The sequence below is a fragment of the Phyllostomus hastatus genome, unplaced genomic scaffold, assembly GCF_019186645.2.
Source record: "Phyllostomus hastatus isolate PE091 unplaced genomic scaffold, TTU_PhHast_1.1 phas_contig_150, whole genome shotgun sequence".
NCBI classification, from domain to species: domain Eukaryota; kingdom Metazoa; phylum Chordata; class Mammalia; order Chiroptera; family Phyllostomidae; genus Phyllostomus; species Phyllostomus hastatus.
The window spans coordinates 19,797,326-19,911,154 of NW_025333611.1; the positions used below are offsets into that span (position 1 = coordinate 19,797,326).

The 113,829-nt window shown below is 56.0% G+C and overlaps 3 protein-coding genes, 1 long non-coding RNA gene and 1 pseudogene across 14 annotated transcripts; 3 read left to right on the forward strand and 2 right to left on the reverse strand.

Moving 5' to 3' along the window:
* Nucleotides 1-6,512: 6,512 nt before the first annotated feature.
* Nucleotides 6,513-63,490, reverse strand: NDST1 (N-deacetylase and N-sulfotransferase 1). Of its 8 annotated transcripts, XM_045828182.1 has the most exons (17): nt 62,841-63,032; nt 62,374-62,431; nt 44,401-44,487; nt 34,198-35,098; nt 27,899-28,393; nt 24,854-24,941; nt 23,544-23,698; nt 22,693-22,878; nt 22,016-22,144; nt 21,052-21,234; nt 20,021-20,117; nt 18,687-18,810; nt 16,729-16,903; nt 14,589-14,759; nt 13,961-14,070; nt 12,234-12,336; nt 6,513-11,458 (listed from the first exon to the last, which is right to left on the reverse strand). In XM_045828182.1, the coding sequence occupies exons 4-17, from the start codon at nt 34,708-34,710 to the stop codon at nt 11,339-11,341; spliced, it is 2,649 nt and encodes an 882-aa protein (XP_045684138.1). In that variant the 5' UTR covers nt 34,711-35,098; nt 44,401-44,487; nt 62,374-62,431; nt 62,841-63,032; the 3' UTR covers nt 6,513-11,338. The 8 variants fall into 8 exon arrangements, with proteins under 8 accessions (XP_045684138.1, XP_045684146.1, XP_045684168.1 ...); XM_045828190.1 differs by lacking the exons at nt 62,374-62,431; nt 62,841-63,032 and adding an exon at nt 63,296-63,490; XM_045828212.1 differs by lacking the exons at nt 44,401-44,487; nt 62,841-63,032 and adding an exon at nt 63,296-63,490.
* On the forward strand, nt 63,423-66,274 carry LOC123811761. The gene is made up of 2 exons (XR_006784435.1): nt 63,423-63,557; nt 65,688-66,274. It is a non-coding gene; the product is annotated as an uncharacterized LOC123811761 (long non-coding RNA).
* Nucleotides 66,275-79,013: 12,739 nt separating this feature from the next.
* LOC123808230 lies at nt 79,014-86,086 on the reverse strand (annotated as a pseudogene).
* Nucleotides 86,087-86,167: 81 nt separating this feature from the next.
* Nucleotides 86,168-90,776, forward strand: RPS14 (ribosomal protein S14). Its single transcript, XM_045823842.1, has 5 exons — nt 86,168-86,325; nt 87,603-87,753; nt 88,332-88,493; nt 89,503-89,579; nt 90,665-90,776. The coding sequence occupies exons 2-5, from the start codon at nt 87,605-87,607 to the stop codon at nt 90,730-90,732; spliced, it is 456 nt and encodes a 151-aa protein (XP_045679798.1). The 5' UTR covers nt 86,168-86,325; nt 87,603-87,604; the 3' UTR covers nt 90,733-90,776.
* A 13,763-nt stretch (nt 90,777-104,539) lies between these two features.
* Nucleotides 104,540-113,043, forward strand: CD74 (CD74 molecule). Of its 4 annotated transcripts, none has more exons than XM_045826464.1 (9): nt 104,540-104,818; nt 108,137-108,309; nt 108,518-108,591; nt 109,130-109,192; nt 109,911-110,006; nt 110,333-110,417; nt 111,420-111,617; nt 112,138-112,200; nt 112,414-113,043. In XM_045826464.1, exons 1-9 carry the CDS (start codon nt 104,742-104,744, stop codon nt 112,422-112,424), a joined length of 840 nt encoding a protein of 279 aa, XP_045682420.1. In that variant the 5' UTR covers nt 104,540-104,741; the 3' UTR covers nt 112,425-113,043. The 4 variants fall into 4 exon arrangements, with proteins under 4 accessions (XP_045682420.1, XP_045682410.1, XP_045682439.1 ...); XM_045826454.1 differs by having other exon boundaries at nt 104,542-104,818; nt 108,134-108,309; XM_045826483.1 differs by lacking the exon at nt 111,420-111,617 and having other exon boundaries at nt 104,551-104,818.
* The last annotated feature ends 786 nt before the right edge of the window (nt 113,044-113,829 follow it).

A 113,829-nucleotide genomic window follows, 5' to 3' on the forward strand; every position in this document is an offset into this window, starting at 1 on the left:
GATGGACACACTCATGTCATCTCCCTCCCGTGTGTCTGCGCGTCCTCGATGTCCCACCACGCCTGTCTGCAGCTTTCGTGATGAAACAGTGTCTTTTCTTCAGTGGAGAGGTTCGGCCCGACGTCCTGCCCGTGTCACGTGTCCCAGTCCCGGCGGACTACGTTTTCAGCCTCTTCCCTGCCTCCACTCGCTCCCCACCACCGTGTGCCCCGCTTTCTCGCCGCCTTTAACTGGCGCCCTCTTTCCTTTCCTGCCTGTGTCCTCGTGAAAGGCCTGAAATCCTTGCTGGAAGGAGGCAAGGCAGAAGCCAAGGTGCAGGTCCAGCCCACGGCTCCCCATCCAGCGGCTCCCCACCGCCCCACACCACCTCCTGGAGTATTGTTCTAATTAGCGGGGACGCAAAGCAGACCCAAAGGCGGAACTATAAACACCAGAGGCAAAGACCCATAAACAGCTGGGTAACCAACTCCAGCTGTGCGGATGACTGCCCCTCTCCCTCCTTCACAGTGGGGGCGGCGTGGGGGCGGGGCTGGCCACTGAGGACTTGCCTCTGCCTCCCGTCCTTCCCCATAAGCTAGGGGCAGTCAGAGATGGAGTGGGTCAGTCTTTAGTGCTTTTACGTTCCAGTGAGCAGGGAGTGTGGGGGCCAAGTCTCCTCAAAGTCACCTGAACCCTATTACCTATGCCCCTGAGCCTCAATTCACCTATCTATAAAATAAGTAAGAACTGAGAAACTAGATGGGCCTTCTCAGCTCGACCACATTATGCTTAACTCAAATCTATGCACGGGAACTAAATGCCTAAAACGTACCTATCCGCAGTATAATGAAATGTGTACTCTGTGATAATAGAAACATATGTTATAATAAAATTATCTACAATAGAACCCATACATCATATTCTATATTATTGTATCATACTCATTAAGTCATATTTTTATATTTTTAAATGACTATCCATGAATATCTGTGATCACAGAGTATTCAGAGGCAAGCCAGGAAGACTTCCTATAAGAAGAGAGATTTAGCCCTGGCTGGTATAGCTCAGTGGATGAGCACGGGCTGTGAACCAAAGGGTCACCAGTTCAATTCCCAGTTAGGGCACATGCCTGGGTTGCAGGCCCATGCAACCCAGGCATGTGCCCTGGCAGGCACATGCCAGGTCCCCAGTGGGGGCCACGTGAGACGCAACCACACATTGATGTTTCTCTCTTTCTCCCTCCCTTCCCCTCTTTCTAAAAATAAATAAATAAAATCTTTAAAAAAAAAGAAGAGAGATTTAAGGGCTATGAATTTGACAGACAGGGGAAATGAGCCTCCAAAAAATGTCATGATGGAGGAGAAGGGAGAGACCCGAGGGCTGCTCGGGGGTCATCTGGGGAGGGAATCTGTGCCCATCCTGCCCCACACAAACACAACTCGGCACGGCAGCGGGTGGAGACTCAGTATTGTTAAGTGGCAACTCCCCAGTGACCTACAGCTTCAGTGACCCATTCAAAGCCCAGCCATCTTCTTTTACAGAAATTGACAAGCTGGTCCTAAAATTCACACGTACATGCAAGGAACCCAAAATAGCCAAAAACAATTTTGAAAGAAAAGAACAAAGCTACAGGAATTAGTCCTGACTTCAAAAATGACTGCAAAGTTGCAGTGTTCAGGACAGTGTGAAACTGGCCACAGACCAGTGGAACGGGACCGAGGGGGTAGGTGTATACTTATGTTTATGGTCAGCTGACCTTTGACAAGGGTGCCGTGGCGATTCAATGGGAGAAAGAACAGTCTTCTTGAAAAATCGTGCCGGAACAACTGGCTACCCACCTCCAAGAAAATGAAATTAGACTTCAACCCCACATGGTGTACAAAAATTAACTCAAAATGGATCAAAAACCTAAATAACCTACTTGTAAAGGTCTAGTACGCAGAATATAAAGAGAAACTCTTACAACCCAACAACCAAGACAAAACAACCCAATTCCAAAGTGGGTGAAGGACCCGAACAGACATTTCTCCGAAGGGGACACACCCAGGGCCTGCAAACCCATGAAAAGATGCCCATTATCATCAGTTATCAGGAAAATGCTAGTCAGACGCCAGAATGAGACACCACTTCACACCCACCAGGACAGATATGATGCAAAGTGACAAGTTCTGAGGAGGCCATGGAGAACCTGGAACCCCCCTACATTGCTGGGGGGACTGGCAAGTGGCTGGGTCTTTGTGGCTCGAAGTATTACTACACGTTGCAACGTGAGGGACCTTGGAAACATTACGGGAAGGGAAGGGAAGGAAACCAGATGCGAAGACTGCATACTGTAGGATTCCATTTCTGTGACTTGTCCACAAGGAGCAATCCACAGAAACAGAAAGTGGTTGAGTGTTTGCCAGAGGCTGAGAAGAAGGGAGAGTGGGGAATAACCGCTAATGAATACGAGCTTTCTTCCCGAGGCGGCGGAGTGCTCCGGGATCCGACCTGGTGCTGGTTGTGCAACTCTGTGAGCACGCTGGGCGGCCCTGAGTTAACTGTGCACTTTAAAGCATCATTTTATGGCATGCAACTACATCTCAACTTTTAAAAATAAGAGCTGCCTGTAGTTGTGTATATGTATTTTTTTGTTGTGGTAAAACATATGTAACACAAAACTTGCCATTTTAACCATTTTCAAGTGTACGATGCAGTGGCATTAGTCACATTCACATTGTTGCACCATTGCTACTGTCTACTTCCAACCTTTCCCACCACCCCCAGCAGAAGCCCTGGACCCACTCAGCAGTGACTTCTCATTCTCTCTCGCCTCAGCTCTTGGTAACCACTGATCACCTTCTGTCTCTATGAATTTCTCTGTTCTTGATATTGTATATAAGTGGAATCATCCAATATTTTCCTATGTGTCTGGCTTATTTCACTTCATATAGTGTTTTCAAGTTTAACTCCTGCTATACCATTTCCCAGAATTCTACCCCTTTTTTCTGACTGAATAATATTTCACTGTGTGCATAGACCATATTTTGTTTATCCACTCGCTCACTGATGGGCATTTAGGTTGTTCCCAGCTTTGGCTACTATGAATAATGTTTAACTTTTTGAGGAACTGGCTTCCGCAGAGACTGCACCATTTTACAGTCCCACCAGCAACATATACGAGGGCTCCAAGCTTTCTACATTGTTGCCCAAACTCATTTTTCTTTAAAAAAATTATAGCCATCCTAACAGGTATGCAGTGGTTTTGATTTGCATTTCCCTGGTGGCTAATGATGTTGGGCATCTTTTCATGTGGGCCATGAAAAGATATGCAAATGTGCATATCTTCTTTGGAGAAATGTCTCTTCAAATTCTTTGCTTATTTTTAAATTGTGTTGTTGTTCTTTATATATTCTAGATGTTAAACCCTTATCAGACATGTGGCTTGCAAACATTTCCTCCCATCCTGTGGATTGTCTCTGCACTCTCTGACGGTGTCTTTTCATGCACAAAAGTTTTTAATTTTAATGAAGAAGAATGTATCTATTTCTCCTTTGTTGCCTATACTTTGGTGTCATATTTAAGGAGCCATCACCAAACCCAGGGTAATGGAGATGTGCATTTAATAGTATTACAGTTTAGCCCTTCAGTTTAGGTTTTTGATCAACTTCGAGTTAATTTTGGTACATGGTGTGAGGTCAGGTCCGACTTCAAAATTCTGCGTGTGACTTGCCTACAATGGCAACAATAATACTTACCTCAGAGGGTTGTTATAAGAATTAAGAGATATTGCCTGCATGACTCAGACTGAGTACTTTTTACTATTCATATATTTTAATTTACTGATGTTCTTGTTTATAGTATTATGACCCCACCACCATTAACCACCAGCCTAGTCTTTGTGGTTCACACTAACCTTAGCCTTGAGATGCTGGTGTGATATTGCCCCCTGGTGGGCATATTGTGAACTGCACCACATAAGTTGGACCCACTAGAATGTGTCAAAACTCAGCTCCATTTCTTTCCTCTTACCAGTAAATATTTCCCCTTACCAGTAAATATTTCTTAAGAACAATGATGTACTCTTAAATAACAGTACAACAATCAAAATCAGGAAATTCAACACTGATCCAATACTATCATCCATCACGCACAGTCTATATTCACACTGTGCCGGCTGTCCCTATGGTCACACATGCCATTTGACTGATTTGACTGCCAGGCCCCTTTAGCAGACTTTAATCCTGAACCATGTCTCAGCTTTCCTTTATCTTTCAGGACCTTGACATTTTTTGGAGCTCAGACCAGTTACTGTGCAAAATGTCCCCACCTTGGCAGCTCTGCCATTTCCCCTTGATTTATGTTACCAGTGTTAGTCAGGAATGTCACAGATTGTGTCCTTCTCGTACAATGCTGGTTTGTCCCAGTACTGCTGATGTTAGGTAACTCCGAGGCCCCCCTCCGAGGGCCAGAGGGAAGCAGAGACTTGCCTGTAGCCACATGGCAAGTCAGGATCCTCAGCTCAGGGCCTTGACAAGGGCTCGAGAAACTTCCGCAAGGCAAGAGCATCCCCCACCGGCCTTGGGCCCGGCCCCGGGTGGGGGCCCCTGGCTGGTGAAGGTCAGCGGGGTTCCGGCCTTCACGGGCCCCGTCTCACACTGGTCCAGCTGCCCACAGCGCCGCCTTCCTGCTCCACCTGGTTCTAGTTACTCTTAGAACTTTTTAAGTCCACCGACAAATACATTATCTTAATTTTTTAAAAAATGTTTCGGCCAAAGCTCAAGTCCCCTTGGAAGACCCCTCTTCCCTGTCCCCTCCCTCTGTTGCCAGTTCGGTATGAGAGAGATACATCTAATATATATAATACATCTATACTCCCAGGAAAAGGACACACTATGTAGCATTCTCTTTCCACCAGTGGTCACACTGTACAGGTGGGTCCATCTTGCAGAAGTGCCCCCGGCAAGACTAATGTTTCCAGCTGCATTGTCATGTTCCGGCACATGGCTCCACTAGAGGTCATGCAGCTCGTTCCCCGTGGGTGGACATACTAGGTGCTGTGCCAGTATGAAACACACCGCCCTGGGCTTCTCAGAGACAAACGCCCACCTCCGGAGCTGGCCTGCTCCTAGGGCACCAGGCTCCCAGAGCAGCATCCCCACTGAACGGGATGGGGGGCTGGTGTGTTTTTGCTCCCCCAGCCTGGTAGATGTGCAGGACTCTTGGGGCCTCTGAGAGCAGCCAGACTGGCTTTTCACAACGTGTTTCAAGGAATCCTCGCGTTCCAGAAAGGATGGGGGACAGGCAGGGGGCAGTGGAGCTGGTGAGAGGCCAGACCCTCACCCCCACTCTAGCCAGAGCACCTGGCCTTCACCTGGTTTCCAATTACGTTTCTCTTTTAAAAAACCTTTGCTGTTTTTAAAAGTCAACAACTTCTGATGGAGCCCAACCCCGGAGCTGGCACAGGTGCCCCATCTGTCTCACGCCTTCTGGACTGTCCCCACTGGTGCAGCCTCCGGCCACGTTCTCGTCGGCGGTGCTGCATCGCCCGTGCCGAGCTCCCAGGTGGCACAGCGAGCAGTCGTCCCTGCAAGTGTGGCTCTTGTGCTGTTGGGGTGGGCGTTTCGGCGTGTTCCAGCTGGGTCTCAGCACGCCCCTTAGCAGTGGCCTGCATTTCTGTCACCTTCTCGGGCTCACACGAGGTGGGACTGTGTTGAAATGTACATTGCTGGGTCCCATTCCCATAGGTTCTGATTGAGTGGATTTGGGGAGCCTGGGAATGTGCATTTCCAAAGTTTTGTAGGGGCATCTGAGGGAGCAGGTCCAGCACCAGCATTGCGGACAGCTGGCCAGGGCCCTCCCCAGCAAATCCTAACCAGGCTCAGAGGGCTACAGACATTTGTTTCATCCAAAGTCTTTTTCCGTGGACAGAGAGGCTCTGAATTAATTCGAGCCTGTATGGAACCATCCATCTGAGCCAGGGCTCCCTCAAGTGGGTGCCTCAGCACGCCCTGGAGGTTGTTAAAACGCAGGTGTTTCGGCCCATCCCCACATCTGCCCGGCAGCAACCTCTGACGGTGCGGCCTGGGAATCCGGTGTTTCCAGCAAATTCTCCAGGGGCAGCCACTAAGTCCAGTTCCCTCCGCACCCCTAAAAGGGAAACTGAGGATCAAAAGGTAAAGGGTGCTTGTTCCCAGTCACACTCCACATTCGTGGTGGAACCAGATCTAGACGCTGAGCCTCAGGCCCCAGGGCTACGTTCAGTCTGGTGCTTAAAGACCTGGGCCTGGGCTCTCCGTCATCCATCATCCGTCATCCGTTATCCGAGAAGCCCCACCTGCCAGGCGGCCCCGGGGCGGGCCTCTGCTACCTGGAAAAGCCTCCGTTTACTGCGCCTTGGAAATGACCTGGGATTTGACCAAGTCACAATGTGTGTGTGTTGGGGGAGGGGGGGCAGCCAGAGCGGCCATGCGTGTGAACATCTGTATCTCCACCCTCCTCCGCAGGCCTCGAGAGTATGTCAGACAGACAGACAGACGGACATGACCAATGCGTACAAACGGAACCCACTTTATTAGCAGTTAGTTCGAGATTGTACATTAATGGAGAAAGGTTCCCACTTTTAACGCAACCCAAAACGGCTGGTTCAAGAGCCCTGATCGGGTGAGCTGGGTAGCGCCCCCTCGCCACGCCTCTCCCCACCCCCGCAAGGGAAGGGAACCCCAGCCTGCTCCCCCAGCGTGCCCCCACCCTCTCCAGGCAGCCCTCTCCTCTCCCCGGGGAAATGACATGAATTTCATGCACAAGTTACAAAAGGAGCCCTCTTGCTGATAATAAAAGCTAGCACAGTCAGAGAAAACCTCTCCTCCCTCATCTCCCTCAGGGCCACAGAGGGGAAGGAGAGAGGAGGGACGAACATATTGGGATAAAACACTGCCCGAGCCCCTCAAGCCCTTGACGTGGACCCCACACGAGACGGATGCCCACCCCCTGAAGGAGCTGAAAATATCTCAGGCCACCAGGGCTGGCGAGGGCACACCCAGGGGGGCAGGCACACCCTGGGGGCAGCCCGCCCCGGGATGGCGACCCAGAGCTCAGCGTCCCCTTGAGTGCGGAGTGTGGACAGGGGTGGGGACGTGCCCGGGCCCCCTGTCCTCACTTCAACGAGAGCAGAACTACTTCCTTTTTGCCGTTTGAAAACCCCCGCTGCAGCTCCACCTGCTCGTCCCATAAATGGGGAAACTGAGGCCCTGGGAGGAAACCTGTCGTGCCAAGACCGAGCGTCCTTGGGTGGGATGAAACTCCCCATCTCCTGCCTCCAGCCCAGCGCTGTCCTCCTCTCGGCACAATCTGCGGGAGGTGGTTCCTTAGCTGGACCCATCCCTGGCATATCCTGGGGCCTGGCTCTGCTCCAGTGCACACGGACCACGGGCTTCCCAGAAGTGAAGACCCAAGGCCACAGCAGGGAGAGATCGAGATGGAGAGACTGGAGACAAAGAGCTAGAGAGAGAGGGATGCTGTCTGGGGCCCCGTGGTCCATCACCAGCGTCTAAGGGGGCAGCACAGGCCCCTCTGAGCCAGAGGCGTCTCCTCTCCAAGAGGCCCTACGCTGCTGGGTCCGGTCTCCGTGCACAGGCCCCCTCCTCCTGGAGGGCCCCCAGGACTTCCTCCAGAGCCTTGCTGAGAGGCTGCTTGCCTTGCCCTCCCCTGAGCTCCTGGAGCTCCAGCTGGCCCCTCTGTGCTCGTCCGGCACGTGGTACAGGTGACAGTAGAGGGGCACCTTAGGCTGGAGGGAAGCTGTCCAGTCGGCACAAAGGCAAAACTCCACGTGGCCTAAATTACTCTCGACAACCTAGGGGCCGGGGGAACGCGACCTCCAACACCGGAAGGGAGCAGGAGGACAGAGACAGAACGCCGGGCTTCTCGGGACAGCGGGCCGCTGGCCTCAGACATGACGTCACTTGTAAAACCGAAGTGAGCAGGGGGACTTTCCAACATTCAGTGAGCCTTAAAAACACCATCACAAAACGCAATGCGTGCCCCCCGACTGGACCCCAATTCCAAAACCAGGTGCAAGCTGTCTGGGGGAAGAGGAGCGCGGATCAGGGGGCAGCTGCGAGCTGGTCGCTGTCCCAGGTGCGGCACCGCGCCACGACTCGGGAGGCTGTCCTGGCTCTGAGCAGACGCAGGCTGCGGCATTCTGGGGTGAGGTCTCACGATTTTTACTCTTAGGCCAGTTCAGAAAAAACTCTATGCAGCAAGAGAAAACAAATGTACCAAAGTGTTCATTTTAAATCCAGATGGTGGGTTCACAGGCCTACGGGGTCAGCCCACGCTGGGACCACCGCTGTCTCTGGGGCAGCCCAGCAGTTCTCTGCTCCTGGGGACAGACCCTGCCCCCTCGCCTGGGCCCCCGAGGCACTGGCCACTCCTGCTCTGGGGCCCAGAAAAGACCCATCACCAGACGCCTGCCCTGTGGCTGGCTCTGGAACCCCGAGTGACCCAGGCGGTGTTGGCCGGACTGCTGTGCACGCCCCCTGTGGGGCAGGGCGCGTGGTGTGGGGAACAGAAAGGATGATGAAGTCATCTACAGGACCTAGCTTGCTCTCGCTCTCTCTCTCTCAGCCTCCCTCCTCGGCCACATGCCCCCAGCGGACTAGAGAACACTCAACAAGCTGATGCTGCTGGACCTGCCCACCGCTGGTTCTCTCCCCTCGTGAGGGCACCTGTGGGCTTGGTAGCTGAGAGCCCCTGGGGGACGCATCTGTCCCCTCCACAATGCCTGCAGGTCCTGGCAGTGGGTCCTGGAGGAATACTGGTTCGTGGGAAGGGAAGGAAGAGCAGTGGCCAGACTTAGAGGATGTGGCAGGGCCAGTCCCCCGCCTCCCAGAAGGGCCTGGGCAAACCCACCCCCCCACCATTTCCTCTGCTCCCCAGGGGTCTCACACCTGCCTGCTCCTTCCTCGGGCCAGAGGCCCTGAGAGGTGGAGCCGCTGGCCCATCAGGCCTCCAGAGCTCCAAGGGGCGGGGGCCAGGGGGTGGGCGTCCAGGCCCAGAGGGTAGACTGCGGAGTGTGGGCGCTGGGAGGTGCTCACAGGTCACAGAGCCCGGGCCGCTCACTGACCTTTGGGAAGCGAGGCCCGGGACTGGCACCTGGAAGTCAGCGTGGGGGTCTGGGTCCTCGGCACGGCCAGTCTTCTCGAGCGTGCAAGCAGGCCGCCCTGTCCTGGGACGTGTGCTCTTCCTGCCCCGAGGGGTGGACGAGGCTCAGGGCTCCCAGGCTCAGAGGCCTTGGTGGGAAGCACAGTGAGACCATGCAACCTTCCACAGCTGGCCCCGCTGAGTAGCCACCCCTCTCCGGCCCAGTGGGGACCTCGGGAAAGGGCGTCGGTGCAGAGCCAAGAGAGCCCCGGGCCCTGCGGGCTGGGAAGAGCCTTCCGAGGCGGAGGGAGCGAGGCAGGGATGCAGATGCGGTCTGAGAAAACTCAAAGGCACCCTGGCTGGGAGGAAGTGGTTTGTCCCTATGTCCTGGAGCGACCAAGGGTGTGACTGAGGGAGGGGCAGGAGCCTGGCACAGAGCAGGGTCCCGAGGAGAGGCTCAGAGGCAGTGTGGCGCTGGAGGAGGAGCGCTGGACTCGGAACTGGGAGCTGCCAGCTCCCTTCCTGGCCTCGCTCCCAAACAGCTGGGTGACGTCGGCCAGGGAGGCCGCCTCCCGCTGTCTCCACAGCCGAAGGGCCCTTCCCGCCCCAAGACGCGACAGTCTTCCGAACAAGGCAAGGCTTTCCAGAAAGGACTTCCTGGGTGTCAGTTCGAAGCTGGACCAGCAGTGGGAGGGGTGGGGAGAGCACCCCAGTTTAGTCACTTCACATTGTTGAGAGGAGGGTAGGAGCAGACCCCAACCAGAAAACAGCCCGGAGACCCGCTGTCTGAAGGGGGCCGGGAGACAGCCCTGTGGTCCCTGTGGGGCCCCCGGCTCCAGGGCAGCTCCCCACCTAGCACCATGTGAGGGGAGGGGAACAGGCCAGCCCCCGGCCCGGTCGCCCACGCCAGCCTGGCTGTTTCCTTTGGCTAGAGCTCCCCCAGGCCTCCGCACCCCGTGAAGCCAGATCTCCTAGACAGAGCGGGCCCTCCCGCGTATCTCGCTGCCGCCGTGCCCCCGCGCGGCCCCGGGCAGCCGTGGCACTCGGGGGAGGACACGGGCAGCTCTCCCAGGGCGCCTCCACACCGTCTCCCCGAGGCCCAGCGGACACAGGAAGACGTGGCCACCCCCTCCCTTCCGTCTCATTTTCGTGCACGGGGCTGGGGCCTGCCACCATTTTGTGTGACTGAATTAAAAACAAACCCAACCAAAAAAATATAATATATATATACAAATTATATATATATATAACACAGTGCGACCCCAGCACCCAAAGTATAAACTCTGGCACCAAGAAATAAAACAAAATATTAAAATACTTTAGCTTCTTAGTATTGGGGAGGTCAAGGGGGCCCCAGGAGCCCTCAGCCACAGGCCGCCAGGGCAGAGCCCCTCCCCAGCTCTGCGCGGCGGGCCGGGGCCGAGCCTGGGGGCGTGCAGGGCAGCGTGTGCGCTGGAACACGGACCCAGCAGACCCCCGAACCGCCTCCGTCTTCTACCACAGGAAACACCACGCATGTCATACCCCGGGGTGAGGGGGTGGAGGCCCCGGCCTCTGGGTCCCAGTGGCGTGGCCGTGCCCCGGCCCCGGGGGGGCCTCAAGGATCGGGTGCATACTGCAGGAATCGGAGACCCCCTCCCCGGAGGGGGAAGGTGAGAGGCGATGGCAGGGACCGGGATGTGTGTGGAAGTTCAGCGTCCTCTCGAGGGACCCCACTCACGTCCAGTCTAGCTAGCGACCAACTCGGGTACCCGGCTGGCCCCTCAGAAGGTCCAGTCTCTCTCCCTGGTTTGGCAAAAGGCCCAGCTGGGCTCTTCTCCCTAACTGTCCGCAGGACAGGGACAATGTGGCAGCTAACACCGAGGGGACACCCTGCTGGGGCGGGAAGTGGCGGGATGAAGGGGAGGCCGTGGTCGGTAGAACACAGTGAGGGACAGAAAAGAGAGTCCCGAGGACCCCCTCCTACCAGGGGGTGGCCTCCCCGCGGAAGGCTGTGGACAGGACGGACCTCCGGCGGCTCGGGAGGTGCTGGAGGCCGCAGACCCAGCGCTGGGTGCTCTGAGGCGCCTGTGGGCCGGCCTGGGCTCTTCTGCAGGCCCTGGCGGGGCCCCGGCGGAGTATTGCTCGTGCGTGTGCTCGGCCAGCCCGGGCCAGCTTCCCGTTCTGCAGGTCGGCCTGGCTCAGCGCGGCGGGACACCCCTGCCGTCACGAACGTTCGGTCTGGCTGCGGCAGCTGCGGCTACCTGGTGTTCTGGAGGTCCTCTCGCAGCCAGGTGGGCAGCGTCTGGCCCATCTTGTACAGCAGCTTGGAGAGCTCGATGTTGTGGTCCCGGTAATAGTCCTTCAGGAAGGCGCGGGACTGGAACGGGAGGGAGAGCGCAGCTGGGCGGGCGCTCTCTCGAGAGCCGCCCCTCCCCGTGGAGGCCGCCTGGCCGTGGGCCCGTCCCCTGCACCTAGTCCTCACTCACAGGCTCCTTCAACAGGGCCGCCTCCAAAAGAAAACCCCTCCCTCGTAGGAGCACCAAAATACAGCACACCAGCTCAAAATTCTCGTGACAGAAGAGAGAGAATTAATTAATCAAAACCAGGGGCAGAAGGGAAGAGGCAAACCTGGCAAAAGTCACAGTGTGGGACCTTTCCCCTCTGCCCTTGACCTGCCTTCTCTCCTCCAACAGAGCCTCATCCTGCCCAGCCAGGGGTCCCGATGCGGCCGTCCACACTCACCTCCAGAGACCCCTCCCGGCCTCTGAGAAGGCTGCTCCACCCCTCCTCGTCCCGGACCGCCCCCACCCCCAGACTTCCTGCCTTGGACTCCACTCCCTGGTGTGTGGAGGGATCTCCCTCCAAGGAGGGACGGCTGGACTCGGAGTTCCTTGGAGGCAGACATGTCCGATTCGTCCTCAAAGCCCCAGAGCATTCAGCCCTCGGGGGAAGGGGACAAGTACTCATCCGACTACCTCAGTTCCGACCCACCACATCCCAACCCCCATTTCCTCCTCTTCACGAACCCCATCCAGAAGGCACCAAGGCCATCAACATGCTGGGCGCAGGGCGAAGGGGAGGAAAGGCTCTCTCCGGGACAGGGACGCTGCCCGTTTGCCTGGCTGCTTGTAGGCAGCACGCCCACCACTTACATCCAAGTCCATCTCCGGGTATTTCCGGCCCTTGCTTTTGCCCAGACACTTGGTTTTTCCTCCTTCGAGCAGTTGGCACCAAAATCCTTTCTTTGGGTCGAACCTGTGGAGGTGGAGAAAGTCCGTGGATGGGAGCTGGCCCGGCCCCCTCCTTCCCGCTTTAGGGCGGTGTTCGCAGGCTCTCCGGAACGGCGGAGCCTGGGAGAGACGACTGTAGAATCCTCGCCCCTGTGCCCACTCTGGAACCCGCGGGCTGTGTGGGGCCAACACCGCCACCTGGCGGCCCGTGTTCTGTCCCTGACCCCACTAAGCTCGCCTGCCCTCTCTCCCAGTCACGGGCATGCTTAGCCGCAACGGCAGGCACTGCATGTCTTCACAAAAGAGTCGATCCCCCCTGGACTGGGGAACGCTCAGGAGAGGTTTCTGGGAATTGTGAAGGTGGGGTGTGCTCCCACTGCGGACTGCGGCAGGAACCGGGACCGCCAGCCAAGAAACGAGGGGCTCGGACAGAGCACGTGAGCCGCCGCCCGGGGAGTCCCACTTTTGGAGCACATTTCAGAGGTGATAGCGCGAGACTGCCTGTGGGGTCTGAAGCCATGCGGGGCCTTCGGGGGCCTAGGGAGGAAGTGGTCCGCAGCTGTCCCGGGGAGGGGGGCACAGTGGCGTCAAGAGTCCAGCCCCAGACCAGGAACCAGCAGGAGACTCTGGGCGAGTGGGGACAGCAGGAACACAATTCACAGTTGGCGGGCGAAGGAAGCAGGGGTTTCTGAAAGGGCCACAGGGCGGGCACAGATAATGGTGCTGCTGCTGCTGCTGCTGCTGCTGGTGTACTCGGCACCACTCTGCCCAGGCACCGAGCCGAGAGCGCCACGCACATGCTTTCATTCCACACGGGGACCCCCGGGGGGTGCGGATTATACCTTAAGCCCCAACTAACAACAGGTGAGGAACATGAGGGTTGAAGGAGCACAGACATTTTTTTCCAAGGTCATGCAGTTAGAGAAGTCGCGGGTGCGTCTGGGGTCCTCACCCAGGCACGTGGCCCACACCCCTGGCTGCTCCTCCTTCCTGCCTCCCCCACCTCCAACTTCCGAGACGAGGAGAAGCGAACACGCTTGCTGTGAGCCTTTCCCGGGAAGGTAGCCAGGGAGGGCGGCTCCCTTCCTCCTCCCTTCGAGACCCTCACCCAGCCCAGTGTGTCACTCGCCCGGGACACAGCCCTGGGAGGTGGCCTCGGCCCAGCCCTGGGCCTGCAGCACCCGCTGGCGCGTACGCACTGGGGGCACCGACAGCCCGCTGGCACTGGGTTTGAACGATGGGGGCTGGGAGCCGTTGACAATATCTGTGGTTTCCTTTTCCCGAAAGTACACTGAAGTCATGATCTAGCACCAAGAAACCCTGTGGGAACCGGGGCTGCTCGTCGCTGACCTGACGGACTCCGAGCCCGGGCTGAAACGCAGGCCCCGGGAGTGCGACTGGCCGGCACAGAACCGACTCTTCCCTCCCTCCTTCCCGAGTCAACACCTTGAGTCAAACGCAGCCCCAGTCGGGTTAACACTAGCTCTTCTGCTGAGCCGCCACTCCGCACAGGCACGCTCTCTCACGCCTGCTGATGCTGACTGACCTGTCTCTCCCGTAACCATTCAGGCCTTTGGCTTTCTGGCCCAGCTGCCTTGCTTGGAACCCCCACCCCCTGCCCCCTGTTTCAAGGCCAAGGCCACACTCACGCCAAGGTTTTGTGGTAGTCGATGGTATTGGTCACCCCAAGGAACTTCTGCACCGTGTCCATCACCTTGGCAGGTTCTGTTCGCAGCAGTTTGCCATCCAGGACCAGAATCTGGAACAGGAGAAAAAGGAGAAAGAAGGGCAATCTGAGCCCGTCCTCACTCCGAAGGCAAATGGGCCCCCAGTTCCCTGGGTCCCTGAGCTCTGAGAATCCGTTTCCTCCTCCACCTCTGAAGAGCAGGGGCCCCCAGGTGTCAGCTCCCCCCACTGACGGCATCCTTTCCCGGTGTGAGCTGTCACCAAACCTGCCCACCCCTCCTGCCTCCACAGCACCCCTCTCTGGCCTCTCCCCCAGCTTCTGACCTTACAGGTCGCTCTCCAGCCTAAGTCCCCCGAGTTTTCCTAAAACCTGTCATGCAACCTGGGTCCCCGTAGGGCGACAGACCCTGTTGTGAAGGGACAACAAGGACCTAGGGAATTCTCACACATCAACCTTGAGATAAACACAACTGAAACTCTGGAAGACCTCGAAGGTCTGAAGGCCACGAAGGCCCCGTGACCAGTGAGAGGGCGTCTGCGGCTCCCTGCCGGCCGAGATTGCCCTCCCAGGGGTGAGGGACAGGCAGCTACCTGGCTGGCGTGAAAGGCGCTGAGCCAGCGCTCAATGTGGGTGGCGTACCAGCCGGGGACCAGACAGCGGTTCTGGAGGGCGCGCAGTTTCGAGGACGCGTCGGGCCCCGCTGTGATCACCTCGTGGAAGGTGTACTTCAGGGCCACCGGGTCATCGTGGGCTCGCTGGTGCTGCAGGCAAGGGGGAGGGTCAGCACGTCCCAGGGAAGGCACAGAGCGGGAAGCTGCAGCGGCAGGGCAGGATGCGGCGGCCAGAAGACCCCGGGCTGACACCAGGAGCCAGGGTTCAAGTCCTGCCTGTGTTTCCCATCGTCCCCTGACCTTGGGGAAGTCGCTGGCCCCTCTGAGCCCTAGTTTCCTCATCTTTGGAAGGCTTGAGTTGGACTAGAACAGGGTTTCCAAACGCTGGTAATTTGCACACCAGCTCTGTAATTTCTGCAGCATCCACAAACACTCCACAAGAAGTATGCGCCAACGCCAAGACACTTTTCTTTACAGGGACTCACCTTTCTTATCCACATAGTTTCAAACTAAAACCCACTACCCCCTCCATAAGTGGGACGCCAGCACAGCTATCACACACAGAAGGCTCATGAATAGAACAAAAAGAATGCAATGTTCTCAAACCCCAGCCAGACAGAAACGTCTGCGACAGGCCGGGACCCAGCAGCTTGCACTCTTTGCTGAAGACACAGCCTAGCAGTGTTAGAAAGGACGTAAGTGCCACTTGCACCAAACTAAGCATTTCTCCTTTAGAGAAATCAGGAAGTGTTGTAGATGGAATGTCTGTCCTATCCCCAAAGGTATACATTGAAGCTCTAACCTCCAATGTGGTAACATTTAAGAAGGGACCTTTGGGAGGTAAGGAGGCACAGACAGGTCATGAGGGCGGGGCCCTGGTGATGGGATTAGTGCCCTTGTGGGAAGAAGCACCAGCCGGTCTGTTCTCTCTGCCGTGGGAGGCCACCTGGAGGAGGCGGCTGTCTCAAAGCCAGGAAGAGCCCCCTCACCGGGAACTGTATTGGTGGCACCTTGATCTTGGACTTCTAGCCTCCAGAACTGTGAGAAACAAACTTCTGTTGTTTCAGACAGCCAGTCTATGATGTTTTGTTATGACTGCCCGTGCAGACTATGACAGAAGGACTGGGCAGAATCAGAAAGGGGGAAATGCTAGGTTTGAACCCCCTGAGATAATGCCATGGGCCGTGGGCACCTGCAGAATTCCCACAGTCCAGAGATCAGGGGCCTGACAACCAGGACGACCCCCTCACCAGCCCCCACACTCCCACTGAGGACCACATCCAGCCCAGAGGAAGGGGAGGTCTGTGGGGCCAGAGATCAAGGGGTCTGCAGTGGGCCCCCGACAGTGGTGTGGGCCCAGCGTGGCATCGGAGCAGAGGCGGCCACCTGGAGTGGCTAGGAGAGCAGGGTGACAGGGGACTGCCCCAAGTGGCCTGAGGAGGCCTTTCTGGACCAGATGGTAGGCCAGGCACCCCCAACACCCTAGTGCATAGCAGGTAGAGGAGGACACCTCCCCAAAAGGCCCAAGCCTAAGCTGTCCTTTCAGCCCAGTGGAATGGCTCAGAAGAAATTAAGTCAGGTCACTGAGATTAAAGGAAGTTCCAGTTCTTACATAGTCAAGTAAGGACTAGGAGTCACACTGTCTCTGGCATGGACGCAGTCCTGGTGACTTCCTTACCTGGTCAGGCCTTTGCACCCTCCACCAGGAATGGCAGGTCCTATATGTCATCCTTTCCTGAATTCCTGCCCGCATCCACACCCCCAGCCAGTGTCCAGGGCGGGGCCGCAGTTAGTACCTGCCCAGATCACTGTCCACCAAATCAAAGTAGAGACAGCCTTTACCCCTTATTGGTGTCAGATTGAGAGGCAGGCCCCCAGACCAAGCCAGGACGGTGGGCAGGTAGCGGCTGGCTGGGATTCCAAGGATTTCTGCCCGTCCCCTCCACCAGGCTAGAAGCGCTGCGGAGGTGGGCCTCTGCTCTCACCCACCAGCACACCCCGGGAGCCTCGCTAGGACACAGGGCAGGTGATGAGTCAACAGCTGCTGAGTGAATGAGTAGCTGCGTGGCAGACAGAGCCCCCTGCCCCGCCCCCAGGGCCCTGCCCCAGCCCAGCTCACCTGGTACCAGGAATAGGCCCGGTCGGCCGGGTTGATGAGGATGGTCAGAACCTTGGCTTTGGGCAACAGGGCGGCTGCCCGCCGGGGCGCCACTTCCGAATCAAAGTAGTTGGCGCTTTTCTCAAAGTAGAAGTCGGAGGTGGTGTTGGAGGGGATGGGGAAGAACTCCATGTACCTGCAGGAAGCCCAGGGAAGGGGCTCACGGTCAAGACCCATGAGGAAGGGGCTTGAGGGATAGAGCACAGGGGGCGAGGGTTGCTGGGGTTTGAACTTCCGAAAGCAAGCAGGGCACATCGCTCCCAGGCAAGCAAGGGCTCACTTCCAGCAGGGGTCCTGGAGGAATGGCCACTTGGCAGTCTCCTTTTTCAGAAATCCTTGTGGGGAGGGGAGCTGAAGACTTAGGGTGTGCTCTCTGTTGCGGCAGGGGAAGGGGTTGAGTCTGCATCCAAAACGCATGCTCCCAGAGTAAAACTGACAGGGCCCTAACACCCACTGCCACTAGGGGGCGAGCTGGGACTGGGATCGGCAGCTTCCCAGATGAACCTGCTACATCCCACACGGAGTGACTGTCCACACCGGTCCTTTGGGACCATCTCTAGTTTAAGGACCCCTCAGAAAACTAAATGGACATTCCAGACCCTCCCAGGAGCACCTATTCATGCAAAGGAGAGGTACATTTTCAGGGGTTCTTGGGAATTGAGGATCACGGGCCCACCCTAGTTCACATGTAGGATCCCTCCTCTGTCCTGTGAGGCAGGGATTCTCCGGGGTGGTCCCAGGGGCCCCTTCATCAGAGTCACCTGGAGGCTTGTGAGGTTCCTGCGCCCACCCCACACATCTCTACCAAGTCAAAATCTGGGGAATGTAGCTGAGGACTTGTGCTCTCTCTCTCTCATTTCTGAATTTTCTTCATAAAATGCATCTTCCTGTCCACGACCCATTGTAATGCCTAAATCGAGAAAGCTCCGAAAACTGAAGCTTCGCTTCTACGTTTGCAGCAAAGCCACTTGGCAGCAAAACCTGACTTATTCATCTCACTTAGTATAAATATCCACACCCTTTGCCACAGACATATCGATGTGTTTGCTAACGGGATGCTGCCCAGACCCGGCAGAAGGCGCGGCTAAAGATGCGGTGTTGCAGTGCAGCGCCCTCCCCTGCAGTCCGACACATGCTGGCTTCCAGGAACACGTCTGGCCACACACGCCTTAGATAAGAGATTGCAGATGTACGAGAGAGACAGACAGACAGGTAGGTAAATAGAGACAGAAAACATGAGAGAGAGAGATACACAGACAAAAAAAAAAACAACACCGAAAACTGGAATGGCTATAATCTCCCCACCCAGGAAAACACACCACTGATACAAAGATGACTAACAAAAGTAACACACGGATAAGGTAAGAAAAGATAAACAGAGAGGGAGATGCAAACTGGAAAATTGGAACACAGAACCATCCCCACGTGGTCCCTATACCCCGAGGCGACCCCTGGTGACAGGCTCTGCAGGAGGCTGCCATGTCGACCACTCCCCTGGGGGCTCCCTGGAGGCTAGCGAGCCCCCTCTGAAGGACACCTGAGAACAGTGGGAAGGGCCAGCTCTCGGATCAGAACACTTGGATTTGAGCCCCTGCTCTGTCCCCAGCTCTGGGGACCTTGGACCTCAGGGTGTTTCTGTGCAAGCAAGGGAGGGGCTGGACTCTGACTTCCACAGCCTCTGACCACAAGCAGCAATGCAGCAGAGCAAAGGGCTTCCTCATCGAGTGTCCCATCCATGACAGGGCTCCAGCACCATGACTCCAGGGTCACTGCACTTTGTCCCTGTTTACAGGAACTTTACTTTGTGTGAGCAAGCACCAGCTGCTTCCTGCTGTGGCCTCCTCCTTCCAGCAGACCTCCTCCCGGGCAGGCTCTGAGAAGACTGTCCTGTACCGCTGTGAACGGAAAGGCCCACTCACCAGTCGATGCCTTTGTGATAGTTGTGGCCGTTAAAAAACTGGATCTCCTCAAAGGTCTCTGAGCTGGGGTAGTTGCTGCTGAGGTCCGGGTGCATGCTCAGGAACAGGTAGAGGGCTGTGGTGCCTGCAGGGATGGAAGGCAGCTGAGACCAGGGCCTGGCCCCCAACACAAGGACGGAGTCTGAAATCCTGGGTTCTGATTCTATTTCTCCATTATTCACTGCAAGATCCCAGGAAAGTCCCTTCCCTTCGCTGAGGCTTAGCTTCCATCTATACAGTGAAGGAGTCATACCAAATCTGTAGGGCAAATACATGGCATGCGTGTGAGTATCTCAGTGCCTACACCCACTGCAGACATCGCTAATCCATCACAGCATTCTTCATCACTAAATGAGAACTGGGCCTCAAAATCCTTCTCACCACTCTACTCCAGCGGCCACACCCAACTCACTACTGTCTCCTCATAATCCCAGAACCAGATGCTTTATGCTGGGCCCTTCCAGCTCTGGACCCCTGTTCTCTCGAGCACTCAGGAGGAGCTCAGAGAAAAAGGAGCTCCAGACCCTCCAGTCTACCGATGTGAAATTCCTGGAGGGCCAAGAAATCTGGCTCAGAAGATTCCCCCTCTCCTGGATGCCCTCACTCACACCTACCCTCTACCCGCTTCTCCTTCAGAGTTCATTCCTTCCTTGTGTGTGAGCCTATGGTTAACATGCTATAATGAGAGGCTCCAGCAGGAAAGAAGACTAGAGTTTGGTGATTAAGGGTGTACATTTTGGGGCCACAAAGACCAGGGTTCAAGTCCCGGATCTGCCATTTCCTGAGTGTGTTAGAGGAAGTCACTTACGTTTTCTGAGCCTCAAGTGTTTTACTGTCAAATGAAGGGACCCACTTGTGCCTTACAGAGTGTGGAAGGCAAATGCTTAGCCATCATGCCAACACTTCTGCCCCCTCTACACTTCCAGCAGGCATAACTACCGGATCGCCTGACTAGCTGATCGCAGTCCTCTTTGCCTGGAACCAGCACCTGGCACTGCTTGAGCTCACCGAGCAGGTCATCTGGGCTGCGCTGCCTCAACTCAGAGACTCCCAGGACCCAGGGAGAGCTCCCTGAGGCTGCGGTTCCAGACAGATTGAAGAATTCCACGCCCGCCCTCCACCCTGTTCCCACCTGCACAGTGACAGGCAATTCATGTTCACCCCAATTTTACTCCTACTTCCTGGGAAAGAGGATACAGGTTATTGGGGAATGGGACTAGGGCAGGCTGGTCCCCCGAGTTCTGGGGCTGATACAGCGGGTGGGGAGGAGGCTGACCGAGAGTGAAGAGACCTGCCTGTTTTCTGGGGGCCAATGATGAGGAGTTTGGGGAAGCGGTCGCACGTCTTCTCCTTGGACCAGATGTCTTTGTGGCGTTTGTCCTCGCAGGGGTCCTACAACAACAGTGGACGGGCTGTTAGGGCCCGAAAACCCAGTGGAGGGACTCCCACGGCACACGGGTTTACAGCTTGTACAGTCCTGACTGACAGGCGTTACTACATGTGACCCTGTCCCATCCCCTCCATGGGACACTGGGCTGCTGGCAGGGCAGGCAGGGACCGTGTGGGGTCAGTCCTAGCAAAACACGCAGCCCGATGTTTGGCACACAGCAGGGGTTCACAAGTACTTGCTGAATTTAACTGCCTGAGATGTGTCTCCACCCGGGGTCAAACCATTTACTATAAAGTTTAGTAAATCTTTTGAAATATTTAGTAAATATGCGAGGCTTGGAGACAGTCCGGTCTCTGTCGCAATTGCTCGACTCCACCGCCGCGGCCTGAGAGCAGCTGCAGACAGCACAGGCAGGCGTGGGAGTGGCTGGGCCCGAGAAAACGCTGTGCACAAAAATAGACTGTAGGGCCAAAGTTTGTGGGCCCCGGTCTGAACTATGAGCACGGCATTAATTCTAGCTTCCACTTGCAGTTTTTGACAGTTCCCAGGGACAGACTTCCCCCCAAACCGTCCCCACCGCCCTCCCCCCACTCTCCTTTCCCATGGCCCAGGGCCTGCTGGAGAGAGGAGAGCAGGAAAAACCAAGTCTAACCAGGTCGGGCGGTTGCTTTCTGTACTTCGTCTACATCTCGTTCACTTCCTGCTGTTTTCTCGGAGGCTGCGTGGGAGTGTGCATGCCTGTGTGGTGGCGTGTTTGTACGTGTGCACAAGGACAAGTGTGCCCGTGCTGAGGAGCAACTGAGCACCTGAGTTTGCACTCCAGAGAGAGTCAGAGGGTGTGAGTGGAGCCCCTGAGCCCATGTCTGGAGTGCGCATCCATGCGCGGTGGGCAGCCCATCCCCGCGACCAGGCCTCCAGGCCCCCGCCCCCACCCACCTGCCAGAGTGGGTCCTTCTCCTCCGAGAAGATCTGGAAGTACTTCTGGGCCAGCTGCACAGGGGGCAGCGTCTGCAGCCGGAGGTTGGTCCAGGAGTGCAGGAAGCGCACCAGGTGCTTAAAGGTGTACAGGCCCAGCCGGTCATTCCCATAGTTGGACAGGTGGGTCATGAAGATGCTGATCTGCTCCGGGGCAGGAGGCAGACACTGGTCAGCCTCTGAGCCGCATTCACTCTACTTCTGACCTTTTGGTCTTGAAGCGGGCCACTCGATGGGCCACTTGAAGGGCCACTCAGTGACCAGGTGAATCAGGCCATCAACAAACTCACTAGGTGACCTTGGGCCACCGCAAAGCCCAGTGAATGCAGGTCTGACTGACCACCGACTATTTCGGCTCTGGGACAGGAAGCTGACCTACTGCAGTCACCTGGGTACACTGTTTAACTGCTTTTGGTAGTGGTGGGCAGGTAGGGTGCATGGACGATAAGGAATATTTAGTTATCCTAAAAAACTAAATAACATCACCACATGATATCTATTTAGCATCTTAATATCTACATTAAAACATGAATGATTGTTTCCATTTTATAGATAAGGAAAGAGAGGCCCAGAAGGCTCAGGTAAATAGTTTAAACTATACTCATTACATATACCTTATATAGAGTTTAACATATTTATAATTTACTATGTATTTTAATATACACTTATATATTTATACACACACACACCAAGGCTGGAAAGAGAATATGGTCTAAAATGCGAACACTGTTCTATATATTGAAGTGCAAGGTTGTAAAAGGGGAAGAAAGGTAGCTCCGATTCTCTGTCCGGGGTCATGCTGCAGGTCAGGGAGGCAGCCGAGGCAGCAGAGTGGGTTTCCCACTTCCCGGCCCACACGTGGCTCCCCAGGCCCGGGGCGCCGGCCCGCAGCCCCCCGCACCCGGCCAGGCTGTGGGGCACTCACGGGATTGAGGAGCACGGTGAGGAAGAGCTCGCCGCCGTTGATGATCTTGTCCAGCTCGCTGGAGCCGCCGGGGTACTCGTTGTAGAAGATGGTGTGCGTGAAGAGGCCGCAGGTCTGCCGCGGGAGGACCTGGGGACGGGCCGAGGGGAGCTCTGGCACCTCCCGGCATGGATGGGGGTGGGGGGACCCTTCCTCAGAGCAGACAGGGTGTCTCCTTCTATGTGACAGCGCAGCCCCCGCCCTTGAGGGTCTTCTCCCACAGAGACCCACAGCCTACGGCACCCGCTGGCCACTGGAATGCCGGGACCACCAGGGCAGGGGCTTCTGTTGGGCTTGCGCGTGCCTGCATCCCCCGTTCGTAGAAAAGGGTCAGGCACACTCTCAAAGCTCATGAACATTTTTTAAGTAAGCAAACGAATGAGAGACAGAGGCCTGTCCTGAGGCCTCGCTAGAAGTCCCCTTAGAGAACATTCATCTCCTGTCACAACAGCTAAGAAGGGGCTTGTGGAAGGGGCAGACCAGTGGCTGCCTTCCCGGGGATGGAGGGAGACCTCAGGTGCCAGAGGGGCGGCAGAAACCGGCCTGCAGCCCCTCACCAGCTCAGCAAAGCCACGCCTCCCGGACAGTGTGCGCGCCCCTGCCCCTGCCCCCGCCCCCGCAGCCAGGGGCCCACGCACCATGATGCCGTTGTGGATGAAGCCACGGCGGTAGCGGGCCGGCTTCAGGTGGGGGTACTCCTCCGTGCTGGTCACTCGGATGCTCCACACCTGCTTCCAGGCCTCGTACAGCTGCACGTGCACAGGGTACACGCCCGAGTGGTGGGGCGCCACAGCGTACCCCATGTCTGTGGGAATGCCGTGCTCCTGGGGAGAGGAGGGCAGGGGCAGGGTGAGCATGGGGTTCCAGCCCCTCTGGGCCTTATTTCCCCTTTGCAGAACGGGAGGGGGAAATCAGAGAATAGAACGGCAGGGCAGGGGGTCCAAGGCCTCGTGGAACCGATGGGCAAACTGAGGCCTGGGAGGGAAGGAGCTGTGCTCGGAGTCTCCGGGTGAGACACTGGCCAAACTGGGACTCGAACTCTCTGCCCAGTGTCATGCCCCCTGGTGCCCAGGAGAGAGGACCAAGACTGGGCTTTCCTGCCTCTCTGGGCCTCAACCTGGCTGAGAGGCCCAGGCTCTGCCAGTACCAGGCCTCACTCCCTCCTGCTGGAGTGCTCCCTCCAGCTTTCCGGAGCTCCCACCACTCTAGCCTGAGCAGAAGAGCCTGGGCTCAGGAGACACGCAGGCTGGGGGTAAGTCCTGGCTGGGCTCCCATTAGCTGGTGTGGCCTCCCTGAGCTCGGTTTCTTGTCTGAAAGTGAGGCTGTCCACACCCACCTCCTGGAGCATGTGAGGCTTCTGTGAGACGGCGGCTGTGAAGGTGCTCACCCAGCCCTCAGCCCAAACTATGAAAGCAGCCGGGGGCCCGCCATCGGGCCCCGGCCCAGCCCCTAGCCCGCCCGGCTCTGGCCCGTAGGGAATCTTACTCACGACAGCGAACTTCTTGTTCAGGGCCATCTGCTCAGCCAGCACAGACTGGTTGTGGAAAAGGTGGGGCTGCATGTGGCTCCACATGTGGGGGAACCACCAGAACTCCTTCACGTAGGACAGCAGCAGGTCATCCCCAGCGTCCTCAGCATCAGTACCTGCAGCCCAAGCACAGGCAGCTCAGCCCGCCTGGCCCGCCTGCCACAGGGTCCTCCAACCTGGGCTGCTGTGCAGGAATGGGGCGGGGGGGGCATGGTGACACCCTACCCCCGTACCCCCACCAAGAGCTTGGAACAGTTGCTGGGGCTGCAGCACAGCAGCAAACAGAGCCCTAGTCCAGGGCCCTGGATTCCAGTCTAGGGTGTGACTTTGATGCACTCGGTGACCTTGGCCAGGACCTTCTCTGTGCAATGCAGGCTCCAGAGGCAATGGTCCCAAGGTCTCTTCCAGCTCTGAGGCACCTGCTCCAATCCTATTTCTATTTTCTTATCAGGTCATTCATCTTTCACTTACTGATCTGTTCAAACTCTTCGCACAAATATACACATAATGTTTAATTCTGTCATGCACATTCCTACCACCACCTCCAATATGCTGCCAAGGGTTGAGAATACCCAAAATGTGGAGGGGCAACCCAGTGTCACTCTTATTTGGCTCCGGGGCTGCACTGCACACTTGCCCCCAGAACTGCAGACTAACAGGGATTTGCCTGGAATCCAAGAGAGGCTGTCCTCGCGGTGGCCCAGCCAGAAGGCAGGGAGAGGAAGCGCTCGCTCGCTGCAAGTGAACTCAGGTGTGTCCCCTCGGGCCAGGCCCTGAGGGCAGTGCGTGGGGAATGGGAGGAATGTGCAGGAGCCCCGGAGAGGAGAGGAGGCGGCCCACAGCCCTCCCCCTCAAGCCTGAGGACTTGAAAATAACTCGTGACAGGGCGGGGACAATTATAGGACATTTTCACTTTCTATGCTATTCATTTCTGTGATTTCTTAACATTCGATCACATTTTTAAGCAGAAGTAGCACAAGTCATTTTAAAAGGTGGGGGTGACAAGCGGGAGAAGACGCTTCCCCAGGAGCACAGCCTGCAGGCTGGGAGACTCAGTGGAGGCCACCGTGGAGCTGTTGCTGCCCCCAAATGGCCACTGCCTGGGGCTGCGACTGTTCGGTGGGCTGTTGGCTGGGGGGCAGGGGAGTGGGGAACAGGGACCCAATGCGCCACAAAGGTGGCCCATCGCATCACCTGCAGTGCTCTGAGGGTCTGTCTGGACCTGAAGGCCGCAGGAAGTTGCTAGTGGGGACACAGGCAGACCCACTTACCTGTGTGGAAGAATTTCCCTGAGTAGCCCAGGTTGAAGGTGAAGTTTGGGATGTGCGTGCGTAGTTCATTCTGCGTATCAAACAGTGCCTAAGACGGGCAGAGGAGAAAGACGCGGGTGAGGGGAAAGCCGAGGGGGGGGGGCCTGCTCCCTGCCCTGAGCGCCTGGAAGCGTCCCGCTGCTGCAGGACCAGCTGAAAAGTCTGCGGGGCCACGTGAAAAGTGAAAACTCGGGACTCTCACTCACAGGCGAGCGACAGCGGAGCCTCACACCTGGCACGGGCCCTTCCGAGCATGGGGCCCTGAGTGGCCGCATGGGACCCACACCCGGGACGCCAGCCCCACGCAGCCACCTGCACCGGGCTTCCGGCAATACGAGCGAGTCCTAGACTCCAGCCTGGCCCTGCTGTGTGTCCTTGAGAAGGCATCAGTGTCCCCAACAGTAAAGTGGGGACAGCAGCATCTCCCTCAGGGAGCTCTTGGGAGAATTAAGTAAGAGGTTGCATGTAAAACTGCCTGACGTTTGGTTAATGATGAAAAACGGTGGCATCGTAGGTCTGCCTGTGGTCACTGTCCCTGCAAGCCTCACATCTCCACCTGTCAAACGTGGAGGGTATCTCCTCAGAGGTGAAACCAAGGCCGATGTCAAAGGGCCACGCCTTTCCAAAGACATACTGGGCACCCGGCAAGGCCATGTCCCCGCGCATGGCACGCCCAGCGCTTTGCAAGTCAATGAAGGGTTGTTGCCATCTCTGCAACAAACGTGGGTTTGTATTCTAGGGTCGAGGCTCAAAAATGTCCTCGCGGGACGCAGAGGCTGCTAAGAGACCTGCAAGAACCTGCCGTCCGGACACTTCGCAGATCCAGCCAACGTCCCGGCCCCGCTGGCGCCACAGACTGCCTGATGCCATCCACGCTCCAGCTGGGTGGCCGTGGGCAACTCGCCGCAGCCCTCTGAGCCTCAGTGTCCCGCTCTGAGAAATGAAGCTCAGAACCACGCCCCCCTCAGGGGCTGCTGCGAGGGGCAGATGAGGCCACGCACGGAGGGCTGTGGGGCTGGCCCCCGCCCAGCCCTGAACACACAGCTGCTGCTGGGGTTGCTTGAACTGCACTGTACAGCCAGCACTGTACCCCTCAATGAGGCGACATTCATCCTCTGAAAGAAAGGCTCAGTTGTAGCCTGTGCTTGGGACTGAACAAAAAAAAAGTAAAACAACTCTGTCCTTTTTGACTCACGAGGACATTTAAGGCAAATGGGACCCTGGCTGGCGCGGCGCTTTGCAGTCTGCGCTGAGCTAAGCGTATGGCAGAGGGCACTCTGGTTAGCGCTCTTTTACAGAACTGGCTCCAAACTGCTGGCTGGCTGGCTCCCACTCCAAAAATGCGGACAGTGGGAACTCAGCAGGGCACCCCCGGGGTTCCTGGGGACACGGTGAGCCTGGAGCCTGGCTTCCTCATGGGGGCCAACCCTGGACAGGCAGCAGAGACCTAGGCTGCAGCAGGAGCGAGCACGGTTGGGCTACCAGAAGACGACCCCTCGTGAAATCCCAGGAGGAAGCAGGATTCGTGGAGCAGATGAAAGCGACGCTGCCCTGTCCCGGGAGGCTGTGGCCCGGGGGGCTCAGAACCTGGCTGTCGCCCGAGGGGTCTCAGAACCTGGCTGTCTCACACACCCCTCCACCCTCACCCAGCAACTCTGGGAAACCCCAGGATGTCAGAAAATAGCCTGAAAACCTCCCAGCTACCCTGCCTTGTCATTTTACAGTTGAGGCTCGGAGATGGGAAGGGACACGCCCAAGTGACCCGAGTGAGGGTCAGACTGAAACTTGATTCCCGATTCCCCAAACAGTGCCTACTCTCCAACACCATCCGACACCATCCGCTCCACCCTTCTCCTGGGGAGGTGCGAGGAAGAGGAGAAGAGCATTCACTCTCGACCGAGGCAGGAGAGTGGCGCCCCAGCCCCACCCCAGCCTTCCTTCCCACCCCCAACAGTGATTTAAAAGGGTGAGCTGGCACAGATGATCGAAGTCACTCGGGGAAAAGATTCCTCTTGGAGGTCTCTTTTCCAGTCCTCCTGCTAACATCAAAAAGAAGTCTTGGTTTGGTGCTAATGCGCCTCTGACACCCGCTAATCTGGCAGAAGAGGGGACGGGCAGTCCGAGGCAGTGGTGTCTCTGCAGAATGTAATCCCCTGCTTTGTTTCCACTGGAGCGGTTGTTAGATTGTTACGTTGTTGCCCTCTATTTACGGCAACTGGGTCTGCCTTCCCCACTTACACAAGCGAGGGCCTTTCCTGTGCTAATAAGCGTGAGTGAAACAGTGAGTCGATGAGACCTGTATTTTAAGGATTGCTCAACGGTCTCAATTTGCAGGCTTCTGTTCAGTCCTGAGCTGTGTGTAAAACTCCGTTAGTTTGGTAAACGCATTTTGAGTTTAACACATGCATTCCACTATCTATACAGACCTCAGTTTAAGGTCTATCACAGACCTTGTGTGTGATTCAAGCTCTAGTTCTAAGAGTTCGGTAGTTCTGGTACTGACACAAACGTTTTTGAGAGTTAAAAATCAGCCCTGGCTGGTGTGGCTCAGTGGACTGAGTGCCGGCCTGTGAACTGAAAGGTTGCTGGTTTGAGTCCCAGTCAGGGCACCCGCCTGGGTTGCAGGCCAGGTCCCCAGTTCAGGACCGTGCGAGTGACAACCGATCAACGTGTCTCTCTTTCTCCCTCCCTTCCCTCTCTCTAAAAATGAATAAACAAAACCTTTCAAACACTGTTTAAGAAAAACCATGCCTGGATTAAGAGGCCGGTAAAGGAGCCCGCCCCGGCGACTGGGTCCCTCCCTCCACAGACACGTTCTCGAGTGCCACGCTCCAGACCCACAATTCCCCCGGAGTCAGTGCTTCAGTGTCAGGATGGATGGCCCTCGCTTGGAATAAGGCAGTTGATGAAACCCCTGGCCGAGGGAGGGGGGCTACCAGCACAGGGGAGATGCAGGCAGCAAAGTCCGGAGGGCGGGACCACCCCGGTCTGGCGCGCGGGCCCTACCTTCACGTCCTCCACCTTCATGCGCGTGCCCTCCTTGCCCACGAAGATGTCGTCGATGTCCACCAGGATGTAGCGGTCCAAAGGCAGCGAGAGGCGCTTGCCGGTGAGGAAGGCCACGGCGTCCACGAAGACCAGCTTGTGCAGCCAGAAGTTGAGGTTGTTGCCGAAGAGCACGCGCTGGATGCCGTCGTGCAGGCCCAGGTCCTGGACCACGGTGGCGTGCAGCGCGGCGTGCAGGCCGGCGTCCGCGCCCAGGTGTGGGATGGACTCGGACGAGCGCGTCTTGGCCAGCAGCACCGGCTCGTAGGTGGAGTGGTTGGACTGGAACACGGTCCAGTCCTCGCCGGGCAGCACGCCCTTCTCCACCTCGCTGGGCCGCGTCACGTAGAGCAGCGGGGACCGGGGGTTGATGCTGCAGTCCTTCAGGCCCAGGTTCGAGTGCAGGAACAGGGGGAAGCCTTTGAGCTGCGCACTCAGCAGGCTGTTCTCGTTGGCCTGCAGTCGGGGTGAGGCAGGGAGGGGAGAGCAGCCGTCAGACCCGGAACCCCAGGGACCGCGGCTTCTCAGGTGTGTGAGAACAGCCACGGGAACAGCCATGTCAACAGTGTGGGCGGGGCTTCACGGCGGGCTTTCGCATCTCTGGCCCTGCAAACCCAGCTTCACCTGGCATGACGGTGTACTGGCTAACACACATGCCATTCTCACCAGAGTCAGGCCTGGGTTCGAGCGCTTTGCGTGCGGGGCTGCTGGTGATCCTCAGTGACCCCTGTGATGGAGGCATTGCTATCATTCCCACTTTACAGAGGCAGAGAGTGGGGCCCAGAGAGGCTAGGTAGCTTGTCCAAAACCACGGAGAGAGAGGCCCAGCAGCTGACAGCACGGGCCCTGCCACCTGGCCCCAGAGGAGTTAGGCGGCCTTTCCGTGCCTCAGCTCCCTCCGCTGTAAAACAGAGCTGAGAACTCGGTAACTACCTCAAGGGGCGGGTGAAGGAGGAGGAGTGTACTGCTGGCAGAGACCTTAGCACAAGGGCGAGCACGTCACTGATGGCTCACTCAGCCCTCACATCAGCCTCAGGAGCAAGGTGCCTTTGCTGCCCCACCTCGCCGGTGAGGAAGCTGAGGCTTCAAGGGGGGCCAGGGCCTCAGCCACGCAGCCGTCAGGAGGAGCCACAGTTTGCCGCCAGGCATCTGGCCCCGCAGCCCACACACCAGGCCGCCAGGCTCCATTTCCTGGGGTCCCCAGACTGCCTTTGCACACAAAACTTTCTTCAGGAGAAATCTGACGGGACGCCAGTTAGATGAGATCAAAGAGGAGGCATCTACTGGGGGCGCGGGAACAGTGACGCTCCATCCCACAGCATTCCCAATCCCCCGGGCCCCCAGCACCCCCAAGGCCACCCCCTTCGCAGGGTCTGCCGCTGCCCAGCTCCCTGGGCACCTGCAGACAGTACTCCCGGCCCACACTTCTCCTCCCTAGGCTCCCAGCCTCCCAGCCACCTGCCTCTGGACATGGTACAACTTGTCCTTGTCCCTGTGCCAGTTCCGTTCTGTCTTCCTGGCCTGGCAAACTCCTGCTCATCCTTCAAAACCCAATGCATATACCCTCTTCCCTGCACTGGCCTCCCTGGGATCACATTAAAGCCTCGGCTACAGCAGCTTTTACCTGGGCTGCTGCGTTCCTATCCAGGGTCTCTCTCCCACCAGTCTGTGCCCTCTTGAGGGCAGAGGCCAAGTCATTCCCACCTTTGGGTCCCCGGAGTCCAGCACAGGCTTGACACCCAGAGGAAGCAAACACCTATTTGATGAACAACCGACTTTTTAAACAGAAAGAAAGAAAGAGGAGCACATAGCTCTCCAGTGCCTGGCACACGGCAGGTTTCGTTTGTTCACTCCACACTTAGTCAGCATGCCAGACACTGATCCGTGTCGGGGACATGGCGAGAAAAAACAGACAGGGTCCTTGCCCTCGTGAACCATAAAGTTGAGCAAGAGAGGAAGACAACAATCCAAGCTGCAGAGATAAACCCAAAACGTCAACGAGACCCACACCGCACAGAGGCGGCCCACAGTTCTAGAACAGCAGATAGCTGGCCACGGTCAACGGGCTCCGGAGTAGCTTCCTGGACAAAGGGACTTTCCTGCAGAGTGGGACTTGAAGAATGAGTAAACATCCACTAGGGGAGGGGTAGAGGCCAAGTTCAAAGAACAGCAAGTGCTAAGGCCCAGAGGCAGGAGAGGGCTCAGCACAGCCAAGGAGTAGTAGCAAGAGGCCAACTTGGAGTGATCGCGAGGGAGAGAGGGTGAGGCAGAAAGGTCAGCTGGGGCCAGACCTGCAGGAAGGACCCCGAAGGCTGGAAGTGGCAGCAGGAGCCAGCAAAGACTCCCTCAAAGGGAAGACAGGTTCAATTTGCATCTTAAAAGGCTCATCTGGCTGGTGTGTGGAGAATGAGCGGGGTGGGGCAAGGCAACAGTGGACAAAGGGCAGCAAATGAGGCCAGAGGAGGAAGGAGGCAAGGTGGTGAGGGGGCAGCCCTGGAGCTGGCCCTGTGGGCACTGCACAAGGGCACTCGGCTGCGCCCCAAGCGGGGGTCGCGTCTGCCCAGAAGGGTGCCTTCTGCTATCTCCATGCAGCAGTGCTTTTTTCTAATTCCCACAAAGGCTTTGCAGGGCCTGGCCTTGTAAGCCGCGATAAGGAGCCGCATTTGATGTTACCAAGCACCTGGAGTACCTGCCAACTCCCTATGCTGTCCCCAGCTGGCCTCAGTGCACAGCACCCCGTCCAGAGAGGCCACCTTGCCCAGCCCCAGGCTCCACACGAACCCTAGGCCAGCACTGGTTGAACAGGAGAACCGCAAAGACGGTGGGGGCCAGCGACATTTCAGGTCCTGTCTGTCACCTGCTGTGGCCTGGGAGGTCACACTAGACCACAGGCACTGGGGGATCCCATTTCAAAGCCCCGACCCTGAGCTGACTGCCAGGGGCTGGCAGCTCAGCCAACTGCCCAGCTGGGAGACACTGAAGAAGGGAAAAGCCAAGTCACCGACAGTCCACTCCAGGCGGCAATGAGAGGAACCAGCTGGGGAAGGGGAAGGGGAGCGTGCCTCACACCGCAGAGGCCGGCAGCCACGGCAGGCCTCACCCCGCGGGAAGGGAACCTGCCTGCCTCTCAGCACCCCTCAGGAGACACCGAATCCTCCCGTGTGATCTTCCAGGCGGCAGGAGGAAGCCCTGACACAGGCGCAGGGAGGACCGGTGCAGACTCAAGGACTAGCTGACGCCCTCGGGAGCCCAGGTGTCCTCCCCAGGCCTCAGGCCAGCTTGCTCTGCCGTGCTCACCTGTGGTCGGATTAGGAGCACTGAATGTGGCTGTCAAATCCCGGCTCTGACTTACCAGCTGTGTCACCCCAGACACCCATGTAACTTTGTAAGCCTCACTTCCTCACCTGGAAAGAAAGTGCTGCTTCCCAGGGTAGTTGTGCAAATCACCCATGGTAAGGCGGCAAGGCAATGAGCTCACACACAGTGAGTGTGCAAACAGGTCAGGTGGCCCTTGTCCGTCCAGGAACTGGGCTCCTGACCAAGGCCTGCTCCCACTCTAAAGGACCCCACATGCGCTCAGGACTCAGAGCCACAAGACTAAGTGCCCCCAGCAGCTGCTGGCTGACACAGAGGTGGCAAAGCCAGCTGCTGCCATTTACTGAGTGGCCCCAGGTACCAGACACGGTGCTCGTGTTTTCTGTCCACTGTCTTGCTTTATCTTCAGCACAGCCCAGTGAGGCAGGAGCTGTGACTGGCCCCACTGTGCAAATGGCTTGGGTAGTACCCTTTGCAAGGTCACTCTGCTTCTAAGTGACAAAAAGATCTAAACGGGGGTCTGGACTTTTCTGCCCCTGTTCCAGCACCAGGAGCGATTGGAAAATGAGTCTCCAGATCCCCGGGGCTCACAAACTGCCTGGGCTTGGCCGACCCAAAGCACAGAGCTGAAGCAGGCCTTGTAGAGAGAGAGAGAAAAAAAGTATCTTGACCACCAGAGGGCGCCCATAAGAGTAAAAAGTCACAAGTTGCTGCTTAAAACAAGTTGCTGCAAAGTCACAAGTTGGGTCTTTACACAATAGAGTAGGAAGAGCAGGAAGACCTGGAATTGCCACTGACCCACAATGAGACTGAGCATGCCCCTGCCCCTCCAGGCCTTCGTGTTCACCTGCAGAGCAAGGAACTGGGGCTAGACAGGATCAAGTTTTCTGTCAAGCCAATTGTGCCTGGTCACACTAGTCCATTGCTTGGTTCCCAGAAACTGGGGGCTCTGTGCACCGGATGTGCCCTCTGATCCTAAGTCAATGGTACCTGAGGCTCCTGGGCTCACTGCACAGTGGTTAAGACTGAGGCCTAAAGGGCCAGGCGCCTGGCTTCCAACCCCAGGTCGGTACTCACTGGACGTACCGACGGGCACATGTCTTCACCCCTCTTTGCCTCTGTTTCTCTCTCTCTGAGAGCAAGATATCTGCCTAGCCTGGAGGATGGCTGGTGAGTTAATTCATGCCAAGCATACAGGACAGGGCGTGGCTCTGGGTGAGCACTCAAGAAATGCCAGGCATCCTGCAGCTTCCAGGCCTGGGGCTCTGTCTCAGTCTGGATGAAGTTCGTGGCAGGAAAGGGAACAGAGTCCGGGAGAGAAGGAGAAACAGACCATGAAGACAGTCTGATGTTGTGCCACTCTAAAGCCATGAACCAGGTCAGTACTCTCCAGACGGTGCCCTGCGAGGTGCAGGGTTTTGTGACCGAGCCAGCCGGGGAACAAGCCTCACCAGGGCACTCCACTGCAGGGCTCCTGAAGGCCTTCAATGACCTGGCCCACAACACCTGCGCCAGTGGCAGAGCCCCCTGCTGCATTAAGGCAGGAGAGTGCATGCTGCGGGAAACCCGCCACGACACCGGGCTCCTCCCTACACAGGGCCCGTGCACAAGGGCCGCCACAAATGCCTGGGGACGAAAGGCTGTCCGACAGCGAGCACGGGCCACTTTGGATCCACCCCCTGCTCCCCTCCTGACTTATGCCAAGCAAGAACCCGCTCCGGGACCCACGCAGTTCCTTCCACGCTGCCCGGAAGGGCCCTGACTCGGAGGGCCACACAACTCCTCCCTCACTGCCTTCCAGCCACTTTATCCAGGAAAACTCTCCCAGTCATTGCATCAGAAAGTCCCAAGTGCCACACCCATCGCCACAACACCCCCCCCCCCCCCCCCCCCCGTGCCCTTGTCCTGCTTTGTTTCTTTCTGAAAGTATCGCCGCCCACCACGTGGTACGTTTACTTGTTCACCATCACCCACCCTAGTCTGTGGCAGTGGAATGTCTGCTCCATGACAGCAGGGACCTGGCACATTGGACCACCACTGTGTCCCCAGCACCTAGCACCAGGCTCAGAACAAACTAAGTGCTCAGTAAATATTTGCTGAGCTGAGGAACGAATGCTCCCCAGCACCCAACTAGAGTCCCAACCAGTACCTGCTTCCATCTGACAGGCCACAGTCCTCTGGCCAGCGCCTCTGGGTGCCCCACCCACCTGCCCCCAACCTCTCCCCCGCCCCCAAGAACAGTGTCTCCATGACACTTTCCTAAGGACTCTGATCCAGCAGCCATTCTCGGGGCCCCATCGAGCCCAGAGCAGCTCACCTGCCCACTGGGACTTCTTCCTCCCCCTTCCCCCAATGCAAACTGGCTCGGGTTCAGGAGGTGCATACATCCCACACTCCACCACAGGCCAGGGGGAAGGTCCTGTGATCTGGAGCCCAAACTCTCTAAGTCTGGATTCAAATCCCGGCTCTCCCACTTACAGGCTGCACAGACACGTACACATAACTTCACTCTCCTGAGCCTTGGTTTGCCCATCTGCAAAATGGGAACGTCCTCCCCCATCCTTCAGGAGGACTGCCAGGGCAGGTTTTGAGGGCCTAGCAGAGCACATCCTCTCCTGCCTCGCACCCATCCCCAGGGCCTCCTCCAGCTGCACGCCTGCTGCGGGCCGAGCTGCATGCACGGCAAGCAACGTCCCTGCCCTGTGCCCCTAATGAAACCTAAGCCTTGAAAAGCACTCACTGGGCACCAGCACGGTCTGCTGCAAATGCTTCATGTACACTCGCCCATCTAACCTTCACAGAAACCCTGGGGGCAGGCGCTACCACTACACCCATTCTACAGACAAGAAGAGCTGGGCACTCAGTTGATGGGAGTGGGGATGGGACTCGAGCTTAGCTGGAACTCCTGACTGCCTGGGGAGTCGAGAGCTCCTGCCCCTGCATACCTTGAAGAAGCCGATGATGCCCACGCCGTAGGCCACACAGTACTTGTCCAGCAGCTCCCGGTTCCAGGCATCCAGGTTGACGTACTTGAGGATGTTCTCATAGATGATGAGGGCGAAGCGGCCTCGGCCCTTGTCGGTGAGCGTGGGCATGTCGCCCTTGCCCGGCGCGATCTCCGTGCGGTACTTGAAGCGGCTCGACTCCAGGATGGCCACCACCTCCTGGCCCAGCTGGGAGTAGAGGCTCTCCACGAACACCAGCACCAGCGGGTCCGTGCGGGAAGGGGTGGCCGCCTGCACGGGCTTGAGCGGCAGCAGGCGGCTGGGGGCCACGGGCGGCGGGTCCCCGCAGTCGGGCTCGGGGGCGTCGGCCGAGGGCTCCAGGCCCCGCTTCCAGCCGTACAGGTAGTACGCGGAGACGAACACGCTGAACAGGCAGAAGACGAACAGCAGGAAGAGGACGGCCTGCGGGGACACGTGCCGACACAGCCTGCGGAGGCGCGCCAGGGCGGGCATCCTGGTCCTCGAGACCGCGGCCACCGGCGGCCCGGCCTGCCCTGGCCACCCCAAGGCCCCCCGCGGGAGGAGATGCCGGAGTCGTCCACTGACCAACAAATTCACAGACACTTGTCAGGCAAGGCCCTCAGTGGGCAGCAGGAGTGGAGGACCGGGCCGCAGGCCCTTCCTCCCAGCCAGGGGCGCCGTCCGCAGGCTGGTTGTGCTCCTTCCTTCCTCCGCGCCCCTTTATGTCACCATGGCAAACCCCCACGTGGTCCTGTGCACAGCAGAAGTGCCCCAGGGCGTCAGGGCCTCCTGGGGGGGCCGGGCAGCTGGCGGGAGGAGACTGGCCAGGCCCGAGAGTGCCACATGCCGCTGGCTTGGTTGGGCCCCCGGGGCCACAAGGCTGCGGAGAGAAGAGTCAGAAAGGGAAGAGTCAAAGAGTGTGGGCTTTGGGGGTCCACTGACGATGGGTGCACAGGACCTGACCTAGGCAGGCCCAAGTTCAAGTGCTGCCGCCCAGCCTGGCTGAAGGATTTGGGCAAGCTCCTTAATTTCTCTGAGCATCAGTCTGCCTGCTTGCAGGATGGGGCTGACATCAGTACCCACCTCACAAGACAGACGGGGGGAGTAAGTCCGATAATGCGTATGCGTCACTTACAGCAGCATCTGGTGTCTACAATGGTGGTTGCTATTTACTTTAATTATGGGAGTCCAAGACTAAACCAAGAAAACTCCAGAAGCAGGAAGAAGTGAGACAATAAACAGTTCCCAGACCTGGGAGCTGGAGATGAAATGCTAAATCTCACTCGAGCATTCCCCTCAATTACCTGCAGTGCTTCCCCCCATTTCTCTCTCTGAACGGGCCCAGCAGCCCCATCTGTCGGATGAGAAGACTGAGGCTCGTGCAGAGCAGCCAGGCCAGAGCTGTGAGGTGTCAGTGGCCGAGCCGTGCTAGAAGGCCCCTCTCAGCATCAGTGCCAGCATCTGTGAAATCACCACCCCTGCAGCATAGGCCTGGGGCCAAGGGAGAACCCAGCAAATCAGTGGGAGGAGCTGGGCACAGGCCACACTTAAGAAACGGCAGCTCCCGCTACCTGCCCCAATGCAACTGGCACCTCTCGCCCTCGGGGCACGTGCCCACCGTCCACACGCCGGGATCCCGAGGGAGGCATCTCCGTTCCTGGGCCTCTGTCCACCCAGGCCCCTGGGCCGACCCGGGACAGGCATGCCGCCTGGACCGGTCTCCCTGGAGAGTTCATGAAGACCACACACGCACACCCACTGCACTCAGACCCCAATTCCACCCCCGAAGAGCAGCCCCCACCACAGCCCTCGAGTCTCCCTTCAACATGAGCCAAAGTAGCTGCGGAAAGCTGTCGGGACGGCGCTCCAGGGCGGTGGGGATGGGGACAGGAGAAGAAGGTGCAAGGGCCTGGATTGGCACAGCCCGGGAGGGAAGGCAAACCTCAGACAAAGACTCGTTGGGGGGGGGGCACCTTCCAAGTCCCCCCCAGCTCCGAGGCTACCTGGGGTGTTCGGCACGGGCATAGCACCCAGAGACCCTGACCTTCGTTTGAGGACCTCGTCCTAGAGGCAGTGACTGCAGACATGTATAAAGACTTCCCCACAGAAACACAAACCCCAGCGCTGTTCGTCAATGTAACAGTAAAGGGCGGCGTTTCAGCGGCGAGTGCCCAGCACGGGGACTGCCTTTGGCAATCGTGACGCAAGCAGGTGACGGCGTCCCAGGCAGCCCTTCGCAAAGGTCAGAAGAGACGTTTACTGACACAGATGTATGGTCGTCGTGTCGATTGTGGAAGCGAAAAACGGGTATGAAACAGTATTCAGCATCACACTTGGGGTAAAAATTTTTATGCCTACGCCAGAAACTGGTACTAACTACAAAAGGAAAGTTAACAATGAATATCTCTGAGTGGTTTATATTGTCCTCTTTTTGTTTGTTTCCTAAACTTTCTACAAGAATTATTTATTATTTCTGTGAAAATAAGAAAAATAAATGTTTTTGAAAGATGTGCTCAGAAGCAAGGGGCAGGGGTGTGAAACGAGGACACGTCCGAGACGCCAAGCCGGCTCCCGGTGCTGCCGTGCTGTGCTGTGTGACCCCATGCACACCCAGCCCCTCTCTGGGCCCCCTGCCAGCACCATAGGAGTCCAAGGCCACCAAGAGGTCAGGCACCTACAAAGTAGGGGGGAGTGTGCCAGGAGGGCGTTTGAAAGACCTGAGGGCCACCTAACGTCCCTGGAGGGGAAGGCCCAAGGAAGGCTTCCTGGAGGAAGGGGTACCTGGCCCGACCAGAAGAACAAGTAACTGCTGACCAGGTGTGGGAGGGGGGAGGGGCACATACCGTGGCCTGGAGTCAAGGGAGTGTGGGGAGCTTTCCAGGGACTCTGAGCGCCAGCTGAGAGCAGGAGAAAAGGGGCAAGCTTCCTGGGCGGAGTCAGGAGGGCTGGCTGACTGGTCCTAGCTGTACCCAGGCTGCACCTGTGTCCTATAGCCCACTGATAAGGGCAGCCCTCTGCCCTGCGGTCAAGGTGAGCCCCACCTCTCGGCCTGCGGCCAGGAAAGGATGCAGTGGGTGCGGAGGCGGAGCTGCCCCAGTGGTGCGAGGCTCGCCACTAAGGTGTGGGACCACCAACCCCACTGCCCTGGCAGGCCCGGGCACTGTGGTCGCTGACCCCAGCCTGTTGCATTAACAACAGCCTTTCAGCGTGTGCACTAATGAAGCCACTGGCAACGTCTCAGGCTTCTGGGGGACATAGACCCTTGTGGGAATCAGACAGCATTTTCTCACCAAAGCTACGCCCATGCCCTAGGAGAGGCTGCAGTGGTTTTGGGAAGTCCAGACCCCATGACCCCAGACCACCCGTGGACCTGACGCCCTAGGCCCAGAGTGCCTCACCGTCGCCACAGGAGCCAGGAGGCCTCGAGCAAACCCTGGCTCCAGTGCCCAGGCGTTGTGCAATCCCGGGCAAGTTACGTAACTTTCAGTGCCCCCAGTGTCCTCGTCTGAAAGGCAGGGGACTTGACAGACTCCCCACAGTCGTGGGGATTACACGAGCCGACCTGTCTGCAGCGCTCAGAGCCCAGCTGCATGTGCAGTGTGCAGGGCCAGCGCTGTCACCATGTGCCCCGTCTCGTGTGTTGACCGTGCGGGTGAGAACAGAGCCCACGAAACACTGTGAAGCTCTGTGCGTGCTCTCTCTCAATCTCCATTTTCAGGGGCTATGGCCTTTCCCAGGAACTGGATGGATGTGTGGGGAGGGGCCAGATGGTTAGAGGTCAGGAGGCCAGGGAGGAGGCCGTGGCAAAGCCCGGGCCCAGGCTCCAGAGAGGGTGAAGGGAGCAAGGGAGTGGGCCCGCCAGCCCCTGTCCCCTGGGGTAGGGGCGGGGGAGAGCCAGGAGTTTTGTAAACAGTGTGCTGGCCTCCAGCGTGCTGGCCTCTGGTGCTGCCCGGCCACTGCAGCCCCCTCCAAGGCCGTTCAAGGCCCCCCTCACAGCCTGCGTTCCAGAGCCCTGGCTCCAGGGGCGGAGAACTGGAGGGTTTCTAATCCCCCTGGAGCCACCGAGGCCTCAAGGACAGCTGAGGGCCAGGCTTCAACATCCCCGAAGGCCTTGCCGACATCACCAGCCAAACCCCCGCCTCTCCCACCCAGTCGCCAATCTTGGCCATGGATCTTGGCTTTTCTAACGCAGTCCCCATTGCCTGGAATCTCTCCCCCTGCCCCTTGGGGCACTTACTCACCCTTCAAGACCCCAGTTCCAGTGCCCTCTCCTCTCTGAAGTCATCCTCATGCGCCACGCCACCCCTGTCCCGGGACAGTCCCGTTTCTCAGGCTTCGCCCTTCCCCCCGCTGCTCAGCCAGAGGCTGGAGACCAGGGCCCTCAGGCCAGACCAGGGTGCAGACACGCGTCCTTTGATGAGCAAAGCACTTCTCTTGATTTAAATTCAGGAGATTTTGCATGAAAGTCACAACTTCTAAGATGTCTTTAAAAAGAGCCCATTCTGCCCTGGCTGGGTAGCTCAGGTGGTAGGAGCATCGTCCTGGTACACCGAGGTTACAGGTTTGATCCCCAGTCAAAGCACTTACAAGAATCAACCAATATACGCGTAAGTAATGGATCATAAAATCAATGTCTCTCTCTCTCTCCCTCCCCCTTTCTCTGTCTCTCTAAAATCAATGAGTAAGAAAAACAGCACGTTCTGGTGACATGCGGCACACATCCCTACTGGCCACAGCAGCTAAGGCGCTGATGCACGCGCCCCGGACAGGCCGGCTGCACACGCTCCAGTCAGCACAGTCCCACAGCCAGCCTCCCCCTCACCTGGCTCCCTGCCCGGTCTCTGGGTGCACCTGAGCGTGCGCTCCATGCCGAGCAGATGTGGGCGTTTCTACCGCCGGCCCAGTGCTCTGCAGGCTGCAGGTCCCAGGGCAGGACCGGGGCTCACTGGCCTCTGAATGGGCAGGCCCTGCCTGGCAGCTGGCACACGGAGGTCCTCCCCAAACACCAGTCTTCTTTCTTCCCCTTCCCCACTTGCCTGGGTGTCCTGGAGGACAGGGGCAGGTCTGGCTGATGCCGGACGCTCCCATGACTCCCCAGGCATCGGTCCTTACTGGGTACCCAGGATGTGAAGGAGTAAACAGCTGTTATCATCCCCGATTAACAGGTGAGAAGACTGAGGCTTCAAGGCGAAGTGACTTGTCACAGTCACGTAGGAAAGTGCTAAATCTTGGCTCAAAATCTTGTCATGTCTCCATGAAACTCAGGGGGTTCTATTTTTAAAAAACCAGTAATACCATCACAATTATTGTCATTCGTACCTTTACTGCTACCATGTGCTGAGCATTTACCATGAGCCTGGCCGTGTGCTAAGCACTTTCACACACCTCATTTCATTTAGCCCTTGAAATTAATAATATTTTCACCTTTACAATGGAGAAAAATGAGGCTTAGAGAGATTAAGTCACTTGCCCCAAATCACACAGCTAGTTGGTGGCAGAGCTGAAATTTGAATTCAGACCCCATGAGAGGGGGTCCAGAGCCTGCAGGGGAAGCTTGGCCAGGATGGGGGACAGCAAGAGGGGGCCTCAGTCACAGAGGCCTCCAGCCCTCAGCCAGGCTCCCACTGTGCTCTCCCAGCCCTAGGTCCAGCTTTCCCTGCCAAGGTGCTGGGGATAATGAATGAGATGCTCTGGTTGTCATGGAGACGCCATGGCAACTCCGCACTTTCGGGAAATACCACAGTAACTGTGGCCACTGCTCAGGAGTTGAAAGTCACTCCCTACCCCACCCTCCACTCTGAAATGCTCTGATTCCCCCATAACCCTCTCTGGGGCCCAGAGAGAAAGGAGGCAGAGGTATCCGGGCCTTCCCAGAGACCGAGCTCTCCGGAGATCAAGCCTCGGGAGGGTGTCTGGCTCCGCCCTGGATGGACAGGGGGACTCCGGGGGTGCAACCGAGAGCTCCTTGCACCCTTCGTGGTCAAGGGCACCCATCGTGTGACCTGAGTGCACTCAGTGCCTCCTGTGTGCAGCAGGCCCCCTGCCAAGGGCCGCACGTTTGCCTCAGGCCGTGTCACCCCAACAGTCTAAGGGGTGGCACTGGGGTGCCTGCCGGCGTGGCAGTTACGGGCTCAGGCTGGAGCCAGCCATCCCGGGCTCAAGTTCGGCCTCCATTATTTACTGGCCTATGACCATGGGCAAATCTGGCAACCTCTTTGAGCCTCAGTTTCCCCAAGTGTACACTGGGGTTTATGCTATTTTTAGATGTGCTGCCGGACCAAGAGAGACGACATGGATAGAAGAGCCCCATGCCTGGCACACGGCGACATAGGTTAATAAACTTATTATCCATTTAACAGATTTGGAAACTGAGCTTCAAGAAGAAACTGGCCCAAGGCCACAGATCAAATTAATAGTGGACCCAGAAAGAGAAGAAGGGAGGTCAGGTTTGGGAGCACCTGGGAGTGCGGGACAAGCCGGCGACGGCCCCTGTTCCCTCCCTCTGTGCTGACCGGGCATGGCTAGGAACAAGCATGGCCGTGGGCACTGAAGATGCAGGGCTCTGGGCTCCGAGCTTCTGCGTCTCTGGTGCAGGGCTGCCGCAGGCAAATGAAGGTCCCCCAGCCCCGCGTGCTCGCCCAGCCCAGATCTGATTTCTCGCCTGGGCTACTCCTGACAATGTCCCCTGCACCTCCCGCATTCAAGTGCACATGAGTGCACAGACACTCATGTGGGGATTCCGTGTTTGCACGGTGCCATCAACAGGCAGGTGGGCCACAGGCACAGGAGTGGGGCTGGGGCGCTGGGAGGTGCAGGGAGAGCCTCAGAAGCAGGCTTGGAAGTATGTGAATGGGCCCTGGGCTTGGGGGCGGAGAGGTGGCTGCAGGCCAGGGTCTGACAGCCCCACACGCAATCCCAGGAACACTCCCCACAGCTGACCCAGTCCCTTTCTGCCTGTCACACCCCAGCACAGTCACCTCACCAGCCACACCCCACAGCCACCTCGCCGCACCAGCCACACGGCCCCAGCCCACCCCACCCACCATGCACAGCGCAGGGCAGACAATCCTCCACATTTGCTCCCCAGCTGTGCAGGAGTTCCTCCAGCTCACTCAGTCACACCCCTGGGAGGCCCCGACCAGAAGCAAATCCCTCCTCTTCTGTATCCCCCACCCCCACAGCCCTGCAGTGCTGCCTGGCCCGGGGCCAAGCTGCTGCCCGTCAGTCATCCTGGAGGCCAGGGCCGCCACCGAGGGACTGCTGGCGGTCTGGCTCTGAGTCCAGGGCCAAAGAGTGTGCAGTCCACCCTGCAGCGACACACGGGGACACTGAGGCCCAGAGAGAGGAAAGGGTCCCCTGGGGTTGCACCAGCCAGGCCTGCCACACCCCCACCTACCTTGGCCCGTTTTCTTGTCCAAGAAAACCCTGTCTACACCCCCCCCAGGCCAGCAGTAGTTGGAGGCTGGACCTTGCCAGCTGTGCATTTCCAAAGCCCTCCACGAGCCCTCCCGCTCTGTGTCCCACCACGCGATGCCGGGTTTACGCAGCCAGATGTCAGGCTGCTCTCAAGACTGGAACTCTGGTGGCCCAGCTTCATGGGCAGCTTTCCCAGGTGGAAGTGGTCTCCCACCCATGGAAGGTACCCAAGGGCCTCGTGCCCTGGCCGGTTACCTCCCCCGTTCGAATCTGCTACGAGGCGTCTCCAGGCTGAACGCATCAACAGTGTGGGCATCATTTATGAGACAGGACGCTGCTGTGCTGCGTGCTCTTGCTGAGCCCTCAGGACAGCACCATCACCTGCTTCCCGCTCCTTTCCCAGGCGAGGAAGCTGAGGCCCAGAGGGGCCCCCGAGTTGCCCCAGCGCTCAGAGCTGGTGAGCGGGTGACGGGGACCCTCAGCACAGAGCCACCTGCATTCCCACAGGTCCTCCGAGCTCGCCCGGGACCTCCCACCACTCGCCACTCCCTCTGAATGGGGCTTTTTCTGCCTTTGTTTTCACCCATTTTACGTGTGTTTTAACTTACAAACAACCTTAAATGAGCCTTCTTGGAGGCAGCCCCACAAAGCATCCGTCAATCCGCAAGCAAACAAAGCCTAAAACCCTGGTTCACTCCCAGGTTCTCAGCGGGGATTCGCTGTGGGTTTCCTGGCAGGGAATGCCCGGCTAGAAACCTCAGGAACTCAGACCTGCTGGTTGGGAATTTGTCTTTCTTCCAACAGGGCCTGAGCTGAGCGTTTACCTTTGCACCCGCTCTGAAGAAAGGGCTTACGGAGCAAACAAACAGGACAGCTGTGGGAGGGGTGGAGTGGGGACAGGCGGGTCAGGGCCAGCTGCTGTCCGGTCCCGAGGATGGGCTCCCCTCCAGTCCCCCCGAAGCTCCCAATGCAGACGGAGATGGGCAGGCCCGTTACAGGGCATGCTCCTCATTAGCCCATTCTGCTTCCCAGAATAGGGCTGCCTCCTCCCAACCCCCAATCCACTTACGACACACTCAAATCCACCCCTAACTATTTTTCTTAGACTCAGGTCAGAGGCACTCAAAAAGACCAGAACGCTATTTCTCTGTAAACATCATAATCTCCCTGGCTGACGGCAGCCGGCAGGGACTGAGCTCCTGGTAACTCACCAGCCGCACACCGGGCCGTGCTGAGCGCTTCCCCTGAGTTATCACACCCAGTCCTCACATCCTGAGGGGTGGCATCACTGAGATGTGCACTTCACAGATGAGGAAACTTAGGCTCAGAGAGGGCAAGCCACTGACTCAAGGCCACCCAGCTGGGCAAAGGTAGAGCTAGGACAGCCCCAAGCCGGGCCACTTAGAGCCCCTGCTTGTAACCCCTACACAGTCCTGCTGCCAGCATTCCACACCATTCTCCAGCCAGATCTTCAGCCCAAAGCATACCCAGAGAGAGGCTTTCTGCAGGTGACCGGCCCAGCTGCCAAAACATAGGCTAACCCAAAAGAAAGCCTTCACTGGCAGAAGGCTGCCCAGAGAGGCAGGCCCCCACGTGAGAAAGGGGGCTGCCCCATGCCCCCAGTGGGGGCTCCTACTAAGGAAGAGGAGAGAGGCTGGAGCGGAGGTCAGAAGTGGCAGAGCTCAGTTAACCGCCACCAAGAAGGACAACGGTGACCGACGTGCCTCCCAGTCTTCGGCCCTCGAGCACGCCTGTCCCACCTGTGACCCCATTTGCTCGTCGTGCAGTCCCAGTGAAGGAGAAACAAGCTTCTCATGCCCTGAACTCCTCCCCCGTCTGCCCCCCGAGGAGGAGGCGAGGAATGCCAGTCAAGCCCAGCCCCTGCCCGCCCACCTGCCCACCCCAGGTCGCCGGGTGCACCCGGAGCGAGTCCGAGAAGCAGGTGTGTTTGGGGGCCTCCGTCTCGTGGATGCGGGAGCCAAAATCCACATGGGCTGGAAGTCCACACGGCACCCCAGAGCCTTGGACCCACTCCCTGTGTGCCTGTGGGCTTGGCCCCCACCTTCTCTGCACCCCTGTCTCTTCGCCCGGACGACACGGGGAGTGAGCTGGACCAGAAGCTGATGGCCTCCTGGGGTCACAGAACCCTTCCAGGTTATAACGACGGCGGTCCCTGGGCTCTCCCCTGACAGGCGCCGCAGACTCAGCGTGGCTGCGACTGCACTTTCCCAGAGAAGGACACGGAAACCCTCCGGGGGCCCTGCCGGCTTTGAGGAGCCGCAGCTGTCCAGGTCCAGACGGGACTGAAGCCACAAATACGACGCCTGGGCGGCCGGGAGCCCCCGCTGCTGCAGCCCTGCAGTGAATCTCGAACTCTCGGGCCTGTCGGCTTCAGGTGGATTTGTGGACTTGCCAGCCCAGCTGTCGGGACAAGTCGCAAGAGAAACCGATCCCTTCCTTCCTTCCCACCCCTGAGCCGCCACCTCGTTCTCCTCTACGGGGAAGCTGCCAGGCCAGCCCTGGAGTGGCCCCAGAGGCTGGGACGCTGAAGGAACCTGCTTCTGGTCCTGAAGGCAGAGGGGACCCAGCGCCAGGCTCCAGGGCCAGCCTGCCCCAACCTCTGGACCCTGGGCTCCTCCTGCACATGCGCAAGCCCTGCGCCACACACGGACGTCCCGACAGACCTGGGAGGCCTGGACAGGACAGAGGGCACTAAGGCCATGGGCAGAGGGTACGGGAGGCCAGTGAAAGAACGACAAGACCCACCGAGCTCCAGGCAGCAGCCGCTCAGCTCCGCGTCGCTTCTCTGCGTCCTCTCCACGGCTCCTCACTCCTCACTCAGCCCGGCCGCACCTAATCCCAGAGCCAGGACAAATGGCATCACAGTCGGCCCAGTCCCCTCCCCAGCAGGGAGGGCGGGACAGAGGGAGGTGGCCCTGGGGCGCCCTCAGCCACCAACCATATCCCCAGAAGCCTCCAGCCCCCCACCATATCTCTCCTCGGAGGCCACCAGCCCCTACCCCCTGAACCTCAGCCCAGTTCAGCCCTCGGCCCAGGGACCCCTCCAGCAGGCAGGGACCCCGCCGGAGCTGCCTTCCACGGAAGAAGAGAAAGCACGTCCCTGACCCTATGCCGATGAGTCCTCTGGTCCCCCTCAAGAAAGGTGGTGCCCTGACCGGTGTGGCTCAGCTGGTTGGGGGGGCATCGTTCCGCAAAGCGCAAGGCAGCTGGTTTGATTCCTGGTCAGGGCACATGCCTGGGTTGCAGGTTTGATTCCCAATTAGGGCACATACGTGAGGAAACCGACTGATGATTCTCTCTCTCATCTATGTTTTTCTCCCTCTTCCTCCCTCCTTTCCCTTCTCTTTAAAGATAAGTAAATAAAATCTTATGAGAGAAAGAAAGACAGGCAGCAGTCAGGAGTGGAGGAGCCCTTGCTGGCAGCAAGCACAACTGACTGCGGTTCCACCTGACCTCCCATAAAACCTTGAGCAAGGCCCTCCCCTGCTCTAGGCCTCAGTTTCCCCACCTGTCCTTCGAGAAGGAGGAAGAAAGACTGACGTGCCCTGGTGGGGCCAGCTGGTGATCAAAGCATCTTTTGGCCTCTGCTGCACCCCAGCTGACCCCAGGGCGTGGTTTGCCAGGCCCTTCCCCTCACCCCGCCCCGTAGAGGGGTAAGAAGGGTGACTACCAGTGTGGAGGAGGCAAACCACGCCGGGGCGTCAGGCGCTAGAGCCGAAGAAGGGACTTAGGAAGCCCAGAGAGGAGAAGCAACCCCCCTCATGGTCACACAGGCAGCTGGAAAAGGGCCAGGCTGGCCCAGATTCACTTCTCGGCAGCAAACATGTAAGAGTGTCCACCTGCAATGTTCCTGCGTTTTTAGAGGACACCAAGGAGGGCAGAGGCAACTTGCTAATGACAGAATTTCAGGCCCTGAGAGCAGCCACAGGGAAAAAAAAAAAAAAAGATGGCGTGCTTGGCCCCCTGGGGCCTGGGGAGGGAGACAGGGCAGGCTGTCCAAGGACCCCTCGGTCACACCGTGAGGGCGGCCCAGGACGCCGCCAGCCGCAGGTGATCCCAGGCACCCCTGCAGGAATTAGCAGTCTTGGCCACCTCTGACCAAGTCACCTGAGGCCTAGCCAGCAAGCCTGGTGGGGGTGACGGGGGGACTGGCCCAGGTGGACACACGGAGACCAGTCTGCGTGGAAGACGTGGAAGCCTTGGGGATCCGAGAGGCTCCAGGCCATGTGGCCAGAGCGGAGGGAGGCCAGGTACGCTGCAGGGCGACGAGGAGGGAGGGGAAGCTTTGAGGCACTTGGAGCTGCAGAAGCCCCCTAATCTTCTGGAGTCCTGGTGGGCATAACATGGGGGCCTGCGGAGACTCAAGGCCCACATGAAAGTGGCCTTGTCCCTCCAGACTTGCTGGGGTTTGTCACAGAGACAGGAGCCCGCTGCCAACACACCTCCGTGGAGAGGGGCTCAACCCCTCTGCGCGCACGGAGGCGCAGCTGGCGGGGAGGGAGCAGGAGGCGGGCAGGAGGCCCTCGCGTTCTCTGGAGCAGACAGCCAGAGTGAGCAGAGCCTCCGCAGAAAGCGCCGGGTGACCTACATATCACAGGCTCCTTCTAATGAGACCCAGGGGGCCTCAGTGAGACTCTAGAAGGTGCCTCACAGATGTCCCCGCACTCCCAAGGCTCAGGAAACAGTTCACAGGGTCAGGAGAGGAGAGCGCCAGTCCTAGACCTCCAGGGCGAGGCAGGCGAGGCAGCTGGCACAGCAGTCACGGAGGCGGCCCTCTCGGGCGCGGCTGGGCTCCAGTGCGGCGGTGGCACTGGGAGTGAGTGCCACCTCCGAGCAAATGCTCCTTCGAGTTGGCTTTAGCGGCCCCACTCACCTCACCCAGTCCCAGCCTTGCTCGCAACCTCAGTGACTCCTTCCTGGGCCTTCTGTACTCACCTGTAAAATGGAATAATGCTAGGTGGCTCCAAGGGCCCCCCTAACTCTCAGCTGGGCGATTCTGCAGGGAGCGTATCAGCCCCAGAAATGGGCACAAGGACCCCACTCCCTGCAGTCCATAAAAAATCTGTAAGTCACAGCGCTCCAGCAGGAAACACATCCTAGGGATGCGACTGGGTCCTGGGCCCTTTGCTAATTGCTCGGCCCCACTTTAGCAGTGCCTCAGCTCACACGTGCGGAAACTGAGGCTCCAGGCAGTCAAGCAACTCGCTCAGGCTCCCAGTTGCAAACTGCTCAGCTGAGATCCGACCCGGTGTCTGGCTTTAATCCCTGCATTCCGTGGCGTCAGCCGCAGATTGCCCAAACCCACTAGGGCTTGGAGGATGCCACCGGGTCTTTGCACCTCCCACACGGAGTGCAAAACCCTGAGACTAATGTGAAAGGCAGGCTGGTGGAGGCTGGGACGGGAAGCCTGAGTGGGCGCTGGGCATCTGCAGGCTGACCGGCCTCCAGCCAAGCCAACTGTCCGCCGTTGTGGCTACAATGTCCACATCACCACCAGCACACCACAGCCACCGCCGTGCCATTTTTAAATCATTGCACAGACGCAAAGCCTTTTCACAGACTTTGCTTTGGCATCACATGACCACCTTGTAGGAACAGAGCTGGGATCTCTTCTCTCTTCCTCACAGAAGGGAAGTGGCATTCCCCGCGGAGGAGTGACTTCCCAAAAGCACACAGGGAGGCAGTGCTTGAGAGCGAATTTGGCGCCTGCATCTCCCGCCTCCCAGTCCAGGCCTTTGTCTCACCTCCGTGCCCTTGGCTTTTCAGTGTCACCCGCACTGATGGCCTTTATGAAGCAACAATGACCATGACTGTGCTCACCCTGCAGGTATTATACCCAGCACTTCACATAGTATCTCAATTAACCATCACAACACCCTTGTAAATTAAGTACTGCTACCGTTCTCGTTTCTCAGATGGAGACACTGTGGCTCAGAAATGTGGAGCAATTGGCCCCAAGTCGCCAAGCGAGGAAGGGGCAGAGCTGGGATTCAAACTGATGTCAGTCTGGCTCTGGGGCCTGGGCTCAGAACCTCGGTGCTGCGCTGCTCTATCTGGGACAGAGGGGCCAGGAGACCAGGTGCACTCCAACAGGGTGTGCATCTGGCAGGCAATGGCAAGGTTACGATAATGGAAGGACAAACAAAGCTCTTGGAGAGCCCACAAGACTGAGGTTGTTGCAAACATCTGGGCAGGAGGCCAAGAGTCTGCGCAAGGGACATGGGAACAGAGGGAGGTGACAGGTGGGAGGTGGCCTTGTGAGACCCTGGTCAAGTGCCTTGCTCTCTCTCAATTTACCCAGCTGTTGAGAAAAGTCCCTGGAATATCTTCACAGCCCCCTCCATCCCTAAAAACCTTCGGACCCTGGGAAAACAAGCACTGCCTGGTGACAGCCTGGCAGCGAGCCCTGGGGGACTCTGAAATGTCCTTGGCCGTCCTGGCACAGCCCAACTGCTGGGAAACAGGCTTGCAAAAGCACAGGATGGGATGGCATGCCTGGGCACCACTGAAGTGTGGTCCCAAGGGGGCCGCATTCCGCAGTTGTCGGCCTCTCCGAGGCTCCACAGCAGCACGCGCCACCCCACCCGGACCCATACCAGGGACCGAGGCCACATCCAAGTGTCCAGTGGAATGCCACTCCAGGCCTGCCCCGCCCCCACTGGCCCTGTCTGGGGCCCTACCTGTGACTCGAGTCCATTTGCTGTCAGCTGACCCTAGATGCCCCTCACTCACACTCCGTAAGGTCAGCCCAGGGAGGCAAGGACAAGGGGTCCTGGAGGAAACATTAGGGGAAACGACCACCCCCATGCCAAGGGACCCATGCAAGGCGGAGGCTGCCCGTGCCAGGTCAGTGACACCCCTCAGGTGGTGGAGGGCAGGACAGTCCATCAGGGCCAGCCCTCAGTTCTCACTCTGGCAGGTGGAAGGGGCTCAGCCCAAATCTCTGCACTTAAAGCTGCCCCTTCAAACCACACGTATAACATGCTCCTACTAAGTAATATTCCATGGCTCCCACCACCCACCAGGCAAAACCCCCTTAACCTGGCCAACTCCACAGGTCGGTGCTGCCAATGGCCTGCTGAGCGGGCACGGCGTGGGCCAGGGCCTTCGCTGAGTGCTGCGCCCACACTTTCTCACTTAACCCTCACACTGAGCCTGTGCCACGGGCACTGCTTACAGACGGGAACACTGAGGCTCAGAGAGGCTGTGTCGCTGGCCCGGAGCCTCACGGCCAAGGAGTTATGTCCCTGGCAGAGAAAGGATGCACACCCATGCCTGGACTGCAAGCCCAGGTCCTTGACCCTTGTGCGGTTCGGCCTCCTCGAGTGCTCCCGGCCATCTCAGAAGCCTGGGGCCAGCTCAACGGCTCTGTGCACAGGAGGGGAAACCAGGGCACAGAGAAAAGGCCCTCTGTGCTGGTAGCAGAGTCAGGGCGAGGCCTATGGCCTCCAGCCTCCCCTCCCAGGGCTCCCAGCCCTCCCAGCCCCGGAGGAACTCCCACCCACGAGAGATGTGCCCAGGCCGACTCCGTAACAATTAGTCCACAGAATCTGCCTTTCTCCACCATCCAGGAGGAGGTTTGCAAAGAGAGAAAAGACCAGAAAGGGCCCGGGAGATCTTCGTTCTTACAGGCCAGACTCGCGGTGCCCAGGGCGGTCCCGCAGGGCACCCCCATGTTCCCTGAGGAAACCGCCCCTTCAGTAACCGGACCCTGCAGGCCCAGCACCAGCCCCCCACCCTGGGGTCCGTGCCAATTCAACACCCCTGACCCGAAATCTCTGTTCTTCTCCCCAAAACCGCTGTCCTGCAGCCTGCCCTGTTCACGGTAAACGCCAACACTGTCCTCGGGGCCGAAACCTTGCCACGAGCACCCTGTTCCTCTCACACCCCACATCTAATCCCCTGGCTCATCCTGCGAAATCGGTCCGAGTCCCGCCCCCCGCTGCCTCCCCGACCGTGCGACCCCCGGAGGTCCTCCCTTGCCCAAGGGCCTGCAGCAGCCGCCTGGCCGGGATCCCACTCTCCCTCCAGCCCCTCCTCCACGCAGCAGCCCTGCACATCCAAGCGAGCCAGACCTCGGCCCAGCCCCTCCGCAGCTTCCCCTCCCTCTGCTCACACTGGACAGCAGAGGCCTCTCGCTGGGCTCGGGGACCCCTTGGGCCCCACCTCCCGCCAGGACGGCTCTTGTTCTTCCTGCCCCGGCCTCCCCGCTGTCCCCCCAGCACGCCCTGCACCCTCCTGCCTCGGAGTCTTTGCGATGCCGTTCCCTCTGCCTGGAAGGCTCTTCCCCAGGCAAACCATGGCTCCCCCCTCCTCCCTGGCACCTACTGTCCCCGCACCAGAGACGTTCCGTGACCACCTGACGCAGCAGAGCCACTCCCTGAAGCCACACTTTCTGGCCCCAACCCAGCTTCATCTTTCTTCCAGGCACGCCTCACCACCTGACCGACAGCTAGTGCAGGGCTGGCGTGTGCTGGTTTGTTGATTCTATCCCACTGCTATGATGTCAGCCCCAAGTCTTGGTCTGTTTTGTTCACGGCTGTGGCCCAGTGCCTTAAAAAAAAATGCCTGGAACAAAGTAGATGCTTACTTAAAAAGAACTGTTGAATGAGGGACCGCTGCCTTGCCCATGTGAACACATCTTTCAGCTTCCGCAGCCCCTGGAAGACCGGGGTCACCTGGAGGCCAATCTGGTACTGCACCTGTGCCAGCGGAAACCCAGAGGGTGGTCACATAAACAGAGCCCCATCAAACAGTGTCTTGGGACAACTGAGCACTTAGACCAAAACAGGACAATCACATTGGTCCTTGGCCACCCTTCTGGCCACCGAAGGAGAACTTCTGAGTCTGAGAGCTGGGCCCACGGGGCGGCTCCAGCCACCAGCAGGAATGTGGACCAGGCTGCCGCCGCCCTCCCCCCTCCCAGCCCCCTGGAGCTGCCGGGGTCCAGCATCTACAAAGGCTGTCCCATGCCCCCAGTGAGAGGAGGCGGAGGGGGGAGGCCCGGTGCCACGCCTGCCCTTTTCCTGTTGTCAGCAGGAGGAACATCAGAAGGAAGCTTTGTTCTCAGAATAAAGAGTGTGGAGCCCAGTGCCAGGCGGAAATGGGCACAAGCCCATAGGCGACAGTTTAAGGAAAAACAAAACACCAAAAAAACGGGATAGAGGATGTCTGAGGGGTCATTTGCACGCCCCACCAGTTTCATGCCTCTCGGGTGGCTGTGACATGCTGGTTTCACTTTTGCAGGCCCAGGCCCAGAGGTCACCAGAGACAGCCCCAGCCTCAAGGCAGACGCCCGTCCCGGCTGAATGATCAGGCAGCGGCCCTGCAGAGGGAGGTGGGGACAGAGGAGCGAGGCCTTGCCTGGGAGGCAGAGACGGGAGTCTGGGCCCGACTTCCCACATGCTCACGACACTCACGGGGTCCCCCCTCTGTATTCCTCAGTTTACCCGCCTGTGCATGGCGTGTCCAGGTCTACCCTGGAAGCCTCCGCCCACCTGCCACAGGACCACACACACGGGGTGCCCTGCATCCTGTGGCCACGTGGTGGGGTTGTCCAGGCCACTCCGGCACTCTCCCTAGGCCCAGGCCCTCCCACCAGGGGCACGGCACCTGCCTCCTCCACCGGCATCAGGGCCCTCCTCTCCTGAGCTGTTGCCTGAAGAACGTGAAACCCCTCTGGGCCTGGTCGAGGCGGGGCCAGGTGTCGGGGTCCTCCCTCCACCCAGCACTGGTGCCCAACCCATCCCCTCTTTCCTGGCTCCCAGGGCACTTTCTGCCACGACCCCTGGGAAGAGCCCAGCGAACTGGCACGGGGTGGGGGAGGGCAGAGAGAAGCCCTGAGGGGAGAGGGGCGCGTTGCTCCCACACAGCACAACTGTCACCCGGGGTCCTTCCTACCAGCCCTGGGCTCCACGAGTCCACACAGGGTCCCCAAAGTGTGTCTCGTGCCTGAATCTTCTGGAGTGGGGGCGGCTGTCGCCTGGACTGAAGGACTCGCAGACGGGACAGAAACCGAACCCATTTTTTACAAGCTTCTCAGGTTTTTTCGTACCCAGAGCCATCCTGACCTCACAGCTAAGGCTTCCTCCAGGCCGAGACATCTTAGCTGGCCTCGGGGGATGTTTGGGATTTCAGCTGAAAGAGAGAAATAAACCTCAGCTGGACAGACAGCTGGATACTCGAGATGGTGGGTCAAGTGCAACTCCAGGAGAATGAAACAGAGACAGGCCCGAAGGAAGGGAAGCCGGGCCCAGTAAACACCTGAAATGACCCCACCTCCCCGGTCCCCTGAGGATGCAGACCTGGAACCAATACCCTCTGAAAACTGCTGATCCCAGCCCCCCTTCTCCCCCCAGGCTCCTCCCGGCCCCCCAGAAGGGGGAGCCCTGGGGACGGCAGTGGGTTAAAAGCTCCTCTCCTCGGTGACACTGCAGCACCTCCGGCGACTCTTTATCCGCAGCTTAAGAAGCTGTCCGGGGCAGTGGCTAAGCAGCCGCAGCTTATGTGGGAGAGGATTCAGGGGCCACAGGCCAGGTGGGCCCAGAGCCTCTATTAAATGGGACCTTCGCAGCTGGCAGGAGCACCACGGCCATGCCTGGGCTCAGAAAGGAAGCACGTAGTATGTATGCTCCTGCTGTGTACACCGCCCTGAGCCCAAGCGCAGCGCTCCAAGGGACACCGGACCCTCAGCGAGCCCGCAGAGCAGACACAGAGGCACCACCCGACGACGCAGGGGAGGAAGCAGCCCGTGCCGTCAGGACAGGGCTGCAAATTCAGAAGCCCAGAGGGCCGGGAGGATCACGCAAGTGCGTGGCGTAGATGGTGGCTCCGGGGCAGAGTGGAGCTCGAGTGCCCCCTCCCCCTCCAGCAGTGGCCAGGGCAGCACGGAGGTTGCAAATTTTCTGACCTTCCCGTTTTGAAGTAAGTAAGGCCAGAAGTTGGGATTTTTATGTAAAATCTCCTGTTAGCAACTAGCTCAATTTTTGGCATGCGCCCAGCAAAGTCTGCCTGTGGGGCGGATGTGGCCTGCCAGTGTATGGCCTGTGTTTTCTTAAAAGGGACAGAGGACACGCTGTGGAGCTCAAGCAGAGGCCAACGTGCCTGCAGCTGAGATATCAGGGAAGGCTTCCTGGGGGAAGAGGCACCCGTGCTGCTCTGCAAGGCCGGGGAGGGCACTCCTGGGGAGGAAGTCGTGGGGAGGGGTGAGCAGACCTGCTGGAGCCACAGGGACCATGGGTCAAGGGCCCCCCAGCCTACCACCTGCCTTTCCCCCTAGAAAGGAGTCCCTGTCTCCATTCCCAAAGCAGGCACAAAAGCTTTAGCTCTGTCTGTCCCCAGGTGGCAGGAGGGGGGGCCACCTGCCCAGTAAACCTCCAAACTAAATCAATTGGTGGCAGAATAGCACCGGTTCGATTTCATCCCTGGAGCTTGAAGAACAGGTCAGCTAATGCAACAGCTCCATGTGGTGGTGGATGGTGGGGGGGGTGGGCAGGATGGGGAAAGGAGAGGAAGAGACAATGGAGACAAAACGAGGTTGAGAATGGTATCCTGCCTGGCCAGGCCCGGCCAATTACATAACCCTGCGCCAGGACAAAGCCACGTTCAAGGCCCCAGGGGGGCCTGGACTGGGGAATCTCAGAATGCAGAGGGCAGGCCTCCTCCTCCTGTGTCCACCCCATGCTCCAACCTTGCCCTGCAGCTCTTGGGAAGCCCAGTACAGAGTACAGGGCTAGAGATGGAGACGAAGACCCACGGAATAAAGCACTTAGAGGATCACACAGCAAATAAGCAAAGAGCTGGAATGAAAAATAATAGCAAACTTTTACCCGGTGATTACTTTGTAGCAGGCACTGGGATAAGTCATTTTTGTGTATTATCTTATTTAAGTCCATCACATCCTAACTCTTCTTATTATTCCCATTTTATAGACAGGGAAACTGAAGTACAGACACAGCAACTCACCCAAGATCATGCAGCTTGCAAGGGAAGGTGCGGGCTTAGACCCCAACAGCGGTCTCTGTGACCGCACTCTGAACCGCGTGGCCTCGGGGCTGCCGCAGGGCTGCTCTACACTGGAACCGCGTGCCCCTTCCGCAGCCTCCTCTCAGGCCTGCTCTGCAGACCCGCGGCCCCCGCCCTCCTGCCCACACTTGGGGGAGGCCAAGTCCTCTCACAACCTGATGAAACCTACAGGCTCTCTGCACAGAAATGCCTCCTGCTTTGGCCTGTGGTCTCGTGGGCTCACAGATCCGTGCATTGGTGAGAATGGAGGGGTCAAGGTCACAGGACATACAGGATCAGGAGATAGGAGGTGGCAGAGGGAAGGGACTCCCCGAAGCCCGCTGGACGCCCTCGTATTTGTCGACCTGGAGCCCAAACACACAGCCGCTTGGGTCCACAGGCGTGGGCATGAATCAGGGCTGAAGGCCTCGTCATCCCTCAGGACTGGGAGAGCAGAATGAATCACGACACACAACAGCCCTTGCCTCTGCACCCACTGGGTGTGACTCACAGCTCCCAGCTGCTGGGCAGGCAGTGCACAGCTGGGCCCCGGCATCTGGACGGGGGTGGCATCAGCAGGCGAACCACCCCATCCTCCTCCCACCATGCACGTCACCACCCCGTGGGTCCACCTCACTGTGGACCGGGCCTGGCCTGGCCACGAACGGAGTGGCTCCGAGTGTTTTCAGAGGGACCCCCCGCAGCCCCTGCACCCGGCTTCCCACCGGGGCCCTAGGAGAGGTAAGTCAAGAAAACGGCCTCTTTCAAGACACCACAAGACCCAGGCTCTCGTCCCAAGTCTTCCACGGCCTCACCGTTCGACCCCAAGCCCCTCCTCCCTCCTCTGAGAGCCCCAGTTCCACCAACTGTAAAATGGGGAGACAACCCTCTCAAGACCTGCCCCCACCCAAAGCCCCGAGTCTAGAAACACCAGCCCCTGACAAACTTCACGGGGCCCGGGATCCTGCTGCAGGAAGTTCCATAAACATCCTCCAGAAAAACAAAAGTCGAACTTAAAGACTCTCTGTTTTTTTTTTTTATAGGATATCAAGAAGCCCTTTTTATAGTCCAACTTCCCCCTTCCTACTTCCATTGTTCCAAATATCCTCTGAGGACCAAGAAAATACATTTGGTTTCCGTCTGGGGTTCAGGGTTCTTGGCACTCTCCTTCTTGAAAGCCGCCCCACCCTCCTTGGCAGTTTTCTCCCTAGCACACGCCCATCTCTGCCCCCAGCGTTGCTCTGGGCCACCCTGCGGACTCCAGCTACCCAGCCTGCCAAAGATCGGGGGCGGGGGGGGGGGCGGGCAGGCAGGGGCAGTTTTTGGGAAACAAACCCTCCCCTGGTCAGAACAGAGATAGCTCTGGGTTGTGGTCCCAACTGTGACGCCGTGTGTGGGCCTCTGTGGGCGAGTCCTGGCCCCTCCCTGGGCCTCGGTTTCCCGCTGAGAAATGAAGGGGAACAGTGTGTCGAGAAAGCCCTTGACCTCCTGGGTGGTACCTTGGGACACTGAGGCAGAAAAGAACAACAGGGTAGACAGTGGGCTCTGACCTTGACCACACCCTGCTCCTGCTAGAACCAGAGGAAACCCACTTTTCTGTGTCCGGTTTCACCCCCTGCCCTCACCACGGGGCCTGGAACTCAGCACTGAGTCCCTCTGGGCCTCACGTGGCCCATCCCTCAGACAGGAAGAGTGACCGTGTCTGCAGTGGAGGCCCCAGGTTGGAGGCTGGAGACCTAACCCCCCCAACACAACCCCAGCACACACACCCCAGCCTGACCCACTCACCTGACAGCGCGTAGACCCTGGTATCTCGAGCAAACCAATCTAAGCCGTGTCTGCCTTGCCAGCAGCCCAGGACAACGCCCCATGGCCCTTTCCCCAATGCGCTCATGCTCCTAAGCACCCTTACAGAATTCTACAGAATTCCTGCACCCACCGCCTCATGGCTACGTGGCTTCAGCATTTTCACCTACAAATGGGGACAATAGCAGTGCCTAATTTATAGGATTACTCCGGGGATTACTGCAGATACGATTACAGGAAAGTGCCTAACGAGCATTGATAAGCTCCCAGGAAATGTGAGCAGCAATTACACGATCATCATTAAAATTATCGAGATGCTGAAAACCACCGGACGGTGACAGCTAGGGCCCCTTGCCCCCCTCGGGCCGCAGCTGGCTGCCCCCCTCACCCGCACACGCCCGCAGCCCTGCCCCGCTCACGCCCATCTCCAGGCAGGACCCACGCTCGCTGCCCAGCCCCAGCTCTGGCCCCAGTCCCAGAACACAGCCGGCTTGTTCCTGGCACCCATCCTCACCACCCACAAATCGCCCCCCGCCCTCGGACCCCCCCCGTCCTGCCTTCCTCAAGTGGCCCCCGCAATGTCTCCTGCAATCCTGTCGGGGTCCTGTGAACCCCATCACTGCATCACAAGATCTTGCGCTGGGGGTTAGAGAGCTGTTACAAAATGGTGGCTCCTTGAAGACAGGGTAGGGAGAGACCGAGCTTTCCTCTGGGTCCCCCACGTTCACTGGGTGTCTGAATATGCTGACAGCTCAGGAGAGAAGCATCAGTTTTTTCAAAGATTACCCAACCAGGGTTTCTCGAATGTGAGCACGCACAGGAATCACCTGGAGGGCGTCTTCAGACAGACTGCTGGTCCCCGCGGTTCTCCCCTCTCTCCCACCTCCCACGCGCCCCCCGTTTCTGATTCAGCAGGCCTAGGGTGGGACCGGACAATCTGCACTTCTCACAAGTGTCCAGGGGATGCTGGTGTCACTGGTCCAGAGACCAACTCTGAGAACCACTAACTCGACCGGCAGGTGAATGGGGAGAGCACGCGGAGAGGGGGTGCTGGCACTCCTGCGGCAGCTGGAGTCTGGGCAGAGGCAGGCTCGCGGCAGGCCTGCGACGGTGACGACACTCGGTTCCCGTCCCCTGGCCTCTGCCCGGGCAGGCAGGGTAAACCAGAGGTGGCTGCAGCTGCGCGGTGACTGCAGCCAACCTGCACCGACCGCCACCCTGGACCTGCCCCGACAGGCTGGTCCTGGCCGCCTGGGGCTGATGCGAACCCACACCCAGCCTCGTGGAGCCGGACCTCACGTCTGAACCAGGCCAGACACCTCACCGCCCCTCAGCCACGTGAGCGCCAGGATTCTGCTCCGCACCTCCAGACACAGCCCCTCCCTCTCGGCTAGCTCTGATTATTTACGTTTTCTCATTTCTGGTGTTTCGCCATCCCCTCAGAAACCAGCAGACCCCGATGGTAATCCCCCAGCCTGACCCTCTCCAGGCTGAGCTACGCACTTTGCTAAGCCTTAGTTGCCACATCTGATAAACGGGAATGGCAGAGTGCTTGTCTCCTACTGCTGCTGGGAGGAGGGTGAGGTGAGCTCCCTAATCAGTCACATCATCAACTGAAACAATCACCGTAACCTACATGGACTGAGCTTGTAGTTAAGCACCTTCCCACATTACCTTTCTAAAGGCTGGGAGGTGGGGACAGTTATGGTTCTCTTCGTACAGATGAAGGAACTCAACAGCTTGCCTCAGGCCCCCCAAGTAGGAAGGGGCCCAGCAGGGATTTGAACCCAGACTGTCTGGCTCCAGAGCCTAGTTCCCACCCTCTGCTCTGTCTGTGTCCTAGCCACCTGCTCCAAGACCTGGCCCAGGTCACCTCTCCCTGCCACCATCCTCTCCCCTACCCCAAGACACAGAGAGGTTGGGCCGGAGCCCTCTGGTGGCTCCAGCCCTTAGCACACACAGTGTTAATGCCTTGTGTCCCTGGGTCTTGGGGGCAGCCCAGGGCCTGCCAGCCAGGCCGCCTGATGTGGCATGAGTTTTAGGTACCGTCCAACATGGCCTCCAGTGTGGGCTTACAGAACTCGAGCACTTGACCTTCATAAAAGGAGAGAAGAGGAAAAACAAGTGTGACAAAAAGAGGAATCCGCCAGGCTTCCTGGATAAGACGGGCAGCTCCCACACCCCAAGCGAACTGCCCTATCTCTCTGAGCCTCGGTTTGGCATCGGAACAAGCCCTCTGGGGCCATGAGACAGAAAGTTCGGGAACCCAGACTCCGGGGAGTCTTCCCCCAATCTCTGAAAGGACAGATCACTCCCTGGACGCAAACAAACAGTGATACTAACAACCAGTCATCGCTGGAGGGCCCCTGCTCGCTGGGCTCTTACTCCGATCTGCTCGACCGCCCTAGCAAAACAGGGCTCCTTCTCCCCTCCTGCAGACGAGAGCACCGATGCCCAGAGACGGCCGATAATTGCTCTGGACCCCACAGCCGATGCTGGCAGTGCTGGGGTTTGAATCCAGGACTTCTGTGCTGTCCACTCTTCAATGCTGCCCGCCTCCGATGGTGCGGAAATGGGCCACACGCGGCCCCTGCTCCCGCAGCACCGAGTCCAGGAAAGATGAGGCACATTCGTGAGGACCCCAATCCAAAGCTGGGGGTGCGAAGGGCCCAGGAGAGGGCCGGAGGGCAGGCCCTGTGCACACAGAGCAGGGACCGGGCAGAACCAGCTCTACCGGATGAGGGAGGACTGACTGCGGGAGGACTGACTGCGGGAAGGAAAAGGGGATGACCGCAAGCAGGGGTGACGCTGGAGCTGGGCACTGGTGGGGGAGGACTTGGAGGGGTGAGGGGAAGTGACTGGGGTGCAGCACCCTGGCCATCAGCAGAGACGTGGAGGCAGGAAGGCGAGGGGCGCACACAGGGAGGGAGAAGAGGCGGGCTGAGGGGGATGGGAGACCCGAGAGTTGCAGTCATGTGGCTGACCTCCCAGACCTTGCCTTCCCATAAGTAAGTGTTCATTCATGATACACATTTTAAAATCTGGTAACTCCAATCTGTATCAAAAAGCAAAACGATAGGAATGAAAGCAGCCAGAAAGCCCTTTAACACAAACTCTCCTCCATCTGGAAAAGAGCTTCATTCCCGGTGTGATTCCTTGGGTGACAGACTGGCTCTAGCCCTGAGGCCACGTGGGCCACAACATCCATGTCCGCCCCTTGCACCAAGCTCCAAGCCTCCTTAAACCTCCATTCAAGGAAAGAGCAGAGTAACCCTGCCCCGCACCCCACCCCTCCCACTCCTTACCTTCAAATCCACCAGGCCTTTCCTCCAGCCCCTACCCATTCAGCCTGAGTCATGATTCAGCCTCTTCCTCATATTTGAGGGAAGAGAAATGGAACCCATTTCACAGATTGGGGAATGGAAGAAAAAGGTTCCAGTCCTCTGTGAAACCACAGTCTCTGGCAGCACAGGCTCTGGCACACAGGCTCTGGCAGACAGGCTCTGGAAGCTGACCACAAGTCCCGAGAGGCCCCTAGTAGGTCAGCTGGGCTGCCTCTGTTCCACGGAGAGTCCATGGGCAAGGACTCTCCCGGGTGGAGCACTGCGGGCCCAGCATCTGTGGGGGAACTTCCCGAGAGGTGCGAGAGGGGCAGTTCTGAAAAGCTATGAGAAAGACAGGATGGACGTGGGCCAACCACCACCCTCAACGCTGAGATTCTACGCTAAAATGGGAACTGAAAGAGGTCACCCAGGCCTGACCCTCCTTGTACACGCTTCCTGTACCCTCTCCAACTCTCCAGCCCCTTTGCATACCTTCAGCGACAGGGACCTCGCCTCCTGGCTGAGGAGTTTACTCCTGTTAGCTCCCCTGTCACCTTGGTGCCGTCAGTGCCCACAGGAGCCACATAGGACAAGACTATGCCCTCTGCCTGTAGAGAGCCCTGCAGGGGCTTGAAAGCAGTGACACTGTCACTTAGGCGTCCTTGCCCAAACCTTAGACCACCTGCGATAGCTCCAGTCCCCAGGGCAGCTGCCAAGTCCGGCAGCTCCCTCCTCCTTCCCTCTCAGGCCCACAGCCTGAGTCAGACTTGGGTCGGCTCGCTGCTGGACCAGGATCAGCGTCATCCCTGGGCTGCTCGCAACCCAGCCAGTCTTGCCATCATTTTTGGCCAAATGACCTGGGCAGAAACAGTTCAGGCCTGCGTTCAAATATAGCTCTGTAAGTGACTCGATCCCTCGGAGCCTCCAGCGCCCCGTCTGAAAACGGGGCAGGGGTGGGGGTTACCAGCAGCAGCCGCTCCTCTGCAGGGGGATTGTGAGATTTCAATGGAGTGTCTGTGAGAACCCTGGCACAAGGCACAGGACCAGGCATCGACTCAACGAGCTGCTTACAACCCTCTGTCCTCTCCACCAGCGCAGGACAAAGTCCAAACTCCCGCGCAGATAGCTGCCCAGCAAGCTGCCCACAAGCTGCCCACACCGATCGCATCGCCCACTGCCCCGATCACCAGGCTGCAGCCTCACCAACACTTCCTGCCCCAGGAAGCCCTGCAGACACTAACGGCCTGAGGAACCCTCCCCTCAACTGACAGTCCGAAGCCCATCTATCACTGATCAAGTCCACCATCACTGGATCCTTCTTGCCTTCCCTCCCCCACCAGATCAGCAGCCTCTCCGGTCAGAAACCAGCAGCACCTTCAGCTCACTTCCTGTCTCTGTCACCCCATCCACAGACATTTTCCATATATATTTAACAAATTACCCTCATGTTCCACTGCAAGTAAAGAATGTCCAAATCTCCTCAACGGCCCAGATATTTCAAGCCATACTCCAGCAGAGATCTGCCCCGTCTCTGGGGACTTTTAGGCCTGGCTTCTGTCCCAAAGTGCCTGGAAGACGGGTCACGCAGGTCCCCAGCACAGGGCAGAGAGAGACTGGAGTCTGTTTCTAAGTTTCTCAGACACAGAGTGTGCTAGCTGGCCCCTAGGAAAACCCCAGCCTATTATTTTATATGTGTGACCACATGCACAACTTGCAATTGCAAAACTGTTCCTCGCGTGCCCCCTTGTTCACAGGAGCCTAGCTTTCCGTCTTTTCTCGCTTTGCCGACCACCTCCCTTCACCTGTCGATTCTCCAAGAGGCCAGAGCCCTGAGCACGACGAAGCAAGTCTGACCACGCGCCAACAGTCACCCCCACTGCTCAGGACTCCTTTCGGCCTTCGGGCCCCTGCACTCGTTTCCCTGCACTTCTGAGTCCCCTCAGAGTCCAGCTGGTAGTGGAATTTCCACGGGTTCCCCACAAGCTGAAAGTGAACTGTGCACCCGGAAGGGCCCCTATTCCCAGGGCCAAGGAAGAGCCTACGGACCCTGGGAGGCCAAGGTGTCGTGCAGGGGCAGCCCTCGGAGCAGTTTCAACAGCAGTGCACCAGCTTCACCTCCCAAGAACTGCCTTCATGACCTACCGCACTCCGTTGTTTTAAGATGTCATTTATGAACTAACAATTTGCTTTCCATTTTTTAAGAAATCACTCAAAGCCCCCAATGAAAGCCCGACCAGCAGTCATGAGACGGTGCCCCCAGCACGGGGACTGAAGCCAGTGGGAGTCTGGGCTAGCCCACTGGGTCACTCACAGGGTATTTCATGAGCACCCACAGTGCCCCCTGGGCTGCGACACCCATGCACACATGCATTTTCCGTTACGATTCTGCGATCCTGACGCTGGCTCAAATTCCCCTCCCCCTAACTGTCCTCAAGGACCTCTGGGGCTTGGGCACCTAGAGCAGCCCATAAGCTTAGCACTGAGGACGCTGATGATGAGTCACACAAGAGGACCCTAAGCTATCAATCCCATGGCCTTAGATCTCTCATCACCCCAAGGGCTTCGATTCTGAGCCCTACCTCTGCCCCCTGCTGATCTGAAAGTGACTCAGTTCAATGGAGATGAAAGGCAGTGCTCTCCCCTGGGTGCTGGAGAGAGGTCTGCTGACAAAGCCACCAGCTGTCCCCAGCCAAAAGCCAGGGAGACGGGCTCCTCCCTGTACCACCCGAACTGGGAGAGCGTTCCTGCCAAGGATTCAGCCAGCGACAGAAATTGGACCACCACGGAGCTGCAGGCCCGGGCTCCAACTGACTTCCCCTCCTGCTCCAGCTGCCCACAACAAGAGCCAGGGCACAAGACCTCACCCATGGCAGCACCAGCCAGAAGGAGCATCACTTGGGGGTGAGGGTGGTGGGAAGAGGGGGCAGGTGTCCTCATAATTTCAACTGAAATGAAACTCTGAGCCCGGTCACAGCAGGACCTTCTGGAGCCCTGTCAGCTGAGACTCAGGCTGGGGGAGGGGAGTGGAAACCAAGCCCCACCACTTCCCACCTGTGGACCTTTGCCGTTCTGTGCCTCGGTTTCCCCTCTGTAAAATGTGGTTAATAGTAAGTAACATCAAAGAATGAAATAAAGACACATACAATTAGCCCGGTGCCTGGCCCATGGGAAACAGACATTCAATACTTGTTGAATATAAGCATGCCATTGCTGACTGAGGTCCCAGAGGTGCTCACTTCATCCTTATTCTGGCAGATGCTCTATTCAGCCCATTTCACAGGCGAGGAAATTGAGGCTAGGAGAAGGTAAGGCACCAAGGTCACAACAGCCGGGAAGTAACAGACACCCAGGTCAGTCTGACCCTCAGACCAGGGGCCAGTACTTCCCTGGCCATTTTGAATGCTTTTTTCGGGGGAGGTGTGGGGGGTGGTAATAGCACTGGGTGTGACTGGGGTTAGGGTTCTTCACCCCCTGGCATAGCTCCTAGCTGACCCAGATGCTCTAATCTGGGAAAGAGCCAGGAAGTCAGTCCCCAGGTTCCCCGCCTGTCCCAGAGCCCACGCGTCCACTGGTGCCCCCTCCTCACCCGGTCCCAGGGCGTTTAAGAGCAGCGTTCAAAGCGGGGACTCGTTGCTCCCGAGAACCTAAGGGAAGAGAGGAGCTATAGACCAGGCCGCTCACAGCTCGGAGAAAACCGGTCTTGCTGCCTTACCCTTCCCGGAGCGGGGACCCGGCCTCTAACCCCCTCCCTCGCTAGACAAAAGTTTCCCCTGTCTAGGAGTAGGGAAGGGGGAGGGGGCATTCCTCGTGAGTGACATTATCCGTGACCTACAGCTGCCGCGCTACCCTCGCGCGCAACCCGGCCTGCCCCCGGCCCCCACGCGGTCCCCCACCCCTTTGTCCTCCCACCCCGAGCGCTGGGCCCGCCCGGCGCCCGCCCGCACCAAACTTGCGCCGGCGGCCGCTTGGGCCCCGCGCGGCCTGCACGCCGGGCTTGGCCCCGCCGGTTCAGCGACAGGGGACCGGCTGGTCCCGGCCCTCTCGGCTTCTTACCTGCCACAGCTGGGGCGCTACCCGGGGAAGGGGGCGCTCTGGGCGAGCCGCAGGACGCCTGGGTCCCCGAGCCGTGCTAGCGCCGCTAGGCTCTGGCCCGGGCGGAGGTTAACCCCTTCGAGGCCGCCTCCTGCCGCTCCCACCCCCGCCCCGCGCGGCTGCCGCCGCCACCACCACTACCGCCACCGCCGCCGTCCGCCCCGCCCCCGGCTCGCTCTCCTCCCCCACCCCACCCTCCCGATGCCCAGCCCCCAGTCCCGGCCCCCGGCAGCGCAGGGGCAGCCTGCAGCCTTCCCCTCCTCCCGCGGCGGCGAGGTGGGGGTCTCCCTTCAGCCTGGAAGTTGAGGCGAGCTCCCTCGCCCCCCATGGGCCCGCAGAGCGCAGACCCGCGAGCCCGCGCTCGGGGGGACCCCCCTAACCCATGTCCCTTTACCCGCTCCGGCCCCGGCGCCTACCTCCTCGGATTGCGGCCGTGGGAGCACGGCTCGATCCCGTGATGGGGCGTGGGTGCCGGCCGGAGATCGGCTCCGGAGGCCCGGGCTGCTGGCGGGCGTGCGGCAAAAGCCCCGGGGCGGGGGCCGGGGCGGGACCCCACGCTGCTATCAGGGGCTGGATTTCTCAGCTTCCACCCGGATTCTCCCTCGGCTCTCCCGGCCGATTCGGTGCTGCTCGGCGACCACGTGACACAGGCTGCCTTTGACCCCTGCCTCGGAGCGGGTAGGGGGCGGGGGCGGGGGCGGGGGCGGGAGGGGGTGTCAGATACAGGACCCAAGAGGGCCGGGAGCGGCTGCCGGGCGTCCCGGAGGTGGTGACCCCGAAGAAACAAAGCCCGGGGGAAACCAACAAGTTATTCAGGGTCAAAGAGGGAACAGTGCTTGGGGGTCAGAGAGGCTTCGGAGAGAACCACGGAAACAAAGACCCGCGCCCACCGCGCCTCCCAAGGCCCTGGGAGATCCCCGGCCAGGCCCGGGGGGTGGGGGGGCCTCCCGGCTCTGCCACCATTGGGTTTAGGACAACCCTCCGGGCTCCCCGCCATCCAGGCCTCTGCTGGCGTGACCCTCCTGGGCAGGCCTTCCAGGCTCCCCCTCCCCACCTTTGCCTCGACTCTAGAAAACTCCTTTATTTCCTTTATCTTTATTATCTGGTTCATTTACTGGTTTCATTGTATACTAAAATGTCATCTCTCCCAACAAGTTGTTCGCAGATGAGTCCCCAGAGCCCAGCACATAGCAGGCAGGTGACCTTGTGCAAATCTCTTCTGCCACTGAGCCTCAGTTTCCCACCCACAGTGTCATTTCAACCACCTCCACAACCCTGCAAGGGCAACATCACAGTGCCCATCCTCCTCAAACAGATGGGGACCAGGAGGCCCAGAGCAAGGAGACAAAGATTTCTGGGAGCCTCGAACACAGTGAGAGCCTCAGGCTGCCTGCAGAGCTGACTGCTCCAGGAGGGGGCTTTTTGCTGTCGTTGAAGCAGCCTAGAAATGGGGGGAGGGAGGAACTTAATTAGTGAGCCTAAAGGAGCTTGCTAATATGCAGATTATCGGGCCCCTCCCCCAGAAATACTGCTTCCAGATGGATCCAAGATGAGGCTGGGCAAATTTGGAAAACAGTGCATTGGTGTTAAAGACCTTCAGCGGCTCAAGATGATCTAACTCTAGGAGCAAAGCTCAAAAACATATGAACAGAACAGAGCAAAGGGAAGAGAAAAGAGAAGCCACGTTGTCCGACCGTGAAAGCAGGATAGACTCATCCTGGCTCCCCTCAAATGCAACCTCCCTCTGGTGAAAGGAAAGGCTTTTCAGCCAGACTAATGTCTCCGGGGAGGAAAGAGGCCGGGGAATGGAACCAGGCTTCTGACTCCCAGACGTGTTCCTGTGACAGCTCTGGGTGGAGCATAATCAGACAGAACCAAACCTAATGGTGGCGGCCACAAGCCTGAACTGCAGGCCGTGTTCCAAGATAGGTTTGTGACTTCCTAGTACGTACTCCCATCACCCCACCGAGATGCCCAGGGACATCAGCACCCACCGGCAAATTCCCCCTGATAATGCATGTTCCTGTGGTCTGTGACCTCAGGTCCTTGAGCGTGGTCTGGCTCTTACACAGGCTCAAGGAGTCCCTAGAATCTTACTCATGCAAATCTCTGGTGTGGAAGACCATTTCCATTCCCAGGAGGCACTGTGAGCATCTTCTCTGTGCCAGGCAGGCACTGTGCTCCTGGTCAGGAGATGCAGGGCATAAAGGGACGTGGGTTTGGAGGTGCTCTGCTTGTCCCTCCCTGTGTCCAAAAGCTATCGGAGCTGAAGGTGGGCTGGGGACACCCAGGGCAAGTGCTGTGGTCCACAGCAAGAGGGAAGCAGAATGAGGGAGCTTTGGGGGGAGGTGGCCTCTAACCTGGATCAAGAGGAATGGGTGGGGCGATTGGAGTAGGGGATGGACATTCTCAGCACAAGGGACAACCTGAGCAAAGGCCATGTGGAAAGCACTCCAGAAACATTGAGTGTTGCATGGGCAGTGGGCAGGGGCCATGGGGAGAAGAGCGGAGAAGGCAGAAAGGATGATCAAGAAAACTGGAGAGAAGGGTTAGGAGCAGATGACAAGTGGCCTTGTGTGAGGGGCTCCGCAGACTGCACATTACCTGAGGGCCCGACGGAGCAAGAAGGCTGGTAGCAGGTGAAGGACGTGATGAGAGCCACACTGTGGGAAGGTGGCGGGGAAGGAGGGTCCCCCACGCTGAGTGAGAGGCTGCATCTTGCCGAGGGAGCTGCAGACTCACTGCTTTGGGGAGCGTCTGTGGGCTGGCACGACCCCCATCACTCATGACTCTTCCTGTTTTTTTCAGGTCTTCAGAGCTGCTGTTCACCAAGCTGGACCCGAGGCCCTCCAGCTCACTGTCCCCCAGAACGCCTGGGAGGAGGCAAGGCCAAGGCCCCACCCAGGGAAAGGCCTCCTCCGTGGGTCGAAGGGAAGCTGAGGACTTGCATTTCTCACCACACCCTGGGAGACTCTGTGCAGACTCTCCTGCTCCTCCTTTCCCTCAGGACCCACCCACATCTCCCAGAGCTCTGGGGGCCTTCTTTGTGCTGACAACCACCCCTGCCCAAACCCCTCCTCAGCCCTAAATGGCCTCCCCACTGCCTGCTGGACACTCCCCTTGGCTGTCCCCAAGACACCTTTCTCCAGCTCCACAAGTCAAAGGCTGGACTCATCGTCCACCCTTCCCGTGAGTCCAATTCAGAAATCCAACACCAGCCCCTTGTCCCCAAACCGCCCATCCACGAGCCAGTCCCACCAGTCCTGCCTCCAGCTTTCTCCCTAACCCACCCTCAGTGCTCCGTCCCAGCCACCCCAGTGCAAGCCGCCATCTTCTCTCTGCCTTGTGTGAATGTCGTGACTCGTCTTAACAGCCTCTTAAACACATTCCCTGCCTCCTGCTTTGTCATTCCGATGCAATCTCCTTGCGCCCAGTTCCTACTTAAAGCCACCAACAGCTCCCTATTGCTCGGAGGTGAGGTCCCTGCCTTGTTGTCCCTCATCTGCTCTCTTGTCCAAATTGGTCCGCCCTGCTGCACCGTTCCTTAGCTCCTCGTGGAGTGTGGACTCAAGCCAGGCTGCCTGGGTTTGAACGCTGGCTTCACCCCTTCCGAGCCGTGTGACCTTGGGCCGGTTTTCCACCTTTCTGTGCTCAGTTTCCTCACCTCCAAACAGGCGTAGTAATAGTAACAGTATGTGTTTCCCAGGGATGTTGTGAGAATTACATGAGCTGAATATGTAAAGTCCTCAGCATGGTGTCCATCACATGATAAGCACGCGATAAGTCTGGGTTTGAATGCTGGCTTTGCCACTTATAAACTAAGTGGTTAATTGTGACCCTTTGGGTATCATGTTAAATTTCATTTCCTCCTGCTGCTTTCCTTATACCCCTAATCCAGACCATGCTTCCTGGTCTACAGGTCATGCCTGCCTCTTTATCACCTCTGTAGTTACGTGTCAGCTGCCTGTCTCTCTCTAGAATATACCCTCTGCTGCAGGGGTGGGGGGCGTGTTTCTCACAGCACCTGGCACAAGGCAGCAACCCACGCGTACTGACTGCCTAAGCAGACAACACTGAAGTTCATAGTTATCATAACACAGAGGACACCGTGTCCCTACGAAATACCCACCAGTGGTACATCATTTGTTTATTCCTGTGACGTGGATTAGTTCCTCTCTTACATCTCTCCCTCACGCCACCCTGGGGCTGGCGGAAAGCAGAGGGACACAGAGATGAACAAGACGTGATCAAGGCCCCTGTCCTCAGGAATGTATCGTCTGCAGCAGAGAGAGCCATGTAAATGAATCAGAAGGTACAATACGATGCAACCATGCAACCAGTGTGGTTAGAAGGCCTGTACAATTTTGTTTCCCAGGAGGTCTTGGGAGCAATGAAAGTGAAACATAACGGAAACCAGACACAGCTGCCTATTTCAGCCAGCATCCTGGGGTTCCTGAGAGCAAGAAGGGAAGGTCCTCTCCCAAGGGCGTTCAGGCCACCCACTCTTTCTCTGCCTAGAGACCTGGTCAGCCTTCAAGGGCCCGCTGAAGCTGCACTTCCTCCAGGAAGTCTTCCTGCTCCTGCTGTATGGACTCCAGTCATGAGCGATTTTCTGGGACTATAGTGGGATTTGTCAAGGACAGTCCAAATTTCATGTCATTTGCTTCTTAAAAAAAGTGAAAGGTGATCCAATGAATGTGTAACTCAACATGATTTCATGCTGGTCTTCAGTGGAGGTAGAAAAATAGCCTCTGTCAGGCCACGTGACTTGATTTGTGGTTGGATAACATGGCCACCGTAATTATAGCACTGACCACAAAGTGTAACAGTTTCCTCCCTGCCCGGCCCTGGCCCCCCCCGCCCCGCCCCTTCGCATAGCAAATCCTTCCAAGGCCAGGGCTGTTTGCTTCTGGCAGAACTTGACATCCGATAAAGGAGAAAATCCGTGAAATGGGATGATAATTCATGCTTCTGAGAAACAATGAATATAAAATGTTCTGGAAACCAGCCTAAGACTGACTGAGGTGGGGGACGGAAGCAATGAATAGTAATTGGTCACTTACTCTGCTGCATGCCACACACTTTCCACTTGTCACTCAGCAATTCAGAGAGCATGAAGCTCAGAAAGGTGAAGCAACTTCCCCCAGGTCACCCAGGAAGGAGTGGTAGGGATAGTCTCAAATCCAGATCCATCCAACTAAAAGACTAAGTTCTTGTCACTGTTTGTGTTCCTCTGCTTCCCAGTGCCCAGGTGTCCTCACACGATGCAAGACCGCCTGGGTCTATGCCCCGCCCCGTATTTCCATGGGGCTCTGTTCCCACCCTTCCCTTTTTTGATGTCCATTGTCACTAATGCTGCTGCTGTTCCAGGAGCACTTGCAGCTGCTTTCCAAAGTGGTCCCTCTCTGGGGCCAGGTTTCCTGTCTCAGGCAGAATCTAAGGATGCAGGCCATGCCTTCCCCAGACCATCCCTTACTCCCAGGAGCTGCCACTGGGCCAGAGAGTCCTCTAGCACAGTCCCTTTCACCTGCAGCACTTTTCCTGTCTTATGTTGTTTTTTTTTTTTATAAAGCATTTTCCCATTCTGTAAACCAGTTCCTGGGGGTCCTGCAGCAGTCCTGAGAGGTAGACACAGTGGAGAATTTCACCACATTTTTTAAAAAGAATTTATTTATTTATTTTTAGAGAGGGGGAAGGGAGGGAGAAAGAGAGGGAGAGAAACATCCATGTGTGAAAGAAACACGGATTAGTTGCCTTTCACACGCCCCCAACCAGGGACCTGGCCCAAAACCCAGGCATGTGCCCTAACTGGGAATCGAACCGGTGACTTTTCAGTTCACAGGACAGCGTTCAATCCACTGAGCCACACCAACCAGGACTCACCTGGTTTTAAAGATGAAGATATGGAGGTTAGGCTGAACTGTGGGAGATACCCTCTCAGCTTGCAAACGAGCCAAGCTGTGCTAAACATTTTTTTGGACCATCTGGCCACATTTTTCCAAGTCTCTGGAGGGTTCAACTTGACCTAGAGAACAGGGCAGGGGGAGTGAAAGATCTTTAGAATCCTCACACCAAGGAGATAATGGCTTTTGTAAACAAATGTAAATTGCTTAATTTCCCTTTTTTACGGTGTTCATTGTGATGCACCAATTACAACCCAGTGAAGAAAAACACTCAGAAGCATGTGTGGTCTCTAAATGCTGTGACAGAAATCAGCTTAAAGTCCTCTGAGGGCAACACAGGGCTGGGCCAAGTTCAGCCCCGACGGGGAAGCAGGTGCCCAGGCCCAGGGCTGGACGGACTTTCCCAAGCGTCTGAGCTGCTGCTCAGGGGGCCGCTGTTCTGACCTCGCCCTCACCCCAGGCCTCGCCTCAGCCCCGCCTCTGCCCTCTGCCCTCCTCATTTTTCAGTTCTCTTTCCCTGGGTCACCTGGAGTGAAATACTTTTAACAGCACTCAAAGCAAAAAATTATATTAATTTTAAAAGGGGGTGGGATTTCTCTACAAGATTTCCATCAATCATTTTAATTCATTCTCACCACTCCCGTGGGGTAGGAGGTAGACATAACAATTCCCACTTTCTAGTTAGAGAAACTGAGACTCAGGGTCCTGGTGCCTCCACAGCACAGGTCCAGAAAGGCCCCCACCAAGCGAGGTGGGGACGGATGGCCAAGGTCGCCTGGCCTGGGGGTTGCTGCCCAGTTCTCTGTGGCCGCCCCTCCACACACACCCGCCCAGCCCGCTTTGTTGGTTTGTATTATTCTCCTGGGTGGGCCTCCTTTTGTCTTAGTTGAGGGTTCCTTAAATAATTCAATCCACCTCCTCACAGAAATGAAGAAACTGAGGCCCAGGGAGCAGGGGGCAGGCGCAGGGGCCTGCCCCCATCACCAGCGACGGGGCTGAGCCGGGACCACCCGGGGAGGCTCCTGCCCGTCACCTTCCCCATGGCCCAGCTGTGCACGTGCATCAGAAGCTGAGAAAGAGGTGGCACCAGCACTGCAAGGCCTACCAGGGTCAAGTCCAAACACCATTCCTGGGCCCTTGGAGATGCGCCATCCTGGGGGGCAGGGAGGGGCAGAGTGTTGATTCCAGTGGGAAGTTGGCTCTGGGATCGGCCTGGTGACCAGACTCTTGTCTGGGGTTATTTGCTCCAACAGGCATGGGGATTCTTGACATTCCAAGGTCCTTCATTCACACCCACCTGTAGCGGGGCTGGGAGAGGGAGGTGGGGGGGAAATGGCAGGGATACCCCTGCACGCACACAGAGCACAGCTGCACGCATCCACTCATGAGCGGGGCCTCTGCTCACCCCCACCCACCGCCCTCCGTTTAGCGATTAGAGCTTTGTGGTAGGTTGGAGGGTCGTCCCAACAGGCCAAGGTCGTGGGCTCCATCCCCACTCAGAGCACGTACAAGAATCATCCAATGAATGCATAAGTAAGTGGAACCACAAATCTCTGTGTGTCTCTCTCTCTTATATTAATAAATAAACTTGTTTTTAAAATAGAGCGTTGGAGCCAGGCTGTCCTGTGTTGGAATCCACGGTCGGCCCTCACTTGCTGTCACTTACCTTGGCCTCAATGGTTTGTTTGTAGAACGGGGATAACAGTACTTCCCCCAAGGGCTGTTGAGAAGATTAAATATTAGGAAGCCACTCAGCGCCGTGCCTGGCATAGCTCTAGTTGTTACCATCATTTTACCCAGCACCCCTCTCTATAGCTCACTGGGGTTCATCCCAACACCCCGCCCCCCACCAGAGGCCAACTCCTAGGCAGTCCTCAGCCAGATGACGCACCCTCACAGACCCATCCCCTCCGACCCCTCTACTCCAGACAGCCTGGGGCCCTCGAGGCCTGGGGATGTGCCATGGGTGCCTGCATCCCCTCTGCCCAGAATGCACTCATCTCCACATCTTCACAAGTCTCACAGCCCCCTTTCCTTGAAGTTCCAGCTCCAGGACTATCTCCTCTAGGAAGCCTTCCCTGGCTGGCCTCTGGTCTTCCTTCTCTGAACTGCTGAGGCCCCCTGAGTGAGTCATTGCCACTTGGCACTCTGTCAGAGAGAAGGCCTCTTCCTTCTTCCTCCCTAGAGTCTCTGAAAACTGGAAAAAAGCATTTCCCAGGCAGATTTGGGGCCCCTGTAATCACCCTCCTGATTCCTGTGTCGCCTCAAGTCCTAGCCGCCATGGTCGCCCATCATGCATCTTCCTGGAGCTGGAAACAGGGCAAGGCCACTGACCCAGGTGGACGGACAGGCTAACTTACAAACTGGGAGAAGCTGGAGGACCTTCGACCCATTGTTGGAACAGTTCTGCTCACGGATGGGGACCCAGAGAAGGTCATCTGCAGCTGGGGGGCCCTGCTGGGGGAGGGTTCCCCAAAGCCCACCTACAAGAGTAGGTATCGAGGTCAGCCCTGCAGGTGCAGGGGCCTGCAACACAGGACCAGACCCCCACCTTTCACGGGGCAGAGGTAGATTTGCTCGGAGAGGCAAGGCAGGGTGAGCCACCCATGAGGTTAGGAGAAGCTTCAGGCGCAGTGAGCTCCCCACCAGGTGGCAACCCGGGAATGGAAGGGCCGGCTGAGGCTGGCCAGCGCTGCTCAGGATGGGCTGGGGGACCCTTGCTTTGGGTGGGAACAGGGTCAGAGCTCTTCTCGGATTCTTCCGGGCTCTGAGGGGAACTCAGCTCCACAGCCGATGGTGTCAAGATCTGGAAATCTGGCCCTACAAGTCTCTCACTTCAAAGTTCTGAAAGGACACACATGAAACTTTAAATTTTTAGTAGACATTTTAAAAAGTTAAAGGAAACAGGTGAAATTAATTTTAATAACATAGTTAACCCAGTGTACCCCAAACACTATAATCTGGACATGCAATTAACATAAAGAAATTATTAATGAGATGGTTTAAATTCTTTCTTTTGTACAAGTGCTCCAAACCCGCTCTGTGTTTTACTCACGCGGCGCATCTCAGTTTGGACTGGCCACACCGCAGGTGCTCTGCGGCCGGCACCGTGGCGAGTGGGTGCGTGCTGCCCTGTGCAGTCGGGAAAACTCAGATCTATGACTCACTTTTCTCAAGTTCTAGGAAGCGGAGACTCTGAGGTTCTGGAATTCTGCGGCGGATGAAAGTTCTGTAATGCTACAACCGTGATTCCACCAGATTAAAATGTTTCCTAGAGTCTGCTGGGGATAAGGCTTCCCCTGGCAGGCCTGTTGTGTGGAAAGAAACGAGGCCCCTGCAGAGCCCCTGGGGGGTGAGGGAGCAAGAAGCTCTCCCCTCGGCTGCCCCTGCCATCTGGCCCCGTCAGCGGAAGCCGGCGGGGGGTGGGGGGGTGGGGGGGGGCATGCCGTGCGCCCAGCGTGCTGGTCTCTCCAGGGGAGCTGCCCCTCCAGCCATCCCTCTGGCTCCTCGTCTCTCCACCCAAGCACACAAGCCTAAGAGTGTGGCTCCCGCCTCTGAGTCCTCCGGGTGGGGGGGGGGGGCGTGCCCCTGCCTCCCTCTCCCGGTTTCTGTCCACTCTGGAGAGTCCCTGGGGACGGCCGCAGCAGATGGAGCTGGGGAGTGTGATTAAAACCCCACGTGGAATCCCTGGAGGGCGGAAATGGTCTCCATTTGCTTGAAGCTGTGGCCTGGAGGGCAGAAGTCAGGCCCGGGGAGGGCAGAAGCCAGAGGCCCACTGTCCGGGTCAGGAGGGCCAGAGGCTCTCTCTGGTCCTCTGATATATGCCCCATATGGTTCCAGCGGGAAAACTGAAGCCCGAGAGAGCAGAAGGGTTTCCTAAGCCAGGCACGAGGTGCCTGTTAGCCATGGGTTCTCCTCCTCGCACTCCTAAACCCCATCTCCTGTCTCTGCTTCCATTCTCAGGAACAGTCAAGATGCCGACCCAGCAGGGCAGGACCTCAGGGAGGCTGCGGGGAGGCCCCACCCCATGGCGTTATATTTAGGTGGCTGACTTCTTGACTTTGGGGTGCTCACTCCAGGCCCGGGGACCTCCTGGTCCCAACCTTGCCCTGGCTCCCCCGGCCCACGCGCACAGGTCCTGCGGAGGGTCCGGAGAGTGGGGACTTGATCACAGGATGGAGTCTGGGTGAGGCAGGGGCTGGAGTGGGATGGGGAGGGTTCCGGTCCGCAGAGACCAGTGCCTGTGTCTGCTCCACCATCCAGCTCTGTCTTCCACTGCAAAGTCCTGTGTAGCCACAGTCCCATCGTATCCTCACGAGCGCCCGACAGGAAAGGTGGGCGGGAGGACTTTCCGACAGCACACACACCCGCGGCCGAATGCCGTGCAGAGGGCCGTCACTGGCGCTTTGTCACTGCCCCACTTTCTGCAGGTGGAGAAACTGCAAGCCCCAAAGCGGGGCTATGACCTGTCTCAGACTACAGAGCCCGAGGGAGGGCCCTGTGGAACCACTGGCTCGGCACCCACCCGGGGAGCCCCTCACCCAGCTCCACCCCCAGCATGCAGACACTCTGCAGCCGACAGACATCAGGAGTCACCTGCAGCCACACTTTTTCCAAGCTGAGCTCTTTCCAGGCTGGGTTTCCCCCCTGGGGAAAGCCCCAGGCTGTCCTGAGCGGCCCAGAGAAGGGAGGAAATGACAAAGATCCTGCTGGAGAGGGCGGCAGAAAACAGCCGGGCCTTTGGTTTCTAGCATCTGGCTCTGCCCAAGTCGGGGGGCGGGGGGGGCCAGGGTGCAGGGCAGCACGAAGGCAGACCCTGAATCCAGGGTTGGAAAAACACAGACTTAGGAGTGAGGCGGGCCTGGGTTCGAGTCCCAGGGCTGGTCCTTGCCAGCTGTGTGATCTTGTGTCCATGACCTCACCCGGGGTCCCTCTCGGCTGACTGGCTGACACCCACCTCCGGGGTGGAGGGAGTCGGCGTGTACACAAGCTAAGCCCATAGCTAGCACTGAATAAGTGTAGTTCTCTCTCAAATGCCCCTCCAGGAACAAATCAGGCCCAGGCTGTCCTAGTTGCTACCCTTTGCTGCCATAAATATAGTCCATAAATACTTATCGATTAAACAAATGAATGCATGATTGTTGTCAGCCCAGAGCGCAGCAGAGTGCAGGAGGCGGCTTTGGACTGCTCTGTCAGGAGACCCGGCAGACCACCCGACTCACTGCGTGGCCCCAGGCTTTGCGCAGAACCTTAGAGCGCGGAGTTCTCCCAGTGGCACTCTGAGAAGGTGTGACTATTACCCCGTGTTCCAGATGAGGAAACTGAGGCACAGAGAGCCTAAGCTGCTGGTAGGCAGCCGTGCCTAGAGGTGGACCTGCCATCCGTCCCCGGAGCACACGGGTGTCACTCAGGAAGGGCCAGGAGAGCTCCCCCCCGCCCAACAGGCTGCTGCTGGTGCTGCTCAGGGTTTCCTGTGGGTTTTGGAGGCTCCTCTAAATCAGATGAGATGGGGGCTTCGCCCACTCAAGACTGTGGCTTGGGTCATTTGTCAGAGACTAATTATCACCATTTTCTGGGTGTTTCCTGCCCGGAGCGGGGAAGGAAACAAGGGCTCCTGACCCTTTGTCCTCTCTCAGCTCATCCTCCCCCTCCCCTGCCTCCACTTCTGGACCTTCCTCTTCCTTGTCCAACCCCTGACCTTAAACTTGAAGTTCATTCCCAGGCAGACCTTCCAGCAACAACAACTCAGGGCTGGGAATCCAGGGACACGGTGCAGTGCCCTGCCAACGACCGAAGGTGCTTCCCTCTCCCGCTCGGCAGGTTTGGAGACACCCTGCCCCCAGCTGTGGGAGATGGGGGTCAGCAGGGTGCCAACCACTGACATCAGTTTACAAGAAGCTCTGCAGTGATGGCACAAAATCATCCCAACTGCCCTGCTTAGCGACAGTTCTGCTGTCGCCCAGCTTAACAGAAAAGGAAACTGAGGCCCAGGAGGGTTAAGGGACTTGTTCGAGATTCTGCAGACATGGGGAGGCAGAGGCAAATGTTTACATCAGCTTCCAGAGATTTGTCCTTGTCATAGTAAGTATAAATATTGCTAAAAATGTTTACCAAGCTCTGACTCTGCCAAGAGCTTTCCTCTCCTTACTGCAGCGACTCCCAGCAGTGGGGCCCACGTTCCAGAGAGGGAACTGAGGCACGGAGAAGCACTTCGCCTTCCGGAGCCCATTCTCAGCCTCCACAGGGGGTCAAAGCCACATTGGAACTCAGTCTGTCTGACTCCAAAGTCTCAGGTCTTCCAGGCAAGACAGGGTCACCTCTCCCTGGGGGGAGGAGTCTCGGCGTTTTCCCAAAGTGGAACCAGAATGAGCCTGGTCTTGCCCCCGCTCATGGAGCTGCTTCAGGCCTGGGGAGCGCAGCTGCTGGGAGCCCCCCCCGGGCAGCAAGCCATGCAGGGCATTGGGCACATGGGGGCCTTGTCTGTCTGCGTGCCCTCTACACGTAACAGCAGCCCCTGGTCTAGGTCAGTGTGGCCCTGTGACAGCTTCACAGATGACCCCACATACAGAGATTCCTTTTCCTCCCTCCCTCTTCCCCTCCCTCCCTTCCTTCCTCCTTCACCAAACACCAGCTAAGAGGCCCTGACATTTGCTTCTTTTGCTGACCCCCCCCAATCAGGGACAACTGCATAATTTATGGGGCTCAGCACAAAACAAAAACGCAGAACCTCTTGTTCAAACACGAGGACTTCAAGACAGTAACAGCAGAGCACCCGGCCGAGCGTGGGGCCCACCGCGAGTGCAGAGGTGGTGGGCCCGCACGCCCACGGGCTGCCCTGCTCGCTCAGCCCGTTCCCACCCCTCTCGCTGCCCCTCCCACTGCCCCTCCTGCCGCCTCACTCTCCATTTACATCCTCACACGTTCCAAGTGTTTTCCCGCCTCACAGCTTCTGCAAAGGCTGGTCTGCCGGCCGCAGACCTTTTTCCCCAGCCTTCTCTCGTCACCGGCTCCTTCTCATCAGTCAGTTGTGGGCCCCAAACCACCGCCCCCGTCTACAGTGAGCGCCCACGTAGCTCCCCTTCAAGCCTGCTGGTGTCCCCTCCTAGTGTGCGTCACACTCGAGGCCTCACCTGCACTTGTCGACGTACCGTTTACTGTCACCAAGGGCAGGGCTCCCTGTTCAGGACTGAACCCCCAGGGCCCAGCCCAGGGCCCGGCACATAGCAGGTGTTCAGTAACGATTTGTAAAACAGTGAATGGACACAGACATCCTAGTACACCCCTCCCTACCCCCTCATCACCTCCCGCCCTCCCTCTGCAACCCAGACAAGCACAGGGGTGCTCCCCAGATATCCCCGTGTCCCAGACAGCCCCACACAGAGAGCTGATGAAACCCAGGGGGGCAGGTGCACCCTGAGGCCTTGGAGCAAGGGCAGGTAGAAGTGCAAAGCCTGGAGAAAAAAAGAAAGAGGAGGAGGGAGGAGAGAGGGGGACAGAGGCCAAGAGGAACGAAAAAGGAAACAGAGCTGGAGGAGGGAGAGAAGAGGCAGACAGAGAGGGCAGGACGGGCTGGGCTTGGCGATAATCCCGTGCCTTCTCTTTATCGGCGAAACTAATAATTACTATTAATGCCCGGCCCCTCCCTGGCCCTTTCATCCAGGCTGGTGGGGAAGATGAAAGTCCGGGGGGCCTCTCAGGTGCAGGTAACAGGGCTTCACAACCACTAATTAAACTTGGCAGCCCCCTCCGATTACCTGCCCCCCACCCCAGGATGCTGAGCCACCTGACTCAACGCCTTTCCAGATGGGCAGGCAGCAGCTAGCTGCTCTCTGGGCCTGACCCTCCTCTGAGAGATGCAGAGTGTTGCCCTTGGAGGGGTGTGGCCGCCGGCCCAGATGGACCTGGGGGAGGCGCCGGAAAGAGGAACCTCGTACCAGGTGGCACTGGAACTAAGGAGCCCTGCCCTCAGCTGAAATTACAGCCCCATCCCCGAGGCTGCCCCCGCCCCACAACCCCGCCCCACAACCGCACCACAGGGCCTGTGTCTCTGGGCCCTGCCAGATGGCGGCGGGGGACGTGCCGCTGGGAAGGAGGGTCTGAACAGACAAAGAGACGAAGTCAGCATGTCCAGCTCCTGCACACAGCCCCAAGACCACCGGGGCCCCAGTCGCTGGCTTCCTCAGGGGCCGTTTTGTCCCACCTCCCTCTAAGGGGCCTCCTCTCTCTAGCAGCCGAGACTGACAGGAGCCCGGCTCCCCCCGAACACCTGCAGCGGCGGGCCCCTCGCTGCCTCCCGCTGCTCATTGTTGAGCTGCCTGGACTGTGGGCTGTGTGATCTCATCCAATCCCTTGACAATGGAGAGGCTCCTGAAGTTACATCAGTAGCCCCCTCCTCTCCCATGAGCCCCACCTGCCTGCCCCCTCTTCCTGCTAGGATGTCACATGGGTGGCTCCAGAAGTAACAGGGCCTAAGCTTGATTTCCACCCTCCGCCCAAGTCAGGGTCTTCCCACTTGGGCTGCAGGCTCCCCCCTCGGTAAATAGCCACACAGTCCACCTCTCTCCATCCCAGGACCTGGGATCGTCCTCACCCTGCATCTGTCCAATCTGTCCTTAAACCTTACAGAGTCTACTTTTAAAGTAGCTCTCAGACCTGAATGTCGTCCTCCATCCTTAGAGCTGCCCTCAGGCCCTGCGCCACCGCCGTCTCTCACCTGCATGACCACCGTCACCTGCCTCTCCAAACAAAGCCAGAGTGGACTCTGAGGTACACAAGTCAGGACATGCCAGGCCCTGCTAAAGCTTATCACTGCCTCCCCATGGCATGTGGAATACAATACAACGCTGGCTTCCCGCCGCGGCAGGGCACACCAGAACCCTGGCCTCCTGGACCGTCTCACCTTTCTCCCCTCTTCACGCTGCCCCCACCTCCAGGCAGCCCCTCAGGCTCTTCTCCACCTCGGCAACTTGGCAGCAGCTGCTGCCTCTGCCCCGGGGCTGGCTCTTTCTCCAGCCCTCCTCATGGCTGCACTTTCTCACCCTCTGGGTCTCTTCCTTGGGTGCTGTCCTCCCTGGCTCTAAGAGAGTGAGCCCACCTCTCTAACCATCTCAGTTCTGCCTGTTTCTTTCACAGCACTTACCGCAGCCTATAACGATAAAATGGTCGACTGGTTCGCTTGTATGAGGGCTGTCTGTCTCCATCACGTGTATGCAACCCGTTCATTGCTCATTGCTCTCCAAAGCCTAGCTCAGTGCCTGGCACATGGTAGGTGCTCAGCAGATATGCTAAATGAGCAAGTGACCCAGGATCCATATCCTGGTACCAGCAACCCATTGGGTCCTGTTCTTCCCTTTGGGGTGACCCAGAGCAGGTCCTTTGCCACCAGGCCCTGCGTAGGTGTGGCAAAGCGCACAGGGGCCTGCATCTGGACCTAGGAGGCCTGGTAGCAATCTCTGTCCATCTGCTCTACCGGGAACCAGCTGAGCGACTGCTGGCGATTCCCGCCTCAGCTTCCTACCCTGGAAAATGTGGACAAAAATCAGAGCTCCTGGGAGTGTGATGCGGCACAAAAGGAGTGCGCACACCAAGGCCACCTCACAGCCATGCCCCAGGTGGGGGTCCTGACTGAGATGCAGATTTATATACTCACACTTCCAAACCAGCGCCCCTCCCTACCTGCCCCCGCCCTCCCATCCCCACACTAGCCTCCGTCAAGGCCAGTCTGCCCGTCCATTCCAGGCAGTGTGGAGATCAGGCGCCATCTAGTGGTAATATGGGGGACAGCAGGCATTCTCGGCCCCTAGGCTCCACAGCGGGTGGGACCAGCCCTGAAGGTCCTCACTGGGCAGAGCTGAGCCTGGGAGCAAACACAGGAGCTGCCCACGGGGTGTGTGTGCTTAGTCTCCAGCCCCCCAGCACAAAGTCCTGACCCGGAGCCCCCATGGGCCCACTGCTCAGTCTTTCAGCTCACCTCCCACCATTCCCTCTCTCCTGCCACGTAGAACCTCACGCGTGATTCTGGATGATCCAAGCTTTCTTTTGACTCAAGACCTTCCCACAGGCAGTTTCTCAGCCTGGGAACTCTCCCCAACCCTCTTCTCCCTGCCCTGGCTAACCCTTCCTCCCACGCTCGGCCTCTACTGCAATGGCCGCTGTCCAGAGGCCCCTGACCAGCTGGAGCTGCCCTTTGTGGCTCCACCGCCCCTCCGCCTCCCACCCCACCCCGCCAGTGCTAAGCCTGCTCCTCAGGCTCCATGTTCCTTGCTTGAATTCCCATTAGACAGACCTCGGCTGAGGCCCTGAGATACTGAGTGCTGAGGGAGACTGAGGCCTGTGCACTCAGGCTGCGGGCTGGCTGGTCACACACAGCCTGGAGAGGACGAAACCGGGGTTTCTCAGGAAGACACAGGGTGCTGCTTCAGGCAGGGCCCCACCTCCCAGCCCCGGCCCACAGGGCTGCCGCTGGCATCTGACCCCGCACCGTGCATTTGGAGTGAACTGACGTCCCCTCTCTGGACCACAGCTTCTTCTTCCCACTCTTTCCTTGCTCCCTTTTGCAGAACTTCCCTCCAAAGGGAGGAGGGGATGGATCCCAGGGGTAAATTACAGTGTGGACTGTTGCTCAGAACGGGAAGTACAGGGCCGCCGAGCCAGGCTTCAGAGTCCAGGAAAAGCCTGGGGTTTGGCTCTCGCAAGGGCAACCCCCTTCCCCGAGTTCACGAGCTCAGCAGGTATTTGAAGAATGCCTGGACCGCGATGAGAAAAGCTGGGGTCCTGGAGTCAGACTGCCTGGCTGAGCTCCCGGCGCCACCACTTAGGGCTGGTGACCGCTAACTTGCTTCCTCAGTTATAAAACGAGGGCAATAAAAATTTGCTAGCTCACGGGTTAGTGAGGGCATTCAAAGGGATGGGGCGTGCAGCTCAGGACAAGGCTGGCATGCCGTAAATGCCCAGTTACTGTGAGGGCTATTGCGGCTGCTATCGCTCACTGAGTGACCGCAGTGCCAGCCGCTCTGCTCCTGCTGCCTTCACCCGCCTGGCCCGACCCAGGGCCTCCTCGTCTCCAGCGCTCTGGCCCCCGGGGGCCCAGGACAGCCCCTCCTCCGTCACTCCCTGGGACTCCTCCTCCAGGCCTCAAAGCCTCTGCCCCCTCAGGAATTCCAGAACATCTGGAGCCGGGTCCCCTCCATCCCAGCGTTTTCTCTGATCATTTCCTCCGTGTTGTCCCGAGAAACCTGGCTGTCCGGTGAGGATGCAGCATTCTCTCTCAGGCCTCCCAGTGGCTTCTCCTTTCTCTTCCACAGCCTGTGGAAGTGAAAAAAGGTGGGGAGAGGGGAAGGGAGAAGCCACAGTATTCCAGGTGTTGTCCTCTCTACTCCCCGTTGTCACTTTCAGGCCATCCCCCCTCCATAGAGGACGCTCATTCTGAATCTCGTTCCTACACCATAGCACCTGCTACTTCACCTCAGGACAGACATCTCCCCGTCCCCGGAGCACACCCTGTTGTCCAGGAGGGCTGTACCCTGGACTCAGAGCCACTCATGGTCAGTGTGTCCCTGTTTTACTTGTTGGTCATCTCAATATTCACACAGGCAATGCTGCCATCGCCTGGCCTCCGGTCCCTTGACTGCTCTCCTCTGATGAGCTGGCCCCGAAGCCAGCCCAGCCACTCACCCCTACGGCCGTTACCAGTGCCTGCAACTCCTCCCCAGCCCTCATCTCCAACTCATGTCCCCAGTCCCAGACCACCAGCCTGAGGTGGCGGCTGGTACCTGACTCGGGTCACGCCTTGCCCCATTGGGACCACTAACCATCAGCTCCCACTGCCTGTGCGCTGCCCCTCAGCCCCCTGACACTCTCGCTACCCCCACTGTCCAGCTTCAACGCCACGCTCGGTCGTGGCCACCATTCCTCTGCACGCATCTCTGACTCCTCCGCCCCTCTCTCGAGTTCTCGTCTCTTGGTGAAACCACAACTCGGATTAAATTCAGCACCCTGCCTATGCCATGCCTGCATCCATGCTGCCGACCGTGACTGCAGAGGCCGACCACCAACCTCCAGCAGACTTATCCTGCCCTGGAGTCACCCACTAATCCCCCAGACCTTGGGCCCATGTCGAGCTTCCTCTCAGCCCCCAGCCTCACAGCTGCTGGCTTCCTGCTTCCCCGGTGGGAACGCCCGGGAGTCCCCACTCCCACTGCGCCTGCCCTCGGCGCCTTCCCTCCCTCCCTCCCCCGCCCAAGCAGAGGCACTGTTGGTGCCCCCGTCTGCAGCCGACGCCTCCCCTGTCCCCCAGTTGAGGACACGGCTCCACCGTCAATCTTCCACTCTCTCAGAGACCAGTCCCACAGGGTACGAGTATGTGTTATCAATCCAATCATAAAAAAGAAAAACCAACTTTCTCATTCTTCTGCTGCCCCTTTGCACACGTTGCTTCCCTCTCTTTCTCCCTTAAATTCCATCCAAGCATTTGCACCCCCAACACACACACACACACACACACACACACACACTGAAACTGCCCTTGTCTTGGTCCCTGCCACCCTGCATGTTGTTACATCCGAGTCATTCTCATTCTTTATCGAACTTGACCTCTCAGCCTGTGGACCCAGCTTCCCACTCCCTCCTCCTTGACCCCCTTTCTTCGCTTGGCTTCCTGGACATCCCCTCTCAGTTTTCCTCCTGTCGCACTGTCCCCAGCATCTCTTTCCTTGGCTTTCTCCTGGGCCCGTCCCCATGCTTTGACGCTCAGTCCGTGGGTCTCTCCTGTGTCGACACTCAGTCCCTCCGTGGTCACAGTCTCGTCATTTTAAATGCCATCTGGATGCCGCCTGGAGACCCCCACACTTACACAGCCAGCCCAGATCCTCTCCTAGTCCAGGCTCATCCTGGGACATGAAATGAACACCTCAAACCGAGGCCCACCCCTCCATCCCGGCTGATGGCAACTCCGGCTTCCAGGTCCCTCTGGGATAAATGTCGATAATCTCATTTTCTCACACCCCGTGTCTGAGCTACCAGGAAATGCTGCTGGGTCTATTTCCAAAGTACAATCAAATTTCGATCACTTCCTTCTGCCTCCAAGGTGCCACCTTGGTCTCAGCTGCCAATATCTTCTTTTACCCCTTAACCAGGACCCCTGCTTTCATGTCAGCTCCCCCCACTCCCCCGCTGAGAGTCATTCTCCACAGGGCATGGACAGTGGGCCTACTGAAACAGAAGCCAGGACGCGGCCTGTGTGGCTCCGTGGGTTGGGCATGGTCCTGGGCCAAAAGGTCACCGACTTGACTCCGGCGAGGGCACACCGCTGGGTTTCGGGTTCGTTCCCTAGTCGGGGTGCATGCAGAAAGCAACTGATCGATGCTTCTCTTTCACACAAAATTTCTCTCCCTCTCTTTCCCCCTTCCTTCCCTTCTCTCTAGAATCAATTTTTAAAAGAAAAAAGAAAAAAAACCCCTATGTCAGATTCTGCCAGTCCCTTGCTCGAAAGCCTGCAACGGCTCCACTCAGAGTAAACGTCAGTGTCCTCACGAAGAGCTGAGGGCTGATGTGACCTGCCCCCGACCCCCGACCTCTCATCACTGTGTCGCCCCTCACTCACCCTCCTCTCCAGCCACACCGGCCCCCTCGCTGTCCTTGGAGCATGCGGGTGGCGCCCCTGTGCAGGGCCTTTCCGAGTGCTGTCCCCTTCTCTGCCTGCAGTGCTCCCCCCGCAGACATGGGCGAGGCCTGCCCCCTGTCCTGCCTCGCACCGCAGCTCCCGCCTCTCTCACTCAGGGCCACCCCGACTGCCCTCTCTACTTAATTCTTCCCACTGCCGCACCCCTTTCCTCAGACCCCCAATACCCTTCATATTGCTCAAGCCTTCTAACATAATAGGAAATTTACTGAGATACTGTGTCTGCCATTCCTGCCAAATGTTAACTCCCAGAGGGTAGGGATCATTGTCTCTTTGGTCACCATTGGGTCCCAAGTCTCTAGAGCAGGGCCTGACACACACTAGGTGGTCGGTAAGAGTATACTGAATGAATGAACGAAGTGTGAGAGGCGGTAGTAGCACGTTTCCAGTTCTCACGGCCTAGTGCACGGGGTGGGGTGGAGTGGGGAAAACCGACAAGGAAAGGGGAATAAGACCCTGCAGAAAGGGGCTCCTGCCATGCCTCCAGCCTGATCTCGCATCCCTCTCCCCTCCTGCACAATACCCCACGCTGTGCTGGCCATGTTTGGGATTCCTTGAGCTCCCCAAGGGCCTTCCCACCTCAGGACCTTTGCATATACTGTTCTCCCTGCCTAGACCATTCTTCCCCCCTGCATTTAGCTAATTCTTGTTCTGTTTTCAAGTCTCAGTTTAAATGCTATTCTTATTGCATCTCAGAGCTTAACACTGAGTGCCCAATAAAGATATGTGTTTCAATATACATGAAAAAATCCTGGTATTATCCCATTTTACAGATGAGAAAAATAAGGCCCAGAGAGGTGACAATTTTTTCCCCCAGGACCCACAACTAGTAACTATCTGTAGAAATAACAAACATGTTGATTAAATAATCAAAGTGGAGCTTGAAGGCAGTGACTTTGACGGTTTCTGGGGTGAAGATGAGACTTTTCTGTGGAGAAACTTGTCCTGTGGTGGGCGTGTGGACCAAGTGGTGCTCATTTCACCAAGCCTCTTCTTGCGGAGGTTTAGAGGTCTGTCTGCTTAATACAATTCTTATCCGAAGCAGGAACCCACCCCATGAGACTCCGGCCTCTGCTAACACCCCTTCTCCATCGGGGGACTCTCTGCTTGTGAACAAAAAGCCTTCTTCTTCACTGTGCACAATATGCACAGATAATTCACAGAAGACATGCAGACTCTCACCACGACCCATGAAGAGACGTCTGCGCTTACTGACCGTGGAAGCCACACGGCAAGGAGACATGCAGGGCTGCTCAGCGCAGCGGAAGTCAAAAGTGATGTGAACTTTCTGGAGGGCAGTTTACATATATCAGTTATGTAAAATACCTACTCCTTTCTACTCCTGGCAATGTACCCTGAGGAAAGAATAAAAGAACAGCACAAGTATGTTCTTGACAGTTTTGTTTATATTTGCAAATTCTGAAAATAACCAAATGTCCAACAATTGAGGACCAGTTAAAAAGATCGGTGGTATAGCTATACAAAGGGATATCGTGTAGCCATGAAAAATGATTCAATACAGGTGTTCTGGTTGCTGGCAAGGAGTGGGTTGCTGCAGACAGGGGTGAGAGGAGAAAGGTTTTTTGTTTGTATACTTTTTGGTAACTTTGCAATTTTTAATTTTTGTGAGTGCATTTAATATTCAACATGATAAATAAAATTTAAAATATTTGTAAAAATGTTGCAGATCTCTACTAGTTGTTATGGGAAGATGTCTATAATGTTGGGTGAAAAACAGAAGTTACCCAGGGGCATGTAGAATACAATTTCATTTACATAGGTTCTTCCTTAAATTGAGTTGAGGTTGTTCAGTAGCAATAGTTCCAGGGCACAAAGGGCTATATGCTATTGTGCATAATCACTCATTTTGTTCAATAAAGCCCAGTCCATGGGTTTTACACATGTATAGGTGTATATCCTATACATATTTCACACACACACATATACGTACATACACACATATACATACACACAAATATATATAACCTACTTCTTGGCCCTCCCCCATATCTCCATCTATACATTCTTCCAATCCTTCAAGGCCTTTCAACATTGTTTTTAGAGGGATATATGGAAGTAGCTATTAAACATATAGGCTTTGAAGTCAGAATCCCAAATTGGTCACAAATGTGTAATCTCAGTTAAACTTCCTTATCTATAAATGGGCAATTAAAACCGTATCCGATTGATCACGCTGTGAGGATTAAATGAAGCAGTGTATATAAATCAGTTCCCCCAGGTTGGTGTATAATAACAAGTACTGGATAATTTATTTTTTCTTTTAGAAATTTGAAGTACAACTTTATTCTGATTCTAGACAAAAAAGAATGGGAATGACAGCAACAAACAAGGGGTCACCACTGAATACCTGACGTGGCGGAAGCAGTCTTACACTTGAAACTCGGGCAGGAAACAGCTGTGTTCCAAAACATGCGTTGTAGTCACTTCTGGCTGAAATGTTCTAGTACTGAGATTCTTCTTCTGGTGGAAGACAATTGACTTTGCCTCAACTTTCCCATCCTTCATATCCACCTTGTTGCCACACAACACAATGAGGATGTTTTCATTCATTCCCACAAGATCTCCATGCCGGTTAGGCGTATTCTTGTGTGTAACTCTCAAAGGTACATCAAACATTATAATGCACCCTGGCTCGAGTACGTATAAAACACTCACCTCTCCATCCACCAGATTTCTCCTGGGCAGCTGTAGCCCATGCATTCAACTTAATAGACTCTCTTGTTAGTGTGGAACAGGAGGGGATGGACCTCAGCACCCAACGTGTCTACTTACTTACTTTTCAAAGTCATCAGTTAGATGACGTTTCACAAATGCAGGTTTTCCGGTCCCATCATCACCCACCCGTACAAATCTGAACTGAACGTGAGGTTCTCTTTGGGCAGCCGTTTGATGCTCTTCCCGGCCCTACGACTCTGAATAATTTATTCTTATTTTGCTCGGTACGTAGTATGCCAAACTCTGATTTCCTGTTTTTATTTTTAAATTGAATTTATTTTTAAAGGTTGTTTATTTATTTACCTTTTTGTTTTTTGTTGAGGGGAGGAGGGGTAGAGGGAGGGAGAGAACTGTGGATGTGGGGAGAAACACTGATCGGCTGCCTCTCCTATGTGCCTCCACGCGGGACCTGGCCAGCGACCCAGGCAAGTGCCCTGACTGGGAATCAGCGGGGGAACTCTTGGTCTGCGGGTGGACGCCCAACCCACTGAGCCACAGCAGTTGGGGCTTTCATTGAATTTATTGGGGTGACATTTGTTAGCAAAACCATAGGAGTTTCAACACAACATCTGCATATTGCGTTGTGCAGTCACCACCCAAAGTCAAGTCTCTTTTCTCCACCATTCATTCTCCCTTTGCCCTCTGCCATCTCCCCCAACCCCATTTCCGTCGGTCAATCACCGTACTGCTGTCCGTGTGTAAGAGATTTTTCTCTCCACTTTTGGCTTAAACTCTTCATTGCCCGTTTTGTTTTTGTTGTTCCCCTCCGCGCCGCAAGGTGCGCTGCCGCCTCCAGGCTGGCCAGGCCGGAACTAGGATGGCGGAAGTTTTCTAGCCGTGGCGGCCGCCATCTCGAAACAGGCCTGCCTCCCCCAGCAGATGTAGGGCATGGTAGCGTTCCCAACCCGCTGCCGGTTACGCCCAGTCCTTTACCAACTTTAGCAGTCCCTTAAGTAAACTGTTTTTTGAGGGCGAGTCTTAATCTCCTTGGGAACTCTAAAGGCGGCATATTCCAAGAGGCCTCGCCCCGTGACCTCAGACATACACTTCCGGGGACAAGAACGTGATCTGTCGCTCCGCCTTCTCCCACTCTCTCTTTCCGGTGGCGGAGTCTGGACTCGACTAGCAGGTAGGTTCCCTGAATAAGGGCAATCCGGTGCCATCCTCTGGCAAAGGGGGTCTAGTGGGGCCGGGGGCGAGGGACTGGGGTCTTTACGCGGAAGCCGAATCAGGTTCCGGGCGCAGAGAGCGCTGCCGGCCGACCCCGGACACAGGTTCTCGTCTAGTCTTGGGAGGCGGCGGTGAAATAGGGGTGAGTGCGAGTCTAGCTTTGAAGGCCTTGACGCCGCACTACGACCACCACTACGTCTAAGCGGCCGCAGGGCGTGGTTGGGAAGGAGCGAGGATGCTAGTCTGATATGGGCTCCCACCTCTATCCCGCCTGCTTCCTCCTGGGCGGTCGCAGGCAGGCGCTTAAATCTCCTTAATTTGTCTGGAACACAGGAGTAACTGTCGTGCCGATCCCATGGGGTCATAATGAGGGTTCAAGGAGGCAACGCAGGAAAAACGGCCCCGTATTGGGTGTCTCCTGAGACCGAGTGGTTTCTAAGTCCGGCACGCTGCGAGTTCTGGGCGCCCGCCCAGGACCAGGCCTCCCAGAGCCAGAAATTGGGGTTGCGGACTGCATGTCGGTGTTTGCTGACCACCTGCCATGTGCCTGTTACCCCTGAAAGCAGAGCTGGGGGTGGGGCTCGAGAAGTGTCGTCGGGGCCGGTAGGGAGAGGCTGCGATGGGTATTTTCCAGGAGGACACACCTGGGGATCCCGGCTGCCGGAGTGTTGCCAGCGGCGGGAGGCCCATGCACGTCCGCCCTGGGCGCTTGGCTGGGATCCTTTGCAGGACGTTTGGTCCTTCCCAGAACGTCCAGGGAGACACTGGTCCACCCCAAAAGGCCCTTGATCATGTGCCATTCATTACTGCCTAGGCTGTCTAGATGAGGAGGGTGATTATTGGCAGTACATCCATGGTACAATTAGTGAATCAATAAAACATGACGGTGTTTTTTAATGTATTAATCTGGTAAACCAAAAATATAAATAAGTGTTAGGAGTTTTCAACCCTAGGGATGTTTTTTAAAAATACGTATATTTTTAAAGACTTTGTTTACTTATTTTTAGACGAAGGGAAGGGACAGAGAAACATCCATGTGTGGTTGCCTCTCTGCGCCCCCCACCAGGGACCAGGCCTGCAACTCAGGCTTGTGCCTTGACCAGGAATTGAACCAGCGATCTTGCGGTTCCCAGGCTGCTGCTCAGTCCTCTGAGCCACACCAGCCAGGCCTAGGGATGTTTTTATAAGCATGGACTTTTTTTTTTTAATTTTGAGATTCTTTGATTTTTCTTTCAGAAATGGCACCTCGCAAGGGGAAAGAAAAGAAGGAGGAACAGGTCATCAGCCTCGGACCTCAGGTGGCTGAAGGAGAAAATGTGTTTGGTGTCTGCCACATCTTTGCATCCTTCAATGACACTTTTGTCCATGTCACTGATCTCTCTGGCAAGTGAGTATCTGGTGAAGAGGTGCAGGGCCAACCAGGCAAGGGGCCGGGGGATGACATGACCCTGGGACTGAGTGGCCACTGGAGGGGTCCTCTGGAAATAATGAAAAAGAACATCAGATGCGGAAACGTGGTTGGTGGTTTAGTAATTTCCCGGGCGCTGGGGTTACAAGAGAGGAGAGATTTTGTTTATGGCCTTACAGTGTGGTGTCACTGAGTCCTTTGTCTCTTGGTACTTGGTAGAGAAGTGGCAGATGCAGTGTTAGCCCTGGGCACAGGTTTTGGCAGCCATTAGCAAGTTTTTGTGATTCGTGTGAAGTCACTCAAATTCTAAGTTTGGTTTCTGTGAATTAAATGCAGAAGTAAGTAAAAATACAGTGTTAATACAGTTTTACTATCTTGGGTCTTTGAACCCTGAAGGCAGAGCCTGTGGCAGTGTTGCCAGAGAGCAGGGTGCGTGTTCAAGGTGATCTTCAGCCTCTGCCACACTCCAGCAGCGCTTTTTGCTCATTGGGATGTGGGACACACTTGGAGTCCTCGGTGGATGAGAGAGAAATGACCTTGTACTTCTTTGTCCCCAGGGAAACCATCTGCCGTGTGACCGGTGGGATGAAGGTAAAGGCTGACAGAGATGAGTCCTCTCCCTACGCTGCCATGTTGGCTGCCCAGGACGTGGCCCAGAGGTGCAAGGAGCTGGGTATCACCGCTCTCCACATCAAGCTCCGGGCCACAGGAGGCAATCGGTAAGCCTGAGGTTCAGTCGTAAGATCACTGGGCTTGGTTCTTCTTTGGTGACTTTGCATAAGACACCTTAAATTTATGTGTAATAACTGGTTCCTGCATACTGCTCAGCCCCTCCCCCAGCTACTTAGTTGCATTTACTGAACACTCACTGCACACAGGGTCTGCATTCCAGGTGTTAGAAGAGGTGACGGGGAAATGGAAAGGGAACCTCTACTTTCCTGTGTGGCACCTCAGCTGTTGGAGTCAGACTTTAAACTGCACAGCAGGGTAGCAGGGGGTCCTATTTCCAGCAAGTGCTCTGGAAGCCACAGTACAGTGCTGAGGATGAATTGGTGATAAAGTGTAATTTAGACTAAGACCTAACTGTGCCAAGAGTTAAGTCCAGTGAAGGAAGGATGGTGTAGTATTCTAGCCAGAGGCCACTGCTGGAAAAAGGTCATAAGATAGGAATGAACTCCTTACATCCGAGGGAAAGCAGGGTATGAGGTGTGATATCAGAGAGGTCTTGCTGGGTCGTGAAGGACCTGGTGAGGATTTAGCTGGGGTGCTGGGCGGAGCATGAATGCTTTTTAATAGTAACGGCTGGTGGAACTGGGGTTTGTTAAAGATGACTTCTGTGTGGGGAACAGACCAGGTAGGGAGCTGTTAAACTGGGCCAGTGTGGGGATGGTAGTTTCTTGGTCTTGGGTGGGTGGGGTGGTTGGAAATGGACAGACTACCAGAGAAGACAGACTGAGCATGTGGCTGAGAGGGGCGGTGCCTTAAAACACTCTGGGCAGAGCAAGGGGCAGACTGACCCAGGAGCCCGGTCGGACCTGCCACTTGTTTCTGTGTGGTCTGTGGACTGAGAGTGCTGTTCATGTTTCTTCTTCCTTTTTTGTTTTTTTAAAGTATGCCATGCTAAGCCTACAGCATTTACTGTCTGGTCCTTTAAGGAAAGTTTGTAGATTCCTGAACTAGAGGGTTGTGAGATCTTAGAATCCTGGCTGACTAGACCTTTATTCCTAGGACCAAGACCCCTGGACCAGGGGCCCAGTCAGCTCTCAGAGCACTTGCCCGCTCGGGAATGAAGATTGGACGGATTGGTAAGCCGCCCCTCACCCTTCCCCGTAGCTAATGCTTGAATTTGCTTTGAAGCATTGACCCCAGGAGAAGTGCAGTGTGCCCCTGGACACAAGGCTTGGTCTGGTGACCGTTGGCAGTCAGGTTCGTTAATGCACACTTTGAGGAGCACCATGTAACAATGCCTGACAGTGGCTGGTGGAACTAAGATCACTTGTCCCTTCCTGTACAGTGTTCCTATGTGCGTTACTACTGGTGTTTGGTGTGGGCTGCCTCCTGCCTGGTCCTTGCCTATACTACAGGCAAAACTGTTGTGCTTCACCGATGTTATGTTTTTTTACAAATGGAAGGTTTGTGGCAACCCTGTGTAGACCTAGTATATCGTCATTTTTCTAACAGCCTCATCTGATGGTTAGCTTTTTTTAGCAATACCATATTTTTTAATTGAGGTATATACACACATTTTTTTAAGACATGCCGTACACTTTTTATAGCATACTGTAAACATATAGGCACTGGGGAACCAAAAAAATGTGTGACTCACTGTGCTGGAGTGGCGTGGGACTGGGACTGAGCCTGCAGCGTCTTCCGGTGCATCTGCGACTGTCAGCAGTGCTGGTCCAGACAGGAACGAGTGCTGGGTCAGCAAAGCTCTTCCCATGGGTGACAGTCGTACCAGTCCTCTGCATCTGTGTGGCCACAGGTGGTAGCCCTTCTCTGCTGCTTTTGTGCACCTGGTGGCAGCGTGTGCCGATCCCTCAGTCTAGCCCTTTACCTGAGTTCAGTTACGTCGTTTACGAGGATTTTTCTACTAGGGGGTCTGGGCTAGGCGTCAGGACCCTGGATTTGTCATGTGCTTCTGTCTCTGCACGTTGTGTACCCTCCCTGAGCCTCAGCTTCCTGTTCTGGAAAGCGAGTTCAAACCACTTCAGAAATTTTGAGGAAGCAGCAGATGGGGCAGCTCCAGAGCCATCTGTTGTTGCGTGCTGAGGACTCGCTTACGGGGGCAGCGGGATCCACTGCTGACCTGTTCCACCTTTGGTGCAGGGAGCCCTGGGCTTCTTCCTACCCAGCTCTAGGCAGTGATGTTTTTTCTTCCTCCCCACAGAGGATGTCACCCCCATCCCCTCCGACAGCACCCGCAGGAAGGGAGGTCGCCGTGGTCGCCGTCTGTGAACAGGAGTCCTCAAATTGTTAATAAATTACCTTCGTGTCTACTATTTTGACTCCAGTTGTCTCTCCTTCGTCTGGCCCCCCTCCCCCCAGGGAAGTTTAAGTTAATTTCTATCTGTTTGTTTATTTTTTTTAAGATTTATTTATTTATTTATTTATTTATTTATTTTTAGGGAGGGGGGGAGAGAGAGAGAAACATCAGTGTGCAGTTGCTGAGGGCCTTGGCCTGCAACGCAGGCATGTGCCCTGGCTGGGAATTGAACCTGCGATGCTTTTGTTCGCAGCCTGCGCTCAATCCACTGAGCTCCAGCCAGGGCCATTTCTATCTGTTTAAACAGGGTGTGGGACTAACTTGAGACCACAGGTGCCATGCTAAGCCAGCAGTTAAGTAGATACATTGCTTTAGGATGTATGTAACCTATCAGACAGAAACACGGGGTTTGATTCAGCCCCTGACATGGGACCGCGGGTGAGCCTGTGTCCTGCAGACTGGCTTCCTGGAAGGAGGAGCCCTGGCTGGGCCGCTTGGTTGAAGCATCCCGTGCACCAGTCGGTTGTGGGGGTGTGTACAGGAGGCAACTGACCAATGATTCTCCCACTTCCTCTAAAGTCAGTACACATAGCCTCCAGTGAGGATTAAAGTGAAGAGATAAGAAGTCGGTGCTATGGTTGGGTCTTTTGTAACACTGCTGTGGCATTAAGCTACCTAGGACATCTAAAGCAGACCAAAGCTTTGGAGATTTTGTTTTGAAGGTGGAGGTGTTGATTCCAAAAATGGCCTGATTCTTAAAAGAGCTAGATCGGAGTGGAAACTGGAGCCAAGTGCGTCCTGGGCAGAAGAGGAGCCTTCCGGACGCCGTGTATAAACACATGTGGGTGCAGACTCGCCCCCCCACACCTTCTGTGCAGAACCGGTAGTGCGCTCTGTTGCATCGTGAATTTCCTCACTTGGCAGATCTTGGGGGCTGTTCTGCATCAGTACATAAAGTACATAAAGATTCAGGCACCCCGCAAATACACACCAAGGGCCTTGTTTTCAACGGCAATTTTTAAAAAGTTTTGCTTTCCGGGCGCTTGTATCCAGCTCCAAGGACCCAGCGGCACCAGATGGTGCTGAGGGAGTGTTCCGCAAGGGCCTGCTGCACCAGCGGGTTGTTGGAGGAAGCGGGACAACAACGTGTGTCTGGTGTTCGTCACACGGCAGGAATCCGGTACTTTCTTGCTGGATGACATTTCGTTGTCTGGATACGCAGGTCACGTTCTCCACAACTTTTAACCACTTAGAGTGGAGATGCGGGTCTAGCCATGACTTCAGCCAACTTTGTTGACCAAGACAACATTTTAAAATTGTCTTCATCTTAAAAATGAGTGTGATTACTTCCCAAAGTAAAAAGTAAATCCATGCGGATATAAGTGATTTTAGTAAATGAAGGTGCGCATCTAAAAGAATTCAAGTATTGTAGATACTCCCTTTCCAATAAGTGGAACTTTTCCTTCCCTTGAGTGTGGGCTGCACTTTGTGACTCCAAAGGATCGGACGTGGACGCGGGAGAACACTGACTTGGCTCCGGAGGGACCTCGGCCAAACTACTGAGGGTGACGGTGTGATAAATCATGTTGACAGTCATGGGACCTGACTTGACAAGGGGAGAACACTTCACCTCTGCCATAGTTCTGAAAACCCATACCTTCTACAAAGTAACTACATAAATTGTCAAAAGTCATGAAAAACCAGTAGAGAGGAGGCGCGTAAGCAATGGATCCTGGACCAGAAACAGGGCATTAATATTTTTAAATAAAAAACCCAAGTAAGATCTGGAGTCCAGTTAGTTTCCTGGTTTTGACAAGTGTACATGGTATCGCAGGATGTTAACAGGAACTGGACAAGTGGTATACGGAAACTCCGTACTTTCCAACTTTTTGGTAAATCTAAAGTTACTCCAAAATACACAGGGAAAAAGTGAGTGTTTTCTGACTGTCACCCTGGCTGCTAAGGCACAGACCCTCAGAGGTAGACAGGCCTGGGTGAAAACCCTAGTTCTTAGGCTTCAGTCTCTTTGAGGCAAGTAGGAAATCACAAGAATTAGATAAGATGAAAGTTTTAAGCCCAGTGCCTGGCATTGAAAAAGCTGTTATTCTTGTTCAGTTCTTATGCCAAGCAACATGAATGACAGCTGGCTGGAATCCTGGTGGGAAAATGCTGGCGGTTGCTGGAGCATTCTTCTATTTCCTGTGTTGGGACTTTGCAACTTGGCCTGCTGTTTCTTGGTAACCAGGGATATAATCAGCCAGGTCTTTGAAAGCAGTTCCTTTCAGGGTTTGTTTTCAAGGAGAGCTAATTTCTGCAGATCAAGTTGGGATGTAGCAGCCTATTTGGGTCACTGAGGCAGGTAAGGCAGGACTGAGCTGTTGGCCACCTGACATTGCAGACCATGGAGGCCCAACCTTGGCAGGTGAGCCTGATGCCACTGGCTGTAACTACAGCCCAACCAGGTCCCTAGAGATGGCTCCAGCTTCTGGCTCTGCTTTCTCTGACCTGAGCTCCGACAACCATCTCCTAACAAGTCTTCCCATCTCCCCTGGCCTATCCTTGGACACTCCTACAGCTCGGCAGTCTAAAACTAACGGGGTTATGTCACTCCCCTGCTGTTTTATCACACACCCCCCCCCTTGTCTTCAGTCCCCAAGTCCAGAGGGTCTCAACCTTGAGGATGCATCAGACTCAGATTCAGTGAATGTGGCACGGAGGCCTGAAGATTTCCGTTTCTAACACATTCTAGGTAGTGCTGACGTCTGTGGTCTGGAGACCACACTTGGAGAACCACTAGACTTGCCTGTTTAGGTCACTGCTGCATCTTGGCACTGGTCACAGTGAATGAGAGGAAGTGCTCTGCAAATACTTGTTGATTCAGATTTCAGGCATCTTTTCATTGCTTCGAGGTAAGGGCTCTTGTCCTCATTTTACATAGGGGGAAACTGGGCATCAGAGAAGTTGAAGTGACTTACTTGTCCAGGCTCACATAGCTAGAAAAAAGCAGAGCTGAGATTCACACCTGTGTTTGTAAGCATAGATTATGCCCTTAATCACTGCTCTGTCTACCCCTGACATGTGGTTCATTCAGTGTCCTCAGCGCGGCAAGGAGGAAGAGGAGGGCCATCCCTGTCCTTGTGTCTCTGCAGAGGTTTGGGCACTAGATGGCAGCAGAGTGCTGCTCCTGAAGGAAGCCAGCTGCTGCAAGAGCTTGCTGCAGTCAGGCCACCAGGGGGCGGCATCCTCCTGACAGCTCCTGCTGGGTTGGGGAGGCTTTTCTTCTATCATTACTTCTGTGGCTCTAGGTGTATTCCATTTCCTGTGTGCCTCAGTTTCCCATCTTTACAGAGAGGAAATTGGCTCTGTATAATCTCCAAAGAGCCCTTGCAGCTCAAATGCCATCTACAGGAGATAGGTAGCCAGTAAGATCCAAATGCCCCCAAATCTGATAAACCATTTCTCTTCTCCCGCACTGGGAAAATAAAAAACACCACCACCACCAAAAAAAAAAGAAAAAAAAAACTCCCACAAAACCCCACTATAATAACACTAAAATAAATATAATGGTATCATAAAACTGCCACGTGTAATTTCAATTTTTTAGTAGCCATAATAATAAATTACCAAAATGAAATTAACTTTAAAAATATATTTTACTTAATATATCCAAGTATTTTAATTTCAACATTAATATAAAAGTTACCAAGATATTTTACTTTTTTTTTTTTAACTAAGTCTTTGAAATCCGGTGTGTGTTTTATATACTTAGAGCACATCTCAATTTGAATTAGTCACATTTCAAGGCTTCAACTGCCACATGTGGCTAGTGGCTGCCATAGTAGACAGCACAGCTCTAGGATATTAATGTCAACCATGTATCGAGATAGGCGCTGTGCCGAGTGTTCCGTATTCATTATCTCGAATCTTCACGATGCCCTGTGGAGTAGGCAGGATTACTAGTCTTCATTTTGCAGATGAGGACACTGAAGGTTCAGGGAGACTGTCTTGGCCAAGATCACAAGCAAGTAAGTGGAAGAATCTTGAGTTTCAACTTGACTCCATCTGGCTTGAGTCTGAATCTTTCTATTTTTATTTTTAAAAATGACTTTATTTATTTTTAAAGAGAGGAGAAGGGAGGGAGAAGGAGGGAAACATCGATGTGCAAGAGAAACATCAATCGGTTGCTCCTCACGTGCCCCCAGCCGAAGACCTGGCCCACAACTCAGGCATGTGCCCTGACTGGGAATTGAACTGGTGACCTCGGTCTGAGGGATGATGCCCAACCTGTGGAGCCACACCAGTGGGGGCTGGGCTCTTAATCTTGACGTACTCCTGCCTTGATGGTAATTAGTAAGGATGTGCAATCAGTGGGCCCACTGGTGGGGGTTCTAAGTCCAGGGGATGCAAAGGCCTGGAGCCCACAAGCAGGCCTGTGCTTCCATTCTTCCAGGCCCAGTTATGTCTGGCAACCTTGAGCTCGCCTGGCAAACAGCCAGTGACTCTGTCAAGGAGAAATTGCGACCTTAGGAAAATCATGTTTGTATGATGAATAACTGAGCTTGCAAAAAAAAATGGCATTAGGAAAAAGTGAAAGTGGAGAAATGCAGAACAATAATACCTGGCAGGTGAGTGCCGAGGAGGATGGAAAGCCAAGGGACAGGGCGAGGCGAGAAGCGTGGACGCTAGAGTGGGGAGAGTTGCAGCTCTGTCTCAAGGGAATACCAGTAATGGCAGTGCTGATAACTAAAATGCATTAGGCATTAACCAAGCAACCGGAAGGTAGGATTGAATCCTCATAGTCATACTAGTGGAAATAAGAAAGTAGGTTCTGCCCTGGCTGGTGTGACTCGGTGGATTGAGCGCTGGTCTGTGAACCAAGGGGTCGCCAGTTGGATTCCCAGTCAGGGCACATGCCTGGGTTGTGGGCCAGGTCCCCAGTGTGGGGAGCATGAGAGGTAACTGCACATTGATGTCTCCTCTCTCTCTCTCCCTCCCTTCCCCTCTCTCTAAAACTAAATAAATAAAATTAAAAAAAAAAAGAAAGTAGGTGCTGCTATTATTACCATTGTACAGATGAGGAAACTGAGGCACAGCATGCCAGTAGGAAGCAGAGTTGGGATTCAACCAGAGCAACTTGGGCTGGAGTCCACTCTCTGGATTGCCACACTGTTCTAGAACTGTCTGCTCATGTAGGTAGTGAGCTTTCTGTCTTTGGAGGCATATAAGCAAATCACTAGGAAATGCTCAAGAAGGATCATTCTTGAGTAGGACAGAAGCCTAGTGAACTGATATTAAGCTTATCTGGAGACTAATGGAGGTAGAAATTGCCTACATAAAACAAAAATTGGAAAGGAATCCCATCTGCCTTTCTAAACTGCCTCTTTTCCTAAGGGAATAGAGGCTACAGGAGGCATGACCTTCACTAACAACGGGTCCAAGTGAGTAGGGGGTTTGTGGGAGGCAATGTACCATGATAGTTAAGTGAATGGGCTCTGCAGACAGCTCAGACCTGGTTTCAAATCTTGGGTTTACCACTTATTAGCCTTGGTATTTATGCATCTCATTTAGATTCACAGGGCTGTTGTGATCTTAAAATGAGAAGACACACCGAGTAATTTGTACCTAATCAAAGAGATGACATGGAGTTCCACCAAGAAGGAGCGAAAGTCGGGAGCCAAGGCCTTGGTGTAATTCGGGAAGTTTCACTAATTCCTCAGACCCAGAGGATGCGGCTGTTGGTGGAGCATTGGGAAATGAGCTCCAGGCGGAGGAAGGGGGTCTGAGTGCTGGGCACAGGAAAAGAGCTGGCAGGGAGCTGGTTTTGTTGCCTTGGAGGAGAGGCATTCAGGAGCCACTCCTGCCTGGGGAGGAGGCTGGATGACAGGGTGACAGCTCTACGGAAGCACCTGGCAGGAGGTGGGCAAGACCCCCACCCCCCAATGCTGGCTTCACTTCTTTCCCTCCCAGTCACCTCCCAACCCAGTTTGCACACCTATTTTTGTCTCACGACTCCATGTGGCCAAGTGCATGGACATCTCTCAGTCCTCACTGCTCTGCCCTCTTGCCAGCATTTGACACAGTTGACACTCCCTCCTTTACTCCTTTATTGGGATCTCGGGCTGCCCCTGACCACTCCTCCTGCTGGCCAGGGCTGCTCCACCATTCCATCTCTAGATGCTGAGAGTCCCCAGAGCACTGCCCTAGTCCCGTGGTCTCAAGTTACTGTGTGCAGGTTGATCATTCACAAATGTATATGTTTATTCTTTAAGTTTCAGCCCAATACCTTCACCCATCTACTAGATGGCTACGCGTGGTGCCACACTGGGTACAGCTGGGACAGAGCTCTGGAGTCTGCCTGTCCGGAACGTGTTCTTCCAATCCTCCCCGTCTCAGTGAATGCCGCCATCCATTGTACATCGGGGCCCCAAGTCCCGGCACCATCTTTGACCTCATTCCCGCAGCAAGTCCTGACATTTCTGCCTTCGAAGCAGTTGTTGGGTCTGTCCACTTCCCCACCACCACCACCTGAAGTCACCCCACTTCAACTTCTAACTGGTTTCCTGGCTCCCACTCCTGCCCCCTTAAATCTGTGTGCCACACATGATCTTCAAACATAAACCAGGCCCAGTCCCCGCCTGCCCGACCCCCTCCACGGCCTCCCCCTTGCTCTTGCAATAACCCCAAGTGGTGGGGAGGCCTGCACAGCCTGGCCTGGGCCTGGGCCTGGGCCTGAGCCTTCAACAACATCCGAAACAGCTCTGCTTTGCGCACCGCGCTGAGGTGCACTGCACTTCCTCCTGTTCCTCAGATGTGCCCAGGACTTCCCGTTCCTGCGAGTGACATCATCTTCTCCTTCACCCAAGCAGGACAGCTCAGCAGCAGCTCCCCCTCCCCTCCACATCTAGTCTGGCCTGAGCTGTGCGGACTGTTCTGACAGTTTCCCTCTTCACCCCTTCCACGCTCCCAGCCACGGCCTCCATCAGGCCTGCCTGTCCCCCCTGACTTTTCACCACAGCCTCCTGGCTGGTCTTCCCACCCCCAGCCTCGAGCTGTGATCCGAGCCCAGACACAGACTGGACCCTACCCCCCACCCTACGCCCAGCCCCAGTCTTTGGTAGTCTGGTCTTTGACTGGGTTCTGACTCCTGCACCACTGGAGACCGTGCTCAGCCCTCGCCAGGTGTCTCCAAATGGCCCCGTGTCCCAGGGCCTGGGCCAGAACTGGCGCTTGATTCATATTTGTTAGATGAATGGGTCATGGGGAGGACTCAGTCGGTCGTGCTCAGCTGCGCTGTGGGAGATCACGTGTCCAAAGGCCACACTGTTGACCTACCTGCCCGATGGAACTTGCCCTGGGGAAGAGTCGGGGAGTCCCAGATCCTGAACTGGTTATAGAACATCCAACCTCGGGCAAGTCAGATTCTCTTCTCGCTCAGCTGGCCCCTTCAGTAAGACGGGAAGGAGCAGAGCAGCTAGTCTCCTTCCGGAAACAGGTAGTACGTTGTTATATTCAGGGCCCTTTGTAACAAAATGTTTCCCCATCCAGCCTGTCCTGATTTTCTAATTCTGTCTTTTTTCCCTGACTTATATTTAGCTTGCATTCTTCTATAAAGAAGAGATTTCTTCAGCTGGGGTTGAATTACACATCCTTCTAAAGAGGCAGGGTAAATTGTGCTAATTGGTGCTGCAGTCGTCCTGTATGTGACTGGCAAGTACCCCCTTCGGTTGACTCCGGGGTCCTTACGGATCCCAGTGGTCTTGGACACGTTATTGCTTTCTGGAAAAGTGACGTCTCTGACTCGCCTGCGTTCTCCCCTCCTCAGCTCTGCCCGCCGCCGTTTGGGAACTGGGATGGGGACCCGGGAGTCTGCCTGGGAGCTCTTTGGTCCACACTCCCGCCTGCGGCAGGGCCTCAGCCCTGCTCGGTGGCCGTGGGCCAGTCCCTTGCCCCTCTCGGAGCCGCACTTTCTCTGTGTGAGTGATGGGGGAAGCTGAAGTCTTCCCTGACCCTGTATCCCCCTCCAGGGGTGTGGCAGGTACCGAGCCTTCCTTCTTGTCACTCTGTCCCCTTCCCCAAGCAGGAAGGGTACGTGGGATGGGCTCCTCCGCTGGGCACTGCGGCCTGTCTGACAGCTGAGACCTCTAGCCCTGTTAGAACAGGTGGAGGGGGCCGTCGTCCAGCCCTCCGGCAAACCCAGTCTTCGGGCCCACCTTTCTGGCTGGTATTGTCTCTGGCTTCCAACAGGCAAGGACAGGATGACCTCTGGGGTCACCCTCAGTCTTGTCCTAAAGGTGCCTCAGAGTAAAAGGCTTTATTTAGATTGCCATGTTGTGACTGTGGCTCAGAATCAGTGGCCTCTGAGGCATTTTTTCTTTATTTTAAATTACGTTTTACTTTGTATCAAAGTTATAAATTCACATATTTAAAGAATCAAATATTTCTATAAGACTGGCTGTGAAACATAGCAGTTCCTCACCTTCCTTCTTATGCCATTTCAAAGCACGTTTAGCCAGTTTTTTGGGCACTTGCCTCCATGTCTCTGAGTAACTTCTGGTGTTGTTACTTCCTGAGGGTTCAGTTTTAAACTCTATTGTTGGGTTGCCTGGCCACTGTGGACGATGCTTCAGGCTTCTTTCCTCCTCTGTCCCTCCAGGGCACCCTCCCGTCCTCCCGTCCCCCCATGTGCCTCTGTTACATGTCCGGTTAGGTCAGTGCCCATCGGTCATCAATCATGACAGCGTGCCTGCTGTTCGTAGCTGAGCCTCACAGCATCCTGGGATAACTGCTCATTCCCTATAGCCTTTCTTTTCCCAGGAGTTAAAAGTTGTCTTAGTTTTTCATTTTCTTAATTTTCTATGGAATTACCATAATTCAACCTCATACTCTCCAGAAATGATCTATTTTGTGGTACATCCAGGCATATTATGTGTGTATCCATTTAACTGGCCGAGGGCGTGCCTTCCAGAGCCTCCAGCGAGGATCTGTTCCTTTGCTCCCGGAATTTTCTGTCCTGTCCCCGGGGGGTCCCCCTCTCCTCCAGTGGGTGAATTTCAGTTCCCGTGTCCCCCGGTCTTCCTTTATTTTCAGTGAACTCCTTCGTTTTGGTTGAGCATACCTTCCTGCAGCTTTCCAAGAGAACAAAATCCTTTGGGATACTGAAAATCACACCATCACTTACTTCACATTTTGGCTTACTAAAGATTCTGGGGCGGAAATCCTGTCCCACAGAACTTTGAAGGCAGTACCTCATTACCTTCTGGTTTCCAGGGTTGCTATGAAATAGTCCGAACTGATTCTGATTCCTGGTGCTTTGTATTGGTCTTGTTTATTCCTTCTTAGAAATTTGTGGACTCTTTTTTTTGTCTTTATTTTTTCCTGAAACCATGATGATGCATCTTAGTGAGAAATTATTTTGGTACCTTGACCTCAGAACTCACCAGGCCCTTTCAGTGTGGAAATTTATATCTGGGTTCTGGAAATTGCGCTGCATTACTCCACTGACGATTTCTCCCCCACCCTGGATTTTCTCGGTTCTCCATTTCCGGGAACTCTGGTATTTGGCTGTTGGGCCCCCTGGACTGGTCTTGAGTTCTCGCATGTTTCCTCTGCGATATCTTTCTTTTTATCTTTGTAGTCTACTTTCTGGGAGATTTAAACAAAAAACTTTATCTTCCATCTACTGACTGTTTAACATCAGCCCTTGTATTTTTAATTTTAAATGGCTGTGGTTTTGTTCTTCTAACAATACTTTCATCTTCATAGCCTCCTCCTCTTGTTTCATGAGTGCAGTGTGGTCCTTTGTCACCACTTGCTTCCTCCACGGTGCTGTTTTGGGGGGGTGGTTATTTGTTTTGTTCATTCTCTCTTATGTTAGAGGGTTTCTTCAGATGTTCCGTGGTCCTTGATTGTCCAAAAAGCCAAGTGAAAGCTGTGACCCGCGAGCAGCAAGTGCCCACTGAGGGCTTCCCTGCAGGGCTGTCTGGCCGGGTGGTTTCCCTGGGGAACCGCTAGTGTATGATCTTTAGGTCATTCCACCCCGGACGGTCCGCTCCCCTGAGAGGGACCCCTCCCCCCTCCATTTATTGCCGGAGGGAGAAGCCCTGGCTTCTGGCATTCCCGGAACTGGGCTGGGGAGAAGGCTGGGACTCTCAGCTTTAGTGCCAGGCCCATGAAGTGGGGATAAACATCCGGCTCCCTCTCAGGTGAAGGGAGGGAGGGGGGGGACACGGGTATCCAACTGCTTTATAGACGGACTTCCCATGCAGCCTCCTTTTAGCCCCACCCTGACTACCCCCAGGTGCCTAGCAACCTGAGTCCTGAGCCTGTCCTGCCTCGGAAGTAGGTGGCTTGTTAGCTTTTCTAGCTACAGGTCTAGGATTCAGCTTTCTGGGGTCTGCTATCCAGCTTCTAGAATCCTGCTGCTGTTTTCTCATCTCCTGTTCTCTTTGTCCTTGTAGAGTCACACTTAAAAAACAAACAAAACCCCACACGGTGTTGTCATTTAGTGACAGGAGCAAAGCGGGAGAGGAAGCAAAGGTGTGTGTTTGTTCCAGCCACTATTACCACATCTTTAAAAAATGGAGCCGTAATTCACATACCATAAAACTTCTAAAATTATGTGCGTCAGTGGTTCTCTGTATATTCACAAAATTGTGCAGCCATCACCACTAATGCAGACTATTTTTACCACCCCAAAAGGAAACTCCCTGTCCATCAGCAGTCATTCCCCATCCCCTCCCCCGCAGCCCCTGGCAACCACTGAGCGACTTTCTGTCCCTGTGGAGTCGTCTGTCAGGGGGAGCACAGCGTGTAGCTTATGTGTCTGGTTATTTCACTTAACACAATGTCTTCAAAATTCACTTTGTGGCATGAATCAGTACTTCATTTCTTTTTAAAAAATGTTATTTATTTATTAATTTTAAAATTTATTTATTTATTTTTAGAGAGGGGGGGAAAGGAAGGAGAAAGAGAGGGAGAGAAACAGAGATCGGTTGGCGATGGGTTGCCTCTCGCACATCCCACTGGGGACCTAGCCTGAGACCCAGGCATGTGCCCTGACTGGGAATCAAACCGGTGACCTTTTAGTTTGCAGGACGACACTCAACACACTGAGCCACACTAGTCTAGGCAAAAAATTTTTTTATTGAGATATTAGTTCTTCTTTATGGCTAAAGAATATTCCATTGTACAGATAGAGTACATTCTGTTTATTCACTTATCAGTTGATGGATGTTTGATTTGTTTCACTTTTGGGCTATTATGAATATTGGTATTGTGAATATTTGTGTACGAGTTTTTGTGTGATGTTTTTATTTCTCTTTGTGTAAATATCTAGGAGTGGAGTTATTACTGGGTCATATGGTAACTTTGTTCAACTTTATGAAAAATTGCCAAATTGTTTTCTAAAGTGCTGCACCATTTTATATCCCCATCAGCAATGTATGAGGGTTTCAATTTCTTCACATCCTCGTCAATACTTATTTTTATCTTTTTGATGATAGCCATCATAGTGGGTATGATGTGGTGCCTCATTGTAGCTTTGATTTGTATCTCTCTGATGGTTAGTGATGTTGAATGTCTTTTCATATGTCTCTTGGCCATCTGTGTGTCCTCTTTGGAGAAGTGTCTCTTCACTTTTTGATCAGATTGTCCATTTTTTAAAAATTGAGTTATATGAGTTCCTCATATATTTTGGATATCATCTGTGAATATCTTCTCCCATTCAGTAGGTTGTCTTTCCATTGTGTTGATGGTTTCATTCACTGTGAAGAAGCTTTTTAGTTTGATGAATTCCCATTTGCTTATTTCACTTGTCTCCCTCCCTTGAGCACACATCTCCAAAAAAGATATTACAAGACTAATGTGAAATAGTTTACTATCTATGTCTTCTAGGAGTTTTATGGTTTCAGGCCTTACATTTAAGTCTTTAATCCATTTTATTGAGAGTTTATTTATTTATTTTCTAAAAAAATATTTATTTTTTTAGAGAGGGGAAAGGACGGAGAAACAGAGGTAGAGAAACATCCATGTGTGGTTGCTTCTTTCATGCCCCCCACTGGGGACCTGGCCTGCAACCCAGGCATGTGCCCTGACTGGGAATCCAACCAATGGCCCTTTGATTTGTAGGCCAGCATTCAATCCACTGAGCCACAGCAGCCAGGGCTAGAGTTTATTTTTGTATTTTTGTATATGATGTAAGAGAGTGGTCCAGTTTTACTTTTTGCATGTGTCTGTCCAGTTTTCCCAAAATCACTTGTTGAAGAGAGACTGTCATTTCTCTATTGTGTATTTTTGCCTCCTTTGTTGCAGATTCATTGACCATATAAGTGAGGATTTATTTCTGGGTTCTGTATTCTGTTTCATTGATTTATATGTCTGTTTTTGTGCCAGTACCACGCTGTTTTGATTTTTATAGAATCATAGTAGTATTTGAAATCAGGGCAGAAAAATATCTTAATAATAAATATTTGAATAATAACAGTTTTTTTTTTCTTGAGCATCTCCTATTGTACCAGCCTCTGTGCTAAATGCTTATTTAATCTAACAACTCTGCAAGTTTAGTGTTGACAGTATTGTCCTTACTTTACAAAGGGAAAAAACAGTACACAAAGGTTGAGGGACTGGCTCAAGTCACACAGCTAGGATGTCTCTGACTTGGGATTTAAACTCGGTCTGGCTGCATCAAAGGCCATGTTTGCTCTTCTCCCTCCCCTGCCACACACACGTGTGTGTGTGTCCCTGACAGTGTGTGTATATGTACATATACTGTCTCCCTGACTCTTTAAGATTCACTGAGTCTGCCCTGGCTGGTGTAGCTCAGTGGATTGAGTGCGGGCTGCAAACCAAGTGTCGCAGGTTCGATTCCCAGTCAGGGCACATGCCTGGGTTGCAGGCCACAGCCCCCCAGCAACCACACATTGATGTTTCTCTCTCTCTTTCTCCCTCCCTTCCCTCTCTAAAAGAATAAATGAATAAAATCTTTAAAAAAAAAGATTCACTGAGTCTTAGAACCACAAAGTCTTTAAATTTAAAAAAATGTATTAATGCAAATTTAAAAACACAAAAGGTAAACGATTAATAAAATGAAATGGCATATAAGCCACAGAAAATAAGGAATAAAACCTTTCCAAAGTTTAATCTCCCTTGGGTACCCTTTCTCCCTCTCTTTTATTTTCCTTCCTCCTCACCCACTCCTGAGTTTGAGCCACGCAATCTGAGCATTAGGAGGAAAAAGGAAATAGTGGTTAAAAACATGGGCTGCACTGATTCCTGGATGCACGATCCTGGGCAAGCACATAGCCCTTCAAAGCCTCCATGTCTCTAGTGTGTAAACCAGTCAGCACAGGGCCTGACATAAAGGTGGGTTTAGTACACGGTGGTGAGTATTAGTACCAGAGCCTTAAAGCTACAGACTCAGGTTCATAAACTGCTTGAGTTAGATGGGAGTGAAGGAAACACTGAGTCCAACTCTCCTCCCCTGGTTTTGAGATAACATCTCTCTGAGGCCAGAGAGATGGAGAGGGACTTGGCTGAGCTCACAGAGGGTGAGCAGCTCCTTTCTGTCTATGGGTGAGAAGGGGAGAGAAAGGCATTTTCTGCTTCAAAATGATTTCCTGTCTAGAGAGTAATGTTTTTAGAAACATCCAAAGAACCTTACGAATCCAAAGGTCTGCTCAGAAACAAGTGATGAGAGCCCTCAGTAGCCAATGGGAGCGCATTGGCCTTTCCACCTACCTGTGGACCTTCCCCTCCTGATCCTGCCCCATCAAAGGCAGATCTGCTCAAGTCAGGGTATTTCCAGCTTCGTGGCTTTCACTTCCACTTCTGCCAGGTGGGTGGAGCGGCCTCCCGTGGACGAATCAGATCTCTCCTCAGCCCAAACTTCAAGAGGTGAGCCAGGAGTTCAGGGTCTCAGATACGCAGGCAGCAGCGGCAGCAGCAGACGCAGCAAGAGGCTTGGGTTAGACCAGAGGCCAGGACCATGGATGATCAACGCGACCTCATCTCCAACCACGAGCAGCTGCCCATGTTGAGCCAGCGCCCCGGAGCCCCGGAGAGGTAGGTGGGAGCAGCAGGAGAGCGTGCACATGTCCCGGGCCACACAGACGTGCGGAGGTGCTGGGGAAGGGGCACTAGACCGGGGTCACAGGGGGCACGGAGTTAGGCTGTGGCCCTAACAATGTTCGGGTGATTTTGAGCACGTCTCTGGCCTGCCCAGGGCTTCGGTTCTCCCTCCTGTGACACGAGGGAGCTCCTCTAGGGCAGGGGTTTTAACTTTACATCGTGAGCTTCCCTTCTGAAAGTTGGAAGAAAGCTCTGTACTCTAATCCCTAGAGTTTCACACAGTATCAGGGGCTTCATGGGTCCCCTGAAGCAGGGCCATGAACCCTGGGTTAGAAATCTTGGACTGGATTTTGAAAATGGTACATATACTGGATGGAGAAACAACGTTCCTAAAAGAACGATAGGGCAGCTCGTCACAGGAGTTCCCTCCAAATAACCGTGGATGGGCACACGTGTTCGAGCCAAGGGGATCATGTTGCAGGTGTCTGTAGAGCAGATGAGGTGTCAGCCGTCACAGGAGGGGTTGGAAGATGTTGGAAGGGGGTCAAAAAAGGACAAGGGGGGCTCTGGCTAGATTTCTAGAAAGGTCTCAGGATTGATGTGGGTTGTATTCAGCCTGTGCCCTCTCCCTTGCAGCAAGGAGCCATTTAGAGGACCCCCATGCCCCTCCCCCAGCCTCAAGATGGCCTCATCAGTGTGTTTTTCTAAAAGGGGAGGGGCTAGATTATCCCAGTGTAGTTACCCCAATGTCCCCTGCTCTCCCCATCCGCAAAAAGTAGTTTGTGAAACATTGGGACACACAGCTAGATGTGGTGATGTCAGCTGTTGCCAGGCAGAAAGGGGTTTGAGAGAGGCACTCAGAGATGTCATGAGGACCTGCTTTCTGGGGGACAGACCATTAGAGCAATGACCTGTGAAAATCCTGGGGAATTCTGTGGCTAGGAGGGCTGGCCAGCTCTCTTGTGATGGCTGGATTCTGGTCCAGGTTCTGTACTGTCACATGTGACTTGGATAAATCAGTGCTTCTTTCTGGGTCTCAGTAATAATGGCAATAGTCAAAATAGTTCCTGTTCACTGAGTACCTGCTACCAGTTCTCAGCTACTGTTAGTAATTACAGACATGGCTAAATGCTAAACTCAATGCTAATTCTCACAGTAACCCTAGGAGTCGAGTACTTTTATTATCCCATTCTTTACATGAGACAATTGAAGCTCATTTTGGTAAGTGATTTACCTAAATTATCACAGCTAGTGAATATTGGAGCCAGAATCAGAACCCAGGACTAGTCTGCTTTCAAATTTTGAGCCAACTACTGGTCTGGCCCACTTTTAGAGGTACAGTCTGCAGAGAGGGGAGGTGGGACCCTTCTGAGCTCAGGCCACCCAGTGAGTTGCAGACCCAGCATAGGCTCAGTGTACAGAGAGGGTGCCCCCTTGTAAAATCCATGTCTGGTTTTCCTTTTAGTTCAGCTACTGCTTCTAAAACTGGCTTGGCCCTGTGTGCTCAGGCCACGCTAGACTTGAGCCAGTTTCAGACCCTTTTGTGAACACTTCTGCCTGGCAACACCATTGTCATCATTCCTGCAAGTTCTGGTTGGCTTCTGACTTTGGTCAACTTATTATTGAAGGAAGCTGTGGAAGAAGGAAACAAAGAGAGGGGTGATTGGATTGGCCCTGGTCCAGGCATTCAAGATGTCTAAAGAGGAAGGAAGCCAGAGGTTAAAGTTAACTATTAACTAGAACAGCAATCGGCGTTACCTGTGGAGTGCTGTGTGCTGGCAACGGAGGGGAGCGCCTTACCCCCATGATCTTAGTCAATACAACAACCTTTGAGTAGGTGTCCTCACCTCGACTCACTCAGAGAGGTTGACTTGCCCTGGGCCCCTGAGCTAATGGAGTGGCAGAGTCTCATCTTCACTACAGCTCTCAAGATTCTGAGGCCTGATGAGAAACTGAGGCTCAGAGGAAGGCAGGGACTTCCCTGCATCCACACGGGGGGAGGCTGAGCTGGGACTGGCCTGGGTGTGGGGATGCCGGCCAGAGGACGGAGCATGTCGATGATGAGCTGGAGACGTTGAACCTCAGCAGGACCCAGGCTTGGGTGGGCCTCTCACCACCTTCGGAGGCTAGGCAACCCCTGTTTTTTGGAAAGGCCAAGAAGCGAGACTTGTTTTCCCTTCCTGCCTGGCTTTCTCCTCATTCCCACACAGGTGTTCGCTTTTTCCTTCAAGAGTAGCAACCCCTTGGACGGGGCTCTGGCCCAGGAAGTGCTCCCTTCCAGGGGGCAGGGAGCCAGTGGGAATGGGTGTGTCTGTGGTGCCACGAATGACTGGGCAGAAGGGGGTCCTGGCGTTTCCTAGCCCCCTGGCTGGTTGCTGGAGTAAGCAGGGTACAGCCTCATCCTGACAGTTTCCAGTGGGTTTACTGGGAGTCCCACCCCTGGGGTGAGGTCAGGGACTCTCTAGGTCCTGGGGCAGGATCCCTGCCTCCTCCAGGCTGTAGCATGTGCATGTGCCCTGCGAACGGCATCCAAGACCAGCAGCCGGTAGGCCCTGAGGTCTGAGGTCTGGCCAGCCCATACTGCGCAGGTGGCCAGTGCAGAGAACATGAGGCCCAGGCCCCACATTCCCACAGAAGTCCCTCCTGAGTGGAAGTCACCACGTGAAATACTTCTGTGCCCATGTGGCAGGCCCAAAGAATGGCAGAGACTTGCTCAAAGACACACAGGGAGTCGGGGCCAGTGCGGCTAGTGCTGACACTGTCTGATGCCCCCAACCCACTCCTACAATGTGATGGCCTCACTTCTCTTTTTCAGGTGGGCCTGCAAGCTCTGCAGTCCAGGTCCCACTTCCTTCCCTTTTCTGATTTCACTGCAGGGGTGGGGTGGGTAGGAGGGCAAAAACCCCCTTCCCCTCCAGGGCAGCCCAGATCTCAGGAGACCCCCTGGCAGAGGGAACCTGGGGAGACCCTCCTCCTCAACCCCGCACTGCACAGAGGGGACGGAGGCTGAGGGAGGACCTGGCACTGGTCCCTGGCTCTTCCCCGCTCAGCCTAGGCCCAGGGGCAGCTCCAAGACTTGAACTTGGGAGGGCTGTACCGCCAGCAATGTTTGCAAGTAGGGGCCGGGGAAATGTCTTTAAGCTGCATGTCCATAGGCACTTGTTTGGGCTTAAAGTGCGTGTTTGTCAGGGGTAGCTGTGGAGGTGGGCAGGCTGGTGGAAATGCGGGGACACTTCCCCGAATCCCAGCCAGTCCCTGGGGCAGCTACCTCCATGGACTCCTCTCTGACGGATCCTCCCTCCCCCACAGCAGCAAGTGCAGCCGCGGAGCCCTGTACACAGGCTTTTCTGTCCTGGTGGCTCTGCTCCTGGCTGGTCAGGCCACCACCGCTTACTTCCTGTACCAGCAGCAGGGCCGGCTGGACAAGCTGACGGTCACCTCGCAGAACCTGCAGCTGGAGAACATGCGCATGAAGCTTCCCAAGCGTACGTGACCCACCTCCATCCTGACACTCCCCACCCCCAGCCACCCCTCACCTCAGACCCCATTCCTGCACCTAGCTGGGCCCACTGTCCTCTCCTTCCGGAGTTCCAGCCCCTCCTGAACCGGGTCTGAGACCCGGGTCCCCAGATCTGAGTACCCTCTTCCCTGGGCACTGGGGCCACACTCATGCTGCACCTCCTGACCCCACAGCTGCCAAGCCTTTGAGCCAGATGCGGATGGCTACGCCCATGCTGATGCACGCGCTGCCCATGGAAGGCGTGGGGGTGAGGACAGTCCCTGGGCGGTTGGGGGGACAGTGTTATCTAGCCTCGATGGAGGGCAGGTGCCATGGGGCAGGGGAAACCAGCTGACCTGGGGAAAAGCCCAGTCAGGGAGGGTGTCCTGGCTGCTGGGGGAGGACAGGGCCCCCCTCAGGGAGAAGAGGAATCTCAGGACAGGGGGAGAGGCTCTTGGGGCGATCCCTGACAGGGGGGCCCTGCCCTCTACAGTTTACAAGGTGCTTCTCCTGTCCCATAGCCTCTCACGGTCCCCTCCTGTTCTCAAAGCCCTTATATATGGATAAGGTTGCTTCTCACAAAACTACCTGCTGCCCACAAAGCCCTGGGTGGGAAGTGTATGCAAATCTGACCAGTAAGGATACTGAGGCAGAAAGGTACAGTGAGATGCTTGAGCTCTCACGTTTGGAGGCAGCAGAGATGGTCCTGTGGGGCATCTGGGACTCCGGACTCTTACCCAGACCCCAGCTGCAGGGCACCTCCTTGGGGGGCCAGTGCTGATAACCCCCACTCCTTCCTCCCTCAGCCCATGCAGAACGCCACCAAGTATGGCAACACCACACTGGACCATGTGATGCACCTGCTTCTGGTGAGTGGGACCCGGCCAGGGGCCCCGCCTGCCCACACAGGCGCCGGGCAAGGCCACACTCCGAGTCCCGCACCTTGCCTGACTCATAGCAGACATTCAGTATGGGCCCACTGCGTCAGGGAGGGAGGGAGGGAGTGTGGGAGTGGCCCTTAACAGTGTGTGTATTCCGGTCCTGCCACGCCCCCGCTTTCTGAATGCTTGATGGAGAAACCTAGGCACCCACTTCTTCCTCCCCAAGTTTTTATTGCATGGCTACTCTGTGCTAAGCACAGTGCAAGGCTCTGGACTCACAGTGGGGAGCAGTCAGACCCAAGTCCCAATCCCATGGGGACCCCAGGGTAGCATGGGCAATAGGCAAGTGACCATGGGATGAGGGAGGTGCAGGGGCCTTTGTGAGGAAAGATGCAGGAGACCCAACCTAGCTGGGGGTAGGTCCACACAGTCTTCCTGGAGGAGGTGGGACCTGGAAGAGGAACGGACATCTGCAGATAGAAGACTGGGGTTCCTGGTATAACTGGACCTGGAAGCTGGGTCTCCTGCCTTCCAGCCTTGGGGTCTTGCAGCTGTGCAGCCAGCCTGCCTTTCCTGCCTGCCCTCCCCGCAGCCCCATCACGGGCCCACCCCTCAGAAGGGAAGACCAGGGGAACACAGGTTGCACGTTTCACCTTACCTGCCAGGAGCTCTTTTTAACCTTCGTTCCTATGCTGCTACCCTGCAGAAAGCTGACCCCCTGAAGGTATACCCACAGCTGAAGGGGACCTTCCCAGAGAACCTGAAGAAACTTAAGAGAACCATGGAGGGCCTGGACTGGAAGGTCAGCATTTCCCCGTGCTCACGCCCCCCCTCCCGATGGCTAGGGCAGGGCTGGGAAGAGGGGAGGTGAAGGGTGGGCCAGGGAGGTCATTCTCAGGAAGCTGGAGGAAGCTTACAAGAACATAAAAAGCTGCAAACATGGAAAGGTGCTTGGAGTTGAGGAACCAACTTGACCAAGCCCTGGGGGTCTCTACGGGGGAACCAGGCTGCAGCTGGACCCAGGGGTGCAGGGCCCTGCCTGGCCCTCCCTGCCTCTGCCCCTAGGGGCAAATCCAGGCAGGGCTGGAGAGGGCTATTGAGCCTGACCCCCTGCCTCTGTCCCGTTAGGTCTTTGAGAGCTGGATGCATCAGTGGCTCTTGTTTGAAATGAGCAAGAACTCGATGGAGAAGCTCACTGAAGGTTCACCAAAAGGTACAGGGAGGTGGGAGCCATGGGGCGCTGGGGCTCCTGGGACCTCCCTCAGGGCACTCCCAGAGCTACAGACGTTAGAGCCCGGAGTGCTCCCTGGCCCCGCCGGCCTCTCCGGCCTCTCCGCTCTCTCTCCTGTCTCTCCTGCCTCCCCTGCTTCTTCCTTCCGGGCTTGGCTGCCCCCAACCCCCCATCCTGTCCAAGTGCCCACTGGGTACCGAGGTCTGGAGGTGGCCTTGCTGTGGAGGTAGGAGGTGCTGGGCAAGTGGGCCCAGTGCAGAATCCACCAGCACATCCCAGGAGTCACTGCAGTGACCTTCCCCAGCCCTCAGAGGGCACCCCCCGAGGTCACAGCGGGCACCAGACACGAGAGCTTTGGGGGTTTTCCATCTCATGGACAGTGTATACCAGGATCTCCAGCTCTGAAGCTTTTAAGAACATCGTGTTTTAATTCTGGTGATCGCCTGCCATGCAAGTTCGGGCATCTCTTCCCTCTGGGCTTCTGTTTCGGAAGTAGACCGTCTGGCCCACGCCGTGTGGGCTGCAGGTTTCTCCATCGTAGACTCACAGAAGGCACCTCAGATGCCACCTTGGCCGCCCCCCAGCTGACGTTTGAGTCCTTTCCACAACACCCACAGACAAACCCCCATTTCTACTTGGACGCCCTCAGTAACAGAAGCTCAGACTTGCCAAGGTGACCACTGCCTTTCCCTAGAAATCAGAATCACCGGTCCAATTCCAAACTTGAATAGGCGTGGAGTACAATATTGGAAGAAATCCTCAAGTTCTAGGATGAATTAGCCACACAGCTCTTCACTTCCTCTTTGATCTTGGACCTTGTTGGTCCAGTCCTCAGTTTCCCCATCGGTGCAGTGGGTAGAGCAAGGACAGTCACTTGGGCAGGAGGCATCAGGCCCACAGCAGTGGTGTGTGGATCTCTGGTTCTGCTGAGACCCTGGCTCAGAGTCCACTCACTCACTGTCTTCACCATGCCTGTCGCTTCAGCACTGACCCAGTGCCTGGAAGAGGCCAGCCGCATCCCTGCCGTCCACCCGGGCACGTTCAAGCCCCAGTGCGACGAGAACGGCAACTATTTGCCGCTCCAGTGCTATGGGAGCACTGGCTACTGCTGGTGCGTCTACCCCAACGGCACCGAGGTCCCCCACACCAGAAGCCGTGGGCACCCGCACCATAACTGCAGTGGTAAGCAGTGGCTACTGTGCCAGGGAGTGTCAAAGGAGCAGGAAGGACCAGGAAGGCTGAGGGACAAGAGGTCGCTCCTGGTGCACACGCGGCTGGGACACTCAAGGTGTAAACTTCCGAGGGGGCAGCCACTCAGCCACGCATCCACCCCTTTGTCCACCTACCCGCCTGCGCATCCTTCATGTTTGCCTATCACGTCTGTCCTCACATCCACACTCATCTGCTGACTCGTTCGCCCTTTGATCCTTTCACTGTGCTTCTACCCACCTGCACACTCTCCACCTGCACCCTGGAGTCCTGCAGCTCCGCCCCTCTCATTTCATCACCGCCTTCCTGGCCCTTCTCTCAATTCCCAACGACACTCATCACCGCTGTCCAGTGCGTGTCCTTCCACGTGGCACCTGCCCTCGCAGGTGGGCCTGTGGCCAGGTTGGGAAGAAACATGCCCATGCCCAGGCCCCTCACCAGTGGCTACAGTAGCCGGACTGCAACTAACAAATGGCCCTGTGCTCATGTGCAGACCCACTGGACATGGAGGACCTGTCATCTGGGCTGGGTGTGACCAAGCCAGAGCTGACCCAAGGTAATGGCCCCTCCAGGGGGGATCGGTCCCCAGCTGGGCCAACTCCCAAGTCTCCCTCATGGGTGGACGCCCAGCACGGCATGACCCTGGTCCAGCCTCCCTTCCCGAGACGCCCACTTCAGAGATGAGGACCAGAGTTGTGGGTGTGATAGTCAGTCTTTGTACCTGAGCCAACAAGTGACTCGCACCCTAACCTGCTGCCTCTTTCTGTAGCCATGGTGTGAGAACAGCAATCAAGGACCACAGCACCCTGCCAGCCCTGCATGGCCAGCTTCCTCGCTGTCTTCTGCCCCCCAGCCCTAGCCCCACACTCCTCCCCTTCCACTCCCACCCTGCACCTCATCCCATGAGACTCTGGCACCTGGCTCTCCACCTTCCTCGGACACAACAGATCACATCGGAACAGCACAGATTCGTGACACAGAAGGGCCCTGCTGCCCACACTCCACCCACCCAGCAGCAGGGACACACGGCCCAAGGATGGGGATGGTGAGCTAGGCTGACTCCCATGGGCTCCGAGACCTAGACCATGGATGAGGGCAGGTGCAGGGAGAAGGGAGGATACTCCCCTAAGCCCCAAGAAAGGACACGCTGCTGTCCCTCCCCTTCTGGCTTTAGCCTTGGCTTTCCAGCCTATGTAACTGGGGGCACGAGCCACCATTCCCATCTCCAGCAACACTCACCACAAAGAACCAGCCTCTCCACCACAACCCCTCTTCCCTCTCTGCCAAGCCCCCGCCCCGCCCCGCCCCACCCCACCCGTTGCCTCTGCGCAGCAAGCTTGTCATCAGCCCTTAGGTACATGGTTCCTGTGAGAATAAAATATAGTCAGTGGATAGACCACTTTTGGCTCCTGGCTGTTCTGTTGGGATCTGGTTCATTTACCCCAAAGAGGTGACTGCGGAGCTTGAGTCCAGTGGTCTGGGGGGACGGTGCAGCCTGGGGAGCCCAAATGTAGAAGCCTGTGGGACCAGGAGTGCTGGGCTGCTGTGCTCTGTACACAGACACACTCGGTCTCCTGTTTGACCAGAGGAATGAATACTCTGCTTCCAAAACATAGGCTCTTGCCCAAAGTTCTTCAAGCACAAGCTCCTCCTGGTCTAGCTTCCATTTTCCCACACCCCGATTTTCACTGCTATTACTAAGACCACCAATGTGATGACAAATGGCAATGGCACGAGGACCCCAGCTACCTGTTGCCAGGAGGGACTGGAGGCCCCGTTGCCAAATTTCTTGCCTTTTCAAGAGGAGACCAAAATCAAGATGTTCAGTGTGACATCTGTTTCTCTTCTCTTCTTAAAATATTTTATTTATTTTTTAGAGAGGGGAAGGGAGAAAGAGAGGGAGAGAAACATCAATGTGTGGTTGCCTCTCGTGTGCCCCCCACCCCACTGGGGACCTGGCCTGCAACATAGGCATGTGCCCTGACTGGGAATCGAACCAGTGACCCTTTGTTTCACAGGCCAGCGCTCAACCACAGAGCCACACCAGCCAGGGCTGTAATGTCTCTATTTCAACGAAGCCCAACAGGACACCCCTCTGTGGCCCCGGCTCTAGACCAACACCCTACAGTGGGCAAGAAGCTATGAGGGCCTTTCCCACAGGCCTGGGTTAAGGGCACAGCCAGAT

Bases quoted from the DNA above. Each gene is read 5' to 3' on its own strand.
- CD74 (XM_045826454.1), top strand. From the start codon at position 104,742: ATGGATGATCAACGCGACCTCATCTCCAACCACGAGCAGCTGCCCATG. The intron at 104,819-108,133 runs GTAGGTGGGAGC...CCTCCCCCACAG, and splicing joins CGCCCCGGAGCCCCGGAGAG to CAGCAAGTGCAGCCGCGGAG. The intron at 108,592-109,129 runs GTGAGGACAGTC...TTCCTCCCTCAG, and splicing joins TGCCCATGGAAGGCGTGGGG to CCCATGCAGAACGCCACCAA.
- NDST1 (XM_045828173.1), bottom strand. From the start codon at position 34,710: ATGCCCGCCCTGGCGCGCCTCCGCAGGCTGTGTCGGCACGTGTCCCCG. The intron at 22,879-23,543 runs GTGAGTAAGATT...TCCTCTCCCCAG, and splicing joins TGAACAAGAAGTTCGCTGTC to GAGCACGGCATTCCCACAGA. The intron at 20,118-21,051 runs GTGGGTGGGGGC...CTGTTGTTGTAG, and splicing joins AGAAGGACCCACTCTGGCAG to GACCCCTGCGAGGACAAACG.
- RPS14 (XM_045823842.1), top strand. From the start codon at position 87,605: ATGGCACCTCGCAAGGGGAAAGAAAAGAAGGAGGAACAGGTCATCAGC. The intron at 87,754-88,331 runs GTGAGTATCTGG...CTTTGTCCCCAG, and splicing joins GTCACTGATCTCTCTGGCAA to GGAAACCATCTGCCGTGTGA. The intron at 88,494-89,502 runs GTAAGCCTGAGG...CTTTATTCCTAG, and splicing joins CGGGCCACAGGAGGCAATCG to GACCAAGACCCCTGGACCAG.